This window comes from Triplophysa dalaica, chromosome 14 (assembly GCF_015846415.1).
Source record: "Triplophysa dalaica isolate WHDGS20190420 chromosome 14, ASM1584641v1, whole genome shotgun sequence".
NCBI lineage: Eukaryota > Metazoa > Chordata > Actinopteri > Cypriniformes > Nemacheilidae > Triplophysa > Triplophysa dalaica.
Genome location: NC_079555.1, coordinates 20,625,597 through 20,756,132, shown reverse-complemented (window position 1 = coordinate 20,756,132; position 130,536 = coordinate 20,625,597). Strand labels below are relative to the sequence as shown.

The following is a 130,536-nucleotide window of genomic DNA, read 5'->3' as shown; positions in this document are numbered from 1 at the left end:
AGAACCATCGCACCTTCGGGCCACCTGCACTCTCCCATACACGCTACTTTACAATATTTTAAGAGGATCATTTCACGGTGTAAGCAGACTTGGAAATTTCAATTCGACACCCTTAGTCAACTTTCAATTGATTTCAAATGTCACACATATTCTACGGTTTATATGTTGTGACCCCAGATGTACGTTTTTCCAACAGGGTAGTTACATTAGGTGTTTTGCGAGATCCAAGATGAACAGTAATTTTATACCTAATCATTTAAATGTACGATTCTGTCATATTCCTATTGAAGATTTATTATGCACCTTTCATTCAGGGTAGGAACTATTTCCAATTATTAACAGATATTTTATGTTCTCACTGCTACAAATTATGAAAAAGGTTTGTTTAAGATAGACACTGAAGCACTAAAATGATAGGTCACAAAATAATGTAAGATTTGTGTTTACCTTTGTGTCCTTAAATTCCCTCCTATTCAGATATGCTTGTGTTGTAGCTCTCAGTCATAAATACCCACTTAGAGGAAGCACGTACTTTTTGCCTATTCATTTCCAGTCGTTTTATTGAATCCCAGTGTATTTTACATTTCATAAATATTTTATGTTTCCTATTTATATGCCTTTTGTGCATAAACAGGATTAAAAGGAGGATTAGTCATGGAGGTCACAGTGTCTTGTGACTAAAAGAAAAACTTGTACTGCATGAGAAGCAATGATGCAAAGCAACTGTTGACAGACTGACCTGACTAATACAGCATATCTACAAGCTTAGAGATGAACTTGGTGTATTCCTGTCTACAGAGATCTTGAATAAAACTGAGCTAAATTGAGAGAGAGAGAGAGAGAGAGAGAGAGAGTGTGTGTGTGTGTGTGTGTGGACTTGGTTTTTATATGTTAGTGGGGACTCATATCTTAATGCACACCAACTCATGGGTATGCGTGTCACTGTCGGGACCAAAATTGAGGTCCCCACGGGCACAAAAGCTTATAAATTGTACAGAATAATAATTTTTGAAAATCTAATAATGCAAAAATGTTTTCTACGATCTTTAAGGTTGGGTTAGGGGTAGGGGATTAATTGTACAGTTTGTACAGTATACAACTCAATACGCATATGGACTGTCCCCACGGAGATAATAAAACATACATGTGTGCGTGTCTGAGATTGAACACTGGCTAATGCAGTATGAAGAAGCCACATAGGGACAAGCCTCATTACTGTATCTATAGATTCATAGAATTTAATCATTACTTTATATTGTGGTCTAATCCCATTCATCTAAAAATATCCAACATATATTAATTGGTTTTGCCAATAATCTCTCCACTCACATTTTAAAAGCATGTAAAAGATTTTCTCTTCTAGCAGAGATTTGTTTGTTGCTGTCCTCCTTCATTATAATTTGTACAGACTTCATTGAGAGTTTTCTTCTATTTACCACTAAGAAACCCTCTTTAATATACAATTCTTGTCTTGTTTGCATTGGCATGTGACCTGATTGTTAGTTCACCTATGACTTGCAACTTGTGGTTGTAGTTCATTGTCTCATTAAAGTTGAGTACATTGTTCTTTAGCCCATGTATGGAAATGTATGGGCACTTTTTGCATAAAGGCACTTAGAACATTGTTTTTGTCCAACATGCTGTTAGAACCTAGCATAAGAACGCTTTATATATAGAAGGTGGAGTGCATAATTGTTCAGAGCTGTTTTGAAGTCTCATGACCCGACAGTCACAGTAAATCAGAGAGGGAGAGTGTTATAGAGAACAACATCTATGACTGACCCAACGACAACGAGATTTTAGAGAGAGAGAGAGAGAGAGAGAGAGAGAGAGTACAACATCTTTGATTTGGTCGTATGATTTTGTTAGTTTGGCACTGGAGGGACTGTCGTAATCAGCATCTGATGCGAGTGTTATGACATGCTAAATCACTTGTATAACAGCACAGTTTGAATGCCTTCAGCCAATCAGATTGCACGAATATACATAGGCCTAACTGTTGTTGCAATATCGCAAAAAGGAAAAACATTGAAGGACAAAATATAAATACAATATCAAGCATTTTCATATCGATGTTTAATCAACAATTTCTTCAATCTTTATTGGCTGTTAAATGTGAAGAGTTTTGTATTAAACTTTTAAGAGTAGAAAATGTTTGCTTACTTGATGGTCTATAATTCAAGCAACAATTATCAGTAAAACTACATGTGTATAATTTAAAATACATTTTTGAAGATCTTAGAAGCAGAAGCGCATTATGCGTTTGTGGATTTGCTGATTTGCGCCATGTGGTCACTTTATAGGAAAAGAAAGACAAGCAGAAGAGCGGAACGTCACCAGTGAGAGAATCAAGGCGCTTGTGTTATAAGAGGTTGCCCTCCCTGATAACATGATCTTAGAGCTTACAGTAGTTTGACGACGAAGCCAACCACAATTGAAACTGAAGTCTGAGGCTGTTCCCGTGGTGCGCAAGTGTGCGGAATCAACATTACGCGTTTCTGAGTGCGCAAACGTTAGGAATGTGAAACCCTTGAGTTTGCTCGTTTATCCAGAATAGCATGATCATTTCGACTCCGTAATGCGCACTGGTTTTAGACTTTGCTGGGGATGATACATTTATAAAGTTGATATACGTTTAAACTTTACAGAGAACGCTGATATTTCCTCCGTGCTGGAATATCAGAGATGTGCTGAAGCTCAACCAGACTGAACGAGAAGGGACTCGTTGGAGCATGAACGACTCGCTACTTCGCCATCACTTCGGCATCACTCACATGGATCACAGCGCGCAACATTCGTACAATATCGACACGAACATCACTTTCGGCAGCAACGTAACGCTCGGGGACATGAACGCAACGGGCATCTCCCAAATCATGATCCCCCAGGAACTGTTTCTCGTGCTCGGTTTGATCAGTTTAGTGGAGAACATTTTGGTCGTGGTGGCGATCATCAAGAACAGAAATCTCCATTCGCCCATGTATTATTTCATCTGCTGTCTGGCGGTGTCTGACATGCTGGTGAGCGTCAGCAATGTGGTGGAGACGCTTTTCATGTTATTGATGGAACAAGGGCTGCTGCTCGTCACGGCACAGATGTTACAACACCTGGACAACGTGATCGACATCATGATCTGCAGCTCGGTCGTCTCCTCGCTGTCGTTTCTGTGCACCATCGCCGCGGACCGCTACATCACCATATTTTACGCGCTTCGCTACCACAGCATCATGACCACGAGGCGCGCTGTGGCCATCATTGCGGTGGTTTGGCTTACGAGCATCACCTCCAGCTCTTTGTTTATCGTGCACCACACGAACAGCGCGGTCATCGCCTGTTTCGTCTCGTTTTTTGGAGTGGCGCTGGTCTTCACAGCGGCCCTATACCTGCACATGTTCATCCTGGCGCACGTTCACTCCAGACGTATCAGGGCTCTGCACAAGAGCCGCCGGCAGGTCACCAGCATGAAGGGAGCTATCACTCTGACCATCCTGCTCGGGGTTTTCATCATCTGTTGGGGGCCATTCTTCCTACACCTCATTCTCATACTCATCTGTCCCACAAACCCGTACTGCCAGTGTTACTTCGGCCACTTTAACCTTTTTCTGATCCTTTTCATATGCAACTCGCTCATAGATCCTCTTATTTACGCGTACCGCAGCCAGGAGCTTCGCAAGACTCTCAAAGAAATTGTCTTCTGTTCATTGTGCATTGTAATGTGATGTATTTGTAAAGAGAAGCTTGGTAGGCTACATGTGAAGCGGGATCGTGTCAACCTGATATTTTGGACAGATGACACCTTTCTGGTGCAAACAGATTACTGAAAGTTTTTCAACACAGATGCATAAACAGAATCTGAAATACCTCTATACAAGGACGAAGGGTCTAATGGACCAACGAAAGTTTCATCGATCAGCTCATATTTATTGTTGTAATAGCAGAAACAGCCATTGCCAACCCGTGCTGAATGCCACTGATCCATTAAATGCACTTGGGTAAATTAATTGCTTCCAAGTAAATAAGTAATCTCTCTCTCTCTCTTCTCTCTCGCTCGCTCGCTCGCTCGCTCTCTCACAAAGTCTTTGGCTGGGCAGACAAAACTCTCTCTCTCTCTCTCTCTCTCTCTCTCTCTCTCTCTCTCTCTCTCTCTCTCTCTCTCTCTCACAAAGTCTTTGGCTGGGCAGACAAAAGCCCAATTAGAAAGTAAACCCTGTGTTACCAAGTTCAGCTCTGGTCAAGTTCAACCTGAAATGTAATTGAAACACTTGAATGCAATGTTGCAAACATTTTGTACATTGAGAGCCAACTGTATATAAATAAAGTGTTCAGCTCAATGAACTAGAATCTAACACAATAATATATTGTCTTCACAAGAGAAAGCTTACGTTGAAATATACTTAAGTTATTTGATTTGTATAATTTATATACATAATTATATAATATAATTTCCATTGTTTTACAAAAAGGTAATTTCTCCTACAGAGTGCTACACCATCATTGCTGCTGTAATAATATTTGTATTTTCAGAACTGTACAGGTACACATGTACATTGAATTTAAATAGAAAAATGTTTTGTCTAAGTTAGAAGTCTAATTGCTGAAGGATCCATTTTAGTTCTGAATTAAGACTGTTGACAGAGTCAATAAAAAACGGAGTCATATAGCAAAAAAAAAACATTCTTAAGATTGTGATATGTTTTATTTATTTCTTTATGTCTTAATTCTACATATTATCAGCTTGCAGTAAATGTATCATCACATTGTGGTATGAAATGTTGTGTTACATTTTCAGATTTAACAAACACTTCTTTAATGAATAATTAAAGGTATAAGTAATGCATTAATTTATTTTTTGAGTTTATTTAACTAAAATGTCTTATTAGAGGAATTTTTAATGTATTTTAACACAATGGTGGCTACAGTCAGGTGACAGGACAAACATGAATTTATGTTTACACTGATCATTTTTCATAATTTATAGAGAATAAAATATATAGAATTGAAATTGTAAATCACTCACTTTAGCTAAAGAAATTACTGTAGAATAATGTGGAAAGAAGTCAACCTAATTAAAAACAAGTTTTAACTTTTACATCTAGACTCTTTTTTTTAGGTGTGGCCAAGAGTACCAAGTGATAGTAACTATCAGAGATTGCATACAGTTTCATGAAGCCACAGAATCTTCTGTCCTTCACTAAGGACACATTTCTCTAGAAAGATCTTTCCACATTAATTCCCCACAGCACAGCATTTGCAAGATCACTGAAAGAGTGTTGTTTTAAGTTCACATACCTTCTTAAGAAAACAAAACATTTTAATTAGTGTATAATAATCAGAGACTCTGAACTGGCAGTAATCTGTCGAGGATGTTCCATGCTAGTAGACCTTCAATAAACAGCTCAATTTTACCAACATCCTTCAAATCTTTCTCTATTTGCCTGTCATGCATAATGGCAATTAAGTTATTTTTTTAAAGCTAATTGACACATAGGCTACTCCCCGTCGCGTCCGTGTACCATCTGATCATTTAATTATTCCATTCAGTATAACAAAAAGAAAACGAAAAAACTGGCGACATTTCGTTTTTCCGTTTTTCTGTATGCACAAAAAACAGTATGTTTTACTTATTATTTCAGCTTGAAACGGGAAATTCAATTAATTAACCAAAACGAGACAACGACCCGAATGACTGTTTTTTACTATAACATTTTTGGGTTTTCTGCGCACGCTTTACGCATGCGTGTTGTGTGAGCGCGCCTAGAGCGCTTTACGAATCTCACGATCGATCATTTATCATTTGCAAAGGCTTCCCTCGAGCTGTATAGCCTATGTCTCATATTCATGAAATGTTTATAAATAATATGGCATATCAGGAATTGTCGTCAAAGTGTTCATCCTCTCTGGGTAACATTATTATGATCCGTGAGGTACAGACTCTGGCATGTTACCTAAAAACAGTAGCCTATGCAAGCAAAATCTGCATGATGGAAATGATTCCCTGGATGGTACATGACTACAATCATTTGGCAGTTTAATGGGTTAATTTAGCTAAACTAATGTAATGAAATAGTGCAAATTACAAAAAACTCACAGTTTCAACACAAACATAACATCTTTTATGCATTACACCATAGTAGGATTGTAGTTTAGCTGGGGGAACCTAATGAACTCGGTTGAGTGAGGTTACGTAATTACTGGAATTACCTTTACTGATGCCAACGAGCTGTGGCTATATAACTGTTCACTTAAATGTCATATATTAAGAGCAATAATGATAACAAACTCCAACTGAAAGCTCTGGAATGTATTGTATGTGAACGTTAATTAGGCATTGTTAAATATTTTATTTTTGAAATATTTTCCACGGTCATGTCTTCCTCTCTCTTAGTGTGACTAAGTGAAAGATACAAACGAAGCATAAGCAAATGCATCCATTTAGAGCTTCACAAGTCCCGGTAGGCGGCTGTACATTGCGAATGCGCAAAGAAACGTAAAAACAATAATTAAAGTCGTTTTTTCGTCTTGGTTTGTTTCTTTATTGGATTTCTCATTTCAAGCTGAAATAATAAGACAAACTCATACAGAAAAACGGAAAAATGAAATATCGACTTTTTTTCCCGTTTGTTGTATTGAATGTAATAATCAAATTATCAGATAGTACAGGGAGACTTTATTTGTTTTATAAGGATTAATGAACGATTAATAAAAGATGAATCACAAAATAAAACAGCTTTTAGTGTGGCAAGAAAGTTACTGTATTTAGCTTATGGTCTTGGTGGCTCAGTATAAACAATGCTGTTTTCTGTTAATGTTGCATTAGGCGAAGAACACGAAAATAAATACGTAAAACAGGACACATTGTTATATATCCAGTCAACTCCGTGATAGTTCTTGAACTGCCACTCTAGTTATTCAAGAGGCTGAAGAAAGCAAAAAATCTGCCACATGGCTGAAGAATCCCCCTGGGCAGGAAAATATTTTGGGACACTTGGATGATTGGAATGTAATTCAAACACGATTTTAACAAACACGTATTTGTTCGGAATATTAACAAACATCCCACATGAATTCCCTTTAAAGCACTTAAAGGGACAGTTCACATAAATAAAAGCGGTTATACACTCAACCTTTTTTTCCTGTAAAACACAAAAGGTGATCTGTTTCATAATTTGAAACTGACAGACTCAACTGACAAACGAACAGTGTCATCCAAGGCAAAACATCACACAGGTTTGAAACAACTAATTATATAATGATAGGTTATTTATGGATGGTCTATTTTGATATAAAGAATGAAGAAGGTGAAGACCATGCTGCAAGTAGTTTTTTTATGCAATGGAAAAAACAAACAATTTGAAGAGAAAACCTTAAGGAGGTCAAATAACTTCCATTCTCTCCTGAGTTAACATTTTAGTTTTTAAATGCACCTTGAAAATTATAACAAACTAAGTTAGTCAACAGTTCAATGGTTCATAAATGGCAAGTTCAACAATTAAATTTTGTCTGGGTAGTTGACAAATAATGCATTACAAAAATATTGGGTCATTTTTTATTTTAAGGTTCAGTTCCTCGCTATTAATAAATTAGATTTTGCCTCCATAAGCTCATGGTTAGTAATGTAGTTGTTAAATTCAAGTATTGGTTAGGAATAGGGATGTAGAATATGGTCATGCAGAATATGAGCTTCATTAGTACTAATAAACAGCCAATCTGACAATAATAGGCATGCTAATAAGATACTAGTTAACAGTGAGAATCGGCCCCTTTAACTAAACTGTTACCAAATATTGTTATTTGTAAAACACCTTTTGAAAAACTTCTTTTCGAAAAAATATCACATTAATCTTGAAAAAATATAATTTATGGGTCCTGGCACCAAAGGACAACAGAACTTTCCAGAAAACTTAAATTTACAACGATTCTGAGACTAAAACTTAAATGCACATGCCAAAAGCCTCCCAAGGCGCCTAAGTAACATGACCTTGAATGGGATCCTTTAACCAATTAAAGTTAATTATCAGGATATTGTGTCACACTATGGAGACTTGATTTCCAGTGAAAAATGTATCAAGCCCATAAGCTTTTAGAAATACATGGATGATACAAATAATTGCCATTTACTAAAATATATATATATATATATCAGTGGGACTATTCATCATTGGTGGGAGGGACAATATGCCGTCAGGTCTGTTTAGTTATGTTGCCAGTTGTTCACCATAACCTTACCACTCAACTTCATTATTAAGTAAAAAAAGTAGCCACTGCCATTTTTATATATATATTTAATTTAAAACATGCTTGAGACGGTCACACCATAGTCACACCAAAATAAAATAAAAAATCTAATAATAAAGCAGTTTTTATAATAGCAGTTCCATGTTAGACAAAGATTTGTTCAACCCTTTATTATACTTTAAATAATGACAATGCTAATTATATTCATTTTTATCTTGAGTGACAGTAAAAATGCAATTTCATGTAAATAATTTGTGTACAAAGTCTAGCTCAATCAGCAGACTCCAGCTCTAAACTGTCTGATCAGAATCATATGACTCCATTAGCTATGGAATGTTATAATGAAAGCAGTGCTTAATTAGCTCAAGGACGTACATTAAACTCATTTCTGTTCATTACTGCATACCGAGGGCTAAGGGAGGATACAATTAGATTTAATCTTCTTAGATAGGCTCCTTGTATAAATGTCCTGTTTCCAAATGAGCAAGCTATTCTGTTTCAGTCTTAAAACAACAACAACAACAACAAAGATCTATTTAAACTGAAAAAAAATTCTCAATCTATACAAGAACTGAATACTAATCCATATGAACTTTAGGCTAAATCTGGTTTACCCCACAAATTTTCTCTACTCTGGCCGAATCTGTGCTGGCTTGTATTGGCCGCCACCAGTGTTGGGTAAGTTACTCTGAAAAAGTAATTAATTACTAGTTACTCATTACATATTCAATAGTGTAATTAGATTACTGTCCAAATTACTCTGTCCAAAATGTATTTAGTTACTCATTACTAATTACTTTCTATATCCTACATCAACCTTGATTAGTTAAGTGATTCAAGGATATCAAGGGATCAATGGTTCTATAAATTAGGCTCAACCCCGCGCAAAAATTCAAACCCTGCTTCAGCTCTGTCAAATAAATACCTTTAAAGATACCTTAATGTCCATTTCGATTCTTGTGCATTACCTACATTTCATTTGGGAGCTACATTTATAAAGCCTAGACTCCTTAACTCCTAGAGATATGAGGATTTAAATATGGCTTCATGAATATACAGAAAAAAAATAAACATTTTCAGATAATTTTTCAAAAATTTGGCACTTCATTTCTTTTAAAGTGCAATGTCTGAAAAACAACTGATGTTGAAACTAGAAATGTAACTTTTTTCTGTCTATCAAAACAACTCCATTGAACATAACCATTGTCTCTTGGCACTGAGTTACAGTCAAAATGTATTGGGTTGAGGCACATTAACTTGCCCTTAAAATATTATGCACAGGATTCTATATTTGATTGAGATTCAGGGAAATGTGGATAAAGGGATGTTGTTTATTATGGTCCGTGCACCAATAGGAAAGTTTGCATATGTCAAATGTGGTGATGGATAAGGGGGAATATTATTTATAATATATAATATATAATATTATTTATATTATTGAGTGGGCAATTGTAAATTGGTCGTCGATCTCTCGTTTAAAAAGGGCGATCGACGGAGCCGGAGTCGGGTTCTGCGAGCGCGGAACGGAGATTGGGGCATACAAGGCTGCTGGTAAGGGCACTAGCGGTGCCAGGGTTGAAGCCAGTTCTTAGACCAGTCAAGCGATAATCTGTAAAGGCATGATCGGGGTGGTGTCTTAATTCATAAGACAAATGCAACACATTGACAGGAGTCGACAAATAATTGAAGGACTTTTTGTTGGATTTTTTGTGGACTGGCCAGACCAAACGGGAATGGGCGGCGCCGCAATAGTTGCATGCGTGAAGGTAACGGCATCGCTGTCTAGAACAACGGTCCGTGTTGAAACTCCTGCAGACATCCTGCGCTCGAGGAGGCCTGCGATGTTCCACTTCCCGATGGCTGGGATGAGTAGAAGTGCCGAGGAGTAAGATGATGCAGGTGAAGGAGAAGGATGTCTCGTAGGCCGCGCCGAAGAAGAGCGGCGGCGTTTCGAGGTGCTTTTCTCAGCCCGACGAAGCTAGCGTCCTCGCAACATAGTACCGGCTTCGGGTCGCCTGACGGCGCTTGAAATCGCCGGCTCATCCTGTTCGATGGCACTCGTACTGAAAACTGAGGTTTCGGTATCTGACATTTCCAATCTTTAAGGATAGCAGAGATAATCCTTCCGGAGATCATGTGTAATCCTTTAGAGAAGGCTTCAGGTAAGAATCCTTGTCTACTTATGTGGTAGAATCTATGATTGCTGATTGCGAACCAGCCGGTCTTAATTATATGATCTGGCTTCTCCCGAACTTTGTTAATCTATAGTCATTCATTAACATAATTTCATGACATCAAGACTAGACTACTGTAATGCACTGTTAGGTGGTTGCCCTGCAGGCTTATTACAAAAACTCCAACTGGTCCAAAACGCAGCAGCTCGAGTTCTTACACATATACAAAAAAGTATGAGGATATAAGCCCGGTTCTGTCAACCTTAGACTGGTTACCTATAAATCTTTGCATTAACTTTACGATCTTGCTTTTTACCTATAAAGACCTAAATTGTTTAGATCCATAGTATTTGAGCAAACTTCTTTACTGTGAGAATTTTGGTTTTGCCTCTGTCCCACATATTATGTGAAATGAATTGCAATGAGTATTGTTCACGAATTATGTCTAATCTTACTTGAGTTTAAGTGCTGACCAAGCTAACAGAATGGTCAGAACATCGTGCTGCCTTTTGCTAATAATATTAATAGAGGCATTTCTAGGCTCGTATGCGAGCGCCTGGTGGTCGGGCCTTCCCCCATGGGGTCCGGCCGGGCTCAGCCCGAAGGAGCGACGTGGGGCCACCCTCCCGTGGACCCACCACCTGCAGGAGGGACCGTAAGGGGCCGGTGCAAAGTGGATTGGGCGGCAGTCGAAGGCGGGGGCCTCGACAACCCGATCCCTGGACGCGGAATCTAGCTCTAGGGACATGGAACGTCACCTCTCTGACGGGGAAGGAGCCTGAGATTGTGCGTGAGGTTCAGAGATTCCGACTAGAAATAGTCGGGATCACCTCTACGCACAGCTTGGGCTCTGGAACCACTCTTCTCGAGGGAGGATGGACTCTTCACCACTCTGGAGTTGCCCATGGTGAGAGGCGGCGGGCTGGTGTGGGTTTGCTTATAGCCCCCCAGCTCAGCCGCCATCTGTTGGAGTTTACCCCGGTGAACGAGAGGGTCGCTTCCCTGCGCCTTCGGGTCGGGGATAGGTCTCTTACTGTCGTGTGCGCCTATGGGCCAAATGGCAGTGTAGAGTACCCGGCCTTTCTGGAGACTCTTGGAGGGGTGCTGGAAAGCCGCTGGGGGACTTCAACGCCCATGTGGGCAACGACAGTGATACCTGGAGGGGCGTGATTGGGAGGAACGGCCCCCCTGATCTGAACCCGAGTGGTGTTCTGTTATTGGACTTCTGTGCTAGTCACAGTTTGGCCATAACGAACACCATGTTCAAGCATAAGGGTGTCCATCAGTGCACACGGCACCAGGACACCCTTGGCCGGAGGTCAATGATCGACTTTGTGGTTGTTTCATCTGACCGTATGTCTTGGATACTCAAGTGAAGAGAGGGGCGGTGCTGTCAACTGATCACCATCTGGGGAGGAAGCTGGACAGACTCGGCAGACCCAAACGTACTGTGAGGGTTTGTTGGGACGTTTGGCCGAATTGCCTGTCAGAAAGATCTTCAACTTCCACCTCCGGCAGAGCTTCGATCAGATCCCGAGGGAGTCTGGAGATGTTGAGTCCGAGTGGACCATGTTCTCCACCTCCATTGTCAACGCGGCCACTCGGAGCTGTGGCCGTAAGGTCTCCGGTGCCTGTCGAGGCGGCAATCCCCGAACCCGGTGTTGGACACCAGAAGTAAGGGATGCCGTCAAGCTGAAGAAGGAGTCCTATCGGGCCTGGCTGGCTTGTGGGACTCCAGAGGCAGCTGACAGGTACCGACATTCCAAGCGGACGGCAACCCGGATGGTTGGGGAGGCAAAAACTCGGGCCTGGGAGGAGTTCGGTGAGGCCATGGAGAAAAACTATCGCTCGGCCTCTAAGAGATTCTGGCAAACCGTCCGGCGCCTCAGGAGGGGTAAGCAGTGCCCTACCAAAGCTGTTTACAGTGGTGGGGGGCAGCTGTTGACCTCGACCGGGGATATCGTCGGGCGGTGGAAGGAATACTTCAAAGATCTCCTCAATCCCGGTGCTGGAGGGTTCATGGGAGTTTGCCCAACCAATCCACATGTGGATTGTATGGGATTCGGGACCCTTTGCTAAGTGCTATCTGGTCCCTGTACGACCGGAGCAGGAGCTTGGTTCGCATTGCCGGCAGTAATTCAGACTTGTTTCCGGTGCTTGTTGGACTCCGGCAGGGCTGCCCTTTGTCGCCGGTTCTGTTCATAATTTTTATGGGCAGAATTTCTAGGCGCAGCCAGGGGCCGGAGGGCATTGGGTTTGGGGAACACACGATTTCATCTCTGCTCTTTGCGGATGATGTCGTCGTGCCGGCCCCATCAGACCAGGACCTTCAGCATGCACTGGGACGGTTTGCAGCCGAGTGCGAAGCGGCTGGGATGAGAATCAGCACCTCCAAATCTGAGGCCATGGTTCTCAGTCGGAAAGGGTGGCTTGCTCACTTCAGGTAGGTGGAGAGTTCCTGCCTCAAGTGGAGGAGTTCAAGTATCTGGGGGTTGAGGAGTTGAGCCGCAAGGCGAAGCTCTCGATTTACCGGTCAATCTACGTTCCTACTCTCACCTATGGTCATGAGCTGTGGGTCATGACCGAAAGGACAAGATCCCGGATACAGGCGGCCGAAATGAGCTTTCTCCGCAGGGTGGCATGGCGATCCCTTAGAGATAAGGTGAGAAGCTCGGTCACTCGGGAGGAGCTCAGAGTAGATCCGCTGCTCCTCCACATCGAGAGGGGCCAGCTGAGGTGGCTCGGGCATCCTTTCCGGATGCCCCCTGGACGCCTTCCCGGGATGGTGTTCCGGGCATGTCCCACCGGGAGGAGACCCGGGGGAAGACCTAGGACACGCTGGAGGGACTATGTCTCCCGGCTGGCCTGGGAACGCCTTGGTGTCCCCCCGGAAGAGCTGGAGGAAGTGTCTAGGGAGAGGGAAGTCTGGGCATCCCTGCTTAGACTGCTGCCCCCGCGACCCGGCCCCGGATAAGCGGCAGAAAATGGATGGATGGATGGCATTTCTAGGAATTTCTAAGAACAAGGAACTAACTCACGTGAAAAATATTAATAAACGTCTGGTATGTTTCCATGACATATCTTTTCAGTACATATTTACTTCCTCTTTTATGAATATAAGTATTGGACCTATATTCAATAAACTTTAAACTCAGATTGAAATGCACTTCTGTGTCTGTGTCATTCTTGGTTCCCAGGTCTCCAACTTTGTTTTCCATCGACTAGACTCTTTAACCTTCTACCTAGGCAAAAAGTAATAATCTTACAGTTGGGGGCTCAGTCCTTGAAAGGGTGAAGACCTCTTTGAAACAAGAGACCAAAGCATACCTGAGGAAGGCGCACTGACAATCGGGCACAGACCTACATTAAAAGGGGTAAGTGTTTTCAATTTTTATTTTTTGATTTGAAGAAATACAACGCTTACCCTGTAGGATTCTTGTGAGTGATTAATATTTTGTACAGACGAAATAGGGGTTTTCAACTCATTGTTAGTGGGATTTAGGTCCCATTGTTGAGACAATGCGGTTGGCAACAGTAATTGGTTAAACAATTATTAACGCACAAGTGAATTTGATATACAGTCATGATTACACTGTATTTTTGGGATCGCAGTGCAGCTTTTTACCCAGAAAAAAAGGCTTTGTTGCTTAGAAAAAAATCTGTTTTGATGTTTATTCTGAGAAAAAAACATTTATTATTCGAAGGTTGTATTAAATTGGGAAACAAATAATTGATATCACCATTACTGTATGTTAATACATTTTGATCGGGAAAAAGACGGTGAATTTAATAAATCACCCATGATCCTAATACGATACATGCACTAAAGTTGAAACAGTTGGTCGATTGAACATATTTAATATAATAAATATTGGTACCTAGAAGCAAAACTTTTCAAAGTATTATTTGTGTCAGTGCCGGTATTGAAGTGAAAGATGGGGAGTTCTGTTTCAAGATTGTTGCCTGGCAAAACGCCAGTGACATTTATGAACAGAAATAATCAAGGTTTTTACGTTGAACCGTATGTAAGCAACCTTGCAGGATGTTCAGAGTTGATATGAAACCACCTAATAAAACGGTAAATAAATTGATTGATGATGAATCTGAGATGAGTACAAAAACCTCAAAACTCAATGGTTTGGATAAGAGCTGGCAACATTGTTAATGTGAAACCGTTAAAAATGTCTGATATGGAAGCGATTTGTAAAAGTTTGCCTTCCCCACAGGAAGCGGGTAAATATGTGTCGATTTTGCGAACACATACAAAATATGCACATTTAACAGGTAGCGATTTCCGAGCTGTGTTGTTAAGAACACTCGAGAACTCCGGTGCTACATATCAAACCCAATGGCACCCGAACCAAGCATAGGGATTTTCCAGAACTGACATTGCCTGTGCTGTGACGCCTCCATTGGAGGTTAAAGCCTCTGTTTACAGGCATCCGTCGATCCTTTGCCAACAGGTGGACTGCCAAGCAGTTCACAAGCGCCTGTTTCAGGGTGCAGCATGCCTACATGGGTGGACGCCTTTCACAGGGATATGCGGACTCACCTGCTGTTTTTTCGACAACACATTTATGTTGATGGGTCTTTTTCAAAGCCCTCTGATGGTGTCTGATGGCAACAAGCCCTCTGATGGCAACATTCAATTGCTATCACCGCCCGTTTCTGTAGATTTATCATCTACAATATTAGGAAAATTAGACCCTTCCTATTAGAGCATGATACGCAAGTCCTAGTACAGGCTCTGGTCCTGTCCAGACTGGACTACTGCAATGCGCAACTGGGTGGACTTCCAGCTTGCACAACCAAACCTCTACAGATGATCCAGAATGCTGCGGCAAGAGTTATCTTTAATGAACCGAAGAGAGCACACGTCACTCCTCTATTCATAAAAGCTACATTGGCTCCCTATAGTCGCTCGCATCAAATTTAAGACTCTGCTCCTTGCCTACAAGACCACCACTGGTTCGGCACCACCTTATCTTCACTCGCTACTGCAGACATATGTACCCGCCAGATCCCTTCGCTCTGCAAACGAACAGCTTCTTGTGGTGCCATCCCAAAAAGGTAAAAAATCTCTCTCACGCACCTTCTCCGGATCTGTTCCACCTATGTGGAATGATCTACCCGCTGCTACAAGATCTGCAGATTCTGTAGCCATCTTTAAGAAACGTCTGAAAACACATCTCTTCCGTCAACATCTGACTGATCTGTTCTGACTCTATTTTCTATCTACTCTTTAAAATGATAATAAAAAAAATAATAATGAATGAATGGATGGTTCTGTATACTGTGTTAGGTTATATGAGACCAGTCTTCTTTTTTGATTGCACTTATGCTTTTGTTGTACTTATGCTGTCCCTATTGATTCCATTGCCTACCCCACCTGTAAGTCAAATGACTAAATGTAAATGTAATGTAAATGTGTCTACCTCTGTGGCTATGCTGTGGTTTCCGACTCAGGAAAGGTAATAGAAGCTTTGGCTCTAGACTACAATTCGGCTCAAAATGCAGAGTTGATAGCATTGATACGGGCCTGTGAGCTGATGACAGAGAAGAGAGCAACAATTTACACAGACTCTAAGTATGCGTGAAGTTTTCTTCACCATTATGCTAAAATGTGGGAAGCAAGAAGTTTCAAAACAGCTGATGGTAAACTCATAGCACACGCAAATCTGATAGGACAGTTAATCAAAGCAGTTCAGCTTCCACTCGAAGTGGCCATAGTTAAGGTCAAAGGTCATGCTTCGGGGGAAGATGAACAGTCAATAGGTAACCGAAGGGCAGATGGAACCTCAAAGGCAGCAGCCCAAGGACAGATTAAATCACCATTTCATCAGAGAGATGAAACACAGGTAGCTATGACAGTGCACATAAGGAATGTACCTGACATTGACATCAGAATCCTGCAAAGTCAACCGACACAGGGAGACTCAGAGCATTGGAGCAAAAATGTTTGCGCTCCGGACAAGGAAGGGATTATTGGCAATGAACAGGGTAGAGTAGCACTACCAAAATTAGGATTACTTATCCTAATAAAACATTATCATGGTTTATCTCACACCAGTTGTGCAAAAGTGGTTAAAGCAATTTATCAATTGTATTGCATTACCGGTGTACATAAAACCTCAAAACTCGTTTTAGACGCATGTCTAACATGTGATCCGCACAAATCAGTCAAGCACGATGCCTTGCCACATCCGGAAGCTCATTCCAACATGTGCAAATTGATTTCACGCACTACCGCCGATAGGTAATCTGAAATATCTTCTAGTAATTATCGATCGATTCTCAAAGTGGCCAGAAGCATTTCCTTGTGCAAAAGAGGACGCTTAAACTGTGATAAAAATCCTCACTAAGGAGATAATACCTCGACACGGGATCCCTAGCATTATAGATAATGGGACCCTGTTCATGTCCAAAGTGACACAGCTCTTATCGAAAATGTTGTCTATTGATTGGCATTTTAATATTCCCTATTACCCACAGAGCTCAGCAGTCGTGGAACGATTTAATCGGACACTCAAAACCCGACTAACAAAAGCCGTAATCGATACGGGAAAAAAGTGGGCCGATTTGTTGCCTGCAGTCTTGACCGAAGTAAGAATGACCCCATCTTCCACGACAAGATTTTCACCTTTTGAGGTACTAATGGGTACACCTTTCCCGACACCGTGGGTCAAAGGCCGCACAGGTATTTTTTCCGTAGATGACTTGTAGGTGATCCAGGAGGACTACGTGACTTCCCTAGTCGAAAGTTAATCTCTATGTGTGCTGATATTTCTTTGTGTCTTCCTCATCCCTCAGAAAAGCCTACTCATAACTTTCGTTCCAGGACAAAAAGTCATTGTGAGGAGCCTAAAGCCGACCAAGGTTTAATAAAGGTCTGGTATGTTTCCATGACATATCTTTCCATGACATATTTACTTCCTCTTTTAGGAATATAAGTATTGGACCTATATTCAATAAACTTTGAACTGCACTCCTGTGTCTATGTCATTCTTGGTTCCCAGGCCTGCAACATTGTGTGTTGCATCGACTAGACTCTTTAACCTTCTACCTAGGCAAAAAGTAATAATCGTACAATTACGGTCTTCTACGTGCATTACTCTCTCAGGCATCCTGTCAGTTGGTAATACCTAGCATTTCAAAATCAAGTGCAGGTGGGAACTGGAATCCCCTCGTTGGGCCTGGCTTCTCCTTTTTTTCTTGATTGGAGTTTTGGACTCCTTGCCACCGTTTGAATACTGTTTAGCACTATTTGCCTGGCCAGGGGGGGGCTGCTTTAGAATTCAGAAGTTTTACATAATTAATATTGCATATAGGAATCTATAGTCTGTTTAATATTTGACCTGTATTTCTCTCTCCTTTATCTTAAATGTGTGCTTTCACTGTGAGTGCGTGTCTGTCTGTGTGCACGTGTTTGTCTGTGTGTCCGTCTGTGTGTGTGTCGATGTGTGTAAGTATGTGTGCATATTGTGTGTGTGGAGCGTTTTTATGTGGGTATGTCTGTCTTTTGTATTTTCACCTTTTTCTTGTTTTTACAGGTATATGACTTGTTTTGCTTATACTCAAAATGTCTCATGTACAGCTGCTTTGTTATAATTAAAATTGTAAAAAGCTCTGCATAAATAAAGTTGAGTAGTGATAGGTTGAATAATGCAATCGTGTGACAGAAATGTGTCGCCTTTTACCATATTTGGAACATCAGGTTCCAAAGCATTTATGCTGACAGGTACGCCCACCTTACTTGTGTATACATTTTGGCGGTCTTAGTCAAATCATACCACGAACTGACGTACAGTAGATTTTGTGGGGCTGTGGTTACACAAGGAATTTCAAGCAGGTCCGAGAGAGCATTCGATTTTAGATAGAATGCATTGATTATTTTGTTCCCACACTTTAATTTTGCAATTTCACGTGTCTAATACATGCATGGGCAAGTTATAACACACAAAAGACACAGAAAAACACATATTCACGCCATATGACCCCTTTAAAAAAGGAGTGCAGTTACATAATTTTTTCATTAATGATTAAGTCATAAGGGAATATGAGCAGGACCTTGATAACACGCTGCACTTTGTGCTCACTACAACAGAGTCTGGCTCCACTGACGATTCCTTTGGAGCATGCACAGGCTCCAAACTGCCGTTTCTGCGTATCATCTCAGTGCCTAAAGTCGGACGTTTAAAGATAAATTCATTGAAGTGGAAGGAAGCGGCTTAAAAAATTAAATTGTGCAAGAATAACATTCAAAACTGTCAAGCACCCTATGCGACGGCCGTCAAAATAAAAGTCTGGTTTACTTGAACAAGTCATAACACACTTACATTTTACCACACCATCATTCTTGATTTAGTACACTAAAGTAAATGTGGTAGTAACATTTGAAAAGGTTGAACTTATTATAAAAGTATTACTTACAGTTAAGTTATATTTTTTATTTATATTATGATAGAACTATATGCTGTTATACGAGCAGAGCACCAAGTTCGACATGAACACAGCAATACAGTCATATGCAAATTTTGTGCTATGGTACACGAATTGAATAAACCGAAATATCCAGCTTTTGGTAAAAATGCAAAAAATTTGGCAAGGAAAATCACTTTGGTTTTAAATGTAGAGCTCCGAGAGAACAGAAAAAAACAAAAACTGTGAACAAGACTGAACAGGACAGTGATACTTATGAGGAAATACTTACTGTTGGTGTAGCAACCGCAGAGGCAATAAACGCAACAGAGAAAGACAGGAAAAAGGAGGCTCAGTTGCATGCAGGGATGCTATTGGGAAAAGACCTAGTAAAATTTCAGTTTGACTGTGGAGGAAGCTGTTACGAAATTCCCATTATCCTACTGAGGCCAGACACACGGTTGGAGGAGACAATGACTTTGCTGGTAATGAACAACAAAAGTAGAGTGAGGCCAAGAGTGCTAAGTAAAACTAAGAAACTACAAACTGTACACACTGGAGTTCCAGGTTTTAGACAACAACTTTACTGTTCCTCTGATAGGTGAGAGAGCAATTGAAGCAATGAAGCTAATTAAAGTGCATTATGAGAACAGACTTGTAATAGACAACATAGTCACCAGTGGACAACTTGGAGACAACCAGGGGTCATTACAACAGATAAAGACTGGATGTTCTGATGTATTTGAGGGTGATGGCTGCTTGGATTGAGAATACAGAATCAAGATTGATGACACTGTTAAACCTGTTAAACTCCCCAAAAGAAGGGTGGCAGTGGCCATGATGAAACCTGTTGAAGGAAGAGCTGGAAGATCTCTAGAGGAGAGGAATCATTGCACCAGTTGAAAGGAGCACAAAATAGATCAGTAATATGGTGGTTGTGCAAAAGGCCAGCTACAGGCTCAGAGAATGTTTTGATCAAAGACCTATAAACAGAGCTTTAAAGCGCAGTCATTTTCCACCACCCACAATTGATGACATTCTACCAGACCTATCTGAAGCCAAAGTGGGTAGTCCGGCTATCTGACCATGTTTTCTTCTCCATTTGGTCGATACCAGTGGCTGCCAATTCAGTTGAGCATAAGTCCTGCACCCAGAATCTTCCAGCGAAAGCTCTAATTGGCACTAGAAGGTTGGTCGGGGATATTAAATATAGATAATGATGATGTGCCTATTACAGGACAAGGAGAGATGCAAGAAGCAGCGGAGAGGGATCATGATGAAAAGTTGAAAGCGTTTCTGGCTTGATGCAGAGAGAAGGGTCTCAAACTAAATGCGGACAAGCTTAAGGTGAAACAAAGAAAAGTTTCTTACATCGGACACCTGTTGACAGCAGAGGGATTGAAAATAGACACAGAGAAGGTTCGAGCAATAACTCGCATGCCTAAGCCAAGTGATGTAAACGGAGTTCAGAGACTGCTTGGGATGATAAATTGCCTCTCAATGTTTTGTTCACATCTTTCAGATCAGTGTGAGGTTCTGAGAGAGTTTACTCACAAAGGCTGTGAATGTAGATGGAGCACACACCCTGGGGAAGCCTTTCGTTAAGTAAAAGAGACCAATGCAAATGCTCCAGTGTTAAAGTCCTACAACCAGGATGAGGAGCTCACCATCCAATGTGATGCCTCGGACAGAGGCCTTGGCACTGCACTCATTCAAGGTGGTAGACCAGTAGCATTCGCAAACAAGAACAGGACGAGGCTACGAACAAATACAGAAAGGGTAAAAGAGACAAAATCTTACAGATACTGATTGAGCCCATATTACATGGTTGGCCAAAGAACAAGGCTGACATACCACAAGAAATAGAACATTTTAACCCCTTTCAGGAAGAGCTAAATTACCAGGATGAAATGGTTTTCAAGTGTGAACGAGCTGTAACCGCAAACAGTGTTCCAGGGAAATAGTTCAATGTATTAACTCCTCTCATTTGGGTGTAAAAGGATGCCGTGGAGGGCCAGAGAGTGTTTCATACTGGAAGAGCATGAGTAAGTATATCAGAACATATGAACAACATTATGACACCTACCGCTCTGTGGACTGGAACCAACAGAGAGACACTGCGACCTTACAAAATGCCAAAGAGACCTTTTGTCATGGTCGGTCCGTGAACAAGGACGGAGGACCTAGGAGAAGACAGCAGTTAAGTGGTTTTAACAAAAGACTTTAATAATAAAAATAAACAAAAACCCACGAGGGGTAACATAACAGAGATATAAACTAACTACACTAGACAAGCAAAAGGTAACACTTCACATAATTACAAATAACTAGACTAGACTAGACTAACCACAGCAATATAAAAAAAGACAGGTGACAAGGACCCAACAATTCAAAATGAACCAGCAGAGGACAGAAAATACAGGGGCATTATAAAGGGAACCAAATCAAGATGGCTACTATTCAAACACTTGGGAACTTCTGGGTATTCCAGACATTTGGCAGAGCAACAGCAAGGCAGAATCAGCAGTCAAAACTGCCAAGAGACTAATGCTCAAAGCACAAATATAAAAACAAGATCCATATCTTCCAATTCTGGATTACAGGAACACACCAACAGATGGATTGTCAACCAGCTCAGCACAAAGACCGTTGATCCGTCGCACTAGGAAATTAATCAAATCAGTCCAGAGATTCAAAACTCATTTAGAAAATTTACAGCAAACCAACAACAGCAACAGGGATACTTTGACAGAACAGCCAAGTACTTGAGGCACACTTCAACCTGATAAATCTGTGAAAATTCAACCTTTCAAGCCGCATAAAATCTGAAGGAAAGGCACGGTGGTGAAGCCCATCGCCTCGAGATCCTACAATGTTCAGTTTGACTCAGAAGGTGTTATAAGGAGAAACAGGAGACATCTCTGAAGGGATCACGCAATGACCACCAGTGACATCAAGCAAACATTTGGGCTACAGACAACACAAAACATGCAGAAACTCAAATGTCATTCACAACTTTGTATCAAGGTGGGAAATTCAATTAAATACTTTATAATACTGTGAAAATTATAAAAGTAATTTTTAAAGCAAATTAATGTATCAACTTCCTACCACAACAGTAAAATCTGGACATTATCTTAAACTATAATAGCCTACTGTAGTGATGAGGCTGGAAAGCTGGATCCATATGCAGTAAATACATTTAATAGAACCAAAGAACACAGGTACAAAACACAAGGAGCCAACAAAAGAACATCAGCACTGTGGTGAAAAATTTCAGAAAAGAAGAACCACCAACCACCCACTGGCCCAATGGCGGAGTCCAAGTGGCATGGGGAAGGCATTCGCACGTTCTGTCTTTCCAGCGCTCTAGGTTGTTACAGTTAACGTTATTTTAACATTGCGTTATTTATCTGACTCCAAAAGATAAAAAGGACAACCTCTTGGAATGATATTATTTGTATTTGATCATTATACGTGATAATGATCATGCAATTTTGGTCAATGTTTGATTCTTCTAAATTACACTCCTTCATCCGATTCTCAGTGTCGCTTAGTCTCGCGCCGGCCGTTACACATGGATCTCACGGTCACAAACTCGTCATACTTGGTCACTGCCAGAGGTTCTACGACGAGTAATACTCAGAAAGCATTATTTTATCTAGTCCCCTTAGACTATAAAAACTTAATTAAAGTAATGGTTATTTCTAACCAGAGGTCATGACCACTCCATAGAGATAAATAGACCAATCTTACTTCCTCTGATGGTAGCCAGCTGGCGTGCCCCAATGCTCCACCTAATACAGGATTTTAGTCCGTCACTAACCTGAACGTAGATTTGCGGTAACAAAGGCTACAGTGTGATCTACTAAAGTTCATAAACTCAGAGTAATGCAGAACAAGTTCAAACATAATTTATTAGTCAGGTGAATGTTTCTTGCCAATTACAATTCAATTCAGAGAATAAAAAAAAAACATTGAATCCTCAAAGATTGGTCTAGAGTCTAAAAACACACAGCACCACGGGGTTCATCATTGTAAGAATTCCCCAAAACATTTTGGCAGCTTCCTTTAAATACTCAGACCAGAATATCCTTCCTCCACACAAGAACAATTTACATTGTAAAGGACACAAATGGGCATTTGCATGTAGACACAACCTCAACAGTGAGCAGAATATCTTTAAAGCCTCAAGCTATGTGATCTGCTCTACTGCTGTGGAAATAAGACCATTGTACCAATCGCACTGAGACATTTCAAATGATACCAAATATGCATATGAAGATTCTTTGTTCATATAAGATATGGTATTTATTATATCCAGTTCATTGGTGAGCTTTAAATTGCTCGGAGTTCAGTTGGAGAAACAGAGGAGAGGGGGAGAAGAGAACGGATGTAAAGGTGTGAGTTGGTAATCAACATTCATGTTGTATGGTATCTGACATGGATATGCAAGCCTGTGGGGAGTTCAATGTATTGAATGAAGTTCTTTGTTTCTATTAGATGAAGTTCTGTGTTTCTCGGGATGTGGTGCCCTTTTGGTGTGGACACCTTGGCACCAGCCTTACAGTAACATGTAACAATACCAGACAAGTAAAATGAGAAACACATGGGTATAAATACACAAACGGGTTAATGAGGGTTAACAAGACACATATGAGAGATAATCAACTTGGAGCCAATAAACAAAAATAACTACAACATAACAAAGGAAACACTGAACTTGCGGCCACCTTGCGCTCAGGCTCTGGACTGGTGGCCATCTTGTGAAAGGGCTCAGGTGAGGCAATCATAATGACCGGGGTTGCCACCTTCAAAGTGGGCTCGGCCGGCTTACTGCCCCCCCAAAAATATTTAGGGACTTCACCCACAGTGAAGGCGGACCTGCTCAACACCAAGGCCAACTTTAGAAAATCCATAAATCTCCCTTGAGGATCAAACTGAGTGAGTTGTGTCTTGCGTGGATCATTTAGGTTGGCTCGGTAAAAAACAATCAGTGACTTATCTGGGTAGTGGGTATCTGGAACAAGACCTAAAAAGTCCTGGTTCTGATCCTCAAGGGAGCGTAAGTCCTCGTTGAGGTTTAGAAGGTGCATGGCCAGATGCCATTCTACTGCTGGATCCATAGTTGGTCTGTTATTCTGTAGAGATGAAGCTGGAGGGCTGGATCTAAATGCGGTAAATAAATTTAATAGAACCAAAGAACACATGAAGAGATAACTCATTTTTTTATTGTTCTAATAAAACTTATTAAAACTTAAAAAAAATATTGTTCAATATTTACGTAACACCTTCTATCAGTCACCATCAATTTAACAAAACAGAAGTATATGAAAATTAAACAGTCCTGCTTATTACACCATGTTTATATGCTGCCAGAAATAATACCATGTTTTTTTCATTTCGCCAGCATACTCAACTCAACTCAACTCAACTTTATTTATATAGCGCTTTTTACAATTTTCATTGTTACAAAGCAGCTGTACATGAGACACATTTAATACAAGTATGAATTCTAAAGCAGCCCCCCCGGCCAGGCAGATAGTGCAAAACAATATGCAAACGGTGGTGAGGAACCCAAAACTCCCATCGAGAAAAAAAACCTCAGGGGAACCCAGGCCCAACCAGGGGATTCCAGTTCCCCTCTGGCAAAAGCTGCTGCCTCTGCACAAGCTCATCAGTGCTTGCACAACAAGGCTTAATAAAAATATAAAAATTAAAGATTATCATTAACAATCTAATAGCATTTGAAATGTTGTAGAAAAAAACAAAGTTGTCGCGTCCTTTATCCAGCTCTATCCTCTTAGCACTTGTCAGGTCACCGCTTCCCATTCTCAGCTCTGCCATCAGGTCTGGGCATGAACTGCATCCTGCGGTAACCTTGGAACAAAGAGACAAGACTGGCTGAGAGTAGAGTACTGTTCTGCACTCTTTGATGCAACAAGTACATCATTTGTTGTTGGATGTGTTCCTGGTTCCGGTTGATCTAAATAATGCAGCCTAAATCCTCTGAGGATTAATATTATGGAGGTGTAGTGTATGCAAGATTAAAAAGATGAGTCTTTAGTCTAGATTTAAACTGACAGAGTGTGTCTGCCTCCCGGACCGTGCAGGGAAGAATATTCCAAAGTTTAGGCGCTAGATAAGAAAAGGATCTACCACCTGCACTTGATTTTGAAATTCTAGGTATTACCAACTGACAGGACCCCTTAGAGCGTAATGTACGTGGTGGTCTGTAATACAATAGAAGTTCATTCAAATACTGCGGCGCTAGACCATGTAGGGCTTTATAGGTAATAAGCAAGATCTTAAAGTTAATGCGATGCTTTATAGGTAACCAGTGCAAGGTTGACAGAACCGGGGTTATATGCTCATACTTTTTTGTACGTGTAAGAACTCGAGCTGCCGCGTTTTGAACCAGTTGCAGTTTTTGTAATAGGCCCGCAGGGCAACCACCTAGAAGTGCATTACAGTAATCTAGTCTTGATGTCATGAATGCATGAATTAATTTCTCTGCATCTGACAGTGACAGCATATGACGTAATTTAGATATATTCTTAAAATGGAAAAATGCAATTTTACAGGTGTTTGCGACATGGCTTTCAAATGAGAGAGTACTGTCAAATACAACGCCAAGATTCTTAGCTGATGACGAGGATTTTATGGAGCATCCGTCAATCGTTAAGCAGTATTCTTGGTTGTTACGCATAGCAGTTTTCGGTCCAGTAAGTAACAATTCTGTTTTGTCCGAGTTTAGTAGTAAAAAATTGTTACTCATCCACATTTTTAAGTCAACTATGCAATCCTTTATTCGATGAAACTGCTGGGTTTCATGAGGCATCGAGGAAATATAAAGTTGAGTATCATCAGCATAACAGTGAAAGCTAATTCCGTGTCGCTTTATTATATCTCCTAGAGGTAGCATGTATAATGCGAAGAGCAGGGGTCCCAAGACTGAGCCCTGTGGTACACCGTACTGGACTTGTGATTTGCGGGACACCTCATTGTTTATTGCTATAAATTGAAAACGGTCGGATAAATAAGACTTAAACCATTTCAATGCTATTCCGTTAATGCCGACGTAATTTTCGAGTCTATGTAGAAGTATGCTGTGGTAAATGGTGTCAAATGCAGCACTGAGGTCTAGCAGCACCAATAACGAAATACAGCCACGGTCAGACGCTAAAAGCAGATCATTTGTAACTCTGATCAAAGCAGTCTCTGTACTGTGACATGCTCGAAATCCAGACTGGAATTCATCATTAATGTCATTCCTTTGGAGGAAGGAGCATAATTGGGTTGAAACTACTTTTTCCAGAACTTTAGATATAAAAGGTAAATTCGATATAGGCCTGTAATTCCCTAGTTCTTTAGGGTCGAGTTTGGGGTTTTTTAAAAGAGGCCTTATAACAGCCACCTTAAATGCTTTAGGCACATGTCCTAATGTCAGAGATGAGTTAATAATACTAAGAAGAGGATCTATAATTTCGGGGAGCATTTCTTTCAGTAGTTTTGTAGGTATAGGGTCTAGCATGCATGTTGATGATTTAGATGATTTAATGATTTTAGACAGTTCATCGTGATCTACTGTAGAAAATAATTGCAATTTCTCCTTAGGGGTGCTGTAGTTAGTTTGTTCAGCGGATTTCACTACAGGTTGCATTGTTATAATTTTTTCTCTTATATCTTGGATTTTACTTGTGAAGTAGTTCATAAATTCATCACTGTTATGCTGATAATCAGAATCTGACGTCGATGACGACTTATTTTTTGTTAATTTAGCCACGGTGTTAAATAAGAACCTAGGGTTGTGATGGTTTTCCTCTATTAGTGTTGAAAAGTAGGCGGATCTAGACGTTTTTATTGCATTCCTGTAATTTCGAGTACTATCCTTCCATGCTATACGAAATACCTCTAGATTCGTTTTCTTAAAGTTGCGCTCCATTTTACGGGATGCTTTTTTTAGAGTCTGAGTGTGTTCATTATACCACGGTGTTGGGCTGCTATTTTTAATTTTCTTTAAACGCAGAGGAGCAACTGTGTCTAATATTTCCGAGAAAGTGGAGTTAAAATTTTCAATAGTAGTGTCAAAATCGTCAACGTTATTACTCATGCTGGATATTTTAGACAATTCAGGCAGATTATCGAGAAACGCATCTTTGGTAGTTGAAGTAATCGTTCTACCATATTTGTAACAAGGAGTTTGATTTGCAGCCGTAGGCCATTGAAGCAAACATAATATCAGATAATGATCCGAAATATCTTCACTCTGCTGAACGATTTTAACATCGTCCACATTTATACCATAAGAAAGTATTAAATCTAAAGTATGATTACGAAGGTGAGTGGGTCCTGACACATGTTGACTAACGCCCATGGAGTTAAGAGTGTCTTTGAAAGCCAGTCCCAAGGCATCTGTATCATTGTCTACATGGATATTAAAGTCACCGACGACAAGGACTCTATCTGCGGCCAGTACTAGTTCTGATAAGAACCCACCAAAATCTTTAATAAAATCTGTGTGGTGCCCTGGAGGCCTATATACAATAGCTAGAATAAATTTTAAAAATGTTTTGTCCTGAGTATTAGGTGTCGATACGTGAAGTACCATGACTTCAAAAGAACTGTACTTAAAATTAGACTTCTGAGAGGTAATAAAAGAATTCTTGTAAAGTGCAGCGACACCTCCCCCTCTACCTTTTAGACGAGGCTCGTGTTTATAGTAATAATCATGGGGAACGGATTCATTTAGAGTAATAAAATCATCTGGCTTTAGCCATGTTTCTGTCAAACAAAGCATGTCTATTTTATGATCGGTTATCAAATCGTTAACAAAAAGTGCTTTATTTGAGAGAGATCTAATATTAAGCAATCCGAGTCGTAACAGCTGATTATCTGTATTTTGTTCATGTTTGATTTGTTTAACGTTTATTAAATTACTTTCAAGAGGTTTACGTATGATACACTCATATGATGCAATTTCAATCCTCCCATCAATCCAATCTTTCAAATCAGGGGTTTTGGGGCATTTCAAATTGCACAAGATCATCCTGGAAGCTGTGATACAACTTATCTTAATAAGGGTAAAAGCATTTTTTTTTCTCTATTAGGTGCTTCTGATATATCCTCAAGAAGGCATGATTGTGGTTCCACAGGTCAATTTAAGCCCAACTACTCTTCCAGTCATAAAAAAACACCAGAATGGTTGAATTTAAGAACATTCCCATATTATATGTAAAAAGGTGCCCTCTTCTTCATAACATTTCCAGCATATATTGTTACAGCTATCCCTATCCTGTAAAGTCTAGATGGTATGTAATAGTATCTATGAACTATTTTGTAATGGATAAATTTCCCCCTACCTTCCCTTATGTTCATACCCACATAGGATTCCTTCCCATGAATATTAATCCGCAAATCCTTCTGCCATATTGTTTTCCGGTTATTACATGTATCTGAAGTTAAATTAGCCATTGATTTGTAACACTTAGAAGCAGTCTGGGTTTTATATGGTAACTCAAGATAGGTATACACAGGGTTATCATTTGCATTAAATAAATCCTTAACACTGTGTCTGATCTGCAGATATCCAAACATTTCCTTGGCCCATAATATTATAAATCTTCACCAATTCAGAATAGGACATAAAAATCTTATTCTAAAAATTTATTTTTGCCGTTTTGTCCACAATTTACTCATTTTAATCCGCAGTCTTTTCCCTTCCACAGGGAATCCTTGATCATTTTATCATATCTTTTAAAGATGGGGTCTGGAATGTTCACAGGTATCATCATGGATATATAATTTAACTGTGGAGGAATAACCATTTTGACCACATTCAATGTACCCCATAGAGAGTTTCAGCTGTTCCCATTTATCTACATTATTTGGTAACACTCTCCTTGAAGCATGTATGTATAATGGATTATAAAAGTAGTTTTAAAGCATTATAATGAACCTTTTAATGCATTGTAATGTCTCATAAATAATTGTTATTACAGTTAATACATTATAACACTTAGCAATTCATTGTTACACTACACATTTTAAATTGGTAATAATTACAACCTATAACATCTTTACAACTACATACAATGCATTACAACGCACATTATGAAGAATTATAATTAGTGGTGGGCCGTTAACGGCGTGAGACTATTATCGCGCGTTAAAAAAATTGTCGCCGTTAATCTATTCTCAAAGTTGGGTTGGGAGCTGGGTCTATACTACGCAAGCTATGATGTCTTTACCTTGATATTTAAGCGCGGATGTATACCAGCTTAACTGCACTGTACGGGGCGAGAACGAGATTTTTCAACTCGCGTGATTCGCGTCATTCGCGGAAGCAGAAGCAGCCTCATCATCTCATAACCAGGGCTTCATTCGCGCGATTCGCGCAGCAAGTAGGTCTATTGGCTCTTTGCATTAACATATAAATCACTCGCACTTGACGCGCCATTCGCGTTTGGTCTGAACACAACATAACGTTACTGTGAAATTACCGCATCAAACGTGACGTGCTAACATGGATGCAGCTATGAAGCCGCCGGGTTTGCTTCAGGGAATATTAATTTTTAAGAAGCTTCCCAATAGAAACATCGTCAAGACTAACGTTGTTTGCACCTTGTGCAATGCGGAATCGGTTTAAAAAAAAACACTTTCTCTCAACAGGTAGTGGTCTAACTTTAGTTGAACCAGTAACTTTGTATTGAGATCTAATGTATTATGGCTCCTGTATGACATATCGCTTGTTGCTCCCTCACTCTTTGTAAATCGCTTTGGATAAAAGCGTCTGCTAAATGACTAAATGTAAATGTACTGTAGGAGCTCTTCCAGTCTCAAGTACCACCTAAACGGAAATCATCCCTTAGCTAATGCGGAAGTAAACACAAGTTCATCTTATTGAACATAATTTAATTTTCATCACCAATTATCATAGTAGAACAGCTTTCTCAAGCAGTTTGTGATGCATTTTGGAAACAGTAGATGAGCCCCTGGTCTAATGCGCCACCTGGCTTGAGAAACCCGTTCTCAAAGACTTACTTTTAGTCATTATTTGGGTAGCACACATATTCTGAATGCCTTCGGCAGAATTCAAATGAGCCATTTTAATCTAGATTAATCTAGATTAATTTTGGAATTAATCTAGATTAATCTAGATTAAAAAAATTAATCTATGCCCACCACTAATTATAATGCATTTTACCCTTTAATAACTCTGTATAATGCATTATACATACATGCTTCAAGGAAAGTGTTACCCATTGTTTTTATCTTTGTCAGCAGTGAGTCATAATTCGACATCAAATTTTGAGTTAGTTTAATCCCAAGGTACTTCATACTCTTTCCCAGATCTTTCCCAGTTTATTTGAATCCTGATACATTTGAATATAACTTAATGGTTCTCATGAATGGAGGTAAAGATTTGAGAGGGTCACGAGATAACAATAAAATATCATCTGTGTCAACATCACAAAAACAAAAAAGTGCTTAAAATTTAAACCTTAAATTGAAAAAAGTTAAGTGCACATTCAGAAGAAAAGACAAACTCACTACAATGAAATAAACCAATTTATAAATCCTCCAAAGTCTGTCAAAGATTTGACTTTTCTTCACAGTTTGTCATAGAATATTTTTACATATTGTACAATCTGTATTTGTACTTTGCATAAGTGAATGATGGCTCCAGTGCATGACTGCCTTACAAACTAAGATGACTCAAATGCCGTTTTGAATATATCATGTGTCCCTGGAAAAGAACACATACCGCAGGCACAGCAAAACTACAGAGACACGACAGAGCTATACCCAACCATGAAGACATTATCAAAATTGTCCAGTTAAAGAAGTCACATGCTGGCAGTGAAAAAATAACAGCTTGAACAGTGCAGCCTTTGATTGTTTTAAAGACACCGACCCACTTAAGTTTAAGCATCATCATGTTCTGCTGATGACACAATGCCTGAGGGCAACTTTCTGTTATTTTACTGGAGAAAATGTATTAGGTGCCTTCAAAACGGCATAAAAGTTCACAATAAACCAGATAATTTTATATAAACATGGTTGCAATATACAGTATTAATGATTTACAATAGTGAGAGCAAATATTTTTCACTTATCTATTGTTTCACTTGGTAATACAGTAAAAGTGCATGCTGTGATGAAAGTTATAATCTGACCATATGGCAAAACCAGCCTACACAATCGCTTTATTCCAACCTTTCAATGCAATACTGAACTGTATCAAGTATCAATTATCAAGCATAGTAGGCCTATACTGTATAGGATTAATTAGCAATCACCTGCTGAATGCAGAACACTAAAATAATGAATAAACACATACAGTATGTACTATGTATATATCGTCCATAGTACATACCGACTGTCATATTGTTATAGAACATTTGTATAGTATTTCCCTAATATTGTAATCTGTATTTATTCACACTGTATATCCTGCACTTGCTAATTGCACTTCTGGTTAGACCTAAACTACATTTCGTTACACTGTACTTGTATATGTGTAATGACAATAAAGTTGAATCTAAACACACAGATTGAAGCCTGGCATCACACTGCTGTTATCATTTCCTATCATTAAGAAAAATACAATTTTAAAAATAAAATGTACTTTAAATATTAAGTTGTGGTCTTTATTGGAATTGTTGTTTGTATTTGGAAATAACAATATCGGTCACACTTCCGTATAGGAGGCATTTCTGGCTATTAAAAAAACATTGACTACAAATTTGCCCCAATAAACTCTTAACTTGTTGCTCTTTAATAGTTAGTAATGTAGTTGTTAGGTTTAGGTATTGGGTAGAATTAGGGATGTAGAATAGGGTCATGCAGAATATGTGCTTTATAAATGTAACGTCCCCTTCGTTGTCTGCCACGCCTCCTTTTCATCTGCACCTTCCCCAGCACTCTATGTTCAGTTTCATCAGACTTTTACCCCAGGACTACATTTCCCATCATTCACTCGCAACCCTGATATTACTGATTACCCCGCACCTGATGTTTATTACACTCCACCTGTATTCAATCTCATGGACATTATTTAAGCCGTCAGTTTTGTCTTGGTCTCTGTCCAGCAATAATGTAACTTAATGTATGTTTAATGATAAATGTATTTTCGTATTCCTTGGACTCCTATTTCCCATTGACCCGTTATTGCATGGTTTCCTGTGGATGTTTCTGTTGGACTCTGTTATTTTGTTGTGTGGAATATCATTAGGATTTTACACCTTTTGATATTTCTGTTATTCTTTGGATTCATTAAACACCTTTCATTTTGACACTCTACCTGCTATTTATGTGTCATTGTTCATTGTTCATTGTTCAGGTAGACGGTGTGGAAAGCGGTTGAACTCAAAAGGTGAGGCAGACACAACGACGCTTGCAAAAGGAGGATTTAATGGTCAAACAAAAAGATAATCCATCAAGCACAATCCATCTCCAAATTAATCCACAAAATGATAAATCCAACAAAGGTACATCCATGAAAGGTAATCCACAAAAGGGTATCTCGAAACCAACAGGAGAAAACAGAGCTCACCGTAATATGGAACGGCAGTAACATACAAAGGAAGCTCGACCCGGAGCTCGCTAGGCGAGAGAATCTGTAGTGCCTGGTAACGGTTGGAATTCAGGAGCAATAGTGGAGCTTGGTGAAGCAGGAGATCGCAGTCCGGAATGCCAACGGGATCTGTTGTAAGTGCAGCGGTACAGGTTACAAGGCAGGGCAGCAGAAAACAGAGAAGTAGGGTAGTTATCTCACAGAGCTAAGGCTAGGACGTGACAAGGCTAAGGCTAAGGCTTAAGACAAGGGCTAAGGCTAAGGCTAAGGCTAAGGCTAAGGCGTCTAGTACACGCTAGAACATAGGCAGTCTGAGCTGGCAAAAACACGCAACGGTCAGACAAGGAATGAGGGAAAACAGAAGGGTTATAAAGGTAATTCTAAGGGGAGGTAATAGAAGGCAGGTGAATGTGATAATTGCAAACAAGTCACCGGTGAGGGGAAAGCCCTGACGGGGAAAACACTAGGGCGTGATAAATGACGTAGACACCGAGCGCGAGCTAGCTGCTAAACACGGATCGCACGTGCTCGACAAAACAAACATAACACCTCCCAAGCCAGACAACACAAAGACAAGAACGGGATCATGACAGTCTTGGACCTTACCTTGTACTTTTAAAGTCTATTTAGGGCCAAAGTAATAATTTTTTAGCATATTCAAAGTAGCAGTGAGCAAGTATGGAGACTCCGCAGACTCCTCCCTGAAGCAGCAGCCTGAAGAAGCTGTGTGTCGGGTGGGTGGGATCACCTGCAATGCAGGACCCCCGAGGGAAGGAGCACCGAGGAATCATCGGGTCGGATGCCAGAAAGTCACCCTCTGATGCTGTAAGAGACATCTCATCATCATCATCACGCATCGTTTCCGATAAGTGGTTGAGGAACAAGACGGTGGGACCGTTGGGGTCTCTTGGGGAACGGTCAGACGAGACGAGGTGCGAACTGTCATTCATCTCCCTGTCTGGTGGAACTTTGTATTGTGTTTTGTAACGCGACATGATTTCAGCCTCTGAGCTCGAGGTCTACTTTTGGCCCCGCCGCGTTTGCTGTGTAAGCCCTAGCCCCAGTGTTGCCAGGGTCGCGGTTTTCCTGCACAATTGGGCTATTTTGAAAGTGCAGTTGCAGAAAAATTATGGATCCGCAGCTTGCAGGATTTTGGTCTACTTTCCTAATCTACTGCGGCCACCAAAATGTTTATTTATGTTCTAAGGATAAATTTTACTTGATGAGATTCTTAATGTGTATTCATTCACAGTTTTAAAAGTGTTGGGAACGAGTGTCTGACAGGCAGGCTACAGTATAGGGAGGGACGCGGGAGGTCAGCTCAACCAAAGAGGAAAATATAGCGGTGGTATTAGACAATGCATCCGAATTATGTTTGTACAACAGTTGATTCTTCCGGCTGCAAAATATCACGTTGAGCAGCACTATATGCAGACTAGAACAACTAAAACATTGACGTGCTTGTACACATTATACATATACAATACATTTAACCATGCTTATTTCTCAAGCAAGTTTTTGCATGTCTTACTAAGAAAAACACGCTTCTCGTCCATTTCCGTGCATGGCCTCGAGCACACATGGATCTTTTTTAAAGGGTCACTCCACCCAAAAAATAAAATTCTGTTATGGATTACTCCCCCTTGTGGCGGGCAGGAAGCACAACAGACACAGTACTGGTATTTCACACACCCCGGAGGGAGATTTATTAAGAATAACAAACAGAGTTTGGTGCAGATTACAACAAAGTGGGGAATTGGCTCCTCCTTTCTCCGTCCGTGGGGTGTAGTGGAAGTCCCGTGTGAATAAAGTACCGTGGTGTCAATCGTGAAAAAGTGTCTGCTCGTCGTTCAGCCTGCTTCCTGTTTCTCAGCTGCTTATAAAGTGTTCTTGAGATATGATTCAGGTGCTGATGACGTGCAGGTGCGGTGTGATTGCGTCGTTTCCATGGCGACGCTGATTGATCCTTGGCCTGCTCGTCACACTTCCCCCCCATAAGCGTCGACCTGGTACTACTTATCCTATGGGAGTCCCAAGGGTTCTGGGGGGAGAATGTCCCTGACCTTCTTACCAAACCTGACCACATCCTGGAAAGTCCATAGGCATTCCCGTGTGAGGCCCCCGTCCGGTGTCGGACTTCAAAATGGAAGTCCTGGAGCGCAAGGAACCACCTAGTCACTCGGGCATTCGTATCCTTGGCTTTGGCCATCCATACTAATGGCGCATGGTCAGTGACAAGTGTGAACTTACGACCTAACAGGTGGTACCTCAGCTCCAGTACTGCCCATTTGATAGCGAGGGCCTCCTTTTCCACGGTCGCATACCGTGTCTCTGCGGGGGTAAGCGTCCTACTTATATAGACCACTTGGCGCTCCTTACCGTCCTTTGTCTGCGAGAGGATGGCTCCTATCCCAGTGTTGGAGGCGTCCGTCTGCAGGGTGAAGGGGCAGCCGAAGTCTGGTGCGTGCAGAATTGGTGAGGACGACAGCACCTGCTTCAATGTATGGAATTAATTTTCTGCCTCTGTGGTCCACTGAACTTTCTCCGGCTGCACCTTTTTGGTCAGGTCGGTCAGGGGACTGGCTATAGTGGAGAAAGCAGGGATGAAACATCGGTAGTAGCCGGTCAACCCAAGGAATGCACGCACCTGGGTCTTCGTTGTGGGTCTTGACACATTCTGGACGGCCTCCACTTTCTTGGGCTGGGGTTGAATCATTCCGGCCGACCCAAAACCCCATGTACTGTGCCTCGGGTAGACCCTGGTGGCACTTCCCCGGGTTTGCGGTCAGCCCCGCTCGTCTAAGCTCCAGCAAGACCTTCCGGAGCCTCAATAAGTGTTCCTCCCAACACCCCGAATGGATGACCAGGTCATCAATGTACGCAGCAGCGTACTCTTGGTGAGTTCGCAACAAGATATCCATCATCCTTTGGAATGTTGCAGGTGCCCCGTGTAGCCCAAACGGCAGCACTGTGTACTGCCACTGACCTGACGGAGTACTGAATGCCGTCTTTTCCTTTGACTCTGGTGACAGGGGCACCTGCCAATAACAAAAACGGAGTGAGCCGTCTGGCTTTGGAACCATGATGATGGGGCTAGACCACGGACTACGCATAGTTCAATCACCTTTAGGTTTCTCATTCTTGTCACTTCCTCCTCAATAGCCAGCCGACGAGCTTCCGGGACTCGATGGGGCCGCTGCCGGACAATTACACCTGCAGGTGTTTTTACCTCGTGTTGAATAACATGAGTCTGCCCGGGCCGTTCCTGAAACACATCGGAAAACTTACGGACCAGGGTTTCCAGCTCGGTCTTTTGTAGGGAGGACTGCTGTTCTCCCATTAGTACCACCGGGACCTCCGTTGCTGCGAAGGCGGCCATCTGGGGAGCCGGGGCAATCCATTTCTTTAGGAGGTTTATGTGGTACAGCTGTTCTTCCTTTCTTCGTCCCGGCTGACGGACCCGGTATGTGACCGGCCCCACCTTCTCCAAGATGGTGCAGGGACCCCTCCAGGACGCCAGAAACTTAGAAGTTGCTGTGGGGGTTAGAATGAGCACTCGATCTCCGGGTTGAAATTCTCTGGGTTGGGCGGGCCAATCATATAACCTTTTCTGGGCGCGCTGGGTCTCTACCAAATGCTCCCTTACGAGGGGCATCACCCGGTCGATTCGATCCCTTGTGTGTTGGACATGTTCAATTAAACTTCTATGTGGGGCTGGTTGTTGTTCCCAGGCATCCCTAGCCACGTCTAACAGCCCCCGTGGCTGCCGGCCGAACAGCAGTTCAAATGGGGTGAAGCCAGTCGACGCCTGGGGTACCTCTCTCACACCGAACAGAACATTCAGGATCATCAGGTCCCAGTCGCGCCCATCCTCTGCCACCACTCGCTGCAACATCCTCTTCACTGTTTGGTTAAACCTTTCCACCAAACCATCCGTCTGAGGGTGATAGACTGATGTGCGGAGATGTTTGACTTTCAAGAGGTGACAGAGGTTGGCCATCAGCCGGGACATGAACGGTGTTCCCTGGTCCGTAAAGATTTCAGACGGGATTCCCACCCGGCTGAACAACATGAACATCTCCTTCGCGATGGCTTTAGTAGTTGCTTTCCGGAGGGGCACGGCTTCTGGGTACTGTGTGGCGTAGTCCACTATCACCAGGATGTGTTAATGGCCACGGGCAGACCTCGGCAGTGGTCCCACCAAGTCCAGACCAATCCGCGAGAAGGGTACCTCTATGATGGGTAAAGGGATGAGAGGACTGCGGGGAGGCCGGTGTGGGGACATCTTTTGACAGGTCGGACAAGCCTGGCAAATTCACTGCTGTCTCTAATCCAGGCCAGTGAAATCGGTCACGTATGCGCTGGGCAGTATTGGTGGCAGCCAGATGTCCTGCCATCGGATGCATATAGGCCAACTCCATGACGATGCCAGTCTTGCTCTTGGGTACCACCAGTAAGGTTTTCTCCTCCCCCCGTCTCTGTGCGACACAGTACAACAGACCCTTGTTGACTATAAAATATGGGGTTGGGTGGGGAGCCAGGAGCTGTATTTCTCAATCTATCACTCGTACCTGGTTCCAACAGTGTCGGAGTCGGTCGTCTTCCCTTTGCTCTCTCCCAAATGTTCCTCCTTCAGTTATACCTTTGAAGAGATCGACAAATGGATTAGAGGGCAAGGGACCCGACTCACCTCCAGGGTTGCTTCCGGATGCCAACAGTACGGGCTTCTGCCTTGGCGTAAGTCGTCGTCGGGGATAACTCGGTCTCCTGGGGCCGGGCTGCACCCCCATGGTAAGGAGCTGATCGAACCCAGGCCAATCTCTGCCCAACAGGACCGGAACCGGCAAATCCTCAATAATCCCCACCTCTACCGGCCATGATCCAGGTGTAGCCGCGATCTCGACTTGGCAACTCCAGACATCTCGGGTCTCACCATGAACGCAGGTAATGGGTAGCCAGGAGGTCTTTTCCTTCTCTGGGGGCAAGATGTCCGCCCGGAGTAGCGTCACCGAGCTACCAGAATCAAGGATGGCTCTCCTCGACTTCCCGTCGACCCGTACCATTCGTTTTGGAGCTCCTGAGGGAGGTTTCTGGTGAGCACTACACCCTGCTAACCAGGCTCTTGGTGCGGGTGAGGCTGCCTCATTGGGCATGGGTTCATGCCGTGGGGTGAGCGCTCGGGTTCTGTTGCCTGGTCGTGAGGTACCCTCCTGCGGTCGCCATTCCTGAACCCCCCTCCGGGGTGTGCTTACTGCTCTCTCTCCTCCATCCCGGGCGAATGCGGCATCCGCTAGTTCCACGGCTTCGACAAGTTCTCGGAGGGAACTGGGGTTCCGCATGCCCACCGATCACCTGAACCGACGTGGCAGGGCTCGCAGGAGTCGATCAATAATGACTCTTTCCGCCACTTGTGCTGCTGTGGATTCCCCCCCAACAGCCAGAGATTCGCCAGTCGAGCCAACTGAGCTGCTTGGATCCTGACGGGCGATGTTCGTCATACGACCATTGGTGAAATTGCTGAGCAGCTGCTATCGGTGACAAACCCACCCGGGCAAGAATCTCCGCTTTTAAGCTGTCGTAGTCCTCACTCTGTGGCGGTTGGAGAGCATAGTAGGCCTGCTGTGCTTCTCCCGTAAGGAAGGGCGCCAGGATATGTGCCCACTCTCGTTTATCCCAAGCCTCCCGCGTTGGTATTACTTCAAAGGTATGGAGGTAAGCGTCCACACTGTCCAGCTCTGTCAGCTTGGTTAAATGGCGGTGGGCGGTTCCTCTAGCTTCCGGGAGTGGGATTTGAGCCACGGCGGTAGTCATCGTTTCTAGGATTTGTTCCACTCTTTCCTGTCGACGGTTGATCTGCTCCGATACCTGAGTCTGTCGGGCAGAGATCTCTGTAAGGCGCCAAATGACTTCTGCCATTCTCCCTGGTCGCTGAAGTCCAGGAAAAAAAAGGGAGGAAGTGAGAGAGCGGTTTTCCTGAGGACGAATAGCAGACAAAATTAGCTACTGTGCTGTGCGCTCCCGCATTCTCCACCAACTGTGGCGGGCAGGAAGCACAACAGACACAGTACTGTTATTTCACACACCCCGGAGGGAGATTTATTAAGAATAACAAACGGAGTTTGGTGCAGATTACAGCAAAGTGGGGAATTGGCTCCTCCTTTCTCCGTCCGTGGGGTGTCCGTGAAAGTGTCTGCTCGTCGTTCAGCCGCTAGAATATAAGGTATAAAGAACACATACAACGTAAGTTTGTCAGCTGCTCTCAGGATGACAAGTCCTCCTGCTTCCTGTTTCTTGGCTGCTTATAAAGTGTTCTTGAGATGTGATTCAGGTGCTGATGACGTGCAGGTGCGGCGTGATTGTGTCATTTCCATGGCGACGCTGATTGATCCTTGGCCTGCTTGTCACACCCTCTAGTTGTTCCAAACCTGTATATATTTATTTGTTTGGCTGAAGCGTGTAAGCAACTGAAAATTCTTTGGCATCATTGACTACCATAGCAGAAAAGATTATAATGGTAGTCAAAGGTGAGTGACCCAGAATTTGATGCTTTCCTAAATCTCCCAAAACATATTTTGAGTTCAACAGAACAAAACATATATACAATACCAAGGAAACCATTCAGATAAGCAATAAATATCCCTAATCTTAGTTTTTTTTTATTTTCAAACTAAAATACTTTTTGCAAGTCAACCTTCTTATTAGACTGCATGTATGGCCAGTGTTTCAAATACATCCCTTTGAAATACAAAATACTATTATTTTGTAAAAGTATTTTGTATTTAAATGCATTTAATCTTAGTATCCATCCATCCATCCATTTTCTACCGCTTTTCCGGGGCCGGGTCGTGGGGGCAGCAGTCTAAGCAGGGATGCCCAGACTTCCCTCTCCCTAGACACTTCCTCCAGCTCTTCCAGGGGGACACCGAGGCGTTCCCAGGCCAGCTGGGAGACATAGTCCCTCCAGCGTGTCCTAGGTCTTCCCCGGGGTCTCCTCCCAATGGGACATGCCCGGAACACCTTCCCGGGAAGGCGTCCAGGGGGCATCCGGAAAAGATGCCCGAGCCACCTCAGCTGGCCCCGCTCGATGTGGAGGAGCAGCAGATCTACTCTGAGCTCCTCCCGAGTGACCTAGCTTCTCACCATATCTCTAAGGGATCGCCCTGTCACCCTGCGGAGAAAGCTCATTTCGCCCGCCTGTATCCGGGATCTTGTCCTTTCGGTCATGACCCACAGCTCATGACCATAGTTGAGAGTGGGAACGTAGATTGACCGGTAAATCGAGAGCTTCGCCTTGCGGCTCAGCTCCTTCTTCACCACGATAGACCGGTACAGCGACCGCATTACAGCAGAAGCTGCACCGATCCGTCTGTCAATCTCCCGTTCCATCCTTCCCTCACTCGTGAACAAGACCCCCAGATACTTGAACTCCTCCAATTGAGGCAGGAACTCTCCACCTACCTGAAGTGAGCAAGCCACCCTTTTCCGACTGAGAACCATGGCCTCAGATTTGGAGGTGCTGATTCTCATCCCAGCCGCTTCGCACTCGGCAGCAAACCGTCCCAGTGCATGCTGAAGGTCCTGGTCTGATGGGGCCAGCACGACTACATCATCCGCAAAGAGCAGAGATGAAATCGTGTGGTCCCAAACCCAATGCCCTCCGGCCCCTGGCTGCGCCTAGAAATTCTGTCCATAAAAATTATGAACAGAACCGGCGACAAAGGGCAGCCCTGCCGGAGTCCAACATGCACCGGAAACAAGTCTGACTTACTGCCAGCAATGCGAACCAAGCTCCTGCTCCGGTCGTACAGGGACCGGATAGTCCTTAGCAAAGGGTCCCGACTCCCATACTCACGGAGCACCCTCCACAAGATGCCGCGAGGGACACAATCGAATGCCTTCTCCAAATCCACAAAACACATGTGGATTGGTTGGGCAAACTCCCATGAACCCTCCAGCACCCTGTAGAGGGTATAGAGCTGGTCCAGTGTTCCACGACCCGGACGGAAACCACACTGTTCCTCCTGAATCCGAGGTTCTACCATCGACCGGATTCTCCTCTCCAGTACCCTGGCATAGACTTTCCCGGGGAGGCTGAGAAGTGTAATCCCCGATAGTTCGAGCTCACCCTCCGGTCCCCCTTCTTAAAAAGAGGGACCACCACCCCGGTCTGCCAGTCCAAGGGCACTGTCCCCGACCCCCACGCGATGCTGCAGAGGCTTGTCAGCCAAGACAGCCCCACAACATCCAGAGACTTGAGGTACTCAGGGCGGATCTCGTCCACCCCCGATGCCCTGCCACCGAGGAGTTTCTTGACTACCTCGTTGACTTCGGCCCGGGTGATGGGCGAGTCCGCCTCCGAGCCCTCAGCTTCCTCAATGGAAGACGTGACGGCGGGATTGAGGAGATCCTCAAAGTATTCCTTCCACCCCCCGACGATATCCCCGGTTGAGGTCAACAGCTGCCCCCCTCCACTGTAAACAGCGTTGGTAGGGCACTGCTTACCCCTTCTGAGGCGCAGGACGGTTTGCCAGAATCTCTTCGAGGCCGACCGATAGTCCTTCTCCATGGCCTCACCGAACTCCTCCCAGGCCCGAGTTTTTGCCTCCCCAACCGTCCGGGCTGCCGTCCGCTTGGCCTGTCGGTACCTGTCAGCTGCCTCTGGAGTCCCACAAGCCAGCCAGGCCCGATAGGACTCCTTCTTCAGCTTGACGGCATCCCTTACTTTCAGTTTCCACCACCGGGTTCGGGGATTGCTGCCTCGACAGGCACCGGAGACCTTACGGCCACAGCTCCGAGTGGCCGCGTTGACAATGGAGTTGGAGAAGATGGTCCACTCGGACTCAATATCTCCAGACTCCCTCGGGATCTGGTCAAAGCTCTGACGGAGGTGAAAGTATTTAAATTTAAATTAATCTTAGTATTTAAAAGAAATTGTATAGCCTAGTAAATTCAAGAAATCGCAGTCTAATAAAGAGGTTGATTGGGAAAAAGTATTATGTATTTTGAAAATACAAAAATACGAAGACATTTTGTCATTTGAGAATGTTAAATTCTACTTCTGTAGTTATTTTGGCGAAAGTATTTGTGGGGGTGTGGTTACTAGGGTTGTCACAGTACTATAAATAAATATTTCTTATGATACTATATTAGAATCCAAGTAGTATCACGATGATGTGCCATGTAATTCAAATCTATACAAAAAACACAGATTCAGATTAAACTATTTATATTTACTATAGTAAACTGTAGTATACTTTGCACTAGAATATGTTGTTGTATTTGGATAAATTGTAGCAAATACTGTAGTATACTTAAATATGTACTATGATAAGACTCAAAAACACTAGTATCTTTAAGTTTTAGTAGTTTACGGTAGTTAACATAAAGTACACTAGATCATTTTTCACGTAGGAACTAATTCAAATGTTGGACAAATTTAATTGATACAGCAGTCTTCATGAAGGGAAATATTAGGCTTACTTTAAATGCAGAACTAAAACGGCAAATAGGTGGCGTCCATTTTCTACCGAGTTCGTGAATTTAAAGGCGTTTCAGGCAGGTCTGGGTGAGCATTCGCTTTTAGATAGAATTCATCTTTTGTTCCTACACTTTCATTTTTGCAAGCTTACATGTAAAATAAATGCATATAACACACCAAAGACACAGAAAAACACGTGTTCGCGCCATATGACCCATTTCTAATTAAATATCACCGTCATTGGCAAACATGAACACAAACATAAACGAATAACGTGGGATATAAAAGACAAGGCATTTGTATTTAATATACATGCAATGAGATAAACGCAATGTTATAGGAGGAATCTCTGGAGTCGTATTATTAAAATGAAGTTTAATCTGATGAAGAGTTGTATTTCCGTTAACAGCCAGTGACGCTTCTCTGGTTTCACTGAGGTGAAGAAGGGTTTTCTGTGCCCTTACAGACATAACATAAGTGACATACAAAAATAACAGGAGAGAATTTTCAAGTAAAGAATTCTTAAAAATAGTGTTATATGATAAAGAAAAACATTTTTTTTTATTATTTAGATACAGGTACATACGTTTCACATTCATAGTCTGAATATATTTACGGTACTGTTTAGCGTGTTGACAAAATGTTGATATGCTCTCCTACTTGTAAGTCGCTATCGATAAAAGCGTCTGCCAAATTAATAAATGGAAATATATTCAGAAAGTGTCCCTTTACAAGTGTAATATTTTAAACCTCACTTCTTTTGTTAGTTATTAAAAATGCCTAGTTATGGGAAAGAGAATAAACCCAATACACATTAAACAAGCATGCCATTCACTGAAAAGAATAAGATGATGCTGGAATAAATCAGGTATTTAAAAAAACATATTGGTTTAAGGTCTGATAACCCTTTAAAAGAAATGTATTACCAATATACATGACAATTAGTATACATTTACACTCTTTTGGTAAAGCCCATAATACATTTTTCTTCCAAATTCTGATTCTCTGCCTGTCTAATCAAGGTCTCGATGCATTCTGCTTTGAACTCTGTCGGCTTGTGGCCGTAGTGATGTATTGCCATACTGACTACTTGCCATACTGTGCCACTACATCGCCAGAGGTCGCCATAATGCTATAAGCTGTATCACGATGAGCACAACAACACAGGCTATACTTCAGCCAAATGTGTTTTAAATAAATGGAAGTATTGACAGCAGTCATTGATTTATGGGCCTGCAGTTTTCTATGTTTACGATGATGTAACTCTGCTGAATCTGGGTAAAGCCGTCATAATTTCTCCTATTTATTATTCAAATGTGATGCTAAGAGGCTAACGTGCTGGCTAATGTCTTGATGTTGTCAGCACAAAATGATTGCGAATTAACGTTACATGATATACATTGATTATATACAAAATGATAAGTCTGTAACGTTACTGATTGTCAAACGATACAGTTGTCAGTTGTTAGATGCTTCGGTTTTGCTTGTGCTAAACGATGTTGGGTGTTTAGCATTTCAATGTTGACACTAATATACTTTACACTTACATTTGGCAGACGCTTTTATCCAAAGCGACTTACATTGCATTTGACTGTATATTTGCTTCTAAGTATGTGTACGATATAATGCTGCTGTTTTTATTGTATTTATACCGTGTATTGTAGCTAGCTGTCATTTTGGTCAGTCATATATCATTTAGATGATATTACACTATTTGGATGTGAAATGGTAATTTTTCAAATCAACCCTATGTTGTGGTTTCAGGGAAGATTTCTTCGTCTGTATGTAACGGCCTGTAACAACAGAAAAAGTCGCATCATGTTGTGTTTACTTCAAACAACAAATATTAAGGCGCCGATTATGTATTACTTTGAATGCATGTCAATGTAGCGTTGTTATGCGCCTTCAACCTTTGCGCATGCGTGTTAGCTGTATCGCTGTGAAAAATAATTAATAGTTTGCGTTTGAAAATGATCTATGGGATGGTTGATGTCAGGTTTTATTTTGTCCTTTGCAAGCAATTTAAAAAACACTGGCTTCATTAATTAAAGTAAAGTATATTTATCTTCTGAATTCAATGCAGTTTTATTTGTGTGGTAAGATATTATGTTTACATACAATGCGTAAAGTGTCAACAGCATGTTCAATATCATCGAACAGAAAAATAACAAATATAGGAAATATGCTCTTTTCAAAATGAGGTAACTTAACTTCTGCATTTTCTGGAATTTAACAACAGTGGAAACAAACTGACAGAACACATACTCAAGTACTTATCCTAGCACCTTTGCTAAAACAAAAAGAAAACAAAACACATACCTTCATAATCACACAGGTACTGCAAACATTTGTCTGCAAGATATTGTACATCATCTAGCCATATTTGTGGTAGCTGTGCAAGGCACTTGTAAAGTTCATTTTAAGGCACTAGCTGAAGAACAGAAGATGCGTGCAGACTTCATGTGAAAAGGGCCTATAGAATGAATAATATTAAAAGAGAAAAAAAAAAAAAAACACAAGGGTAAGGCATTAAAGGGACGTTCATACAATAATGAAAATGCTGGAAGATATTTGGAGGAATGTGATTAACCAAACAGATCTCATCCCCCAGCTACTGCCGTAGTGGGGGGGGGGGGGCTATGGTAGTCATTGGTTACTGACATTCTTCCAAATATTTTCCCATGTGTTCAGCAGACCAAATAAATGTATACAGATTTATTGGAACAATCTGAGGGTGAGTAAATGATGACTGAATTTTCATTTTGGAGTGAACTATCTCTTTAAGTTATATGTCAGTTCCAGTTAGGGTTTGGTCCGAGAGACGTTGCCACCGTCCATCACCGATGGCTGAAAGACATCGATGTTGAGCCAATAGACATATATAATACCTAGACGTGCCATTATTCGCTGGATCGTATGCCGCCGCCATATTAGTTGGGGCAAAAGCAGACATAAACATATACAATTTTTTATAGTGGAGCTGCCGTTTTCTGCATATAAACACAATAACGGTTTCATTTCTTATTGAACTTATTCAAATACTTTATTATTTACATGAAGGACAGAAACGTTATGGCTCCTGTCAAAGTTGGTTGGACTTAAAAAAATATTTTTGGTCATACGGAACTGTTAAAACCCAATCTTGTCAATTTAGGCTTAAAATGTGACATAATTTAGGGTAGATGAAATGCACATAATCGAACACATTTGCATTAAAATCTTGGCAAAACTATATTGACATACTAGTGTAAGGCTGGTGCCAAGGTGTCCGCACCAAAAGGGCACCATATCCCGGGAAACACAGGACTTCATCCAATACAATGAATTTTCCCACAGAGTTTGCATCTCCATCTCAGACAGCATACAACAATGAATGATGATTACCAACTCACACCTTTACATCTGTTCTCTTCCCCCCTTCTCATCTCTCTCCAACTGAACTCAGAGCAATTCAAAGCTCACCCATGAACTGGATTTGACAAATACCATATCTTATAAGAACAAAGAATCTTCATATGCATATTTGGTATCATTTGAAATGTCTCAGTGCGATTGGTACAATGGTCTCATATCCACAGCAGTAGAGCAGATCATAACATAGCTTGAGGCTTTAAATATATTCTGCTCACTGTTGAGGTTGTTTCTTCATGCAAATGCCGATTTGTGGCCTGATCAGATCCTGGACAGAGTCCTTTACAATGTAAATTGTTCTTGTGTGGAGGAAGGGTATTTTGGTCTGGGTATTTAAGGGAAGCAGGCAAAATGTTCTGGGGAATTCTTACTATGATGAACCCCATGGTGCTGTGTGTGAGCCTTCAGACACACAGCACTGTGTTTTTTCCAATCGCATCTTTTTCTATTGTCAGGTATGCATTTTAGACTCGTAGACTAATCTTTGAGGATTTGATGTTTTGTTTTCGTACTCTCTGAATTGAATTGAATTGTAATTGGCAAGAAACATTTACCTGACTAATAAATTGTCATGTTTGAATTGTTACGCATTATTCTGAGTTTATGAACTTTAGTAGATCATGTTATATCCTTTGTTACCGCGAATCTACGTTCAGATTAGTGACAGACTAAAATCCTGCATTAGGTGGAGCATTGGGGCACGCCAGCTGAGATTTTAGAGCTCCGGCTAACTACTTGGCATTAGTTTAAGTGTACTTACACCGTAGGGGCTAATGTTTCTGTTTAGAACAGCACATATGTTGTCTGACCAATCTAAATAAGGTAAGTCTCAAACCTCTGGTTATTGAAATATTATTCTAACTAAGTGTACATAGGAAACTATGGCATGATTATACAAAGCTACCATCAGAGGAAGTAAGATTGGTCTATTTATCTCTATGGAGTGGTCATGACCTCTGGTTAGAAATAATCATTACTTTAATTAAGTTTTTATAGTCTAAGGGGACTAGATAAAATAATGCTTTCTGAGTATTACTAGTCATAGAACCTCTGGCAGTGACCAAGACTGACGAATTTGTGACCGTGAGATCCGCGTGTAACGGCCGGCGCGAGATACTAAGCGACACTGAGAATCGGATGAAGGAGTGTAATTTAGAATAAGGCAGAAGAATCAAACACTGACCCAAATTGCAGGATTATTATCACTCATGATAATCAAATACAAATAATATCATTCAACGAGGTTTCCTTCTTATCTTTTGGTGTCAGATAAATTACGCAATGTTAAAATAACGTTAACTGTAACAACCCAGAGCGCTGGAAAGACAGAACGCGCGAATGCCTTCGCCATGCCACTTGGACTCCGCCATTGGGCCAGTGGGTGGTTGGTGGTTCTTCTGTTCTCACATTTTCCACCACCTTACACTAGTATAGGGTTTTTACTATATTATTATATACTACTATTATTGTGCACAACATTACTATTTGTCTTACCATCTCAAATACATTTTTCACTGCTGTAACTGTTTTACCGTATTAAATTTATCTTTTATTTTTTTAAATTGTATAAAATGATCACATGAAACCATTTCCCCAGCTACATCACTGAACACGGTGCCATGGATTCTTCTGAATAACAGGCTATATATAATGTTTATTTCACAGTATATCCCTATGAAGGCAACGATTAATTTTAAAGCGAAGGTAACACACACAGTTTCTGCCAAACTCATTTTAGTTTTTAGTACGTATAGTACTTCATATCTTTAAGGAGTATTTAGATTGACTAAATTTATAAGAGAAAGCTGTAGGATTATTTCTGAAAAAAGGCGAGCCCCTGAAGCCGTTGGGGAAGTACAGCACGAGCACACAATACGTCATCGCATTATACCTGCAACTGTTTATTCGCTATAAAATTGTGTTGTTTGAAAAATGCACATACGCCCTGATTGGCAACAAAACACAGACATTTGACAGATGTTAACACCAAGTATAAACAGAGTCTGACCCACAGACACATTTAAGCAGGAAAGTTAACGTGCACGTATTAGCCAGAAGTTTTGTCTTTTAACAACCTCAGCCTCTGAGGCAGAGAAATTCTCTGGTACAGAAACAGTATTGATAACGAGTTTATCTAGCTGTACAATGTGGACAATTGAAATAATTTAGCCGCTGGGCTTGTCACCAGGTTTTGGTACCCGTGCATAAATGTAGCATAAACTATGTGGTTGAAGGCTCGCTAACAATTGAGTTCCAAAAAGTTACTTGAATTCTTAATTAGCATCATATTTAATCATGAAATATACAAGGCTAGTTTAAGAATGAAGTATAAAAACAATTTAAGTCTTAGCATTTTCTTGTGAAGTTATCAGGTTGTAAAAAAAGTGTTTTGCCGGTGGTAATCTATTTGCCACAAGAGGCAGCGTTGCGTGTTCCACAACAATACTTAGCTGCTCACAGATGCACCTGCCTGTTAATCGTCCGAATTTGCGGCACAATCAGCGGAAGCAGATTAATAAAAAAATCCCCAAAATGGGTCCAATTAACCGGCCGGCCGATCAATTGGTCGACCTCTAGCAATAATAAAATATGTCCTAATACCAAGAATGATACTTGTTAAGAGAAAGAGAGGATTTGTTTTTTCTTTCATTTGCCTGTCAAGTATTCACAGAAGAGATGGGTTTTAAGTCGTTTTTAATGTTTTGAGAGATGTGGTTGACCGGACTGAGTTAGGAAGAATGTTCCACCAGGAAGGAGTTGTGAATGAGAATAAGTTGAGAATTGACTGTCCTTTTGAGAAGGCAATACAAGACTCCACTCATTTGCTGAACGCAGGGTTCTTGATGGGGTGTAGGAGGGTGTGAAAGTATGCCGGTGCAGATCCAGTCATAAACATGTAGGCAGCATTAGTGACTTGAATCTGATACAGGCTTCGACCGGTAGCAAGTGGAGAGAGATGAAAAGGGGTGTCACATGAGCCCTTTTGGACTGTTGGACGACGAGGCGTGCTGCTGCGTTCTGAACCAGCTGGAGTGGTTGAATAGCCTATGCAGGAAGACCAGCAAGGAGAGCATTACAGTAGTCCAAACATAGTAAAGTTATGATAAATAAAATTTATAAAATACAAACTAAAGATACGAAACTCAAAGTCCTATGAACAAAAACACAATAAGTTACGAGTATTAATAGACTTGGTAAGCTTCATAAAAATAACTTTGGACAAGACTGGAAAATAAATTCTGTTCTATAAAAATGCAACCTTATTTCCGCGGGTTTTTGGTGATAGAACAATGTATCCTTCACAGCTTAGGCTATCCTTAGATTCATTGTGCGCATGTAGTGGCTTGAAATTTTAAAATAATAAATTAGCTAAATAAAAGTACGTAATTCACAAAAAAGGTTCAAAATTTCAGTGTTTTTATATTATATGTGATGAAACTTAATTGATGCATTATTGTGTTTTAAATTTCTACGGTTGGTTAATTTAATATACTGTTGGGCTGTTTAAATCTACATAAACATGTCTCTAAAATAAAGTATCATTATTCTATTTGTTTAAAAAAGTCAGAAACGTCTCTGTTGTGTCCAGGTGACGCAATTAGGAAATCATCTGCGAGGCTAGATCGTCTCATTTCAGTTTGATTTTTGGACTTTTGAGGATGCGTGATTTGAAGAACAAGTCCTTATTTTTAAGTCCCTGTCCTAAGAAGGCCCCCGAACTGGGACATAGCTATAGCGGTGGTTCTCAAACTTTTTAGTTGTAAGGCTCCCTTTGTGTAGAATGCATTGCTTTGCGGCCCCCAAATAAAAACTTATAACCTTAAACTTAGAATTTTGATTACACCAAAAACATATTCAGTTATACAATGCTGGAAAATCAATTATTTTGGTTGGTGGTCATATTGTGCCAAAAAATCTGTGGCCCACCAGATCCATCCTCGGGCCCCCAAGTGGGCCACGGTCCCCAGTTTGAGAACCACTGAGCTATAGTGTCCAGGGGATGAGGTTCAGGTGTGATCGTAATCCTGCGTCTCAGGTGCGGGTGTAATCAAAGATGGTGTCCGGTGCAAGGAGGTTTAAGTAAATTAAATTAAAGGTCCAGTGTAAGGGAGTCCATGGGGTGAAAACGCAGGGAAAACTCCCAGGGGAACACAAGGGGGCATACAGGACCGTGACAGTAATTTGTGAATGTACATGTTTGCAGTAAATGCAACATGAAAGGCTCCTGAATGAGGTATTACTCATATAGTTTTAATGTAAGATTAGTCTTATGCGTTTATAACAACATATTTCCTCTGCAGATGTGATCACTATCATGGAATATAATGAAAAACTTGCCCGCTTTCGTCAGGGTCACGTCAACCCTTTCGACAGGACTGAGATTGACAGCAGCTCAGAGGGAAAATATCCTCCACAACACGGTAATTAAACTTTCTATTGAGATGTTACATGCGTCATATGATGTGGCAAACTGTTAATAATATATAATTTAATATAATTAATATTTATACTTGCAATATAGAACAGTGTAAGAGAGATTTGTCTTCATGTTTTGTGTTTTTTCTAGATTTTTGCTGTTAGACCATAGCACACATTTGAATTAAAACAATTCTGCAAAGAAGACAACTGTTTGTCAGTTGGTTTGTCAACTGTTGGTCACTGCTCTGGGTGTGTTCACGGTGTGTATTTTACTCACTGCTGAGTGTGTGCACTTTATTGGTTAATTTTTGGATTGGTTAATTTTCCACTATCGTGCCGAATCATTCTTGTTACTTGTACAGTCTATAGGCATGCATAATGGCACATGTGATGGCGGTCTCTAGTCCGTTTGCTTTTGCTACATTACATATTTATTAAAATTTCTGCAGCAAAAGACCAGCGGTCACACGTTATCGATATCCGCTAGACTTTAAACAAAGGGTTATTAAAAAGCACTTTTGGGCTAAACTTGGATATGTGTATGCACGCAGGCGTGAAGTGTTTAACAAGTGACATCGCAGACTACTGGCCTGGCATGCATGATGCAGTATTCTCATTTGTTTTCGGGGACCTGTGTAAATCCAGATCGTTTTGACAGCGTTCTCATGTGTGCGAGGAACTTTTCAAAAAACACGAAGAAAAAAAACTAACAGTTCTGAAATTGTACTTGAGGGTACTTTGACTTTCCATCAAATGTGTTAAGTAACGTTAAAGAAAACCAGAAAGAGTATTATATTAATGTATGTAGTGTGGCTTATGGTTTTGCCACACTCAGTTTAACAAGGATGTGTGAGTCATGGGGAATAGAGAACTAAAACTTCATGACAAAAGCATTGGCTGTCGTATCACTTCCCAAACTGTCCTGCAAATGTGAACAGTTGCAGCTCAAACTTATGATCTGAAGTTCTCTATACCATCTCTTTTAGTTTAACAACAATGCTGTGCTGTGATAGTTATGCAGGTTAGTCCAAAAGTAATCATAAATGTCTATGTATGGTTTTATATAATTTTTGTTGAGTTGTCCAATGATTATAAAGAGTCTAGCACTTTTTGTTTGTTTTCTAATTTGTAGTGCAGCATTAAGGTAAGCTGCCAAAGTTTATTTTTTTGTTCAAGAGGTAACAGTCATTGTTTGTGCTATATGCTAATGTCAGAAAAAAGAAAAATTGAAACCTAATTTTTCTAAATGAATAATAATATTATTTACAGTTCAGCATCTGTTTTGTACATGTTAAAGGCAGTCAGTTAACCACAGCTTCAACTTATGTTAATGATTGTGTGAAATCACACGTGTGTCACATTGACATCATTGACTGTTATCAGTAAGAAACAACAGTTTAAACTCATCTCAGAGGATTTAAATGAAAGTGCAGAAGTGTATGACAAACCAATGTGTTATGTCCACAGAGGTGAGGTCAGAGATATTTTCCTCTGAATCCAAAGCTCAAAGTTCAGACCGTGCCATGGACCTCGGCTTGGCTGAAGACCACTTCTCTCGACCTGTGGTGAGCAGACAACCTGCAGTTAATCTGTTTGAATGTTATTTGATGTGATTGAAAAGCATGGAGTATCTGAAAATATAACCAGAATCATTTCTTTAATATATTTTGCGGTTATATATTTATCATTATGTCATGATAGAATTTCTATTTTGCACCTTATCAATTCTACAGTATATACACTACCAGTCAAAAGTTAATAATCACTTGACAAAAATGTTTCCCTTGAATGTGAAATGTTTTTTTTCAGGATATTTCAAAGTATATTTCAGTGTTTGAAACCTATTTTACTTCCATATAAAGTCCTAAATCAGATACAGGAATTTAAAATAGCTTTTAGAAAAAGTTTTTTTGGGTGAAAAAAAAAAAAATGCATTTTCTTCATGGCTTAAGATGACTTGAATGTAACTCTACACCCTTGTTTAATTTAGTATACATGATTCATCAATATGCAAATTAGTCCCCGCCTCCATTCAATCGTATGAGCTCGGACCATTGATTATATGTACATAGATGTTTCATTAGACGTGTGAGCAGCGTGTACTCGTGTGGCAGAAGCAGAGATGAAACAGCAGCGACTATTTCAGTGCTGAGTCTATGCGCCATATTTACATATTTATGACTCAAATCTGTTCCAGGGTTATGATGTTGTAAACAGAGCCTTTGGTAAACTGCAGTTTTATGAAGAAAATACTTTGCAATGGTTTAAAAAACTGATTTTGTACATGGGTTATTTTAAAGTAGATTAAACACACCACATAGACTTAAAAACAACATTAAAAACATGATTGACTTTGAAAATGAAAATGTTGTCATGAATAACTCACCTCAAGTCGTTCCACAACCCTAGGACCTCCGTTTATCTTCAGAACACATTCAGAGGTGGTGACCCCGGAAGCTCTGTCATCGCGCTATGGTGCTCTCATAAAGTCTGCACACAAAAAGTATCCTTGTTACTTTATAAAGTATAATTTGTGCTGAATCAGAGTGACATGGACTATTTAAACAATGTCTTCACTCACTTTCTGCGCTCTGAAATTTGATTGCGTTGCAGGCTCTCGATTGTCACCGTTTCGATTTGTGTATGCAGCGCAACTTGAAGTTAAACAAGCCTGTTGTTGATATGGTCCTTGCCAGGCTCGTCGTGATTGCCTTCAGGTAGTGTAAGGGATCATTTAACAGGGGCTCAGTCACATCTTAATTTTCAAAGACACAGTTGTTTGGTTCTGACGCGTTGTAATGAGCTCCAAGTACGCGTTACAGCATTTAACGCAAGAATCCTCTGCAGTTTCCGTTTGGGGAGACTTAAACCAGAGAGAGAAATGGGAAACTGAGAAAATAGTTAAATGTAACCAAAGCTGTACACTGCGGCACACAGACTGAGTTATGAAGAATGTTCTACCAGGAAGGAGTTGTGAAGGAGATTGAACTGAGAATTAACTACCCTTTAGAGAAGGCAATACAAGACTCCCCCCATTTGCTGAATGCAGGGTTCTTAATGAGGCTGTAGGAGGGTGTGAAAGTATGCCGGTGCAGATCCAGTGATAGTCCAGCAGGCAGCATTAGTGACTTGAATCTGATACAGGCTTCAACCGGTAGCCAGTGGAGAGAGATGAAAAGGGGTGTCACATGAGTCCTTTTTGGCTCCTGGACCACGAAACGTGCTGCTGCGTTCTGGACCAGCTGGAGTGAATTGATAGCCTTTGCAGGTAGACCAGCAAGTAGAGCATTGCAGTTATCCGACCTTGGGATTACAAGGCCCCGGACAAGGTGAGATTGGGTCTAACCTTTCTAATGTTGAATAAGGCATATCGGCATGACCGCGTTGTGATTGTGGTATTGCCAAATTGGATGGTGAGATTGTGTTGCAGCGTGGGGTGTGCCGGAAACACGAGTAGTTCAGTCTTGGCAGGGTTCAGCTGGAGGTGATGCTCTTTCATCCAAGCTGGGATGTCTTCTAGGCCGGCTGTAATGCGAGCTGCTACAGTGATATCGTCTGGGTGAAACGAGATGTAGATCTGGGTGTCGTCAGCATAACAGTGATACAAGAAGTTGTGTGCCCGAATGATGGGTCCCAAGGCTGTCGTGTAGATGGAAAAAAGCAGCGGTTCAAGCACCGATCCCTGAGGGACCCCAGTGATCATGTGGTGAGGAGTGGACTGCGAGCCCCTCAATGACACCCTGACGGATCTTAAATTTAAAAAAAAAAGATCATTAATCAAACTTTCACTTTTTAATACTTGGTTGCAAATCCTTTGCAGTCAATAACAGTCTGAAGTCTGGAACACATAGACATCACCAGACGCTGGGTTTCATCCCCGGTGATAATCTGCCAGGTCTCTACTGCAACCATCTTCAGTTCCTGCTTGTTCTTGGGGCATTTTCCCTTCAGTTTTGTCTTCAGCAAGTGAAATGCATGCTCAATCGGATTCAGGTCAGGTGATTGACTTGGCCATTACATAGCAGTCCACTTCTTTCCCTTCAAATACTTTTTGGGTGCTTTTGCAGTATGCTTTGGGTCACTGTCCATCTGCACTGTGAAGCGCCGTCCAATGAGTTCTGAAGCATTTGGCTGAATATGACCAGATAATATTGCCCGAAACACTTCAGAATTCATCCTGCTGCTTTTGTCAGCAGTCACATCATCAATAAATACAAGAGAAACAGTTCCACTGGCACCCATACATGCCCACGCCATGACACTACAACCTCCATGCTTCACTGATGAGGTGGTATGCTTAGGATCATGAGCAGTTCCTTTCCTTCTCCATACTCCATACATTCCAAAAAAAATGTAAAAATGTCTTCCCATCACTCTGGTACACGTTGATCTTGGTCTCATCTGTCCATAGGATGTTGTTCCAGAACTGTAAAGGCTTTTTTAGATGTCGTTTGGCAAACTCTAATCTGGCCTTCCTGTTTTTGAAGCTCACCAATGGTTACATCTTGTGGTGAACCCTCTGTATTCACTCTGGTGAAGTCTTCTCTTGATTGTTGACTTTGACACACATACACCTACCTCCTGGAGAGTGTTCTTGATCTGGTTTACTGTTGTGAAGGGTGTTTTCTTCACCAGTGAAAGAATTCTTCGGTCTTTCAGCACAGTTGTTTTCCGTGGTCTTCCGGGTATTTTGGAGTTGCTGAGCTCACCAATACGCTCCTTCTTTTTAAGAATGTTCCAAACTGTTGTTTTGGCCACGCCTAATGTTTTTGCTATCTCTCTGATGTTTTTTTTTTTTTTCAGCCTAATGATGGCTTGTTTCACTGATAGTGACACCTCTTTGGATCTCATCTTGACAGTTGACAGCAACAGATTCCAAATGCAAATAGCACACTTAAAATGAACTCTGGACCTTTGATCTGCTCATTGTAATTGGGATAGTGAGGGAATAAGACACACCTGGCCAGTCTGCAGTTAAAGCATATCTTGATCGTTTCATTTGAAATCCATTGTGGTGGTGTATAGAGCCAAAAATGTTAGAATTGTGTCAATGTCCCAATAACTATGGACCTGACTGTAATTTAATGGCCTGCAATATAACAATTTGACCGCTACGGCACTGTAGCGCTAGAGTGTACTGCAGCCTTCCCGAATGCTATCGCAGTAGAAGGACACACAGTGAGAATTATGGCGAAGTACAAACGAATGCAAACAAGTGAAGTGTGGGAAAGCTTTACCCAATTGAAAACAAAAAATGCGGTTGTCTGCAATGCATGCAAGGCAGAACTTGCCTTTCACGGCAGCACAACCTACTTGCTGGAGCATTTAAAAAGGAAACATCCGGGAGCAGGAGAGAGGTGACTGTTCTCCATCTAGAGCTAAATAACTAACTTAGCGGTTAATCTTTTTATGAGAGAATGCAATAATAATAACAACAAAAATAATCATAATCATATAATTACAGTAATGTAATTATTTGTTTTGCAAAGTATAAAGCTTTGATGGAGCTTAAGAGTCAAGCCTGTTTTGATTAATATAACACTATTAGGTATTACATGAGAGGAAAATGATTATAAGAGAGGGACGTTTAGTGATAGGAGTCTTATATCTTGCATTTATTTTTTAAATATTTTCTTATGTTTCTTGCTCTTTTTCATTAACTCTTTCACCGACATTGATGATTTATTTTAACAAAAAAAAAAACGGTCCCCCGCCAGTCTTCCCCACGAGTTATTACTGCAATCAGTGTTTATACTGTTGTACATCAGGTGGCGCTGTTACACACCTTTGTGAAAAAGTACAGAGTCCCAGAACCTAGAACATATATTTCTTATCGGTTGTTAAAGATTGTTCTAAGTGTAATCTGGGCAGAATCTTTGACAAAAAACATAAATTATCTCAAAATGATATTTTAATCAAAGTGATGCATTTTTGAAGAAACCTACCCACATCTAAGGAGTGATAAAAAAAAAGAACAAATCAAGATTTAAGAATACGGTTTCTTTTGTTTAAAAGCTGAGACTCTGTTCTTTCATTGGACATAATGTTTGTCCATATATTCTTTACAGAAAATGTACTGTGAGCCATTAAAGTTTGGTTAAAATGTAAAAAAAACGCTGGCGTAGGCTGGCAACTTATTTTTTAAAATGCTTGCAGGGAAAGAGTTAAACAGAACTGTTGTCATAGAAATGCTGCTTAATGTTTCTGTCAAGAGATTTGTTTACATAAAAAAATTGTTTGTCAGAGAGTATTTGTGTGATTCGAGTTGGACAGAATCAGCAATCTTAAAGAGAGTAACCAGTTGGTTCAAGTTCATAAAAACAAATTTTAAAAGCAGAATTGATTTTATTCATTACGTAAATGATGTATAACTCAATGTTTTAACTAGTTGCAAAAGCTGAATAATCATGAAAAACATACAGATTAGTCAAATAATAGACCATCAGTAGATTAATCGGTCTAATAATCGTTAGATCAATCGACTAACAAAAATAATTGTTAGATTAATCGACTATCAAAATAATCGTTTGTTGCAGCCCTAGTCATCATACAGACACGTATGATATCATTCCAAGGGTTTTGATTGATGTGCGTAGCCCCTTGATAACCACAAAACATTGTGCATTTGTAAAATGAAGAAAGCCAAAAGGATGCTCTTTTTGCCGTCTTTGAACTGTTTCTCTCCGTTCGCAGAAGTGCTTGAGGTCCGTGTGTGACAACCGTTATATGAGTCATGTTGTGTTTTTTCAGGGCAGGGATGAGGGGTGGGTGAAGGTTTGGAATAGGTGGCCAGGACTGGGCAAAGGACAAGGAGGTGGGAGATGCTACTGCTGGCAAGAAGGCCAATGAGGGAAGGCAGCAGCTGACTTTGATATGGAATCTGGGGATGCTGCTGCGGACAGGGTGGCCGACTGGTGAAGATCGCAGCTGACTTAGACATGAACTCTGGGGAGGGTGCCGCTGACATAAATGCCAGCATTTGACTTAAATGCTGTCTCAATGGGAGCAGCTGCTGACTGAGTAACAGGACTTGAGGACGCAGCCGCTGACTTGAATTCCAGCTTTGGAGGTGCTTTACCTTATTCGAATGCTGGCTCAATGGGAGCATCTGCTGACTGAGGAACTGGCTGTGGCGGGGGGGCGTGGCTTACCGAAGTCTGCAGTGGGAGAGACAGAGACCGGAAACCGCCTGGAAGTAAGTAGGTCAAGTGCAAATTGTAAAGACCGGTGTCTTGTTTCAGTGATTGGCGAGAAGATGGTAAAAGCTAACAGAAAGAGACGACAGCGAGAGATCGGCTGAGGACTCAGGAGCAACAGAAGCTTACCAGAGGAAAGAGCGTGCCAAAGCAGACGACGAGAGTGATTCTTTATGTGCCCCCGGGCCATAAGTTTGGATATTATGTACTTTTATATTGTGTTTTGAAGAATAAGTCTGAGTATCAGCCACGCAAACCCTGTCTCCTTCTTTCGATCTTATTGAAAGTATTACACTGGCCTTAGTTGCTGACTTGAATCCCTACTCTGTGGAAGTTTCAGCTGACTGGGACTCCAACTCTGGGGATGCTACAGCTGACTAGAATCCGCTTCTGGAGGCTTATTTACAAGATGTTGCGTAGAATTTGTCCTAAGTTATATTACACGATCATTTCTTAAAGTGCGTACATCGGATTCATAGAACGAACGTACGCACAGCAAACGCATTTACGCCGCTACATCTAAAGTGAAATATATAAATAGTAAATGCTCGTGAAATTTCGCATAATCGTTACAGATCTCCACCTTTTAATGATGTCTAAATAATATAATTGATATATGAAAGAGTACCTGGCAAGGATGGCTTATATTTCCAAAGAGAAAAAGGAATACCAGCTGGGAAACTACAAAAAGCAGGGTTTCAACCCAGAGAGACCAAACAGCAAACGGCACAGGAGACTTGACAGGGCGAGACAAAAAAATCTAAAGAACTTGACAATGTTAACAATACAAGTCAGTAGCAAGAATGTAACTTTACAGGTAACAGCAATTTACAAAGCACAGTAACGTAACTGCAACAGTCTGACGGAGAACTAGATAAACACAGGGAATATAAAGGAGAGGAAATTGGGACAGAAAACGAGGAATTTGAGAGAAGAGAGTAAATAGGGACATGAAACAGGTGAGAAAGTGAAACGATGACAATATAATTGTTTTGCTAATCGAGAAGTCGTGTTCCAGCGACCGTAAGTGCATTTAAACTGCCCGCTTACTCTAGTAACTTAGGAGAAGCGAATAAGTCATCACAAGTCTGCTGTAGTGCGTGAGTCTGCTATTTACCCTGTTACCTTGTTTTAACTGTTGAACTAGACTGTTGCCTGTTACTAGTTAAGATTATTTGAGCCTGGTTATTTAATCACTTTGACTGATAGTTTGAGCTTGTTTATTTAATTACTCGTTGACTGATTGCTAAATTGTTAGCATTTTTGTTGCATTGGTACTGGAGTGAAGTTGCCGTTTACCGCTTGTTGCGGCTTGACATTATAAGTTTGCACTTAAAAGCACCGAGCTAGTTGATCGCTGCGTGATTCAAGTCGTTTCAGACATTGTTTTGCTAATCGAGAAGGCGTGTTCCAGCTGTATTCTGTTCGCGCTAATCTCATCATATACTTAAGCAGTGCCTCTGCGCTGGCACCATAAGCATCATCCCTCGTGTTCAGCCTCCTCGTGTGAAGACCGAGGAGTGTAAAGATCTGCGATTCTACCTGCGCGACTCCACTGAGCAAAGACACCGGCAAGGCACATCAGTATACTTAACATACCTTTGCTTTCATTTAAGTGTCTACTAACATGTGTTTCAAATGTATTCCTGTACTCCTCTTTAGGCAGCGTTCTCACCCAAGATGGAAGGCGCAACGCACACACTCTCAAGTGCGTCGCATTCACATCTCCCCTTTTACACCTCTGTCTTTCTCTATGGGTCTCTGGACAAGACTGACTTAATCCGTGCGTTTGCCAGCCAGTCTGACATTCCCATTCTTGGTCTTACTGAGACATGGATTCGTCCTGAAGACTCTGCCACACCCACTGCTCTCTCCACAAACTACTCCTTTTCTCACTCTCCCCGCAAAACCGGAAGAGGAGGAGGCACAGGTTTGCTTATCAACAATGACTGGAAATATTCCACACTATCTTCCCTATACAACAACTATTCATTTCAATACCATGCTGTTAATATCACTTTTCCCACTCAGCTCAGCGTTGTTGCAGTTTACCGCCCCCCAGGTCCTCTTCACAACTTCATTGAAGAGTTAGATGTGCCGCTCTCATCATTCCTGGAGGATGGCAGCCCTCTTGTAGTCTTTGGGGACTTCAACATCCACCTGGAGAAACCCTATGCTTCTGACTTCCACACCCTAGCCGCCTCGTTCGACCTCAGGTGCCTCGTCACAGCCTGTACTCGCAGATCAGGAATCCAGCTGGATCTCATCTACATCTGTAACTGCACCACAGATAACATTCAAGTCACACCTCTTCACATCTCGGACCACTTCTTCATCACTTTCAACATGGGCCTTCCTACATGAACAACACTTAAACCACCACCCGTTTTTAGACGGAACCTTCGCTCTCTCTTCCCGAGCACAATCTCTGCTAAAGTGACATCCTCTCTTCCCTCCAACTTTGCATCTCTAGATGCTGACACTGCCACCGACACCTTATGCTCAACACTTACATCCTGTCTAGATAACCTTTGTCCTCTGTCCTCCAGACCAGCTCGTGCAACCCCCTCCTGCCCTTGGCTGTCTGACATCATCCGTGAACAACGGAGTACACTCAGGGCTGCTGAAAGGAGATGGCGCAAGACCAAGAATCTTGCAGACCTAGGGGACTACCAGTCACTACTCTCCTCTTTCTCTGCTTGTGTTACCAAAGCTAAAATGTCTTTCTATATCACCAAGGTGAGCAATGCACCTAACACTCAACAGCTTTTCAAGACATTTAACTCTTTTCTTTGCCACCCTCGTCCCCCTCCCACTTCATCTTTGACTGCGGAAGACTTCGCTGTATTTTTCACTGAGAAAACATCATCCATCAGCAAACAATTCTCGATATCTCAGACCTTGGTACATACCTCCCACACTTCAACCATCGAACTCTCCTCTTTCACCCCACTGATGGACACTGAAGTAACCAGACTTCTCTCAAGCCAATCCACCACCTGTACCCTTGACCCAATCCCCTCCGATCTCTTTCAGGCCATATTCAGCACACTCACACCTGCACTCACACACATCATCAACACCTCCCTACTCACCGGCACTTTTCCATCCACATTCAAACAGGCCCAGGTCACGCCCCTACTGAAGAAACCCTCATTGGACCCCTCTACTCCCGACAGTTACAGACCTGTCTCTCTCGGGGCTGGACGAGTGTCGTGGGGCGGGACCGGTGGCGTGAGTGATAGTTGGAATCAGCTGTGCGCACACCGGTCCCGCATATCTCACGGAGGAAATTCGGGCAGCGCAGACAAGGGATGTCCGCCAGAGGCTGCCTGAGGCAGTGGTGCTGGAGCAGTATGCATCGGTTGGGACGGAGAGCTCGCTGCCGTGCTCGTGGGCTGAGGTGAGGTGGCGACCGTCCAGGAGGGAGTGAAGGAGTCATCGCCGTTAGCCGTGACACGGGATCCTGCTGTCAACAGCCGTGACGATGAGGTGCAGGAAACGGGGGGACTCGCTACCAGCTGTCCTCACTTGGAGTAGCCATCGCCGGCAGCCTGGAGATCGAGGAGGATCGGGCCGTCCACCAGACGTCCAGCACCACAGCATAGCACCGCAAGGAAGAGCCTCTCGGTTGGGCTGAGGTCCGAGCGGCAGTGTGTCGGGGAACCGAACCTAAAAAATTTTTCCCTCTTTCGTCCCTATTGCTCCTGATGCTCCCGTTTCCGTTCTCTTGTCTCGTCGATGCATACCCCCAGGCTGTGCGGACGTTTTTTTAAATGTTCGACGGTTCCCGCCACCTTCCTTCCCAACTTTGAACTGTATTACAATCACAATGACATGAGAGCACATGGCTAGCTGTCAAACAAAAGACACACTAGACTGAACCCTGTGTAGTTACTGGATCATTGAGAGGAAAGCCATAAACCCCCTCACTCCCCTTTGTCCTGGTTTTCTCCAGGGCCTGGTTTTAGGTTTTGAACTCTCACCTTTAAGTGTGATTACCCTTTGGTTTCTCTGTAGGATATTTAAGACTCCTAAGCTTCAAAGCATTGTTGAGAAGTCTCCGTCTCATTTCTAACTTAACATCTGAGGCTAACCAGAGAAACTTCTCTGACAAATATGAACTTATGTGATTTAAACTATCCTTTGTATCTAAATGTCTAGGTTGTGTGTTGGCGCTCGTGCCATTTTTAAATAGTCTGTAACTGTTAGATATACAAATTTAGATTTAGGGTTCATTTGATGTATTTTTACCTTGGGATGATTCACAGTTCAATGCCTTGCATGTTTCATATTTTACTACTCCTCTTTGAATTCCCTATATGATGAGCTATGTTATAAAAACATAGCATGCATCATACTAAGTTTAGGTATTAAATGCAAACTGACCATACTGTCAGAGCTATGCAAATGAGGCGCCACGAGAAACAAAGGAACTTTCTCTGGCCCCCTCATCACTTCCATGGCATTGGGGCGCAGACCACCTGGGGGCAGGGCAGGTATGCATTTAAAAATACCATCACCGATCCACTTCAGGGGACTTAGGAATTGCGGAGGACAATCCAACGGACACCCCGGTTTACGGCTCCCTTCTGGGGAGTCCGATTAGGCCATGGAACTTCGGACTCAGAACCTAAACTCAGCGTTTCAACAGGACCGCATTCTGATTCCATTCAAGATTTCCATCCATGCGCATACGGATATTGCTCCAACACTGAGATAGCAAGTATCATATTTTATATATAGAATAGCTGCGTTAAGAGCGTGCCTCTTTGTTAAAGATGATTTTATTGGTTTTCAGACATGTTTTACCTGCCTCACGGCCATGCCCTCTCTCTCTCTCTCTCTCACTCTCACTCTCACTCTCACTCTCTGCGCTTCCTTACGTGATTGTGTTTCATGTCTTATGTAATTGTTTGTGTTTATGCAATCGTCATTATGTTTACCTTGTAGAGTAGAGTTCAATAAAAAAACATAAAGGCATTTGTGATGGGTTTTCTGTGCTCACGATCACAAACTGGTCACTTAAACTGTGTTTCAATCTATGCTTCCTCTGCTCTTAATTCTGTTTGGTAAAGTCACGTTACTTATGGTCATGAGATAACGATAGTGTATACATTTATATGGATGTGATCTTAAAAGATCTGGTGGAGAATCTTATTTGTTGAGTTAAACTCATCCTTATTTTAACATCCAGCTAAAATCGCTACACCGGAAAGCTTTTATTCTAAAATATGATATCCTTATTGATATAAAAACAAATAAAATTAAACCAAATGATCTTTGATTAGAATTGACATTGCTAGAAATGAAATGCATATTAAATATTAAATCACACAATAGTGCACAATAGTAAAATTTTCCCTATTTCAAATAACTACAGCATTTTTGTTCAGAATATTTTTTTTTTTAACCCTTCAGGGCTCATTTGTGGAATCTGATATAGAGAATCTGAAACAGGCCATAGAGGAGTGCAAGAGACTGATACTAGAACTGCCGGAACATTCTGAGAAACAAAAGGATACAGTGGTCAAACTCATTCACCTCCGACTCAAGCTGCAAGAGTTAAAGGTGGGTGACACATGTTAAGAGGCCGTTTACATCAGGCATGATAACTTTTAGCATCGACAACAGGGGATGTTAACATTATGTTTATTTAAAGCGGAGGTAACATGCTATTTCATGCATTCTAACTTATTTACACTGTTAAAAGTGCTGGCTTCTCAAGCTTATCATGGTCAGCTTGTCAAGAAACGAGTTGAACGTATGACATAGTATTTCTGTGCATGATTTACTCCGTTTATGTTTAAAAAAAAATAGATTCTTGTTTAGTAACAAGGGTTCTTAGTCCCTAATGGACAATACTCCCTGAAAAGCACACCCATGCATCATCCAGCAAGCGAAAGAGTTACTTGAGCTTACTATGTGATTTGCATAAACTTCATGTGTTACCTCATCTTTAAGGTTGCATGCCGCACTTTATTCCTTTTAAATGTGTGAGCGTTTGCAAATGAATTTTGATTGAATGTCATTTCGTTATTGGTATAGTTTTGGTTTGGACTTTGGTATTCTCTTAAATAGTTTGATGTTATCATCTTTGGTGAGAAAAGGTCTTAAACGTCATGTCAATTAACTTAAATAATGATGTTTGTGCTGGATGTGTACAGGATCCAGAGGAAGACGAGCCTAACCTGCAAGTTGTGTTAGAGCATCGCTTCTCAAAGGAAAAGAGCAAGAGTGTCAAACAGATGTGTGACAAGTGCAGCACCCTTATATGGGGTCTTATTCAGACCTGGTACACCTGCTCAGGTTAGATAAGCCTATGCCACTCTTACAATTTACTGTACTGCTTTAAGTGTAGTTTTATATTTTAAGCTTGCGCGCTTCATTGTTCCTAATTACTAAAATGAATGTACTGTACCTAATTTTCTTAGTTTCGTTTCTGCAAATAATCGTTTTTGAATACGCTCCTAGATTTTCTATTTTGCTCTTTCATGATTTTCGTTCGCCTTTCTGGCACAAATCTCATGTGTACGGGACTTATGGCCGCTTTACTCTGATTGGCTAGTGAGTTTTTGATTTACAGCTCTCTGACAAGGAAGTCGATACTGAAGATAGACAGTGAAACGATCTGCATGCTGTTATCTGTTAATCCAAATATCACTAGCCAATGAGAGTAAAGCCGCCATAAGTCCCCCCCACATGTAAGATTTGTGCCAGAAAGGGTGAATGTAAACTAAGAAAGCGCATATGAAAAATCCAGCAGCGAATTTATAAACCATTATTGGCAAATACGAAACTTAAAAATTGTGAAGAAAAAGTTTATTTCAGTTTATTTAAAAATTATGTCACATTTCACAGAGTTTATTGTTTTCAGTATCAAAGTGTTCCTATTCTTTCTCATTGTATATTTTTGTTAGTTTTTTTAAAGTTTGCCTTCATTTTATAAGCACAAAAAGAATTCCATAGTCATTGGCCTTTTGTCTTTTAACAAATTCTATTTATATGACTCGTGCAATAAAAAAAATATTTTACAGTGATTATACTGTTGACCCGGAATGGCAACATGACAAAAGACGTTCTTGTATGCAAGAAAAACGCTAATGATTAGAATATTAAAGTGCCAGAATTGCACACCGATTCGTACCACTCCACTCTGGTTATAATTTTACAAAGACCAATAGAGTCAGTAAACACACATGCCACATGTATGCACATGTAGTATATTTATATGCACATGTAACTCTATTTCAACATTTGAAAGATGCTAAATGGTTGTTTGTAATCTATTTCAGGTTGTTATTACCGCTGCCATAGCAAGTGCATGAATCTCATCACGAAACCGTGTGTGAGGTCAAAGGTCAGCCACCAGTCTGAGTATGAACTCAACATTTGTCCTGAGGTTGGTCTAGACAAACAGGACTATAGATGTGGAGAATGCCGAACACCTATTTCTCTACGTAAGTGTGTATCCAAATAAATTATGTTTTTTATTTAATTAGGGACAGTGCTCATTAATCAACATTATTACACTGAATGCTTGATTCTGATCAGCCAGTGGCGACATTCCAAGGGTTGTTATTTTCAAATAACAATAACATTTCTGCGATAACAACCGGCTGCCTGTAAATTATCCCTTACTTAATCAACAAGAAAACCATTAATAAGTCAGAGTTATACCATGGGCAAATTTTTATCTGTTGCCCCTTGACAGATTCTTTTAAAAGCAACCTAAAATTAAGACTGCACACAGTTATTGCATAAAGCAATCATAATTAACCACAAATAATACCACATGTTATAATACAATTACACCCAACAATTAAAGTACATTCATTATTAAGGAAAACTTCAAGGATTGACAAAATTTATTTGAACAAATAAAAAAATAGCACCAACGTGATAATGGCAGTGTAAGGAATAAAAATAAGTTTTATCAGGAAGTTTAGCCACATCTTCAACTTGTATTTTTTTATGTTTTCAAAGTTTGAAAAAAAGTCTTCAGTAGCCTATATGATAAATGTCATCATTTACTCACCATCGTGTAATTTCATACCTGTATATAATGAACACAGAGAAAGATATTCGCAAGAATGTTGGCAATTTTCAGTTCTGAAACATCTTTGACTACCATAGTAGGACAAATTAAATATTAAACGTTTTTGAAATTTGTTTTCTAAATTCTTTAAAATATATTATTTTGTGTTCAACAGAACAAAAAAGATAAAATAGTTTTCTGGTGTCCCAGAATTTAAAATTGCGAACACTCTTACAATTACATTTATTTGTGTTTAAAAGAACAAAGAAATGTATAAAGGTTTGAAACTATGTGAGGGTACGTAAATAATGGCAGAATCTTATTTTTGAGGGACCTAGCCCTTTAATGTGTCGCCAATGTAACCGATTAAAACTTGAAGTGGCAATGAGGTCTGGAAATTAATGGAAAAAAGATCTTATCAAATATAAAATTTAGCTCCATGATTTCTGTTTATAAAACCGTCAGTTCTGGTCCTTGATTCTGATTGGCTGAGTGGAGTTCTAAGCCGTTATAAAATACTGTGATATATAACAGCTAAGCATATGGAGTAACCGTTCTATAAAAGCAATAAGCTTTCTGTGTCGCGTCGTGCCACAACGCCCTTAGCTGTTATAAAATGCACTTTTTATCGTATGTTTTTGATGTCATGCAATCTGTATACAGGATTTATGGTTAAAAAACACTGTATTTTCCACATACCATGCATGTTTGTTTCTCCTCTTTGCCTCGTGCTGATTTCCTACAAAGCTCATGGCTCTGAAAAGCGAGGCGTGCTACGATTGGCCAGTTACCCAGAGTCTAGTGATTGGTCAAATACTGCTAGCGTGTGATGGAAATGTAACGCCTCTTAACATATTTGGAACATCAGGTTCCTCTTCAATTGTAATGACAGGTACACTACCTTACTTGAGTGTACATTTGGGCGGTCTTAGTTAACTCATACCACAAACTGATGTAGATTTGTGGGTGTGTGGTTACACGAGGCGTTTCAGGCTGGTCTGGGGGAGCATTCACCTTTACATAGAATGCATCTTTTGTTCCCACACTTTTATTTATGCAATTTTATGTGTCTAATGAATGCATGGGAAACTCACAACACACTAAAGACACAGAAAAAACACGTATTCGTGTCACATGATCCCTTTAACTGAATCATTTGTGTATCTTTTGGCAGAACTGCTTGTTTCAGGGTTTTGCTTTATAAGCCAGAGAAGCGGTTAAAAGATATTTAGACTTCCTTGTGTGCACAGGAAGTTGTGTAATGTTGTGTTGTTGTGTAGGAGGCATCCCCAGTGAGGCGCGGCAGTGTGACTATACGGGTCAGTATTACTGCAGCAGCTGCCACTGGAATGACACAGCTATTATTCCAGCTCGAGTTATACACAACTGGGAGTTTGAGCCCCGCAAGGTACAATAAAAAAAATGCTCCATTTTTCATCAAACTTCAAAGTCAAACTAAAATATGTTCTTTTTTAAATATGTTTATGGTGATTGAGTAATTTATGAATTTATGTTATTTTATGATCCTCTTTATAATATTAAATTAAATGTAATAATTTACCAAGCCATCATCTACACTGTTAGACCTTTTCAGGCATTTCTACAGTCAAATACTGGCAACACTGTTGCCAACTACTTACTGTAATGTATATTCCACAGTAAGTAGCTGGCAACAGTGTTGCCAGTATTTTACTGCAACTGAGACTTTACGGTGACTAACTGGCAACAGTTTTGTCAGTATTTTACTGTAAATCAAGAATAACAGCTTATAACTGGCAAGAGTAGTGATAGTTATTTACTGTAATGCAACACAATCACAGTAGAATACTACATATACATTCTGTGCATTTAATATTGTAGTCATTCTGCTCCATCAAAAATGCTGCAATTTTATTTAATGGTATTATCTTCTAAAAAGACAAAGAAATTCAAGAGGTTTCAACAAACATAATTTATTACTTTAGCAAAACATGCATACAAAACACAAGGAAATCGTCTTGGTTACGTATGTAACCTCAGTTCCCTGATGGAGGGAACGAGACGTTGTGTCGAGAACGACAGATGGGGTTCGCCCTTGAGAACCAATCAACTCTGACTACTATAGAAAAGGCCAATGAAATTTGGCGAATGAAATTTGCATGCCGGGCTCCGCCCCCGGATATCCGGTAAAAAAGGAAGCCGGCGTGCAGCATTCATTTACCTCTTGTTCTGAAGAGCCTGAGATCCTCTCACGACTGCAGCAGAATACGATACGTGTTTGTGGCATAAGGGACACAACGTCTCGTTCCCTCCATCAGGGAACTGAGGTTACATACGTAACCAAGACGTTCCCTTTCTGTCGGTCTCTCGACGTTGTGTCGAGAACGACAGATGGGGTTATCTATGGAAAACGCCACAAACGCTGTATCGCGTCACAATCTCAGCGAAGCGACGGTAACAAGCCTGGGCGTGTCAGCTCGAAGCTTTCGTGAAACTTGTAACCTTCCAGTGTGGTGGTCGGGGGGTTCCAGAGCTTTCTAGGAGAAAGATGGGTACAGCCCTGACCGGTAACCTTTCACGGACGGGGCCTTAGCTCTCTACAGGCGAGAGGCCGTCCGGCTCGGGTTTACACCGGGAAAAGCGCAACTCTTAATCAGAGAAGCGCTGCAGAGGCCACCTCCTACCCGTGGGGAGGAATATGGTGGAGATATGATATGGTCTCGTCCTTGGAGGAAACGCATGGAACGGGCGGACTGGGTAGTGCCGCGAGGTGGAGGTCCACCTGGGGAAGCTCATGGGTTACCATGTGTGGGAACCATTGTCATGAGGGTATAACAGACGGAACAGCCCACGGTGGGGGTGTTACTGCGTCCGATAGCACAGGTCCGGTTAGAACTATCTGTGATAGGTCATAAGGTTTCCCGGCCTAAGGGGGAAGGCTGCTCTGCCCAGCCAACCCCCAGGAGGTGCTTGCTTAGTGATGGATGGAGTGCCTGTTCTTAACCAGAGTCTGGGTAAGAAGGAAGGTTGGTGAGGTACCAATTTTCTTAGCCATGTGTTTGGGTAAGAAGAAAAGGGTAAATAGCACACTGACCCAACCTCTTGGAGGGTGGGAAGGTGCTTTCGCAGGCATACGCCCCCCCGGATGCCAGTCCTACATGTCGCCACGCAGGACGTGGGCTGACACCGGGTTTACGCGAAGGTTGTTAACCCTTGCGAAGGTGTTTGGGCGTAGCCCAACCCGTAGCTCTACAGATGTCTGCTAGAGAGGTGCTTCTGCCAGTGCCCAGGAGGTGGCTAAACTCCGGTGGAGTGAGCCCACACTGCCAATGGGCATGGGAGATTCTGAGATCGAAATGCCGTCGTAACGGCATTCACGACCCAGTGCGCCAGACTCTGCTTGGAGACAGCCTTCCCCTTCTGCTGTCCTCCAACACAAACAAGGAGCTGGTCAGAGCTACTGAAGCTCTGCGTGCGGTCCAGGACACAACACGGATGGGGTTGGGTCTTCCTCCCCAGTGGGGAGCGCCTGCAAGTCCACCACTTGGTCCCCGAAGGGAGAAGTGGGAACTTTGGGCACGTATCCGGGCCTGGGTCTCAAGATAACGTGAGAGTTACCAGGGCCGAATTTAAGGCAATCCGGGGACACAGAGAATGCTTGGAGGTCCCCTACCCTCTTGACGGAAGCGAGCACCAACAGGAGGGCCGTCTTACTCAGGTGAGGAAGATCGGAACCTCTGAGGGGCTCTCAAGAGGGTATGGAGCGGAGATGAGGCGGATTCCGCCCTCTCGCGCCCATTAGGAACCTGGTGACCAGGTCGAGTTGCCCTAGAAACTTTCCATCAACTGAGTCGTGATGAGTAGCGATAGCGACTACATACACTTTCAGTTTGGAGGGGAGATCTTAGTCTCCAGTCTCGTGAGAAGGGGAACACAATCCTGATCAAGCACCTCAGTGGGTCTTTTCTCGTTGAGAGAGAGAGACACCAGGACGAGAAGAGGCGCCGTCTAGAGGCGTGTGACCGCCTAGTAGATGGGGCCCTAGCCTGGGTGATGGTCTCAGCCATAGAGGGGGAGTAGCCATCTCAGGATTTTCTCGTCCCGTCTAGAGACCAGACATGGGTGTTCCAGAGGTCTGATCTGGGATGCCAGAACGTGTCCTTCCCCTGAGAGAGCAGGTCCTCTGTCAGGGGAATGGTTCAGGGGGAGTCGCTGTTCAGAGCATCAACTCTGAAGCCAAGTGCGGTTAGACCAGTGTGGTGTAACCAATACACTTGGTGCTCCTCTTCCCTGACCTTGCACAGTGTTTGTGCAAGGAGGCTCCTGGGGGGGGAAGGTGTGCTTCCGCCCTTCCCGTGGTCAGCTGTGCGCCAGGGCATCCGTGCCGAGGGGGGCCTCGGTCAGGGAGTACCAAAGCCGACAATGGGTGGTGTCATGGGAGGCAAAGAGGTCTATCTGTGCCTGACCGAACAACACCCAAAATGAGCTGGACCGGGGGTGGAGTCGCCACTCTCCGCAAGGCGTATACTGACGAGAGAGCGTGTCGGCTGTCTGGTTCAGTTTGCCTGGGATGTGTGTGGCCCGCAGGGAGCGGATCACCTGCTAACTCCACAGGAGGAGGCGTCGGGCAAGTTGTGTTAGTTACCGTGAGCGTACACCACTCTAGGCAATTGCACAGCGCAGACGGGGGCCCGTCCAGCGCCCCGCTTCTGCGTGCCCGTTGCACACTGCACCCCACCCCTGCAGCGAGGTGTCCGTCGTCACCACGACGTGCCTCGTAACCTGCCCGAGGGGAACCCCCGCCCGAAGGAAGGTCATGGAAGACCAAGGGGTTAGGGTGCGTCGGCAGCAGGGCGTCATCACCATGCGCCTGCTGCCGGTGTGCCACGCTGTCCTCGGAACTTGACTCTGTGGCCAGTGTTGAAGTGATCTCATGTGCATCAGCCCGAGGGGTATTACCCCCGCGGAGGATGCCATGTGTCCCAGGAGCCTCCAGTTCCAACACTGACTGGGCGCGCGCTGCGGACAGCTGCGCCGACATGGTGACAGAGTTTGGTTCCATACCGAGAAAGAGGATGCTCTGCACTGGGGAGAGTTTGCTCTTTTCTCGGTTGACCTGAAATCCCAATCGATCTAGATGCCGGAGCACCAGGTCCCTCTGTGTACAGAACAGATCTCACGAGTGTTTGCCAGTCGTCGAGATAGTTCAGGGACAGACCGAAAGGGAGGACTCTGTACTGATATGCCCACCCCTCGAACTCGAACCATGGGAACGGGGCAGTGTCGAGGGGATCGAGACATTAGAGTAAGCGTCCTTCAGGTCGATAGCCACAAACCAATCCTGACACCTGATAGATGTCAGGATGCGCCTCTGCGTGAGCATCTGAACGGCAACTCGTGAAGGTGCTTGTTCAGGGTACGCAGACCTATGGCAACCCGCCGTCTTTCTAGGGAATGATGAAGTGCAGGTTGTGACCCACTGAACGTCTTGATTTTGGACGAACTCGATGCCTGTTTTGCCAGAAGTCTCTGGGAAACTGGATCGAGTAACCAAGACGGACCACCCGCATTAGCCAGCGAGACAGTGTGGGCAGCTCTTGAGCTCCCAGGGACTGTACAGGGTGACCAAGGGGGCAGTCTGCTTCATCATTTCCACGGGGGGTGGTTCGTCGGCTGGCGGAGCTAACCATCTGTCGCGGGGGGTCCCCGGAGGGAAGGATGGCTCCGCCTTTTTACCTGCCTGGCGGGACAATGGCACGCACTGTCGGTTTGAGAGTGGTGACAACTGTCGTATGTGTACGACCTCACGCCTGGCCAGGGCGTGAGGTCGGTTCGCCGAGCACAGTCCAGTGGAGTGTGGGATCGGCTGCAAGTACACCCGGGGAGACCGAAAAACTCTGTGAGTAAGTGGGCGCCAGGCCCTGAAAAGGGCCCGGCTTTGGTGACGAGGCAGGAGTCGTCACGTGCCGACCGATCAGAGCCGTGGCTGTGATGGTTCGGGCCCGATGTTGTTCTCCCTGGAGTCTTCCCGTCAGTGTCCCTTCTCGTGAGAAGTTTGCTGACGGGGTGGAGGTTTCCCCCCTCGACCTCTGCTTCCGGGGTGCCGCCTGTGGGGGCACAGGAACCGGAATCGATGTCGAAGGGGTCCTGGGTTGCAGGGAAGCAGACGTCACGCGGGATCTCGGAGGCCTTCAGGCGGCCGAGTCGCGGTGAGAAAAATGTGGTTAATTGCCACTGTCTGCTTCACCGTCAAAAACTGCTGAGCGCAGTCCTCGACGGTCTTTACCAACAACCCACCCTGCGAGATGAGTGTATCAAGAAAGCGGACTTCCTTGGTATCACTCTTCTGCACAAGGTATAGCCGGGGGTGTCTCTCCTGGACCACTACCGTGGACATCGTCCGACCCAGGGCCCGTGCCGCCGCCTTAGTCACCCGTAGAGCACTGTCAGCGGCGGCACGGAGATCCTGCATTATACCCAGGTCGGTCTTACCCTCGTGGGGCTCTCTCAACGCCTTGGCCTGGCGGACCTGCAGGATGGCCATGGCGAAGAGAGAGGAGGCAGCCTTGTCCGCGGCATCGCAAGCCCTCGACACCAGTGATGCCGAAGTCTTACGTGCTTTGGACCGTAGGCGTGGCCGATTCCCCCCAGGTGGTAGCCGTCCGCGGCACAGGTGCACCGCGGGCGGACGTTCCACTCGGGGGATCTCGACGCAGTCCTTGGCTGCCCCTCCATCGAGGGAAGTAAGGGAGGTGGAGCTGGTTTTCACTGGAGCGGTCCGAGAGTGGAGCGCTCCAAGTTTTACACAGCTCCTCATGCACCTCCGGAACCCCGGGTTAGCATGAATGACATTTCTGCTTCCTCCTAACTCGACCGCTGGGGGTGGAGCTCGGATTCGTCAGAGTCGGATGTCAGTCTCCCTCCGATGCTGCGAGCGACATCTCATCTACGTCACACATCGTTCCCGATGTGTGTGCGTGAGAATCCGGACGGTATGCCACCGCCGTTTGGGGAACGTTCAGAAGAGCGTATCGGGGTGCGATCGGCCCGTGAGCACTTAGCTGGCGGGTTTACGTTCGCAGAGTTCCCCATATCACTAACGCTGCTAACGTGGGTGGTCATCGGGGCCGTAGCCACAGATGTCACCGCTCGGGTAGCAGACGAAATGGTGGCTGGTTCCCGTAGGAAGACAGCCACCCGTGACCGCAACTTCTGAATGACAATCTGCCCGCAGTGCGCGCAGATGTGTCAACGAACGCTGCTTCAGTGTGCTGGATGCCCACACACCTAATGCAGCGATCGTGTCAGTCCCCTGCCGCACCCAAGAGAACAGCGGGACATGTCGTTCTCGATGTGTGTGCGTGAGAATCCGGACGGTATGCCACCGCCGGTTGGGGAACGTTCAGAAAAGCGAATCGGGGTGCGATCGGCCCGTGAGCACTTAGCTGGCGGGTTTACGTTCGCAGAGTTCCCCATATCACTAACGCTGCTAACATGGGTGGTCATCAGGGCCGTAGCCACAGATGTCACAGCCCTGGTAGCAAACGAAATGGTGGCTGGTTCCCGTAGGAAGACAGCCACCCGTGACCGCAACTTCTGAATGACAATCTACCCGCAGTGCGGGCAGATGTGTCAACGAACGCTGCTTCAGTGTGCTGGACGCCCACACACCTAATGCAGCGATCGTATCCATTCCTTTCCGCACCAAAGAGAACAGCTGCGCTGGAGAATGCTCAGTCAGTCCTGAAAAGGACTTTTAGATAAATCTCACACCCTCGGAACTGCCGAGACGCCCAGGGGAAGGTCGCTGCAGGTAGGGACGATCCGCTGCTACACGTCGTAGATCCGCCAGTAGAAGAAGACGAAGAATTCATTGAATTCGTTCAGTTCGTAGTCATGAGCGAAGGCTCTGAAGAACAAAAGGTAAATGAATGCTGCACGCCGGCTTCCTTTTATACCGGATATCCGGGGGCGGAGCCCGGCATGCAAATTTCATTCGCCAAATTTCATTGGCCTTTTCTATAGTAGTCAGAGTTGATTGGTTCTCAAGGGCGAACCCCATCTGTCGTTCTCGACACAACGTCGAGAGACCGACAGAAAGGGAACCATAATTACATACGACAATTAAACAAATCACATAATTCAACAAAACTGAATGTTATTCTGAAATAAAACATCCACTGCTAGTGTATAGCAAAGTATAAATAAGTATAAACAAAATAAAAGGAAAATATAGAAAATAATAACACTGTATTGTATGGGTGTGTATATAGACATATATGGCAAAGATCAGTCAAAATCTTAACAAATACATTCTTTTTCAATATAAAAAAATATATAAATAAACAACAGAAATTTTGTCACGTATCAATTCATTAAACATATTTTCAACACAACTTTGCAAATTAAATAGTAGTCACAACAATACATGTAACCAAAAAACTAAAATATTCACTTACAATTTTATACAAACACACTCAAATACATAGAAAATGGGCAATTCTTTAAATGAAATAAAAAGTATTAAAAAAACATAAATAATCAAAACAAAAACAATACCAATCATTTGTAGATTTGGTTTAGTATGTTATTCCAAACTGGTAGTAACCCAGCACAATTGAATTGAATTACCTCTTTATGCGTTAAAATAATTGTATTATTAAATATTTCAAGAAACCTTCAACGGTGAAAAATTACTAGCCACAAATTCACACCCTGGAAGCTGACATTGGAATACAGCCTGTGGATGCCTATGTGTGTCTTGTGTTTGTGACTGCCTGTGGTTTCTGTGCATATGTGACCTTAATGAGGAGAATTTCTTAAACATACAAGGGCACTGCTGCATTCCACGGTCAAACTGAAAATTTGCAGTAATGTATATAAAAAGGCAGAGTTGGCAGAAAGGCAAATCGCACAGTTTACATCTGTACATTGTGGGTAATGTTACTACTCAATAAAAAATAAACAGGAAAAATAAAGAAACAAGCGGTTGGGGTCAGCTGCTGATAAAAAATAATGTTCAACACTATGGGATACTGAAAGTTGTGAGATGCTAAAAGCTAGCTAACAGGTAGCTTTTTTGAACCAAAAGATACGGAGCACATAGTAAGAAATGATTAACTTTACCTACATTTGCAGGATATTTAAAAAAAAACTTCTAAATATTTGAAATGTTTACTCACTCATTGTTGGGGATTCCATTTTAAGTTTTAAACCATGAAAATCCAGTCACTAAGATAATTAACACAGCACAAGCAAAAGAACATAAACTCAGAGATCACACACACCTGGTTGCCCTTAAAGGGGCAACACCTTTGCGTTAAGAATTAAGCAGTCAGTGCACATACATGTGTGTTAATGCATAAATCTTTGTTTTCTACCTGAAAATCTTACTCTTGGCAATAAATAGTGCTGCAATTAGTGACAGTGTAGTAAAAAAGGCTGTATTTTACAGCTGAATATTACAGCTGTTATCTGTAATGTGTTTATATAGTAATTAACTGTAATATATTATTGCACTACAGAAATGCATCTCATGTTTCAGTAAAATACTGTTTCCCAATGTTACTGCTAAACACTGCCTATTTTAAAGTTATTTACCCTGAAATTTACAGCAAGGTTTAACAGTGTAGATTATGTGGCCCATGGCTAGCAAATATCGGTGTTTTTTAAATTAAAAGAAGAAAGTACATTAACGGTATTTAAAGAAAACCCTCTTTACATTGTTGTGTCTAGTACCTCATTAAGCCAACACATCTTGTTACAATAGCAAGAAAGCATTCATTCATTCCCTGTTGATTCACTGTAGTCAAAGTTCTATGTTTAACCAGAGTGGAATGTATTCACTAAGAAAAGACTATAAAAGCATTTTTTCCTCTCTTTTTAAACAAAACCACTACCACACTCTATCCACACCATGAGCTATTGCATTATTTATTAGTACCTATTGCATGTAGTTGGACGTACATGTTAAAAGGTGCACATCATATGCATAGTCTTAAGCAATAGTTAAATTAAACTGTTTTACTTTGTTCAAGAATGTTTAAGAAAGTTTGGTTATAGTGTGTGTGTGTGTGTGTTGTCAGGTGTGTCGTTCATCCATGCGCTATCTGACTCTGATGATGTCCAGACCTGTGCTCAGACTGAAGGAGATAAACCCTCTGCTCTTTAATTTTGTGGAAGAATTGGTGGAAATCAGAGTGAGTATTAACAAAAATTGACTTCACTCAACATCAACATTTATTTGAACAATTAAAACGGCTGTGAGCGGATGGATCGTGATCATGTGCAGTCCTGCATAAACCAGTCAGAGGCGTGAAGTTATTTAACTCGCTCAATACCAGAGAAGTGAAAATTCAACGATACTTGAGCAATAATAAAATATTGTTTATCAAAGTTACAACAAATATGTATTTTATAAGATGTGGAGTACACCAGCAGGTTATTCGTCAAACAATCGGTAAAGATCATCATATACGTTTACATTTAGTCAAACATATGAATGCAATATTGCTCGAGTAGGAGCAGAGCCGGTCAGAGACCTTTCATTGGGCAGGTGCTCAAAGTATAAAAGGGGCACATGGAACAAGCCTTAAAATAGGGCTGTGCTCACAACATCAATACAGCAATACTGTATATGGTTATTCATTCCTTGCTGATACATGTATCAATACGGATGCTTCTCTATTGATACAGCAGCAAATGCCATGATGCAGTTTTGATAAATACGGGATTTGAAACTGAATTGAAAAAAAACTGTCCAAACCTTTTAGGTATAGTTCACCCAAAAGTTAAAATTCATCATTTAATCACCTTCAGGTTAGTCCAAACCTGTATAAATGTTTTTGTTCTGTTGAAAACAACAACATTCACTGCCATAGTAGGAAAAAGAAATGTCCCGTTAAGGTTTCCTCTCTGTTATACAGAATACCAGCTGTTATTTAACTGTGTATAACATGGTCACTATTAGAAATAAACATGTCTTGACATATTGCATTGTACGCTTTCCTGTAGCTCCTGTAAGTAGTTTCCTGTAAGAGCATTTCGTTAACAACGCAAAGTTGTGGGTTCGATCCCAGGGGATTGGACATACTTAAGTATGTATAGGGCAATGCAATGTAAGTCGCTTTGGATAAAAGCGTCTGCCAAATGCATAAAGATGTAAATGTAAAGATGTAGGCAATATGCTTTAAAACACTGCTATAACCTTCAGGGAGCAGCTGATGTTGAGTAGACTACTGGGAATGTTGCTGCTGCCGTTGCAGTCTTTGCCGTTGTAGATCTTTTTTGTAGTATTAAAAGTATAATTCTGTTCTAACCCTCTTCTGAATATAAATGATATTAAAGAGAGCAAGTTAAGTACAATTCAGAGGATGAGAAAATCAGAATGAGCCTGTTTAACCAGTGTTTTGAAAACTGTTTTAAGGCACACTCCTGTAAAAACTGTACTACTTATACTTCAAAGTGTTTTAGTCAAAAACTAGTGGTGGGCCGTTAACAGCGTTAACGGCGTTAACGCAGTGAGACTCTTATCGTGCGATAAAAAAAATGTCGCCGTTAATCTATTCTCAAAGTTGGGTTGGGAGCTGGGTCTATACTACGCAAGCTATGATGACTTTCACCTTGATATTTTAGCGCGGATGTATACCAGCTTAACTGCACTGTACGGGGCGAGAACGAGATGTTTCAACTCGCGTGATTCGCGTCATTCGCGGAAGCAGAAGCCGCCTCATCATCTCATAACCAGGGCTTCATTCGCGCCGCAAGTAGGTCTATTGGCTCTTTGCATTAACATATAAATCACTCGCGCTTGACACGCCATTCGCGTTTGGTCTGAACACAACATAACGTTACTGTGAAATTACCGCATTAAACGTGACGTGCTAACATGGATGCAGCTATGAAGCCGCCGGGTTTGCTTCAGGGAATATTAATTTTTAAGAAGCTTCCCAATAGAAACATCGACAAGACTAACGTTGTTTGCACCTTGTGCAATGCGGAATTGGTTTAAAAAAAAAACTTTCTCTCAACAGGTAGTGGTCTAGCTTTAGTTGAAACCAGTAACTTTGTATTGAGATCTAATGTATTATGGCTCCTGTATGACATATCGCTTGTTGCTCCCTCACTCTTTGTAAGTCGCTTTGGATAAAAGCGTCTGCTAAATGACTAAATGTAAATGTACTGTAGGGGCTCTTCCAGTCTCAAGTACCACCTAAACGCAAATCATCCCTTAGCTAATGCGGAAGTAAACACAAGTTCATCTTATTGAACATAATTTAATTTTCATCACCAATTATCATAGTAGAACAGCTTTCTCAAGCAGTTTGTGATGCATTTTGGAAACAGGAGATGAGCCCCTGGTCTAATGTGCCACCTGGCTTGAGACACCCGTTCTCAAAGACTTACTTTTAGTCATTATTTGAGTAGCACACATATTCTGAATGCCTTCGGCAGAATTCAAATGAGCCATTTTAATCTAGATTAATCTAGATTAAAAAAAATAATCTATGCCCACCACTATCAAAAACATAAAAATACCGACCAATGATCCATTCAAGCAGTGAACATGCACCTTTGTTTATATTGCTGTGTGTAGAAATAACATTAGCTGCAGCTAACCTCACTTCAGTTCAGAACAGAGCAGGCTAAACACCCAACAGCCGTGCATGCTCTCTTCACAGCCTTCTTGTCAGGTACTACTACCACTTGTACTAATTTAAGGTTGTGTTCCATTATCATGAGGAATAGTCGCCACCTAGTGGCCGTTTCCAGTTTTGAAATTTGTTATTCAATACATGCAGTGTTGAGATTTAGATCCCAATCATTGTACAGCATTGGGTTCGGTTCACCACGTGAACAATCTTTGCCTTGGAGAAATATATGCCTGTGAGTTTATGTACTATCTGAAAGCATTCATATTATGTGTTAACATAACATTGATTCTTGGAAGTTAAATGCATAATATGATACTGTCGTCCAATTATCTTGTTTATTGTATGCCTGTTTTAGAAAACAATTAGAAAGCATCACAGAAGTAAACATTCTGGAAAGGATAAACTGCTCTGTGTGTGTGTGTGTGTGTGTGTGTTTGTTTGCTTGTTAGCTTGCTGTCTAACTTCTTTAGAGTAACGTAGTTGCGAGGACAGCATAGTCAGAGTTAGTTTAGTGGCGGAGTGATACAAATAGTCAGTGAAGCTGTTCAACAGTCAGTTCTAGTGGTGATCCTTGTGGAATATCACATGGCTCTCACCCAATCAGATTCAAGAACCAGAGAACTGTTGTATAAGTTGTATTACACCACTGCTAGATAAGTTTCTTTTCAACAACGTTCATTTCAAGAATAATTGTATTAGTTATCATTACTCTTGTGAGTAAATGTGCCTTAAGAGTTTTAATTGTTTTTTAGGGTGTTAAGAAACACAGAAATTCTAGCTAGATACCAATGGTTTCGCGAAAACAAAAACATGCTCCCAGAATCCAAAGTCTTATCTGTTGCAGTAATTCACTTTTGCTGTGAGTTTGGGGGAGGGTTGCCTATTTGAGCATACTGTGTCTGAAGTTTTTCAGTTTTCGGAATGTTTGAATGATGATGTATTCCTGTTCGCATCAGAGATCTGTATCTGTTAGAAACTGCTTTGTACCTTAATTTTGAATATAACGGTAATAATGATCATCATAATATTATCTATTTTTATTCACAATTTATTTAATGTAATATTTTGAAACTTTCCACAGCACTGTGTTACGCAGATTGACAGACAACATTGGGCGTACATAGCGCCCTCAGGTTGGCACATTGAATGCGTGAATAAATAAATTGAAAATAAATCTATATCTATCTTAAATCAAAAGTAAAACGAAAATGGAATATAATTGATATAATGCAAATATAACAGTCCTTAAGAGAGTGAGGTGAGATGACCCAGTTTAAACTGCTGCTGCATCTTCTCTGAGTAAAACAAAAGCTAATGTCACTACAGGAATGTAATGAGAGACTGGTTTAATAGAGTACTTTGCTACAAGATAATAAAAAAAGTATAAGTATTACATCTGCAAGGGAATTGTCTTTTTTTGGTGGTTCAAAAATTCACATTTTAGAATGAACTTTGTTAACTTTTATTAAGTGAAATAACTTGCTCAGGGCAGGACTAATTAAAAAATAAACCTTCTTTTTCAATAATCCTCTTATTTTTCCAAGTCTTGATGAAAATAAAGAGCGAGACAGAAATTTTGCTATTGTAGATTCATTGCTTTTTACTTCGTTTTTATGGGCAAGGTGTATTCGTTGCACATTAAAAAAAGATATCCAATGAAATCAATCCTATGATATTTCTATCACTGCAGAAGTTACGTCAAGACATCTTACTCATGAAGCCATATTTCATCACCTGTAAGGAGGCCATGGAGGATCGACTACTGCTGCAGGTGAGTTTGGGAATAAGTCCCTAAACACCAAGGTCAGCATTTTAAAAATGATATCTGCATTTACACTATACACCTGGTGAAACAATCCAATGTAGACTTGCTGACTCTGAAAAGCTTACGCTGTCAAGAAAGTAAAAACGGCCAGATATTGTGGGTAGAGATTTCACTGAGCAGCAAAACTTTGCACCATTGAAGACTCAATAATGTAAATGTGCCAGAAAAGAAATTGTCTTGAAAGGAGTGGTGTGATCACAGTCGGTGTCTAACATTGTTCAAGACCGCTTACTCTTGACACTCGCATTATCCGATCCATCAGGCGACAGTGCAGATGCAAATATGTGTGTGCCATTCATTTCCAGTTTATTTTCACATAGCAATTGAGTTCAGAATCCATGTGCATATTTCCTGCTTACACGTTTCTCGGTCATATGCAGTTGGAGCCACATAAGAGGAAAAATCAGATCAGGTCATTTGAACCAAGTTGCCTTTTATCATGTCTTGTCAACCTTCTTGTCAGTTCTGTCACCATAGTTACCATCATGATTACATCCTGGTATGGATTTATACTCCCGTTTTACTTCAATTCTCAATCTGTCCTAGTTTATGTTTGTTTTCTAGATATTCTAGACAAATTGACAGATTAATCTACCTTTTACATTATCACAGTAAGTTAAATTCATCCCTTACAGGTAAATAATTACTGTTATCAGTATTACAGATAGATCAGATGGGAGTCTAGTTGTAGGAAGAAAATTGGTTGAGAGAGGGTTTGGGTTTGGGAAAGTACCACAAGCCGGAACTCAAACTCGGTTCACCCTGTGCGCAACAGCGCCATATGTCGGAACACTACCACCAGGCTATCAGCTTCGACGTGAGAATATGTTTAAAAGTAGATTAACTGTGAGGATGTGGACCAGAAATATGTCAGGAGAAATAATAAAGAAAAATCTATAATTTTGACCCATACAATGTATTTTTGTCTTTTACTAAATTTTTTCCCGTTCAACTTAAGACTGGCTTTGTGATCGAGGGTCACAATTTATTTAACTATTTCTATATATATTTGGGCCACCCAGTTTATGATCCTGCACCTAAAGGTCACTTCAGCACCGATACAAGAAAGAGGAATTTGAATTTCTATCCATTTAAACCATTTAACAACCACGGGGAAATAGCATCCTCTTATATAGATTTTAAACTCTTTATGTAGCCGAGTCTGTGCTGGTTTGTATTGGCCCCCTCCAGTTTTCCCTTTTGTAATGCCTCCATCTAACGCCGTGATGTAAGCGTGACGTCGGCCAAAAAGGGGTGTATAGTTGATTTGGATAAGACCATCTGCTACATGAATAAATGTTAATGTACTATGTTAAATGTTAATTAATACTAAAATAAACACTACAAACTATAACCTTTCCTCACTAGAAAATAAAAGTTGTTTTAATTCTACATGACCCATAATTCCTTAGAAGTGGTATAAAACAGGAAGGCAAAATTCCATGTTAACAATCATGCAATGTGAGCATGTAGGATTCATAGGCAACTTACAATATCATCACAGCACCTGTGGATTTGTATAAACTATTAGAAATGTTGAAATCTACATGATTTGACAATAACATCGCTTAAAAATACAATTATTGTTCTTACAATTTCGATTATGTCACAGCTTCAGGACCGCCAGCACTTTGTTGAGAATGATGACATGTACAGTTTACAGGACCTGATTGACACCTCCAGCGGGCGTCTCAGTTGCTCCCTCACTGAGATTCACACAACCTTTGCCAAACATATAAAACTGGATTGTGAGGTGAGAAGCACACATGTGAACTAGAATGAAAATAAAAACGATTGAATTCATAAATTAAATATGTTATCTAATGACATGTTCTGTCACCTTTCTTTATCTCTTTGCTATTAGAAATGCCAAGCCAAAGGTTTTATGTGTGAACTGTGTAAAGAGGGTGATATTCTCTTTCCATTTGACAGTCACACCTCTGTCTGTCATGAATGCACTGCTGTTTTCCACAGGTCTGTTGACAATCATATGTATATGGCCACTTTACATTAGATTCTACACTTGTTTGCCTTAATGAAATAAATGTCAATGTATGTTTAGATTAACTGTGTTATGTTGGCTTTTTCATGCTGTTCAGGGATTGTTACTATGATAACTCTACTACATGTCCACGCTGTGTGAGAATGCTGGAACGCAAACATGAGGAGTCTCTGAACCCATAGATGAGCCTGATGAATCAACCAGGTCACAAACATCCTCGCAGCCAAACTTTTGTCCTTAGTCGTGTGTTCTCTGTGCTGTGATCTACAGTTTATTTATTCTTGAGGATTGAATCTTGTCAAGGTCTGCACTGAAGGAAGTGTTACAGTACTCAGTCTTTGTTTTGTTATAGTTCATGTTTAGTGGAATTTCCCTAGAAAGCACTTATAGACTATAATATTCTTCAACATGACTTATTATATAAGATCAACCACTTTTAATCTACTCATTCATTTGTGGAGAACCACTGGTCAAATTATGTCCAAAATCCCAATAACCCCATTTGTACTGCGAATGTGCAAATGTCATTTCTGGAATGTCAGAAACATCAGAAAATGAAATGTTCTGTACTACAATTATAATTATTTGTTGTAAAATAATATATAATTATCATGTTATTATGAATTGTCGACCTGGAACCGTATTTTTTTCCAGAAATATGTGGATCATTACATAAAGCACAAATTAAACCACTTGGAACAATCACCACTCTTTTATTTCTGTTATTTGTTTTTGTTACAGAGATAACCGCAGGGCTCGTAAAGAGAGCTGCTATTCCCTTGTCAGAATGAAAAAATAGTTTTTTACTGTTATTTTCTTGCAACACGCATACAGATGAAGACACATTTCTGATCCATGTTTTAATGCGTTATTAACAACTACAGTTTGGTTCCTGAACACCAAGGCTAACCACAAACACACCTGACCAAGCTAATCAAAGTATTCAGGACGACTTGAAAATGATAAACAGGTGTTTTGGATATGGGTTGGAACTGAACTATACAGCTCACTTCCCCTGAGTTGACTAGCCCTGCCGTAGTCACTGCCTAGATTTTTTCAAAATGTGCTTGTTAATACCTGCGTTTTTCGAAAGTTGATTCAGGATAGAACTCAACTGTTATTCCCATAAATGAATGAACTGCGTGTGTACAGAACAGGAATAAGCAAGATGAAGCAAAGACTAAATACAGCTGCAGTCTGTACGTATTCAGAATTATTAAAGCTGCATTCCGTTACTTGCTTCTCTATCGCTATCTCGGTTGAAAACATAAAACTGCAGATTTCTTGCGAAGTTAAATTCTTTACACGAGTTGTACTTCGGCCTTTGCTGCTTTGATGAATGTGATCATATTGGTTGTCTGTGATCACTACATCAGAATGGATCTGTCATCATATATAGACATGTAAGTAAGAGGTCAGTCCTATAAGTCAGCTGATAAAATGTCACCTGAACAAGTAATAAATCTGCCATTTCTGTTTTGTCCGAATGAAATGTGTTTTGAAATAAATTATGTTACTAGTGTCTTGGCTGTTCATTACTGTCTTTAAACAAGCAGGTTCTATTCATATCAGTAAGCTTATTATAGGTGAAAACTCTGTAACTCTTAAAATAGCACAAATATAAAAGAAATGTAAGAAAACCACAATATACTATAATAATAATAATAATCTTTAATCCGTTCATCCCAAGGCAACATTTATTACAGCAATATTTGACTGAAGTAGCAATTGTTAATATAAATTATAATCATGTAGTAGTTTCATATTTAATAAAAATGCATCATTCCAACATTACTCTAAATCTAAAAATCTAATTAAAATAAATATAAATCAATCAATCGAATTAGTTAACATGCCACGCTTTGTCTCTTTCTGTTCTTTCTTCAAAAGACCATTTTATTCTCATCTTGTTCACTGATATAAACAGGTTTCCTAAAATGTATTTCCAAGTACATTCAGCATGTTATATCATGTGTCACTCTCAGTTCTTACATATCACTGTACTATATTACATCTTGATCATTTTCAGTTGCATGTGTTCGAATCAAATGGAGCTGTTGTATGTCTCAGTCTTGTAAAGTTTCAGCATCCCTGCAGTGCTTTTGTTCTCGGGCAGCCTGTGTTTTACGGCAATGTCTCCAGGAAGGAGACGGCATGGAGACAGCATGGTGCATCAGGTGCCGACCTGCACAATACACATAAATATCATTGCTGAACTATGAATGAGTCGTTTTGGGGTGACATTAACACTACATTTAATTGATTTCCTAAATACCCCAGAACACAATATTCTGAACACAAAAGCATTTTGACTTAAGTAGCACTTGAAAATCATCGTAGATCTACGATTGCTCTAGTGCATCGTAAGAAGGTCACCTGCAGGACAACCAGAGAATTACACTTAAACGCCAACATGTGACTTGTCATGTTTTTATTGATTTGTTTTTTTGTTTGTTTAATTATTTTAAATAACTTAACTAAATTTATAAAAAATAGAGACCAATAAAAATTAAACAACTGAACATACAATAATAATCAATAAAAATTAATATAATAATAATAAATAATAAAATAAAAAATATATAGTATGGGCAAGTTTTTGGTTCTAACAAGAGATGCATGTTTGTTGCTGGATTGCTGTATTAAAGTTACTTCACATGTATTCAAAGTTAAAATGTTGTGTTTAAAAGAGAAATGGTCAATATGCTTACTTGGTGGTTGTCAGTGTCAGTGTCTTTGTCTTTCTCATGCTGGTCTATAGTGCAGACATGATTTCCTCTTTGAGACTATTGTGAACTGTCCTCTAATTACTTATGTGATTTAAGGTTTTCATGCTGTTACTAACCTTAAATATCACACACTGCCTATCATATGTCCCAACAAATGCAGAAGGCAATGAAACTGAATGCCTGATCAGCTGAGAAAATGGATTGATTAGCTCTTCCTTTTATCGTTCTCTATAATTGAAAGGTTCACATTCATAATGCAAACACTTTGTGCTTATTATTAATAAAGTGTTGGTACTGTATGTGTACATTACACATTTTTTTTAACTTTGATTATAACTTTTTAATTTTCCTTCTAACGTGCTAAATACATTGCACAATTACAGTAGATAAGTCCTGTCTACACATAGAAAAAGCATTAGGCCTACACATTGCACAAAAAATGTTTAAGATATCATTACAGAACATTGACCTACCACATCCAAATCGGGTGAAAAGAATTAGCCTAAACATTTCGAAAACAAGCACGTGATACAAAAAGGGAGCCTGTGTAGGCTAAGGTGACATTTCAGCACCTGTCAAACGGTTAGCGACAAACGTAAGTAGCACTTACAGCTTTGCTACTTGCGATTGCGTTAAGTGCATTGTTGGGAAACGCACGTGAACCGATGAAAAACATTCGCAAAATCGCTCGTAGAAAACGCTCTTCACTGCTAAGATCCATCATTATCGGGATACGCAGCCCTGTTTGGTTATAAGCATTCATAGAAATATCGTTCTCTGTGTTCATCAGAACAAAGAAATGTATACCGTTATACAGATTTGGAACAACTGGAAGGTGAGCAATCGATAACAGAATTAAGATTTTTGGGTGAAGTACAGTTGAAAGAAAAAGTATGTGAACCCTTTGGGCTTACTTGGATTTCTTCATAAATTGGTCATAAAATGTGTTCTAATCTTCATCTAAGTCACAACAATAGAGAAACACAGTCTGCTTAAACTAATACCGCACAAACATTATACGTTTTCATGTTTTTATCGAACACAACATGTAAACATTCATATTGCAGGGTGGAAAAAGTATGTGAACCTTTGGGTTTAATAACTGGTTGACCCTCCTTTGGCAGCAATAACCTCAACAAAACGTTTCCTATAGTTGCAGATCAGACCTGCACAACAGTCAGGAGAAATTTTGGACCATTCCTCTTTACAAAAGTGTTTCAGTTCAGCAATATTCTTGGGATGTCTGGTGTGAATCGCTCTCTTGAGGTCATGCCACAGCATCTCAATCGGGTTGAGGTCAGGACTCTGACTGGGCCACTCCAGAAGGCGTATTTTCTTCTGTTGAAGCCATTCTGTTGTTGATTTACTTCTATGCTTTGGGTCGTTGTCCTGTTGCATCGTCCATCCTCTGTTAAGCTTCAGTTGGCGGACAGATGGTCTTAAGTTTTCCTGCAAAATGTCTTGATAAACTTTGGAATTCATTTTTCCATCGATGACAGTAATCCGTCCAGGGACTGAGGCAGCAAAGCAGCCCCAAACCATGATGCCCCCTCCACCATATTTCACAGTTGGGATGAGGTTTTGATGTTGGTGTGCTGTGCCTTTTGTTCTCCACACATAGCGTTGTGTGTTCTTTCCAAACAACTCAATTTTGGTTTCATCTGTCCACAGAATGTTTTGCCAGTAGTGCTGTGGAACATCCAGGTGCTCTTTTGCAAACTTCAAACGTGCTGCAATGTTTTTTTTGGACAGCAGTGGCTTCCTCCGTGGTGTCCTCCCATGAAGTCCATTCTTGTTTAATGTTTTCCTTATTGTAGATTTGTCAACAAAAATGTTTGCATGTGCCAGAGATTTCTGTAAGTGTTTAGCTGACACTCTAGGATTCTTCTTCACCTCATTGAGCATTCTGCGCTGTGCTCTTGCAGTCATCTTTACAGGACGACCACGCCTAGGGAGTGTAGCAACAGTGCTGAACTTTCTCCATTTGTAGACAATCTGTCTTACCGTGGACACATGGACATCAAGGCTTTTAGATATACTTTTGTAGCCCTTTCCAGCTTTATGTAAGTCAACAATTCTTGATCGTAGGTCTTCTGAGAGCTCTTTTGTGGGAGGCATGGTTCACATCAGACAACGCTTCTTCAGAACAGCAAACTCAAAACTGGTGTGTGTTTTTTATTGGACAGGCCAGCTTTAATCAACACATCCAATCTCATCACATTGATTGGACCTCAGGTTGGCTGACTCCTGGCTCCAATTAGCTCTTGGAGAAGTCATTAGCCTAGGGTTTCACATACTTTTTCCACCCTGCACTATGAATGTTTACATGTTGTGTTCAATAAAAACATGAAAACGTATAATGTTTGTGCGGTATTAGTTTAAGAAGACTGTGTTTCTCTACTGTTGTGACTTAGATGAAGATCAGAACACATTTTATGACCAATTTATGAAGAAATCCAAGTAAGCCCAAAGGGTTCACATACTTTTTCTTTCAACTGTATGCCTATAAGACTAGTCCCAGACAATATGAATGTTTGACCTGTAAAAAAACCTACATATAACTTACCCTGACACATCTTAAAAAACTGTGGCCCGGTTTCACAGACACGACTTAGCCAGGACTATCCCTAAGATATTTATGTCGCTTTTATAAAAATGCCTAGAAGAATACATCACTGGTGAGCATCTTGAGACAAAACAATGGCACTGATTTATTTAAAGTTATTTCTGGGTTATATAAATTATATTCAGTTAAGACATGTCACACATTCATTTTAGTCTGGTACTAGCTTTAAGCTTTGTCTGTGAAACTGGGCCTGTATGTCTTATTATATTTCAATATTGTTATTATTTAAAATATTGTTTGTAATATGTTAAAACATATACAGTATTTATTTCCCTCACTTTATTTATGTCAGTGCCATTGTTTTATCTCAAGATTTAAACCACTAATGTTTTTTTCTAAGGTGCCTTAAATATCCTAATTTAATTAAGGTCTAGTCCTGGCTTAAGCTAAACCTCGTCTGTAAAACAGGGCCATTATTTTCTCAGATGTTTTGGTCAAAGCCTTATGTTTCTTACTTATAATACATTCTGTTAACATTGCAATAGCTACATTTGTTTATTTAAATGCATTTTCATCCATGGACAAAGTAATAAGCCGTTCTCTGCCGTCTTGTTTAAGTTGTTCTGTGTATTACTTTTTCTAAAAAGCAGTGTGATTCAGAGTGTCTAACTGAAGATAACCACCAGCAACGGGGTATGTTGTAACATTTGCCCTTCTGTTTCTTTCTGTGTAATTGTATGAAAAGGGTAGGTTCTAAAAACAAAACAACATGGCTGGAGCAAAGATGTCTATGAGATTTGTGTAAAAACATAATTACATGATCTAACTTAAATAGTTTTAGCCAAACATGGCTCCATCATGTATGTTGTCTCATGTGTATCTGTATGAGATATTTCTCCTGAAATTGCTTTAAAAAGTAGAAATCAAGATACATCCTAAATATTCTGATTTACAAAATAGTTTGTTTTAGTGCTGTTCCCGTTGACACATTTCATATGTTTTTTATTAAGAATATCACTTAAACCAGAAATTAATGCAGCGTGAGGATAATGAAACTCACTTGATGGCAAGTCATTGTGCTCATCCTTTTCCAATTCAACAAAAACCTCGGAAACTTCCTGGTCAGAAACATCAGTGAGCTCTGTCAGATCCAACAGGTCAAAGTTCACCTCGAGAGATGACACACTGCTTAAAGGACCTATAAAGATCAATACAGTCAGACGGCCTGCACAAGTCTCAGAACAAAGAGACACTACACACTTACAGTATATAGGGCAGACGCGATTTCTTTAAGACTGCAAGGGAAGCTCAGCTTCCCCTATAATTGTCAAAAAATAAATGGTCAAATATATGTACTATTATGTTAACATTTTATTGACTAAAAATGCGTTAAACACGTTCATCTCGAACGAAAACAATTTCGTTCAGAATCAGCTACTTAGGTCGGCTGACTCGATTTCCTTCTCATTCATTCCCGTAGCGTACAGTGCATTTCTCTGTTGAAGCCCAGCGTCCATTGACTTCAATGGGGCTGCTTTAAACAGTTTTTTTCAGTGCTTAGAAACAAGACGGTCATTGGATAATGCTGCGATTATGTCCCGCCCACGGACGCTCAGCGTCTGCGTGATGATTGGAGGGTCTGTCATCTCTTTTTAATCCACTTTTATGTCCTAAAACGCTCGTTTTTGGGGGTCGACAGCTTATAAAAACGTATTTCTTGTTTTTTTTTTAGCTTGTTTGCTATACACATTGTCACATATCAGCTATTAGACATTTTTTTTTTATATATCATAAATGACAAGGAGGCGGCAGCTTCTCGCAATGCAAGGTTGGTGTGGGCGTGGTCTTCAGATTATGACGCGTATCACTCTGTGTCTCCATTTCCAACTCAGTCCCATCGCGGATTTTGCATGTGTAGTCGAAAGAAAAACTGCTGCAATCTTCATCGTATATTTCACACAATTTCACACCACATTCATTGTTTCAGTTTAACATAATTCCCACATTTCCTCCCGTTGAGTTAAATATATATATATTTATATATTAGATCGTATTAAATAAATGGACAATTTTAATGATTTAGGCCGAAAATGAGCTTCCCCTCTTTAAAAGATCAGCAGCCGCCACTGATATAGGGCACTCCTCAGTAAAACACTGCACGGGAACCAAATTTAAGACCATTAAGCACACTTTAAGCTTTATTTTAAACTGACAATTTAGCTGTGTAATGTCTCTTGCATGAAAGAGTTCTGTATTTATTATAATTAAGGATGTTAACCCTCATGTCCAGTGTAAGGAACATGCTGCAAACCTGTATTCCGAGATGCTGCAGTACTGTAATTTTTCTCCCCATTGGGATGGTGGAAAGAATCTTCAGAGCTGATGTGATCTAACCGGCTCTTACTCTCTATGGGCTCTGTGGAAATATAAGAAACTCAATTGAAGGTGATGCTATATATAGTTAACCTCTGTAAATCTCCCATGAGTAAAGTAATAATTCACGCTAAAAATGAATTCTCATAATTTAATCATCCTCATTCCATTCGAAATGTACATGTCTTCCTTTCTTCAACTGAACACACACAGGAGTCCATCTGCCTATCCTGTCTTATCAAAGCGATGGTAAACATTTCCGTCGATTTGTGCTACTGAAGCATTCAACAGCCCCGTGGTATCCAGCTGTTTCCTGGGTGTGCTATAGGCGCGACTATAGGTGAAACTTAACACTAGTGGATGTCAAATAGGTATAACTTCAGGCCAGAGCGGTCCCAAATGTGGTGTGGACTCCAATATTGGGCAGTAACCTCCAAAATGGGGCAGAGTCGCCACTTGCGACCTCCGAAGGAAACAAGTATACAGAATTCCGAAAATGAGAGTTTGAGAAATTGGGCATTGCATTTTGGGAAGATTCTGCCATGTTGTATGCTCCACATAGCAGTGTATTAGTAACAGCAACAATAAACAAGATAATTACAATGGATTAATTGAAACCCAGCTGGCAGAAAGCCTATGTCTCAAAGACGCTTGTTAGAGATCTGGAGAACCTCTGCTGTGTAAAAACGTCTACTAAACATCTTAGAAGCAGTTTTACATCCATTCTAAATCCTAAACATCTTACAGATATATGTGATAAGGCAGCAGACGTTTCTGTTGGATATCAGGGATCGTGTAAAATAAATATTTTGAATTAAATTTCAACTTTCCACCCTTAACACATGACACTTATTTTATTGAAGCCGTTTGCAACTAATGTCATGAATCTCGGGTGGAGACATGGCGTGGGAACCCAATTGCAGGCAGACACAGACGGTAGGACTACAAAAGGTATTTATTATACAAATAACAAGACTAAACAACCAGGCAAAACAAAAACCCACGAGGGGGGAAAACAGGACAGGATAAAAATATAAACTTTAACAAGGACAAGAACACTGACTAACTAGACTATAAAACAAACACTAAAAACAAGTCACGTCAGATGAGATATGGCCATCCCGGCTAAGCCTGGTTTCTCCCAAGGTTTTTTCTCCATTTATTCATCATTGGAATTTGGGTTCCTCGCCACAGCAGGGCAGTGTTGGCTTCCTCACCTGGAGACTGCATTTATTTATTAGAATGATCTTGCTTGTTCTATAAACACCGTGCACTGTGCTGTGTTTTACCTTACTTTGTTTTTCAGTTTTCCGTATTTACTCCTGTAACGCTGCTTTGGAACAATGCACATTGTGAAAAACGCTATCTAAATAAATGTAATTGAATATACATCCCCTCCCGTCATCTTCGGTCTGAAAATGAGCGACGCCTGGTTGTTCCATCACAGTGAGGATTCAAATGCTTGCAAAAACCTTTATTCATTTGGTTCCCGTTTGGTGAAATGAACTACCAGCATCCAACTTTCAAAAAACTTGAAACATACTTGTTCCGCATTTATTTGACTAACCAATAACTGTGTCAGGATTCCATCTTACCGGATATTCACCTATTTCGTGGTACCGATCCATTCTGCAAATTAAACTTATAAACTTACCATTCTGTCTGTTTTGTCTCTGCCAAAACCTGACAAACTGTCTGAGTGTCTGTCTGTCTGTTTAAGAAAATTTGGTTGTTTATTTGGTACATCTTATTTTAAGAATAGAAAATAAAGATAAGACAAAAATAAAACTTTTAGTTTGGTCACTTACATACCTGTAAATTTAAGAAGCTAAAGGGTCTTTAGCATTTATGCAATATTCATATTTTTTTTTATGTGAAATATGTTGCAAGATCAGAACAAAACCTTTTCGAATTATTCTTGTCTCGTAAATGCATTTCTTTTTGCCACAATGTAAGTGTGAAAATATATGATAAAATGTTCAAAATCCATTTTACCTTTCCTTTAGCTCAGTGGTAAGAGCATTGCGTAAACAATGCAAGGTTGTGGGTTCGATCCCAGGGGATTGCAAATACCTATGTAAAATGTATAGGATTAAGCAGTGTAAGTCGCTTTGGATAAAAGCGTCTGCCAAATGGCTAAATGTAAATGTAAATGTTTTTTATTTTATAGACTGTAGCTAAAAAGCGAAATAGAGTAAAATTTATCATGAATTCAAATTATTATACATTCCTCAAATGGTATGGATTTGATTGACGGCACTATGTGCTGAATGAAATACGCTATATGTGAGTGGGTGCAAAATCAATGGTTCCGACCGCTATGCAATAGACACTTTGAACTTGAACTTCTATAACTTGAAAGGCATGATAACGGATGTTTGTAAAATTGCCATGTAACAATTGGGCTCATTAGTTTATCCATTTTATTTTGTATCCACTTTAGTTCAGAATATTAACATCAAAACAGATTTGACATTTGATATGCTATATTATTTCCAAATACTTGGGGGTGGTTTCCTGTACAGGGATTAGTTTAGTCCTGGACTGAAATAAATTTAATAGCTATCCAAACTCAAAACAACTTGCACTGACATATCTTAAAATACATTATGCTACTCCTGGTTTAAACTAATCCCTATGTCTGGGAAACCGCCCCTTTATCTTTCTCGTACTTTTAACAGTTACAAATGACATCTTGCCATCCAGCTCTCTCCCTTCCATTAAGCATTTCTTAAAATATACGTCATAACAAGATGGTTATGTAGATTAACTGAAATGAGTCAGATGCTGTACCTGAGCTAGGTGCTTCATCCTCTGCCTTTGCCTCCATCCGGCAAGCCAAGAGTTTGAGTGTGGGTTTTGTACAGCAGTAGACACAGCAGTGCAACACAAAGAGAGGCTCAAAGAATGGAGACGGAGCAGCATTGGACACAGGGTGTTGGAGATAGAGAGACATCTCTTCTCTCTAAACAATATTGTGAATCGGGCTACTCAGTATAGACCAGCAATTCATCTAGAGATACAATCCAACACACTGATTCACTTGCTCAGAAAAATACTGCAACATCAAACTTCCTCTACACACAGTTGCCTCAACAATAAATCATAATTTGTTCTATGGGCATTATGAACTGTAATTTGAATGTGTCAAGCGAAGTAAACAAGCCATTTGTATGTTTCAGGGTGTAAAAACTATCTCTGTGACAGTTAATAATGAGAAATGTATTACATTATGAGCACACTTCATTAACTTACATTTATGCATTTGGCAGATGCTTCTATCAGAAGCGACTTACAATACATTATCTGAAAAGTGCCGGCTTTGGTGACCAGGCAGGAGTTGCCTCGTACCGACCGATCAGAGCCGTGGCTGTGAAGGTCGGGCCCGATGTTGTTCTCCCTGGGGTCTTCCCGTCAGTGTCCCTTCTCGCAAAAAGGTTGCTGACGGGGTGGAGGTTTCCCCCTCAACCTCTGCTTCCGGGGTCCCGCCTGTGGGGGCAAAGGAACCGGAGCCGATGTCGAAGGGGTCCTGGGTTGCCAGGAAGTAGACGTCACACGGGATCTGGGAGGCCTCTAGGCGGCCGACTTACGGCGTGAAAAAATTTGGCTAATTGCCACGGTCTGCTTCACCGTCAAAAACTGCTGAGTGCACTCCTCGACGGTGTTACCAACAACCGTGGGGGTGGAGCTCGGATTCGTCAGAGTCAGATGCCAGTCTCCCTCCGATGCTGCGAGCAACATCTCATCTACGTCACACATCGTTTCCGAGTGTGTGCCTGAGGATCTGGACGGTACGCCACCGCCGTTTGGGGAACGTTCAGAAGAGCGAATCGGGGTGCGAACGGCCCGTGAGCACTTGGCTGGCGGGTTTACGTTCGCAGAGTTCCCCATATCACTAACGCTGCTAACGTGTGTAGGCATCGGGCCGTAGCCACTGATGTCACAGCCCGGGTAGCAGACGAAATGGTGGCTGGTTCCCGTAGGAAGACAGCCACCCGTGATTGCAACTTCTGAATGACAATCTGCCCGCAGTGCGGGCAAGATGTGTCAACGAACGCTGCTTCAGCGTGCTGGACGCCCAGACACCTAATGCAGCGATCGTGTCCATCCCCCTCCTCGATGAGGGTGCCGCACCAAAGAGAACAGCGGGACATGCCGCGCTGGAGAATGCTCAGTCAGTCCTGAAACATGAGTCTGTGACGCGATACAGCGTTGTGGCGTTTTCCATAGGCAACCCCATCTGTCGTTCTCGACACAAATCGAGAGACCGACAGAAAGGGAACGTCTTGGTTACGTCTGTAACCTCAGTTCCCTGATGGAGGGAACGAGACGTTGTGTCCCTTATGCCACAAACACGTATCGTATTATGCTGCAGTCGTGAGAGGCTCTTAGGCTCTTCAGAACAAGAGGTAAATGAATGCTGCACGCCGGCTTCCTTTTATACCGGATATTCGGGGGCGGAGCCCGGCATGCAAATTTCATTCGCCAAATTTCATTGGCCTTTTCTATAGTAGTCAGAGTTGATTGGTTCTCAAGGGCGAACCCGCATCTGTCGTTCTCGACACAACGTCTCGTACCCTCCATCAGGGAACTGAGGTTACATACGTAACCAAGACGTTTTCCACTCATGGCCGGCTCTTACACGTATTCAATTAAAGGCACTGCTAAGGTCCAGTTTGGTCAACACAGTAGCAGTGGGGGACAGGATATGAGAATCTCTTTTTGTGGGAATTAAGAGTCCGGTAGTCGATGCACAGTCTCAAACCTCCGTCCTTCTTGTCCACAAAGAAAAATCTGAAAGCGACAGGGGAAGTGTATGGTCGGATAAAGTTCTGAGCCAATGCCTCAGATAAATAATCCCCCATGGCCTCCTGTTTTGGAATCGATAGATGGATAGATCCATCCTTTGGGCATGGGAGATCCAGCCAGCAGCTCGATGGCGCAGTCCCGTGGCTGGTGAGGGGCAAGTTTGGAGGAACGCCCTGTATTCCTCTGGAATCTGAACTCGACATAGCGTCTTGGGTCTTTCTAATGAAATCGAATTCACAGATGTGGTCTAATGATTGGGGAGTACAAGTGAGTCTGAAAAGAGGCAGCGAGATTAGCAGGCATCGCCCCAGTTTAGAATCTGACCAGAGTTCCAGTCAATGTGGGGTTGGTGATGTTATAACCAATTGCATCCCAGGACAATGTCAGCAGTGGAACCACCGGTACCTAAAAAGAGATTTCCTCTGTGTGCTTGGATCCAACTCAGAGCACAATTGTGGGCAGTGTTGGGTAACTTAATCTGAGAAAGTAATTAATTACTAGTTACTCATTACATATTCAATAGTGTAATAAGATTACTGTCCAAATTACTCTGTCCAAAAAGTATTTAGTTACTCATTACTAATTACTTTCTATATCCTACATCGACCTTGATTAGTTAAGTGATTCAAGGATAGACATGAAACGGCTTATTTTATTCATTCAAATAAATAATATTATTAACTGACCAAAGTATTACAAATGTGAGCACAGATTTTAAAGTAAGACTTTGAATTTTGATGTCAATTACACTATTGCACACGCATATATTTCTCAAAGTATTTAGTTTAATTACATCAAAAGTAACTGTAATTAAATTACAGAAAACATATGAGTAATCCCTTACTTTACTTTTCAAGGGAAAAGTAATTAAAATACAGTAACTAATCACTTAGTAACTAGTTACACCCAACACTGATTGTGGGGGAGTGATGGCAGATCCGACCACGACCCAGTGGTTTTCCGAAAATATGTTGTATCCTCAAGTTCTGACTGTTGCGCCTCCAGGGTAGCTGGAGGTTCTTTTACATAGAGTGAGAGATGAAATTCCCTGCACCTCCGGAGTGTATGAGGGCTCGGCTAAAACAGACAGTGAGAAATCATCATAACATCTACGAGTGAGAGATCCAATAATGTGACAGGAGGTTGAATTGTATTCACCACGGGTTGGGCAGGACGGATCGGACGGGTGACTATCATGTGTGGAGGTGGGCGTGGGTTTAACCGTGGCGGAGGGTGAAGTGAGTTGCTTGCAGAGGAGATGGACCAGTACACCTGGATGCGTTGCACACCACAACAGACGGTTCAAAGGGTTTGAATGAAGAAACAACTCTTTTAATTCATTAAAAAAATAATGTGTAACTACATAATGTATTTTAATTTTATTAACTTACCAAAGTATTACAAATGTAACGGACTACTTGTCACATTTACCTAAATTTACAATACTTAGTAGTTAATGCTAAACTTACATCACATGACAGCAGTTTGAAGTTATAGCTGCACTAAGTTACATTATGCCAATACTATTTTCCCTGCTTATAACATTGTTGTATGATATCGATCCCAAAATAAAACAAAATTAGCCCTAAACAGTTTCAACAACTGAAATTTCCTAAATCAAAACTAATTTGCCATGATTCTGCCTCTCCATGTCAATTTCTTTATCTTGTGGCAGACTCTCCCTATATATTGCCCTTGTATTTGCTGTCTTGTGCTGGTTCGTGTTGTTATGCCTTGTGTTCTTGCTTTGCCTCTTCCCTTCATTGTTCCTTAAGTAAGTTTTGTTAGTTTTTCCTTCGTTCCTGTTTGCCCCATAGAAAGAAGTTTTTCTTTGCCTTTTGGAGAAGTCTTTTGTTGTTGTGTTTGTTCCCCCATCGAGGGTTTTTGTTTTACGTTTTTTAAATAGTTAAAAAGTTTTCTGTTAACCCCGTAACTGCTGTCTGCACTTGGGTCTTTAATGAAAATTCATGACCCATCAGACAGCAAAAGAATTGGACAGCTTCTTGCGGGATTAGAGACTTCGCCCGGGAGATTGTGGCTGCAGCGGGGGAGACTGAGTTTGTTGAGGCAGAGCTCAATGTCATTTTTGACTGCTGACTCCCCGAGCCTCTTAAGTGGGCCGAGATGGAGATGTTGAGTTCCCTGTGGTTGGGTGACGTGATCAGGATCGTGTCCTGACTACCCTTACTCTGGGGAATCAGCACCTCCATCCGCCTCATCCTCCCCAGTCACCCTCTGTGGCAAGCGGGGAGGAGAGTGTCCTTGGGGTCCTCTTCAGAGGCATCCCAGCCGGAGCTTGCCGTGCCCTTCACCTTCTTCTGGCAGCGGACCACCAGGCGAGTGGGCAACGGAGAGGGGCAATGGAGAGGGGCGCGGAGTCCGGTGCAGCCGGCGTCCATTCCGGTGCAGCTGGTGATCCAGCCGGCGTCCAGTGTTATTGTGTTTGTTCCCCCATCGAGGGTTTTTGTTTTACCTATTAATAAAGTTTTCTGTTAACCCCGTAACTGCTGTCTGCACCTGGGTCCTCAAGGAAAATTCATGACATAATTAGCTCTCCCTATTTTTCATAAACATTTACTTAGCTGCACTCACTGTCTTTGATTAAAAGTTACTGTGACACGTCAGAGGAGACTTGGCCCTCCTGAGTGAGATTGGTTTCTCCCAAGGTTTTTTTCACCATTTATTTATCATTGGAGTTTGGGTTCCTCGCCACAGGGCCGTGTTGACATGCTCACAGGGAGACTGCATTTATTTTATATCCTTTACTAGAATGATCTTGCTTGTTCTATAAACACCATCCACTGTGCCGTGTTTTAACTTTTGTTTGCTTTTCTGTTTTTCTAATTTTCTATTGTAAAGCTTCTTTGGAACAATGCACAATGTGAAAAGTGCTATTTAAATAACATTGAATTGAAATGAAAGGACACATTATGCATTTAAAAGTTAGACTTGATTCAATCAATGATTGCACACACATATATTACACACAGTATTTACTTTAATTACATCAGAAGTAACTGTTATGAAAAAATAAGAGTAATTCCTTACTTTAATTTTTCAAGGGAAAAGTAATTAAATTACAGTAACTAATGCCTGTGGGCATTACAGTTATCGAGGCGAGCTGTGATAAATGCATGTAGTAATGTTTCTGCATCTTTTTCGCCGATGAAGCAACGGAGTTTGGCAATTTGGCGAATTGAAAAAAATGCAGCTTTAGAAAGTTGGCTGATATAAGATGATATGGGGCATCCTCAAACGGAAGGTGGAGGAGCGCAAGGTCTCATCATCAACAAGCTCTGTGATGAAGTGGAAGAGAACTTCAGTGGCAACCTGTGAATCTCTTGTGAACTCCATGCCCAAGAGGGTTAAGACAGTGCTGGATAATAATGGTGGCCACACAAAATATTGACATTTGGGCCCAATTTGGACATTTTCACTTCGGGGTTGCCAGCGGTTTAGACATTAATGGCTGTGTGTTAAGTTATTTTAAGGGCAACAGCAAATTTACACTGTTATATCACTACTTTACTTCGGTCAGAACCACTATCGTCAAATGTATAAACAATTGGGATGCATAGAAAGTAAACGTTGATGCAAGATATACTCCAAGCATAAGTTTTTATTTGGCGGAACAGATCTGTCTTGGGCGAGCTCCTCGCTCGTCCTGGCAGCTTAACTGGACAGAGCAGAGAGCGAAGCGTTAGATTTCCCCCTTACCGGAAAATACCTGTTGACCTAAACGGAGACTCCTGTAATTAAGAACTGTAAGTGAAAAGGAAAAAAGAAAAAAATATATATTACCAAAAAAAAACTCTTAAGAGGACGGAGTTGCGGTGGTGGTGGGTTACTAAGCAAACGTGCTGATGTGATCATGCATGCCGAAATGGCGGATTTAAAGCCCCGGTCTATTACGTGGGGCTTCCGTATTGGTTGACCTGAATCCACTGATAGCGGGCTTGACTGGCGCGGCCTGCCAGAACTGACGCTATAGCTTAATATTGTGGCAAAGTGTCATTATTTCAGTGTTGTAACATGAAAGATATAATAAAATATTTACTAAAATGTCAGGGGTGTAATTCCTTCTGTGAGATACTGTATATATGTACAGTTGAAAGAAAAAGTATGTGAACCCTTTGGGATTACTTGGATTTCTTCATAAATTGGTCATAAAATGTGTTCTGATCTTCATCTAAGTCACAACAATAGAGAAACACAGTCTGCTTAAACTAATACCGCACAAACATTATACGTTTTCATGTTTTTCTATCCAATCCCCTGGGATCGAATCCACAACCTTGCGTTGTTAACTCAATGCTCTTACCACTGAGCTACAGGAAAGCAAAAGTCTAGTATTAGCCTACATTTAATCACCATTTACTATAATAACCCTGGTGTGGAAATTCCATTTTACATGTCCACTTTATTTTCTTGTTGGCATATATGTGCAGCAAAGTATAAAAATCTACCGTTTTCATTGTTTTACAGAGGATGATGTTAATTTTAAGTTAATTCGTTTTTCTTTTCTTAAATCTTTCATTAATAATTAATAATAATAATTTTGTTAAGATAACTTTCCATTTTGTCTAATTTTTCAATAAAAATACATTGAGACAGCATTTTTTTATGGTTGCTTTTAATCTTGCATCAAAAAGTGAACTGCATAATAGACTTACATGCATGTAAAAATCACCAGCAATAAATATTGTGCTAGTACTAGTATTGAACTACAAGAAGCAAGACAGTTGCAAGCCTATAATTAGAGTTATGTAAAGCTTTTGATGGGACAGTTAGGTCCTAGAGATGTGGTGAGATGGCGGCACCCCTGAAAGTATGTATAACACAAATTCGCTGTTCTGTTGTCACAGCTGTCATGTTGTCTAAATTACTATCTAAATAGTAAATGTGAAATTGTTACATTTACGACATACATTGTTACAACATACAATGTTAATTTTTAAATTGAGTAAATATTTTTGGCAGCTTTTAAACTACAGGACAACAGACCTATGTCACATGACAACGCAAACATGGCAGATATATTCCTTAGGCCTACTACATATGCTAATCATATCATACATCAACAATCCGTAGAGGTGCATGAATGTGTTATTAATGCCACAGCATGCACTCTAAAATGAAAAGTTTGGCAAATCCCCCAGCCAACTTCTGATTATCATTGGGTAACATTTTACGGTGCTCTTGTAACACACGTTACATGTTACTAACCCTAAACCACACACCCTAAACTTAACCCTACAGTAGGTGAATTTTCACCTTACGAATATGGGAGAATTAAAGGTTGCTCCACTCTTTGATGCATGTGCGAATCCTGTATCATATAGTATAATAGTCATGATTTCAGTTATAATCCCTGAATATGTCAGAACACAGATATGTTGTTGTTGTTACATGGCCCCAATTCTATTAGAGTACAAATACTAGCACAAAGTCATAAATGCTATGTGCATGTATTTACTGAGTCTTTACATAGTACAGTACACTAAAAAAGTGCTGTTTATTTGGAATGAATGGGAAACCCAGAACAAAGTCTCTGCAATAATGAAGGTGAGTAAGACTCGAGATTTACAATATTTATCTACATTATAGGAGGATGTATCTGGAAACGTGTTAAAAAATGGGAACATTGACTAAATGTTTACAGTATACATCCACATACATTTACATTTGATTATTCACAAGATAATTAAATTCAAAGAGACTTACAAATATGAAAACATATTCATGATTCCTCGCTAAGTGAATAAATGTTAATCTAATATTAATTGTAGTCGAAGTACTTAAAGTGTTTCAGAAACAACACCAGAGAATTGAACAGGTGTTTGGCGCCATCATATGGGCAGACGTAGTACATACCTTAATCAGTCCTCAATCAGAATATATAATAGCATTTAGAACAGAATACAACAGAAAATTAACTGTATCGTCATTTTACACCGTAAAACAAAAACGAGAGTCATTGACTGAACACTGCACGGTTAGTGTTATGTTAAATATGCAGTAGGTCTATTTACTCTGTGTTCCGAATAACTCGCCGTCTTGACCATTAGATTCTCTGCTGACTGATCACATCAATACCGCAAACGATTAGAGAACTGGCTCTGCTTTTTTTCAAGAAATAAATATAAAAAAAGAACTAAGAACGTATTGAATCGGAGAAAACACACAGATGAGAGAGCATATTACATGTGCGAAAAATGTTGAAGCTAAGAAAATTTTAACAAAGATGGACAAGTCCTTGCGAATGTCAATCTAGCATTAAAATGTGTTTTTTTTCCAAAGGTCTGTACATGACTGATAGCTCAGTTGTTAATATGTTTTGTTTAAATAGGACTAAAAATGTGAGGTCTCAAAAGCATTTTTTTAATCTAACAAATTATCAAGTGATTTTCGATAGTCCGATAGCCTAAACGCCTCTTTCAGAATGGTCACATTCATAACGGGACTGTCTATTCCCAAAAACGTCCTAGTCACATGCATAATGCATTATTTTCCTTGTTTAAAATAGAAAACTGGAAAAAAAATATTAGGCCTACTTATGTTACGACCCTAGGCGTAGTTTAGGGTTTTGCGATGAAACATTATTCCCAGTGTATGTGTGTGTAAGAGATAGACATAACGTGTAGCAACAATACAATGTAAAGCCTATTATACAAATTGAAAACAACGTCATGTGAAAAAAAGGGCCTACCCGATATAGGCCTCCTGATTTGAGGTTCTATAGCACAGAGTCACTACAGTTTGAACTTGATTCCTTTGATCTGTTCTATCAATTCGAATGCAAAAAAATACAAAGATATATTTAAACTGCACTTGTAATTAGAAGAACTAGATCTCTATTTTCTGGATATCGCAGAGCCTGTAGGCTATTGCGCTTCATACTGACGGTATATATTGCCATTTCAGTTTATTAACGTGACTTAAAGACCCATATTAAGAAAAACAGACAACGAACTAAAACATTTACCACTTTGTGTGTGTGTGTGTGTGTGTGTATGTTTGAGAGAGAGAGAGAGAGAGAGAGAGAGAGATGCGGTTTGTCTCTGTAGGGACACCGTATGTTGTTCCTTAAAAGCAAACACGAGAAAACTATAAATAGAAAGTTTAATTTTCCTGCGCATTGCCTAGCGTTGAACGACAATGCAGCCAGTGATACAGATTAATCAAGGTCTATTGTAAAGTAATATGTCGTGTTCTTTATTAGATTAGATTACATTAGATTAGATTAGATTTAGTTTGTCTTTAAATGCTGTTTTCTTTTACCTCACAGAAGACAACAAATGGGACATTCGCCATAAAGTGTGGGATTACATTGAGAACAAAAATCTGGCAAATTTCCCTCGACCTGTACACAACAGAATTCCCAACTTTAAGGTACTCTGAATAGTCGTCTCCGTTTTTACTACATTGAGTCGTTTTTTAAATGTAGGTTTTTTTTAAGTTACAACAAGTATACGTAATGACGACATATTTCTCTTTATGTGCTATTAAATTGTATTTCTGTTGATTTTATAATTTCTTTTGAGATAATGCTATAATAAAAGTGTTTTGGACTATATGTTTAGGATGCATCTCATGCTTGTAACAGACTCACAGATCTGCACAAGTTCAGGTCCAGCAGAGTGGTCAAAGTGAACCCGGACAGACCTCAGGAGCAGTCACGCTTCATTACTTTATTTGTAAGTCCAGTTAAAATCTAATCCAATTTCAACCTTCTTTGTAGGGGGCTCTAGAGGCCTGTAGTGTGTTGTCAAACTTGGAGGCCTTTACAAAAACCACTGCGGTTAAGGTGGATCCTGATAAACCACTAGAAGGGGTTCGATTAGCTGCTCTGCAGGTATATTTTTTGGATCTGTTAATAAACTTAGAACGCAAGGTAAATTTTTGTTCATAAATTTAATGTAGCCTAGCCAGCCTTCACCATATTTTGCTGTTTCATATAGTTCTCTATAATGCATATCCTGTTTACTCAAAGTGGCTCAAATATAAGAAAGGGATAATCCATGGCTAGCCGTGCTTTGAAGGATTTTAAGGCAAGATGTGGAGGCCAAGAACCACCAGACATGAAGCTAAGGGGGGTTCCCTTTCTGTCGGTCTCTCGACGTTGTGTCGATCCGACAGATGGGGTTCGCCCTTGAAAACCTATCAACTCTGACTAGAAGAGGCCAATGAAATTTGGCTAGTGAAATTTGCATTCCGGTCTCCGCCCCCGGATAACCGGTATACAAGTAAGACGGCGTGCATCTTTCATTTACCTTTTTTTCTTCAGAGTCATCGCTCATGACTACGAACAATTCAGAAAAATCTTCAAACAAATTGCCGGATCTATGACGTAGAGCAGTAGATTGTCCCTAACCTGCAGCGACCTTCCCCTGGGCATCGATGGATGGGGCAGCCAAAGGTTGCGTCGATATACCCCAGATGGAACGTGCGGTTGTGGCGAACCTTTGCCCGTAGACGGCTGCCACCTGGAGGAATCGGCCACGCCTTCCGTCGAAGGCTTACGCTGCTGCAGGGCAGGCTGCCTCATGCAGGCCCACCATTCCAAGGAGTTAAGAGAGCTCCACGTGGGTAGGGCCGACCTGGGTATTATGCAGGATCTCCGTGCCGCCACTGACCTCGCCCTACGGGCAACCAAGGTGACGGCACGGGCCCTGGGTCGGACGATGTCCACGCTAATAGTCCAAGAGGGACACCTCTGGCTGAACCTTGCGCAAATGAGTGACACCGAGAAAGTCCGTTTTCGCGATGCACCCATCTCGCTGGGGGGGCTGTTTGGTGACACCGTTGAGGACTTTGCTCAGCAGTACTCGACAGAGGCTATGAGCCATATTCAGCTTTCCTGTAGCTCAGTGGTAAAAGCATTGCTTTAACAATGCAAGGTTGTGGGTTCAATTCCAGGGGATTGCAAATACCTATCTAAAATGTATAGGATAACACAATGTAAGTCTCTTTTGATAAAAGCTTGGCAAGAGCTACCCACACTGTCTCGGTGGCTACTGAGGACGGTCCGTCTTGGCTACTCGATCCAGTTCGCCAGAAACCCTCCCAAGTTTTGGGGCATCCTCTCCACGTCTGTCAGAGGCATGGACGCCTCCGTACTTCGGGCAGAGGTCGCCACCCTTCTGGCGAAACACGCCGTTGAGCTCGTCCCTCAAGCCAAGATGTTCAGCGGTTTTTACAGCCCGTACTGCATCGTTCCCAAGAAAGACGGCGGGTCGCACACAATTCTAGATCTATGTACCCTGAAAAAGCACCTTAACAAGCTGCCGTTCAGGATGCTCACGCAGAGGCTCATCCTGACATCCATCAGGTGTCAGGATTGGTTCGTGGCAATCGACCTGAAGGACACTTATTTATGTCTCGATTCTCCCTCTACACCGACCGTTCCTACGGTTCGCGTTAGAGGGAAGGGCATATCAGTACAGAGTCCTCCCTTTCGGTCTGTCCCTGTCCCCACGGGTTTCCCCTCAGGGAAAAAGGTGTACGGGTAATGAACTATCTCGATGACTGGCTTATCTTGGCACACTCGCGAGATCTGTTGTGTACACAAAGGGACCTTGGTTTCCGGCACCTAGATCTATTGGGACTTCAGGTCAACCGAGTAAAGAGTATGCTCTCCGTGGTGCAGAGCATCCTCTTTCTCGGTATGGAACACAACTCCGTCACCATGTCGGCGCGACTCGGTGTTGAACTGCCTGGAACACTTCAGGGGGTACGAGGCACGGCGTGGTGACGACGGACGCCTCCCTGCAGGGTCGGGGTGCAGTGTGCAACAGGCACGCAGTAGCCAGGCGTTGGACGGGCCCCTGCCTGCGCTGGCATATCATTTGCGTAGAGTTGTGGCTGTGCTACTTGCACTGAGGAGGCTACGGCCCCTCATGCAGGACAAACACGTGCTGGTCCATCTAGACAGCACTACAGCCATGGCGTAAAGCAATTGTCAGGTTGGCGTATGCTCACGACAGCTAACACGACTTGCATGACTACTCCTCCTGTGGAGTCAGCAATCTGAACCAGACAGCCGACGCGCTTTCTCGTCAGTATACGCCTCGTGGAGAGTGACGACTCCACCCCTGCATGGATGCCCTTGCCCACAACTGGCCGCGGGACAAGCGGAAGTGCGCCTTTCCCCCCAGTGAGCCTCATTCCACAGACACTGTGCAAGGTCAGGGAAGAGGACCACCAAGTGTTATTGGTTGTGCCGCATTGGCCCAACCGCACTTGGTTCTCAGAGCTGATGCTCTTGACAACGACTCCCCCCTGGCCCATTCCCCTGATGGAGGACCTGCTCTCTCAGGGGAAGAGTACTTTCTGGCATCCCAGACCAAACCTCTGGAACCTCCATGTCTAGTCTCTGGACGGGACAAGAACATCCTGAGTAGGCTACCCCCCTCTGTGGTGGAGACCATCACCCAGGCTAGGGCCCCATCTACTAGGCGGTTATAGCCTATAAATGGCGCCTCATCTCGTCCTTGTGTCTCGCTCGACGAGAAGACCCACGGAGGTGCTCGATCGGGATTGTGTTGTCCTTCTTACAAGAGAGACTTGAGACTAACATCTCCGCCTCCACACTGAAGGTGTATGTAGCCCCTATCAGCCCCGTCATGACTCAGTTAATGGAAAGTCTCTAGGGCAGCACGACCTGATCACCAGGTTCCTAAGGAGCGCGAGAAGGTGGAATCCGCCTCGTCTCCGCTCCATACCCTCTTGGGACCTTAAAGTGGTCATGACGGGCCTCTCTGGGCCCCTCTTCGAGCCCCTCGGAGGTTTCAATCTTCCTCACCTTTCGAGTAAGACGGCCCTCCTGATGGCGCTTGCTTCCTTCAAGAGGGTAGGGGACCAACAAGCATTCTCTGTGTCCCCAGATTGCCTTGAATTCGGCCCTGGCATTGACGAAATGAAAAATGGCACTTCGAAGTGACCTAGAATGACGACACTCGCAATCAAGGTTCATGGGACCCCCACCGTATACCTTGCCGAACATCGAGGCCCTGTGACCTTTTGACCCCTGTATTCTAGAGCGTACATTAGCAGCCTATTTGTAGGCTTTCGGTGTATTTATAGCACAAAACGGGCAATATTGCACATAACGTGGCCGTAGGCACTCCGTACCCTAGAAAACGAATGAAGGGGCAGTAGAATAGAATTTGAATGGGGGTCGTCCGAACCTCCAGGGTCAGTTCAGGGGTCATCGTACAATAGCCACCTATGAGCACACCAGAATAGGTTGCGCGTGTCAGATGCTCCCGTACGGCCCGCCCAGGCCCCAGGAGCCAAAAACATCAAAGAATGTTGCGCCACGTAGCCCTCGACGAGGGGACTAGGTTGTGATGTGAGGATTACTTTGTTTTGTTATTTTTCATACATCTCGATGCCCCGCTTGGACCTCTGAGGGCCCACGCACCGCCTGCCGCGGTGGGCATGTTTCGGCACTTTCGGGGTGTAGCGCCATCAATAGGCAGCAATGGGCGTCAAACTGCCAACTCTAGGTGCGTGAGGAAGACTGTGGTAGAATTAGGTGGTTAGGGGGGCGCGACAGGGCACCTCTTGGATGTGGTGATAAAGATAAGGCAAAATGGTCCATTCCCAATTCTTTGACACCCCATGTGGTGTCCGCATGATGACTTTGCAGGAAAATGGCCCCTAAACTACGATAAGGGAAAAACATCCCACTCATCATTAGAAAGTGCGTGAATTGGGCATCCAATTGAGGAACACGATCCCTTCGAACCCCTAGTCATACAATGGCAATCAATATGAATGGGGTTTAGTCCACCGTTTACCTAACTTCCCCGTTATCCTGAGTCCCCTGATACGTGCCCAAAGTTCCAACGACTCCCTTTCGCGATGAGGTGGTGAACTTGCAGGCGCTCCCCATTGTGGAGGAAGACCCAAACCCATCCGTGTTGTGTCCCGTACGTGCACTCCGCACAATAACACAATATCTCGTTCCCTCCATCAGGGAACTCCGTTTACAGACGTAACCAAGACGTTTTCCTCCATAAAGTGCCTTAAATTTCAATGCAAGGCTAGCCGTGGATTATTCTGATTATACCATGGTCATTTGCAAAGTTAAAACTGTTATTAGTGTTTGATCAGACAGGTGAAATTAATTGTTATTTTTGTATGATAAATTTCAAATGTTGATCAAACCCACTGGAACTACTCATGCAATAAACTGTTCTAATACACACCTTCCAGCCAATCAGAATCAAGTATTTTGTAAAGATCGCTCTCACAAGTCTTCTCTGGATCGGTTCCACATTTGTGGAATGATCTGCATGCTGCTACAAGATCAGTAGATTACGTCTTGGTTACGGATGTAACCTCAGTTCCCTGATGGAGGGAACGAGACATTGTGTCGAAAAGACAGATGGGGTTCGCCCTTGAGAACCTATCACTTCGACTGATTTGAATCAGGCCAAAGAAATTGGCGAATGAAATCTGCATGCCGGACTCTGCCCCGGATACCCGGGTATAAAAGGGAGACTGCGTGCTGCATTCATTCACCTTTTGTCCTGACGAGCCTGAGAGCCTCTCAGGACTGCTGCAGCGGTCGGCACGTGTTTGTTGCAAGATGGACACAACGTCTCGTTCCCTCCATCAGGGAACTGAGGTTACATCCATAACCAAGACGGTCCCTTTCTGTCGGTCTCTCAACGTTGTGTCGAGCCGTGCCCATGTTGAGGCTATACCCCGGGTGGAGTGAGCTCTCACTGACAGTGGGCAAGGGGCGATTCTGAGACTGGTACGCTATCATGACCGCATCCACAATCCAGTACGCTACTTTCTGTTTTGAGACAGCTCTCCCCTTTTGCTGACCTCCAAAACAGACAAAGAGCTGATCAGAGCTCCTTAAGCTCTGTGTGCGGTCCAAGTAGAGGCGCAATGCATGTATTGGACACAACACGGAAGGGGTTGACTTCCTCCCCAGTGGGGACCGGCTGCAAGTTCACCACCTGGTGCCAAAAAGGAGTGGTGGGAACTTTGGGCACATAGCCTGGCCGGGGTCTCAGGATCACGTGAGAGCCGCCGGGCCCAAATTACAGGCAATCGGAGAATGCCTGTAGGGCCTTACCCTCTTGATGGAAGTGAGCGCTACCAAGAGAACGGTCTTCATCGTGAGCTGAGGAAGAACTGCGTCTCTGAGGGGCTCAAAGGGGGGTCTCTTAAGGCCCTCCAGGACCACTTCAAGGTCCCAAGTGGGTATGGAGCGCGGCCGAAGCAGATTCCGCCTTCTCGCGCCCCTTAGGAACCTGATGATCAGGTCGTTTTGTCCCAGAGACTTTTCTGTCATGATGAGCGGCTATTGCGCCTACATACACTTTCAGTGTGGAAGAGTAGAGCTTAGTCTCATGTCTCTCTTGTAGAAAGGACAGCACATTCCCAATCGAGCAACTCTGTGGGTCTTCTCTGCGAGAAGAACACCAGGACGAGAAGAGGCGCCACATATAGGCGTATAGCCGCCTAGTGGCCGGGGCCCTAGCCTGGATAATGGTCTCAACCACCGCTGGGGGTAGGCCACTCAGGGTCTCCTTGTCCCGTCCAGGGTCCAGACATGGAGGTTCCAGATGTCTGGTCTGCAAAAACGGGCCTTTTCCCCTGAGAAAGCTGGTCCTTCGTCAGGGGAATCGACCAGGGTGGAGTTGTTGTCAGCAGCATTAGCTTTGAGAACCAAGTCTGGTTGGGCAAATGTGGCACAACTAGTAGCACTTGATGCTCCTCTTCCCGGACCTTGCACAGTGTCTGTGCGATGAGGATCACTGGGGGGGAAGGCGTACTTCCGCTTGTCCCGCGACCAGCTGTGCGCTATAGCATCCGTGCCGAGGGGGGCCTCGTACAGGGAGTACCGTAACAGGCAATGAGTGGTGTCCGGGGAGGCAAACAGGTCTACCTGACCCCGCCTGAATTGCACCCAAATGAGCTGGGGGTGAAGTCTTTCAGGGAAAGGATCACCTGGTGACTCCACAAGAGGAGGCGTCTAGCGAGTTGTGTTTTCAGCCGTGAGCGTATGCAACCCTGATGATTGATGGATGCTATGGCAGTTGTGCTTTCACGTGCTTCTCATGCACGAGAGGTTCTAGCCTCTTTAGTGCAAGTAGCACAGCCAACAATTCTAGGCAATTGACATGCCAGCGAAGGCGTGGGCCCGTCCATCGCCCCAACACTGCGTGCATGTTGCACACTGCACCCCAACCCTGCAGAGAGGCGTCGTTCGTCACCACGACACGCCTTGTAACCTGCTCGAGTGGGACCCCTGTCCGTAGGGAAGGTCATTGAAGACCAGGGGGTTAGGGTGCGTCGGCAGAAAGGCGTAATGAGCAATAGCTGTCTGCCGGTATGCCACGCTCTCCAAGGAACTCGACTCTGTAGCCAGTGTTAGAGGGGTCTCATGTGCATCAATCCAAGGGGTATCACTCCTGTCGAGGATGCCATGTGTCCCAGGAGCCTCTGAGATTGATTTAGGGGGACCGCTGACTGTCTGAAATGTTTCAGGCAGTTCAACACTGCATGGGCGCGTGCTGTGCTCAGGTGCGCTGTCATGGAGACAGAGTTGAGTTCCACACCGAGAAAGAGGATGCTTTGCACCGGGGAAAGTATCGAGCAGAGAAAGGGGCGTTTAAGGTCTTACTCAGTTCATCATGTACCACGGGAAAAAACGGAACCAGGGCTGGGCGTGGCTTGGAGTCGCGCTCAGACCCCAGGTACCATGGATCCAACCGCGAGCGTTGGGGGAGAGGCAGTGCGGTGCAAGATAACATGGCTGACATTTTGATATCCGCTTCCTCCTGAGCTCGTCCTTCCTTGGGAGGGAGCTGCAAGGATTCGTCGGGATCGGATGCCAGCAAATCACCCTCCGATGCTGCAATAGACATCTGATCATCACGCACCATTTCCGGATGCGGGACTGAGGATCCAGATGCCTGGAAGCCTTCTGGGGAGCGTTCAGATGAGCGTGACGGGGTGTGAGCTATCCGTGAACACTTGGCTGACGGATTGACGTTCACAGAGGTCCCCATATCACCCTCGCTGCTCGCACTAGCGGATGGCAAGGCCTTGGCCATTGTCGTCACTGCACGGGAAGCCAACGAGGTGGTGGCTCGTTCCCGGAGGAAGACAGCCACCCTTGACCGCAATGTCTGAAGGGACAGTCCGCTGCACCACATCGTAAGTCCGGTTGTTTGAGATCCTATATCAAGTTCTGAGAAGTATATCAGAATGTGAAGGCTCTGAAGAACAAAAGGCGAATGAATGCAGCATGCCGTCATCCGCCAATTTCAGTGGCCTGATTCAAATCAGTCGAAGTGATAGGTTGTCAAGGGCGAACCCCATCTGTCGGTTCGACACAACATCGAGAGACCGACAGAAAGGGAACACATCTCTTCCCTCTGCACCTTCTTTAATACAATATCTAAAAAAAAAATGCATTAGATAAACTAAACTTGGTTCTGTACACTGTAGTAGGCTTTGTGAGACATGTTTTTATTGCTCTTATGCTTTTTGTTGTCCTAATGTTTGACCCAATTGCTTCCATTGTTTACCCAGATTGTAAGTTGTTTTGGATAAAAGTGTCTCCTAAATGTAAATGTATTTTAACAGACCACGGTTTAATCGAAGGCAATACGATTTATGCTTTGTGCTTTTGTCCAAAGTGACGGTGCTATACATTTTTATCAGGGTGTGTGTTCTCCATGATCTTTGCACTACAAATGCAATGTTCAAAACCAGCTGAGCTACTGAATCACAATTAATTCATATCCAATTTTATATTCAAATACAGGCAGGAAAAACATTGCTTGTTCCAACACCTCGTCTGAAAACAGGATTGTTTAACAAGATTGTTCCTCCACAAGGTGCAACCAAACAAGTATTGCATGTTTGTTCAACTTCACAGGTAAATTCATTACACATGCATGCTTTCTTTGAGGTTAGATGATCTATAGCAGGGATCTCCAACCTGCTTCAGCACATCTGTCTGTAATAAGTCACCCTGAACACCTTGATTAGCTGCTTCAGCTGTGTTTCATTAGGTTTGGAGCTGATATAGCCCTCTAGGAACACAGTTGGAGATCCCTGATATTCAGTTGATCTGTTGTGGTTTTAATCAAAGTATTCTCTGTGATTTAAGGGCATTAAACAGTTCAGTGTCCCTGTTGGTTTGGAAGACAGTGTTCAGGTGAATCTTGTCGTGATTGGATCTGTTGCTGTATCTGAAAATGGTAATCTCACTATATCTGTCCTGTGTCCCAGATGTTCCTAGGGTATGGAAATAATAACACATTTTTATAACATATATTTTAACAAGTAAGACAATAAAAAAAACAATGGTACGGTGCAAAAACAAATAATTTCAGGGCTCCAGACTAACTTTTTTTTCTAGGAGCACTGTAGCCCCTGAATGACATTTTTATGAGAGCAAGCAAAAAAAATTAGGTGCACACCTTAAGATCAGTCATTAATGCATTTATTCACATTTTCCCCTAAAGAACTGTATTACTGATACTGAAAAATAAGTTGATGACAGCAGATCTGGTTCTGCTTATTTAAAAAGAGGCAATGTCTACAAGAGCAACTTCGTTATTGATTGGTGCTAATTCACGAGTTCACCTGGGCAGATAACAGTGATGTTGATAGGAATAATGATAGAGCTTGGTTATGAAGGTTATGCGTATTTGCCGTGCTGTCCGGGAAGTGGGCCCCGAGCTCGCCAGATCTATCAGAACTGAGCCTCATGAATGGCACATTAGGCGGAAAAAAAATTGTGATATGTGTAGAAATGTGCACCCCCATAGGAGAGAGCAAGCTCTGCCACAATGGCGAGGTAATCGCCCAGCTGGCGTCTCCTATGAGGGAACGCAGTGCAGATCACATAAGTGTAGCGGGAAAAAGCGACGGTAAATTCGGGGAAAGACAGCGTGCAGGTGTGGTTGGGTGACGGATTTTTAAATGTGCGCAATAGATCACCGTAAGTGACCTGCCGCTTGGTTGACGAGGGTTATAAAGGTGAGAGGAGAAAATAAAGATCTGGGTCCGCACCTGTCAAGATCCGATGTTCCCCGGAACTGGAGGCGGTTCCAACGCTGATGCATGCACTCGCATAGCTGTCGCCGTGGCCAATGAGAAGTTTGATCGGCTCTGCGGAAGAGAGAAAAGGGAGGGGATGGCAGCCACCTGAGCGGCTAGCGAAGTCATGCTCGCGTTGGCAGCAGCTTCTAAGGGGGCAGGGAAATGGCCGAGGACCGGCCCCTGCATTGCTAACTGAGGCAGCCTCGCGCTAGTGGTCGACGGAGGCAACGTTGGCCAAGAGCAAGGGGCGGGGAATGGGTGAGAAAGAACCGGAGCTCCAGGTGCTGGCGAGCCAACGTTTCTTAGGCAGACCGCAGTGTTAACTGCTGGCGGGGCGTTGGCTGGAGGTTGAAGCTGGCCTACCGTGAGAGGGACGAGTTGCTGGAAGCCCACGACCGGTTGGTTCATGGCGTTCGGGGAAATCCATGCAGTTACCTGCGCTCGTGGAAGGCCTGCTGTGCCGGCTTGCCAGCATTGGTGGATTGCCCAGACCTGGAATAAGGAGAACCACGAGCCGTGCCCGGCTTGTCAGTGGTTATTTGCGGAGCTGACTTCGGTGGGACGGTATCCGCCAGGGAAGAAGCATAGAGGCAATAAAGCTCCGCCTTGGTCATCCGCCTGTGGAATTGGACGTCCGCATTGGACAGAGCCAGTTGTAGGCCCCGTACAGTCCATTTCTGGATGGCGGGGGTTGTGTTGTGAGTGGAGGTGCAAGAAGAAGCCGAAGAAGGCAGTGGACATCTCTCTGGGCCAGGTGATGAAGTGCCACCTCTGGATTTAGCCTTTCGAGGTGCGGAACGTAGGAGCTGGCGGCCACATGATGAAGCCGGGAATCGATTAATGAATCCGATTCCGAGCCGGACCGATGGGACGCGCTCGGCGGCGCTGAAGGATTGCAGTTTGTGGACAAGTCGTCATAGCGTCGAACTTAAAGTCGATGCTTAATCTTAGGAGATCGAGCAGGTAAGATGGTTTCCCTATTTATTAGCGAGTTGATTGTGTATACGCTGTGATTGCTGATTATAGACCAGCCGGCTGATTATATGCTCCGGCGAGACTGTAATCTGAAATCATTTGAACCAAGAGAAATTGTGCTTCTCCAAAAGTTTGTAATTTAATTATTTACAGTGTTACACATTAAAGCAAAATGGAAGGCTTCGTGTTATGTTCTTACAATGATTTTATTGTGTATTAAGGAGACTTTCCTCATGTTCACAACACGTAACGTCAAATATAACTTAACATATCATTCGCCTGTCTTTCGTTCTTATGGTAAACGGATTTGAAATGATTCAGCGATGTCTCAAGTAATCTACAGTTAGATTAAGTTTCCTGAACTCCTCCGCGGTAAGTTTCGTTTTAAACATCTCCTATTTCAAATTGTTCGTCCGCGGTTTCAAGAAATCAGTAACATCAAACAGCAACTCGTAGTAATGCGCGCACTTTGTGTGTGTGTGTGCGTGCGTGTGTGTAAACTCGTCAATGAGGATCTGGAGTCTGCGTGTCCGGGGCAGCGGGAAACATCAGTGACATGTGAGTGACCCACGCACTGACGCGCAGTTGACTTTCACACACAGCCTGCACTGGTGGCAGGCTGGCGCTTCTTCTCGTCTTTCCAGATGAAATAAAAACTTGAAGAAATTCCAAATTTGCAGGTCGCACATGTGCGAGTACTTGTAAAAAATGAACGCATTGTCTTAAAAAATGTTTTGGTTACGTATGTAACCTCAGTTCCCTGATGGAGGGAACGAGACGTTGGTTTGAGAACGACAGATGGGGTTCGTCCTTGAGAACCAATCAACTCTGACTACTATAGAAAAGGCCAATGAAATTTGCTGAATGAAATTTGCATTTGCAAATTTGCATTCATGCAGCATTCATTTACCTCTTGTTCTGAAGCGCCTCTCACGACTGCAGCAGAATACGATACGTGTTCGTGGCATAAGGGACACAACGTCTCGTTCCCTCCATCAGGGAACTAAGGTTACATACGTAACCAAGACGTTCCTTTTCTGTCGGTCTCTCGACGTTGTGTCGAGAACGACAGATGGGGTTGCCTATGGAAAGCGCCACAACACTGTATTGCGTCACAATCTCTGGCGAAGCAACGGTAACAAGCCTGGGCGTGTCAGCTCGATGCTTTTGCGAAACTGTAACCTTCCAGTGTGGTGGTCGGGGGGTTCCAGAGCTTTCTTGGAGAAAGATGGGTACAGCCCTGACCGGTAACCTTTCACGGACGGGGACTTAGCTCTCTACTGGCGAGAGGCATTACACCGGTTAAGCGCCACTTCCTTAATCAGGAGTGCGCTGCAGAGGCCACCTCGTACCCGTGGGGAGGAATATGGTGGATATAGGTATGGTCTCGTCCTTGGAGGAGAACGCATGGAACGTGCGGACTGAGTAGTTAACCGCGAGGTGGAGGCCCACCTGGGGAAGCTCATGGGTTACCAGGAGTGGGAACCATTCTCATGAGGAAACATCAGACGGAATAGCCCACGGAGGGGGTGTTACAGACGTCCGGTAGCACTAGGTCCGGTTAGAGCTATCTGTGATAGCTCACATGGTATCCCGGCCTAAGGGGGAAGGCTTCTCTGCCCAGCCAGCCCCCAGGGTGTTCTCGTTTAGTGATGGATGGAATACCTGTTCTTAATCAGTATTTGGGTAAGAAGAGAGGTAGATAGCACACTGACCCAACCTAGTGGAGGGTGGAAAGGTGCTTTCTCAGGCATACGACCCCCCAGATGCCAATCCTACATGTCGCCACGTAGGACATGTTTACACGAAGGTTGCTAACCCTTGCGAAGGTGTTTGGGCGTAGCCCAACCTGCAGCTCAACAGATGTCTGCTAGGGAGGCGCTTCTGGCCAGTGCCCAGGAGGTGGCTATACCCCATGCGGAGTGAGTCCTCACTGCCAATGGGCATGGGAGATTCTGAGATCGTGATGCCGTTGTAACGGCATCCACAACCCAGTGCGCCAGCCTCGGCTTGGAGACAGCCTTTCCCTTCTGCTGTCCTCCAATACAGACACCGAGCTGGTCAGAGCTTTTGGGCTCTGCGTGCGGTCCGGGTAGAGGCACAATGCACTGGACACAACACGAATCGGGTTGGGTCTTCCTCCCTGATGGGGAGCGCCTGCAAGTTTACCACCTCGCCCCGGGAGGGAGTAGTGGGAACTTTTTTGGGCACGCATCCGGGCCTGGGTCTCAAGATAACGTGAGAGTTTCCAGGGCCGAATTCAAGGCAATCCGGGGACACGGAGGATGTTCAGAGGTCCTCTACCCTCTTGAAGGAAGTGAGCGCCATCAGGCGGGCCGTCTTACTCGGGTGAGGAAGATCGGAACCTCCGAGGGGCTCTTTGGGGCCAAGAGGTTCCCAGGACCACTTTAGGGTCCCAAGAGGGTATGGAGCGGAGCTGAGGCGGATTCCGCCCTCTCGCGCCCCTTAAGAACCTGGTGACCAGGTCATGTCATCCTAGAAACTTTCCATCAACTGAGTCGTGATGAGTGGCGATAGCGACTACATACACATTCAGTGTGGAGGGGAGATGTTAGTCTCCAGTCTCGTAAGAAGGACAACATAATCCTGATCGAACACCTCGGTGGGTCTTTCTAGTTGAGAGGGACACCAGGAGGAGAAGAGGCGCCGTCTAGAGGCGTGTAACCGCCTAGTAGATGAGGCCCTAGCCTGGGTGATGGTCTCTGCCATAGAGGGGGAGTAGCCATCTCAGGATCTTCTCGTCCCGTCTAGAGACCAGAAATGGGTGTGCCAGAGGTCGGATCTAGAGCATCAGCTCTGAAGCCAAGTGCGGTTAGACCGGTGCGGTGTAACCAATAACACTTGATGCTCCTTGTCCCTGACCTTGCACGGTGTCTGTGCAAGGAGGCTCCTGAGTTGCGGAAGGTGTGCTTCCGCCCGTCCCGCGGTCAGCTGTACGCAAGGACATTCCCTGCCTCGGGCAGGGAATACCAAGGCGGGCAAATGGTAGTGTTGCGGGAGGCGAACAGGTTTACCCTGGGCCAACCTGAACAGCAACCAAATGAGCTGGACTGCGCGGGGGTAGGGTCGCCACTCTCCACGAGGCGTAAACTGATGAGAGAGCGCGTTGGCTGTCCAGTTTCAGTTTGCCCGGGGTGTGTGGCCCGCAGGGAACGGGTCCCCTGTTGACTCCACCAGAGGAGGCGTCGAGCAAGTTGTGTTAGCTGCTGTGAGCGAATGCCACCCTGACGATCTGATGTACGCTACAGCTATAGTGCTGTCCTCGGACCAGCACGTGCTTGTCCTGCACGAGAGACCGCAGCCTGCTCAGTGCAAGTAGCACAGCCCACAACTCTTGGCAATTGATATGCCTGCACAGGCGGGGGTTCGTCCAACGCCCCGCCTGCGTGCCCGTTACACACTGCACCGCACCCTTGCAGGGAGACGTCAGTCGTCACCACGACTTGCCTCGTAACCTGCCCAGAGGGACCTTAGTCCGTCGAAAAGTCATGGAAGACCAGGGGTTATGGTGCGTCGGAAGCAGGGTGTCATCACCATGCGCCTGCTGCCGGTGTGCTACGCTCTCCTCGGAACTCAACTCTGAAAAACCAGTGTTGGAGCGGTCTCATGTGCATTAACCCGAGGGGTATTACTGGGCGAGGATGCCATGTGCCCAGGAGCCTCTGAATTATTTCAGGGGGACCGCTGTCTGCCTGAAATGTTCCAGGCAGTTCAACACAGGCTGGGCGCAAACTGCGGACAGTTGCACCGATAAGGTGACAGAGTTGAGTTCCATACCGAGGAAGAGGATGCTCTGCACTACACGTTCCACCTTGGGGATCTCGACATAGCCCTTGGTTGCCCCGCCATCGAGGGAAGTGAGGGAGCCGGAGCTGGTTTGACTTGAGCGAGCCGTGAGTGGTGTGCTCCAAGTCTTGCACAGCTCCGCATGCACCTCTGGGAAAAATGGCACCGGGGGGTGGGCGCGGTTTGGCACCGCGCTCCGACCCCAGGAACCAAGCATCCAACCGGGAGCGTTGGGAAGGGGGCAGTGGCGTACACTGCAGCCCAATGCTCGCGGCAGCCCGGGATGGCATGGCCGACATCTCAACCTCTGTTTCGTCCAGAGCTCGACCCCCCTGGGGTCCGATGCTGCGAGTGACATCTCATCTGAATCACGCACCGTTTCCAAGTGCGTGGTTGAGGATCCGGACGGTTTGCCACCGCTGGTTGGGGAACGGTTGGAAGAGCGAATCGGGGTGCGAGCGGCCCGTGAGCACTTGGCTGGCGGGTTTACGCTCGCAGAGGTCCCCATATCACTAACGCCGCTAACACAGGCGGACCTCGAGGCCGTAGCCACCAATGTCACAGCCCGGGTAGCAGATGAAATGGTGGCTGGTTCCCGTAGGAAGATTCAGCGTGCTGGACGCCCAGACACCAAACACAGCGATCGTGTCCATCCCCCTCCTCGATGAGGGTGCGGCACCCAAGAGAACAGCGGGACATGCCGCGCTGTAGAGTGCTCAGTCCTAAAAAGGACATTTTGGAAATCTCTCTCTCTGACACCACTGGAACCGCAGAGACGCCCAGGGGAAGGTCGCTGCAGGTAGGGACGATCCGCTGCAACACGTCGTAGATCCGGCAGGATAGTAATAGAATTCGTAGAATTCGAGTTTGTAATCATGAGCGATTGCTCTGAAGAACAAAAGGTAAATGAATGCTGCACGCCGGCTTCCTTTTATACCGGATATCCGGGGGCGGAGCCCAGCATGCAAATTTAATTCGCCAAATTTCATTGGCCTTTTCTATAGTAGTCAGAGTTGATTGGCTCTCAAGGACGAACCCCATCTGTCATTCTCGACACAACGTCGAGAGACCGACAGAATGGGAACGGGTCGCAAAATGCAGTCTGGAGCCATGAATTTATTGTAGTGATTGAAACAAGGTGAGCAATGTGAGTAATATTTAACGTATTTACAATTCAATTCACAGACCGTTTACAACTGTTAGTACTGTTTAAGTGCTCATTTGACTAACATATCTTATTAAGACCCTTTTTTATAGTGAAAAAATTGTCTCTGAAGTGAGTGAGTGAACCATCTTTTGTAAAAAAGCAATTTTTGCTGTATTGTCTTTTCATGTCTGTAGAATTTGTTTACTTACTTTTTAAATAAAAATATACAGAATTCTATTGTCTCAGTGTTAAAAAATAAAACATGAGGCAATTAAAATTGGGATTGGGATGGCACGGAGAGAGCTAACTAAATATAGCTTTTCATTGCTAGCTAACTTGTGACCTAAAATACTGTTTACCTTATTATAATTTATAACCTAATATATTCCATACTGTATTAAAACTAAACTTGCCCCTGTAAAATGGCATTAAACCTTAATATAACTTTGTTACCTAAAAATCTAATTTATACCACTGTTAAACTCAGTGTTTATATGCAGTGAGATGCTATTAAGATTATACCTTAGTGGAAGTTTTGCAATATTATCAGGTTACAGAATTGGAAAAGGTGAGGGTTTCGCGGACATGGAATATGCCATGATGGCATGCATGGGAGCTGTGTGTGACTCCACCGTGATTGTCACTATCGTTCATGACTGCCAGGTTAGCAATGTAACTTTAACCAGTCATAAATCATAAAAGAGTTATTATTTTATAAAACAATAACAGATTATACATCTAAACCAAGCATTACAGTGATGATGATGTGTTTGCCAAATTTCTTAAGGTCATGGACATTCCAGAGAAACTCATTGAAGATCATGACCTCACAGTTGACTTTATTCTAACGCCAACGAGAATCATCCAAACTGAATGTGAACGGCCCAAACCTCAGGGCATCATTTGGTCAAAGGTATAGTTGTGTATTCTTTCTGTGCCAATAAGAAATAGCACCCACGCGCGTTATCGTGGTGTGGGATGAAGTACTATGAATACAATATTGATAATTGTGGTTCTAAATTTTAGGTCAGAATAGCTGCTAACTCCTTTAGAAGTGATTAAAATCATGTCAATGATGCCTCTTTGTTGTTGGATCACAGTACAGTTGTAGTCAAGACCACCTAAACCAAGATAAAATCTGAAACCAAGTCAGGGCGAGACCAATCAACACCAGCACTCCTCAAATTCTTCTGAAAGTGCCACATAACGATCTGTGAACTCCTTTAACGAAATTACTATAAAGTATTAAAAGCAGTGCCGATAGTAGATGTCTCGGGGACCAAAGCATGCTTGTAGTTAAAATTGGATTTAAACTTAACTGTAAACTATAATAAATCAATCAACACAATTTAGCTAATGAAGACTGAAAGACAAAAAAAATTACATTCAACTGACAGTAAGAACAATTCTGTGTAAAATTCAATTCTAATTTTGATTGACATGTAAACATCTTTACCTAGAGTAACAGGTGGCTCTGGAACCATCTAGCTGTCAAAAATATATAACACGGAAACGCTGTGTTTTTCTTTTAACCAAATGAGTGATTTACTAACAAAAATAAAGTTTACTAAAAACAGCTTATCATACGAAAACGCATAAATAATATGATTCTAAATGTGACTGCACAAACTAAAAAGTACATATTATCATGGGCAAACCAAATGGACAAATACTGAATTTGTAAATCTGTACTGGACAATTTGTAATTTGTACTCATTAAAGAATTTTAAAGAACAGTTTGTAACATTTATGCAGTAAAATATCCAAAAACAACTAGGCCAGTGTTATATATTTTGTACAGCTGAGCAATATCTCAAAAGTTTCAAACTACTTGTAATCCTGAGAAAATTGCCTTTCTAAACAATGACACGGGGCTGTGCAGTCGCCTGGGAATGGCGCCATATACGCGTTACCGCCTTTACTAATGTAGAAACCGCATGACAACAGTGTGACGTGGACAAATGCTGATTTCGTGTCTACCGTAGGGTTCAGGAACCTTTTTTAACGAAAAATTATTTTTCTAGTTTTGGTTAATTAATTTTTGCATAACAGCCATTACAGATATTATAACATATACATATATTTCAATATCTTCAATACTAATAACTTGATTTATGTCCACAGACCACAGTCTCACTTATGGTCAAAACATGTCCACAGACAACTCAAAAACAGTTAAAGTTAAACAGCGCATCCATACTGACACATCGCAGATTGCTTCTGTCTGCTCACCGGATAATTTGCTGTGTGGTCTGTAGTAGAGTAGGCGGGGTGAGACCGTGGTTCGAGTCCAGTGAGTAATTGTGAATGAGCGCCAGCTGTGCGCACACCGGGCTCGAATCACGTAGGAGATTGGGAGCATATAAAAGGAACGAGCGACCAGACCGTCGAAGAGAGAGGACCTGGCCCGAACATTTTTTACGTTTGTATTTATATTTAGATTTGTTCTTGTATTTATGTTAAAGTTACTTCGCCGGCGGTTGTCCGTGAGGGGCCGCCGGCTGTTATTATTTATATTAAAACTTTATTTAAATGTCTGCCGGTTCCCGCCTCCTTCCTTCCCTTTTATGGAGAATTATTACATTGGTGCCGAAACCCGGGAGGAAGGAGAGACATGCTGTCGGAGAGTCCTTGCCGCCGAGTGGCTTTGCGGTGCCGGAGAGTTCGAAGCAGTGGCTCTGGGGAAACGGAAGTGCACAGTGCGGCCACCATCAAAGCTTCGGTGGAACGGCGACCTTTGATGCCGCGCCCCTGGGTCGAGGTGGGGTGGCTTTCATCCAAGCTGGAGCGGGTGAGTTGCCGCCGTCCGCCAGAGGCCGGGGCCTGCGTCCGTCCCCCGAGGGGGAGGAGCAGGGGGCGGAAATGCCGAGTGCGGTCACCGCCTGCCAGAGTCCGGAGCCTGCGTCCGTCCGCCCAAGGGGGAGGAGCAGGGGACTGGGAACCCGCCCCGACTCCCAGAAAAAGGAGGAGCCACCGCAGGCCGCCAGGGGGCGGACGGTCGAGCCGTCCACCGAAGCCCCAGGACCACCGCAAGGCACCGCGAAAGAGAGTACTCCGGCTGGTTGAGGAACGAGCGGCGGCATGTCAGGGAACCTGACATTTTTTTTCCCTCTCTCCCCTCTATCTTTCCGGTCGCTCCGAGGGCTCCCGTCTCCGTTGTCTCGTCTCATCGCTGCATAACCCCCACCCCCCCGAGGGAGCTTGCACAGTCGCGGGGGTACCCCCCGGCTTGGGAGGGGTTGATGGGGGTATGTAGTAGAGTAGGCGGGGCGAGACCGTGGTTCGAGTCCGGTGAGTAATTGTGAATGAGCGCCAGCTGTGCGCACACCGGGCTCAAATCATGTAGGAGATTGGGAGCATATAAAAGGAACGAGCGACCGGACCGTCGGAGAGAGAGGACCGGGCCCGAACAATTACAAGCTTTCCATGGTGAATCCCGCAAGGGTAGTGACACGGTTTTAAACAACATTCTTTCATGTACTTGCTCAATGATTGGTTTTAGCAAATTTTTACTCAAAATAACTTACTGACTGCCACTTTAAATAAAAGCATGAGGCTCGCTCTTGGTACTGTGAATCTGGGCTATGGGCGCAAGTGGTTACCATAAAAACGCTGTTTGCTGTTGATTAGTGCCGTGACACGTGCATAGCACTGCATGCGTGAAATATCCATATATAGGCCTGTATATTATGATGTTTTTACCAATCAATGATGGTGAAGGGTAAGACACCTGGCAAGCCACATGGTTATTGAAAATAGCCACAGGTTCCTGAGCACTGCTATAGGGGAAGACAAATCAAATGAGAACTTGATGTGATGATGATCTCCCGTATCCTCCACACCCCGCAGTCTCTGGTAGCTTCGCAAACGGAACCAACCAAACACAGTCTGCTATGTGTTTGTCTCAAAACTCCACGTTTACTACAATGACAGACACAGTGGCTGAATCTGAAATTGCATACTTCATTACTATATAGTAGGCAAAATGTAGTGTGCGAAACGAATACCATGTCCGAATCGACAGTATTCATAAAAGAGTAGGCTAGAAGTTCCCGGATGGTTTACTGGTTACACCCAGATTTAGAAGCACTCAGCGAAGGATCCTTCAGATACTTCTATATCCCATGAGCCCACGGGACAGAATACCATGCACAGCACGCAGAACAGTCTCAGCCGACATTTATTTACATTTAAACATGTTGTTAATTTTTCTAAAGCTATTGTAACATTAACATTGACCTTGCTTTTTTCCTAAATTGACCGTGTTTAATATCATGCATCGTTTTCATTTGTAAAATTTAAATACAAAGCATTAATAATATTAAGCATATTTACAGCAGTTTATTTAGGTGTATTTGTGTTTTATATGTAGCCTATCTTTGCCCTTTATAAATAATATATTGCTTAAATGTTTTTTTTTAACTCTCAGATATAACAAAATGCATGATAATTAAAGCTGGCCAAACACACTTCGCATCGTCGAAGAGTTTTTAGTTTGATCACATTTATAAAAGATGGATACAGCTTTAGGAAATCATATGGCGCATGCAGGGGGAGGGGAAGGCTCATCTAAAGCACATTGTCAACAAAACACAGACATCAATGTAGTGGAGTAGGCGGGGCGAGACCGTGGTTCGAGACAGTTGAGTAATTGTGAATGAGCGGCAGCTGTGCGCACACCGGGCTCGAATCACGTAGGAGATTGGGAGCATATAAGAGAACGAGCGACCGGACCGTCGAAAAGAGAGGACCGGGCCCAAACATATGTTAAGTTTATATTTATGTTTGTGTTGCCGGCAGTCATCCGTGAGGGGCCGCAGGCTGTATATTATTTATATTAAATCTTTATTTTAACTCACAAAAAAAAAAAAATATATATATATATATATATATATAATTAAATTATAGTCCGGTTCCCCGACATGCGCTCGGTCCTCAACCAGCCGGAGTACTCTCCTTCGCGGTGCCTTGAGGTGGCCCTGGGGCTTCGGTGGACGGCTCGTCCGTCCACCCCCTGGTGGCCGGCGGTGGCTCCTCCTTTATCTGGGAGACGGCCCGGGTTCCCCGTCCCCTGCTCCTCCCCCTTGGGCGGACGGACTCAGGCTCTGGCCTCTGCCAGGCGGTGGCCGCACTCGGCACTCCCGCCCCCTGCTCCTCCCCCTCGGGGGACGGATGCAGGCTCCGGCGGACGGATGCAGGCTCCGGCGGACGGCAGCAGCTCCCCCGCTCCCACTTGGACGAAAGCCACCCCAACTCGAACCACGGTCTCGCCCCGCCTACTCCACTACAATCAATAACAACAAACACCTGAACTTCGCGAACATATGCTCTCTCTCTTTCTCCTGCTTACAAGTGACGTCTGCTCCTTCTCCTGCTCTCCATGCTGCTGTGTGGGTGTGCCGAGTGCTTTTCCTGGAGAATTATCCAACAAGGGACTAAGGAAAATAGTTACAAAACAGTTTTATATGTTCGAAAAAAACTTTCCAAAATTAAGTTTTTACTTAATTTTATTGATCAATCTTCTGACATTCACAAGCACTTGTTACCACTGCTGCAACCACTGGGATACAAGGAATGTTTAGGCGTAGATGGCGGCGCGTGAACATCGCGAGGCTCAGCGTCTCTCCAGTTTTAGCAATTATATAGTGTTTTTCTTGCTCATCTCGGGCCTGTTCGTTAAGAACAGTTGTGCATTCACATCGTACACCCGGCATGAGCTTTTGGATATCGGTTTGCGCATTCCCGGAAGTTATATCAGCAACATTCAACTCGTTCCTGAGATCGCCAAAACACCCGATGCTACGCACCCCACACAAAGGCGGGGGAAGCGCGGAGGGCTAAAAGCTAGGCTAAAGCTAACACCACACCGGCTCTCTTTACCCAGCCTTTTCCTTGCTAATGTATGATCATTAGTGAACAAAATGGATGAGATTCGACTTCACATCATCAACAACAAAAGACTTTTGAACTGCAATGTCACAATCTTCACGGAAACATGGCTACACAGCGGCATACCGGAGAACGCTGTTGAGTTAGCGGGCTACAACACACACCGGGCGGATAGAACGGCAGAGGAATCCGTTAAGACAAGAGGAGGTGGATTGTGCATTTATGTCAATAAAGCTTGGTGCACAAACTCTGTTATTGTCGGGAGACACTGCTCGGCTAACCTTGAGTTTCTCATGGTTAAATGTAGACCGTTTTATCTGCCACGGGAATTCACTTCCACCATTATAACGGCAGCTTATGTTCCACCGGATGCTGATGCCAAGCTTGCCATGAAAGAACTTCATGCAGCCATCAGTTAACAACAGACTGCTCAACCGGAGGCTGCATTTATTGTTGCGGGAGATTTTAATCACTCTAACTTAAAGACAGTGCTCCCTAAATTTCACCAGCATGTTTCCTGCCACACAAGAGGAAACAAAACTTTGGATCATGTCTATACAAACATGGCTGAAGCTTACACCGCGACCCCCTCCCCCACCTGGGTCAATCTGATCACCTTTCTTTGTTCCTCACCCCCAAGTATTCCACTCTCATTAATCGTGTGAAGCCATCAGTGAAGACCATCAAGGTGTGGCCTGCGGGGGCAGACTTTACACTCCAGGAAAGGTTTCTACACACAGACTGGAGTATGTTTTATTCTCAGGTCACCAGTGGCTCTCACACGGACATAGACAGCTACACCTCCTCTGTATTGGAATACATCAATACCACCATTGATAGTGTCACAGCTCAAAAGCAGATCACCATATACCCGAATCAGAAGCCATAGATGAACAAGGAAGTGCGCCTCCTGTTGAAAGCACGCAACACCGCCTTCAGATCAGGGAGGGGCATCAAAAACGGCCAAGCACTGCTACAAGCTGAAGCTAGAGGAGCATTTTACCAATTCTGACCCTCTACGCATGTGGCAGGGCATCCAGGCCATTAGTGACTACAAACCCAACCACTCCATCTCCATAGCCACAGATGCTGCCTTTCTGAACGAGCTTAATGACTTTTATGCACGCTTTGAGAGAGACAATTAGGAACCCGCCACCAGGCTCACACCTTCTATTGACCACCCAATCATCACACGAAACTCGACAGATGTTTACACTGCACTAAGCCGGAAAAACGCACGCAAGGCTGCTGGTCCTGATGGCATTCCTGGTCGCGTACTCGGGGCATGTGCGGAGCAGCTCGCTGGGGTCTTCACGGATATCTTCAACCTGTCCCTCGCCCAAGCAGTGGTTCCAGCATGTTTCAAATCCCCCTCCATTGTGCCCATTCCAAAACATTCCAGCCGACATGCCTGAATGACTAACGCCCTGTAGCACTCACACCCATTGTTATGAAGTGCTTTGAGCGGCTGGTCCTGTCACAACTAATAGGCTCTTTACCATCCACACTGGACCCATACCAATTTGCCTACCGTAGCAACAGGAGCACAGATGATGCGGTGTCCATGGCGCTGCACTCCGTGCTCACACATCTGGATAATAAGGACACTTATGCACGCATGCTGTTTGTAGAATTCAGCTCTGCATTCAATACCGTCATCCCTTCCAAGGTAATCATCAAACTTGGAAACCTAGGCATTAACAATTCAACCTGCAACTAGATTATGGACTTCCTGACGAACAGGCCTCAGCTTGTTAGGTTAGGCCACATCTGCTCCACCACCATCACCCTCAACACTGGTGTACCACAGGGCTGCGTACTGAGCTCCTTTCTCTACTCCCTTTTCACACTCGACTGCAGACCTGTGAATGGACCTAACTCCTTCATCAAGTTCGCAGACGATACAACAGTGATTGGTCTCATCAGCAACAACGATGAGACTGCTTACAGGGAGGAGGTACGGCACCTGGCCACATGGTGCTCAAACAACAACCTGCTCCTTAACACCTCCAAGACAAAGGAGATCATTGTGGTCTTCAGGAAGGCGAAAGGAGGCACACACGACCCCACCCACATTAACGGGACGGCTGTTGAACGCGTTTCCAGTTTTAAGTTCCTTGGGACCCATATTTCGGAGGATCTGTCGTGGACCACCAACACCTCATGCCTGGTCAAGAAGGCTCACCAGCGTCTCTTCTTTCTGAGGACATTGAAGAAGAACCAACTGTCTTCAACTATCCTGGTGAACTTCTATCGCTGCACGATAGAGAGCATCCTGACCAACTGTGTCACAGTCTGGTACAGGAACTGTTCTGTTATTGAGCGCAAGACACTGCAGCGGGTGGTGAAAACAGCCCAGCGCATCACAGGAACTACACTCCCTTCCATTGAGGACATCCAAAAGAAACGCTGTCTGCGCAGAGCTCGCAGCATTATCAAGGACTCCTCTCACCCCGCTCATAGACTGTTTACTCTCCTGCCTTCCGGTAGACGCTTCAGGTGCCTCCGGACAAGAACCAGCAGACTAGGAAACAGCTTTTTTCCCAGAACTGTTTCACTATTGAACTCTGCTCCGCACTGATTCCATTACCCCTCATAACTTTAACTGTAATGCTGCTATTACGTTGTTTACATTGCACTACAGGGCTGCCATGCATGACTGAATTGTACACACCAGTATTTCATGTTATCTGCTCTACCGGACTGTTTACACACACATAGCATCATTTGCACTCTATACTGATCACTTGCACACCAGGAATATTACACTGAATGCTCATTTGCACTAATGGACTACTCTCATAACTGCATTACCTCATCTACTGCACTGTAACTTTCATAACTGCATTACCTCGTCTACTGCACTGTAACTTCAATAACTGCACCAACTTCTCTAGCGTACTGTTACTCATCTATTGCATTACTGCATCTATTGCATAACTAACTGCATCTACTCATCTATTTTACTATAACTTCAATAACTGCATTAACTCATCTACTGCACTGTAACCTTAATAACCGCATTAACGCATCTACTGCACTGTAACTTCAATAATTGCACTAACTCATCTACTGAACTGTAACTTCAATAACTGCATCACCTCATCTACTGAACTGTAACCTTAATAACCGCATTAACGCATCTACTGCACTGTAACTTCAATAACTGCATTAACGGATCTACTGCACTTTAACTTCAATAACTGCACTAACTCATCTACTGCACTGTAACTGTATAACTGCATCTACTCATGTATTGCACTATAACTTCAATAACTGCATTAACTCATGTACTGCACCGTACCTTTAATAACCGCCTCAACTCATCTACTGCACTGTAACTTTAATAGCTAATGTCTGTAACTAATGCAGACTCAAGTCACTTGCACTATTGTATAGTCTATATTGTTATCTGTTCATAACCACCTGTACATTAATGTTCACAGTATATAGCCTTCTGTTTATACTGTTCATAGTACATACAGACTGTCATATTTTCATAGTACATGCCCATTGTATAGTATTTTCCTAATATTGTATTCTGTATTTATTCACACTGTATATCCTGCACTTGCTAATTGCACTTCTGCTTAGACCTAAACTACATTTCGTTACACTGTACTTGTATATGTGTAATGACAATAAAGTTGAATCTAAAAATACAGAAATCACAACAGCCAGGTAGTAGTTGGGAAGTACATTCGCAAGTACAAACACACGTTTTTTTGTCGGCTGCGCCCGCAAGTCTGAGTAGTGCAATATTATGGCTTCTGGCTTTTTGTACTGAGTGGCCATTTGCCAGTGGCCCACTGGTAAAACTCCCGGTGCTCTAGATGGCCAGTCCGGCTCTGTTACAAGCTCTCTCATGTGCTAAAAACTCAAACCCTGCACTATTATTAACTCTCTCTAGCGCGAGTAAAGCCTGATCCACGCGCATTACAAGCTCTTTGCGTGCAGAAAACTCTGGCCCAGTACATTACAAACTCTCTAAGGCACGAGAAAAAGCCTGAGCTGTTCGTATTGCAAGCTCTCTTCCAGGAAGAAATCCGCAATGTGTTTTTGTAATATTAATTTGCAACATTTATTGACAAACAGCAGACCATCGTCTAAGGACTCAGCTATCGGCAAAACTATTGACTATCAACGATACACAATAGCATCCTCAATCGGAACAACCCTAGCACTAGATAAGAAAATAATCTTCCACCTGCACTTGATTTTGAAATTCTAGGCATTACCAACTGACATGAGCCCTGAGAACATAATGAACGTGAAGGACTGTAAGACAAGAGAATCTTACTCAGGTACTGAGGAGTTAAACCATGTAGGGCTTTATAGGTAATCAGTAAGATTTTCAAGTTAATGCAAGCTTAATAGATAACCAGTCCAATGTTGATAGAACCGGGCTTGTTGTGTGACTTTTTTGTTTGTGTAAGAATTGAGCTGCTGCATTTTGAACTAGCTGGAGTTTTTGTAATAAGCCTGCAGGACCACCACCTAGTAGTGCGTTACAAAAATCTATTCTTGATGTCATAAATGCATGAATTATCTTCTCTGCATCTGATAGTGACCGCATATGACGAATATCGAATAAAATGCAAAGATTCTTTGCTGATGATGAGGGTATAATGAAGCATTGTAATGAGATCGTCCAAGCATGGCGCAGAGAGGCTGGATCTAAATGCAGCTTTTAAGATATTTAATAAATCTAAATGAAAATAATCCAATAACAAGAAACATAAACAAGATCAGACATAGCGAGGCATAGATGGAACTATACAGAACTCAAATACATTCAATAACCAACAAGGACTATGGCAAACACAGGGGTATATATACGCAAGACAATCAGAGGGAACAACACACAGGTGAAGTGGCAATGAATCTATGAATAGCTATGGCAACAGATGAGATGGGTGTAGTCTATGATTAAAGTCTATGGTAACAAACAAGGAGGCTGAATAACATTGGAACAAGAGGGGAACAGGGTACCCTACAAAAGAGGCGAGATACAAACAGGATCATAACAAACATCCGTCAATAGTTTTAGAAGTTTTCTTGGTTGTAACGTATGGCAGTTTTCGAACTAGTAAGTATCACTTCTGTTTTGTCCGAGTTAATATAAAGTTGTTACTCGTCCTTTTTTTTTATATCAGCTATGTATTCCATTAATCTATTGAACTGCTGAGTTTAAAATTTCTTGAAGCCTCACAAAGTTGAGTCCATGTCTCTTAGTTATATCTCCTGGAGCAGGGTTCCTCAAATCTTACCGTGGAGGTCCGGAGCACTGCAGAGTTTAGCTCCAGCCTTGATCAAACACACCTGAGCAAGCTAATTAAGGTTTTCAAGACCATTATAAAATCACAGGTAGGCAAGTTTGATCGGGGTTGGAGCTTAACTCTGATGTGCTCCGGACCTCCAGGGTAAGATTTGAGGAACCCTGTCCTAGAGGGAGCACGTATAGTGCTAAGAGCAGAGCTGAACCCTGTGGTGCACCGTACTGGACTTGTTGCTACAAATTGAAAATGAAATATTTTAAATCTTAATTATCTGACCAAAGCGATTTCATTAATGCCGACTACCTATGAGAAACTCACGACCATCCCATTGTGCAGCCATCCATTACCTGTGAGAAATAGAGGGAAGAGAGGATAGTCTAGACACATCATACTTGGAAACATTTTTACCACACATTCATCAGATGACTAACGACTCATTGAATGAGTCACTACACAAAAGTGAAGATTTAAAATTTCAGTGACATATTTGAGAAAGTTGCATTTGTCAAACTTGTGAGAATAAATTTGTGAAGTAACAGCAATAGTCTATTTTAATATTAAATTGTCAGCGAGAAGGTGAAAAATACAAATCTTTTGTATATCAATCTGGATATGGGCTGGAAAACATTGTTTTGTTTGGGAGCTTTTTGAAGGCATCCAACTTAACACATGGCTACAACAGTTAGCTTGTTGTTAATTGTTAATTGTTAATTGTTAATTGTTGGACATTACATATTGTTTTAAAATATTTAAAATATTAACAAAGTCAAACCATCAGTAGGAAAAAACAATTCCTATCAAGTATTCCAGAAATCATTTGTTTTTTATTACTTTAAAATACTACACTCTAAGAAAAATAGGTAAAAATTGGGCACAATATACTGTATTAATATGAATTAGATTTTCTGTATTCATTTTCAGTTGTTTTACCTGTATTTTACATCTTGCACGGCATTAAATTACATTTTAGCATTAACGGAAATGTCCGTTAAATAAAAGGAAAATGTACTGGAAGATTTCTGCAAGTACTTTATCCATTTTTTTAAGCGATTTTTTAACAGTGTATTCAATTTCCAGTTTGAGTTATATTACATGTAATTTCCAATTTTTTATAAGTTTACAACAATTAATATTCCATAATCATACTTGGTGAATCTTCATAAAAAATAAACAGAAAGGTAGTCTATTTCAATACGTAAAATTAGCAGAAAGTTATATCAGATACTAACATTGTTCTTAGAACAACATTGATGATGTGATTGCTGCCTTTTTTCTGAGGCTCCTATTTGTGAAATAATGCAATATGTTTTGTTCCTCTAAATGTATGTGGTGAAATGTAATCAGTAAACATTATAGATAGTTTTATTTTGAGTGTATTTTAAAAAGAGTCCAGAATTAAATCAAATGTGTCAAGTTTCATTTTGATCTGAGTGTATCTTGTTTTGGCAGAAATCCTGGTACTGCCTTGACCAAAACCATCACAGCTCGATTTTAATAATCTATTTTTTTTCCAGCTGGACACAGAAGTGCTGACAAAAATACCTATTTTGAAGAAACTAAGATTACTGGAGCAGAATGCAGGGAAAGATGTGACGTTAAAAACACCACCTGCTGGAGAATATGAGAATAACAACTTGCAAGATGCCTGTCAAAGTAAAATCCAGCCTGAGCTAAAATGGGAACCTAATTGTGATCCTAAAAGTAAGCAGCAGCAGCAGCAGGGACATTTGACTTATGAAGATGACAAACATGCTAGATTTAAGGATAAGTTGCATATATGCCCCAGCAGCATTATATACCTTGGCGACATTCCCGCAAGGTTGCGAGTGAGTGAGCTGAAAAACCTGCTGAAAGAACAGGAAGCCGTTCCTTTGAGAATCAACTGGCAGGGGGCGCAGCAAAGAGCCTTCCTGCATTACGCTGACAGCGCTAGAGCCGAGCATGCTCTCCAAGCTCTAAAAACCTCACTGTTCACGGCAACACCCTGCGAGCTGAATATGCCAAGAGTCAGAAATCCAAAGAAAAGGAGGGAATTAAGATAAAAGACTTCCAGGATGTAAAAAATCATCCATAATCTAATATTGTTATATTATCTTACCTGATTACCTTTCTACACCATTATTGATGTATTATAGCAGTAAAAACATGTTTTGCAGAATGACAGTTAAGTCCTGACGAAAATAAAGTTTTACCAGTGTGTGTTCTGAATAGATTTACTTTTTTCTGTATGACGTTTGAACAGTGTCCGAAACTTTTTGTAAGCAAATTATACATGTGGTTGGTCATGGCTTCTTACAAGCCCTGATTGTCTGTTGGGTGCTTCATGTGTGTATGATGTCCTCAAGCTTACAGAAAACATCAGATATACATTTAATGGTAAAAGTCTGTTAGAAAGTTTTAGGAAAAACTGTAAAGGCTGGATTTCACAAGTGGTAAATGTCAGTAACTGTAAAGTATAGCCTACACA

At 42.6% G+C, this 130,536-nt stretch overlaps 4 protein-coding genes across 6 annotated transcripts; 3 read left to right on the top strand and 1 right to left on the bottom strand.

The window, feature by feature from the left end:
- The first annotated feature begins 2,308 nt into the window (after nucleotides 1-2,308).
- mc1r (melanocortin 1 receptor) lies at nucleotides 2,309-4,199 on the top strand. Its single transcript, XM_056766237.1, has one exon. It carries the CDS (start codon nucleotides 2,733-2,735, stop codon nucleotides 3,717-3,719), a length of 987 nt encoding a protein of 328 aa, XP_056622215.1. The 5' UTR covers nucleotides 2,309-2,732; the 3' UTR covers nucleotides 3,720-4,199.
- A 38,816-nt stretch (nucleotides 4,200-43,015) lies between these two features.
- def8 (differentially expressed in FDCP 8 homolog) lies at nucleotides 43,016-82,929 on the top strand. Of its 3 annotated transcripts, XM_056765891.1 has the most exons (13): nucleotides 43,016-43,162; nucleotides 49,597-49,716; nucleotides 49,863-49,974; nucleotides 51,182-51,279; nucleotides 62,332-62,481; nucleotides 63,078-63,219; nucleotides 64,206-64,370; nucleotides 66,229-66,356; nucleotides 75,013-75,126; nucleotides 79,271-79,351; nucleotides 81,018-81,158; nucleotides 81,270-81,379; nucleotides 81,505-82,929. In XM_056765891.1, the coding sequence occupies exons 4-13, from the start codon at nucleotides 51,238-51,240 to the stop codon at nucleotides 81,587-81,589; spliced, it is 1,158 nt and encodes a 385-aa protein (XP_056621869.1). In that variant the 5' UTR covers nucleotides 43,016-43,162; nucleotides 49,597-49,716; nucleotides 49,863-49,974; nucleotides 51,182-51,237; the 3' UTR covers nucleotides 81,590-82,929. The 3 variants fall into 3 exon arrangements, with proteins under 3 accessions (XP_056621869.1, XP_056621866.1, XP_056621868.1); XM_056765888.1 differs by lacking the exon at nucleotides 49,863-49,974; XM_056765890.1 differs by lacking the exons at nucleotides 43,016-43,162; nucleotides 49,597-49,716; nucleotides 49,863-49,974 and adding an exon at nucleotides 50,639-50,735.
- A 162-nt stretch (nucleotides 82,930-83,091) lies between these two features.
- Nucleotides 83,092-91,999, bottom strand: LOC130435755 (dysbindin domain-containing protein 1-like). Its single transcript, XM_056766577.1, has 4 exons — nucleotides 91,869-91,999; nucleotides 89,014-89,118; nucleotides 87,763-87,900; nucleotides 83,092-83,592 (listed from the first exon to the last, which is right to left on the bottom strand). Exons 1-4 carry the CDS (start codon nucleotides 91,903-91,905, stop codon nucleotides 83,474-83,476), a joined length of 399 nt encoding a protein of 132 aa, XP_056622555.1. The 5' UTR covers nucleotides 91,906-91,999; the 3' UTR covers nucleotides 83,092-83,473.
- Nucleotides 92,000-100,934: 8,935 nt separating this feature from the next.
- mthfsd (methenyltetrahydrofolate synthetase domain containing) lies at nucleotides 100,935-130,260 on the top strand. Its single transcript, XM_056766511.1, is given in 10 exon segments — nucleotides 100,935-101,070; nucleotides 101,173-101,276; nucleotides 101,468-101,581; nucleotides 101,626-101,739; nucleotides 109,687-109,800; nucleotides 110,035-110,125; nucleotides 117,452-117,564; nucleotides 117,689-117,814; nucleotides 129,584-130,025; nucleotides 130,028-130,260. Coding segments are annotated over 10 exon segments (1,362 nt in total). The 5' UTR covers nucleotides 100,935-101,042; the 3' UTR covers nucleotides 130,144-130,260.
- Nucleotides 130,261-130,536: the final 276 nt, after the last annotated feature.

Bases quoted from the DNA above. Each gene is read 5' to 3' on its own strand.
- mc1r (XM_056766237.1), top strand. From the start codon at position 2,733: ATGAACGACTCGCTACTTCGCCATCACTTCGGCATCACTCACATGGAT.
- LOC130435755 (XM_056766577.1), bottom strand. From the start codon at position 91,905: ATGGAGGCAAAGGCAGAGGATGAAGCACCTAGCTCAG. The intron at 89,119-91,868 runs GTACAGCATCTG...ATATTTCCACAG, and splicing joins GGATGAAGCACCTAGCTCAG to AGCCCATAGAGAGTAAGAGC. The intron at 87,901-89,013 runs GTTTGCAGCATG...TGATCTTTATAG, and splicing joins TGCAGCATCTCGGAATACAG to GTCCTTTAAGCAGTGTGTCA.
- def8 (XM_056765888.1), top strand. From the start codon at position 49,611: ATGGAATATAATGAAAAACTTGCCCGCTTTCGTCAGGGTCACGTCAAC. The intron at 64,371-66,228 runs GTAAGTGTGTAT...GTTGTTGTGTAG, and splicing joins CCGAACACCTATTTCTCTAC to GAGGCATCCCCAGTGAGGCG. The intron at 79,352-81,017 runs GTGAGTTTGGGA...ATTATGTCACAG, and splicing joins AGGATCGACTACTGCTGCAG to CTTCAGGACCGCCAGCACTT.